Source organism: Pan troglodytes, chromosome 5 (assembly GCF_028858775.2).
Source record: "Pan troglodytes isolate AG18354 chromosome 5, NHGRI_mPanTro3-v2.0_pri, whole genome shotgun sequence".
In the NCBI taxonomy this organism is placed as follows: Eukaryota; Metazoa; Chordata; class Mammalia; order Primates; family Hominidae; genus Pan; species Pan troglodytes.
This window is the reverse complement of record NC_072403.2, coordinates 131756382-131900560: the sequence shown is the minus strand read 5'-3', so window position 1 is coordinate 131900560 and position 144179 is coordinate 131756382.

The following is a 144179-nucleotide window of genomic DNA, read 5'->3' as shown; positions in this document are numbered from 1 at the left end:
TCCAGAAAAAGGAAGAACACCTTCAAGGGCAGAATCTTGGGCTTAGGCATGGAGTCTCAAACGACAGAGAGTTAATCCTAGGCTTTGAAACATAATGGAATTTGTCTAGTTAGATTTCAAAATTTCTCGAAACTGATTATTCCTTTCTTCCGTTTTCTCCCTTTAGGAACAGTAATTCCTACAATTGTTATCCCATGTCTCTCTAACCATTGTATCTTGGAGGCAGATAACTTGTCTTCCACTTTCGGAAGTCCATAGAAGAGGAATTTTCCCCCAAGATGGATGATACCCAGAGTATTGTTACATATTTGTGTTGTTTTAAGATATCGAGTTTGTCATAATTTGTTACAGTAGTCACAGTAAGGTTATTCAATATGTAATTACATTTAGAAATCAATAACAGTAATACATCCACAAACCACAAAATATTGAAAAATTAAATATGCCTCTAAATAATTTACATGTGAAAGAAAAAACCCAATGGAAATTAGAAAATGTTTCAAACTGAATAATAGACATATAAAAACTTGTGTTATACAGCTAAAGAAATGTTTCAAGGGAAATTTTCAGCTTTAATGCTTGTATTTCAAAACAAGAAAACTCTGAACTCAATGATCTAAGGTTTCACCTTAAGAAGCTAAAAAAGAAAAAGACTAAAGTAAGTGCAAGTTACTTAAAGGAAAGAATAAATAAGTGAGCAGAAAATCAAATATAAAATAAACAATCAAGAAAATTATCAAAGCCAAAATCTGGCTAATAGAAAAGCTGAAGATAATGAAGAAATATTTTGAGATATTGATTAATAAAGGAGAAAAGTACAAGATACCAACATCAGAAATACAACAGGGTTTATCAATGTAGATGTTATCATTGTGATATAACACAATGTATGCCAATGTATTTAACAACATAGATAAGATGAACAAATTCCTTGAAAAGTACAACTTACCAAGAAAAAGTAGCACAATATAAAACAGTCTATCAGAATGGCCCTTTATAATTACATGTGTATATGCGTAGATAGATATATACAAAGAATGACAGAGAGACAGACAGACAGGAAGAGATAGAATATGAAGAACCTTTCCACAAAGAAAACCCAAGGCACAGATCACTTCACTTGTAAATGTTATCAGATACTTAAGAAAAAAAAACAGCAATCTGATACATATTATTTTAGAAATTGAGAGGATATAATTCCCATTTATTATAAAGCTTGCATAATCCTACTACAAAACTTGACAAAAATATAAAAATTGTAATATGTACTCATGTCCCTCATGAATAGAAACAAGAAAACTATTACTAAAATACAAGCAAATGAAAGTCAGCAATATATAAACAGATAGATAATGAGGAAAAGTTAGTGGATGTGCCAGGAATGCAAGATTGGTATAGCATTCAAAAATCTATTAATGCAAATCATTATTACAAAGGAATAAAGGAGAAAAACCATATGATTAATTCAAAAGATGCAAAGATTATATATAAAACAATCAATACCGATTTATAATTTTAAAATTATCAGCAAATTGGTAAAGAACATTTAGAGAAAACAGCTGGCATCACATATGAAGGTAAACTATTGAATACTTTCCCACAATAATTGGTAAAAAAACAAGGATGCTCATTCTTACCCCTCCTACTCAATATCACGCTGTAGGTAAAAGCCATTGAAATAAGAAACAGAGAGAAAATAAAAGTTAGAAATCTAAAATAAATGAAACCGTCTATTGGCACATAATTTTGTATGTAAAATTCCTGTGTAGTATAAAAACTACTAAGCATACATAAATTAAGTAATGCCACAGGGTACAATATTAATATACAGAAGTCATTGTATTTTTATATATACTGCCAGCAGAAATTGCAGAATAAAATTTTAAAATAAATTGATTTACAATAGGTTCCAAAAAACATGCTTAACAACAAGGGTAACAAATGATGCGCAATACCTATATTCCAAACACTACAAATTTTGATAAATGAAATTTAAAAGCTAAATATGTGGATTGATTGGAAGTTTCAATATGGTTAAGATATCAATTCTGCAAAAAGTAATCTGCAGATTCAATGCAATCCCCCAAAAAAATTTGAAATAATTGACAAACTTTAACATAAAATGTCATCTGTTATTTTAAATTCAGGGGGTACATATGCAGGTTTGTTACATGGATATATTGCGTAATGCTAGGATTTGTGATACAAATGATCCCATTACCTATGTAGTGAGTATACTACGCGATCGGTAGTTTTTCATCCCTTGCCTGCCTCCTTCTCTCCTATCTCTACTTGTCCCCAGTGTCTATTATTCCCATCTTTATGTCCATGTGCATCTAATGCTTACTTCCTACTTATGAGTGAAAATATGTGATATTTGGTTTTTTGTTCCTGAATCAAGTCATTTAGAATAATGGCCTCTGGTTGCATCCATGTTGCTGCAAAGGGACATGATTTTTTTTATAGCTGTGTAGTATTCCATGGTAATATATACACACACACATAAATACATATATATGTGTGTGATATATATAGATCACACTTATCACAATGATATATATATCACATATATACACGGTGTATATATTATATGTGAGATATATACATATATATCACATTTTCCTTATTCAATCAACTAATATTAACGACCAATTAATGGTCAACTGGGTTGATACCTCGTCTTTGCTATTGTGAATAGTGCTGGGTTGAACATACACGTGCAGGTATATCTTTGGTAGAACAATGTTCCTTTTGGTATATACCCACTAATGGGATTTCTGGGTCGAATTGTAGTTCTATTTCAAGCCCTTTGAGAAATCTCCAAACTGCTTCCAACAGTGGCTGAACTAATTTACATTCCCTAAATAACCAGAGAACAACTACAAAAGCATACAGTCCCATCAGAAATAAACGTTCCCTTTACTCTTCATCTTCATCAACATCTGTTATTTTTGGCTTTTTTTTTTTTTTTTTTGAGACGAGTCTGCCTCTGTCGCCCAGGCTGTAGCGCACTGTCGCGATCTCGGCTCACTGCAAGCTCCGCCTCCCAGGTTCATGCCATTCTCCTGCCTCAGCCTCCCAAGTAGCTGGGACTACAGGCGCCCACCACCACGACTGGCTAATTTTTTTTTTTTTTTTTTTTTTTTTTAGTAGAGACGGGTTTCACTGTGTTAGCCAGGATGGTCTCGATCTCCTGACCTCGTGATCCGCCCGTCTCAGCCTCCCAAAGTGCTGGGATTACAGGCGTGAGCCACTGTGCCTGGCCTATTTTTGGCTTTTTATCGTTGTGGTTTCGTTTTGCATTCCTCTGATTAATAATGTTAAGTATTTTTTCATATGTTTGTTGGCCATTTATATGTCTTCTTTTAAGTGTCTGTTCATGTGTGTTGCCCACTTTTCAATAGTTATGTTTTGCTTGTTGAATTGTTTAGGTTCCCTGTGGATTCTGGATATTAGACCTTCATAATAAGAGTCATCTATGACAAACCCACAACCAACATCATACTTAACATAAGCCTGAAGCATTCTCCTTAAGAACTCTAACAAGACAATAATGCCTACTCTTACCACTGCTATTCAACATAGTATTGGAAGTCCTAGCCAGAGCAATCAGGCAAGATAAAGAAATAAAAGGCATCCAAACAGGAAAAGAAGTCAATTTATCTCTCTTCATTGATACTATGATTCTGTACATATTCAAATATTTTTACGAAATATATCAAAATTTAGATACAGAATATCAAAAGCAATGTTAAATAACGATATTGGAAAATTTGTATTACCTGATTCCAAGACTTAGAAACTCTAGAAATAGAATATTTCTATTGTCATTTGATTTTTTTAAAGTCACCAAAGTTATCCAACGAGAAAAGAGAATTTCCACAAATGATGCAGAGAAAACAGTATACCCATGTGAAGAAAATGAACCTTGACTCCTACCTCACATCACACAGAAAATTATTGCAAGATAGACTATAGTTCTAAACCTAATACATAAGGCTTTTAGAATAAAACCTTAAAGAATATTTTCACGAATCAGAAATATATAAACATTTCTTAGAAATGCACAGAAAACAATAACTATGAAAGTAAAAAATTGATAAACTCATTAAAAATGTCTGGTCATAAAATGATATTAAATGAATAATTAAGTAACAGGGAGAAAATATTCCATAACATACATCCAAAAAAGCAATTGTGTAATATGTAAAATATTTCTACAACTGAATAAAAAAGATTAATAATCCAGTAAAAAAATTAACAAAACGGATAAAGATATACAAACAACCAATGATCACACGGAAAAAAAAGTACTCAAATTATTACTAGGGAAATGAAAATTATAATCACGACGAAATGCCACTACATTCCCAACAGAATACACAAAGTTAAAAAGACTGATAAAACTACATATTCTGGGGATTCTTGGGCAACTGAAACTCACACACATTGTTAGTGGAAAGATTTTAAAAGACAAATTTTTTGAAAATAAGTCTGCCAGTTTCTTATAAAATTAAACATGTGCCAGTGATGTGACCAACACTCCTACTTATAGATATTTTTCCAATAAAAATTAAAACATACATTCACAAAAAAAGACTTGTACAAAAATGATCAAAGAAGCTGTATTTATAGCAGCACAAACGTGAAACATTTCAAGTGTCCATGAATAGGAGTATATATAAATGCTGATATATTCATGCAATGGTCTATTTCTCAACATTAAAAAGAAATAGATTGCAAATGCACATATCAACATGAATTAATCTCAAGAAGATAAAAGCAGCTTGACACAAACAATTTTATATTGTATTATTACATAAGTATGAAATTATAGAACAAGCAAAATAATCTATTGTGCAAACAAGCCAGAACGATGATTGCCTCTGGGGGTATTGACAGTGCCAATACCAAGAAAGAGCATAAAGAAATTTTCTGTGATAATAGGAATGTTGTATATATTCATGGGAGTTTGGATTACACAGGTGTATTCATTTGTCGAAACTCTGTAAATATAAACAACATTCAGGCATTTCGTTGCATGTAAATATTACTCAAAAGGATAAAAACTAAAGTATTGAACTCTAGTTAATGATATGCATGCTGATTGCTGATGGTACTAAATGGTAATAAATGGTAAACAAATGGTAACTATATTAATATAGTTAATATAGTTACTTTGAGATACACAAAAATAATTGATGCATCAAAGGATGGATAAATTTATGGATAAATGGATACTTTTGTAACAAAAGGATCATAGTAGAATGTTAATGGTAGAATCTTGGGCATGGATATTTACTGTAAAATTCCCTCAGCTTTGCTGTGTATTTGAAAGTTTTCATAATAAAATGTTAGAAAATACTTGGAATATTATCTTCTCTGAAAATTCCCCTTTGCTTTTAAACAGTTAATACTCCCTTCTCTTGCCCCCAAACAGCTAATCTTCTCATTCCTCCCATAATAGGTTAATTTGACCTACTCTAGACCTTTGTATAAAGGGAGTCATACAGTATGTATTTTATTGTGTCTAGCTTCTCTTACTCAATATGCTGATTTTCATTGGTGGGTAATAGTCCACTTTATTATATCACAGAATTATTAACTTATTGATAGTAATTTGCATTGTTCCAGTTTCTGATTATTATAAATATAATTCTGGCAGGGTAACGACTCCCCAGTATTTCTAATATACAGGAAGAATTGAAAACCACTGGACTATGTGATTATTAAGATTATTTCTCATTAGAAAACTTGGTATTATGGCTGTCATGGGAAGGATGAAAAAAAGATAATCAGCACTATAGTTATACTTCTACTTCTGAGATACAGATGTCTCACAATCAATTAATACCTCTCTAATTGGTGCTCACTTCCTAATTAGAACCAATTAAATTAAGCAAATAAACGGACTCAAAGTCCCATATGTGTCAGATTTTAATAGATTTTTAAAACATAGTTTGCTTAAAGTAAATGTGAGAAAAAATATGCCTAGTGTAAGGCTAATTACGTAAGTTTAACACTATAAAGGTGTTTCTAATAATTATAACCTTGCTTGTGTGAAGTAGGAATGCAGTCTACATAAACAGAGAGGGGTTTCTGGGCAGCATGATTAAAAGAGTTGGTTGGGAAAATTATTCTTTATTTTAGTCTCTCAATTTTAGCCAGCTCTTTTATTTGAATAAAACTAATAATAAGCAAAATAAAGGCTACTCTCATGAGTTTGAGGAAACAAGTAAAATCACTACGACCAAATAAAAAAGCAGTTCTTATTGTGATGACATCCTGTCAGTGATTCTCTGAACTTATAATGACTGCTGTTTTTTTTTTAAATCTCAGTATCAAAGTGAGTAACATTTGGAAGAACAGAATACTCTTGTCACTATAAAAGACTGATTTTTTAAATTACCTAGACACAAAAAAATTAAATGAATCTTTAAAACAAAAGGTAAGTAAAAAACACATTCCCCTAAGTATTACATATAGTATAACGATAATATTTCATAAAGTTACAAGCAACTGTTAAATCAAATTTGGCCTGAGTCGGCCTACACCCCTTGAGCCCCTATGTAGAAAACTGCAACCTAATTGTATCCGTCCATTCTCACACTGCTGTAAAGATACTACCTGAGACTGGGTAATTTATAAAGGAAAGAGGTTTAATTTACTCACAGTTCCACATGGCTGGGGAGGCCGGAGGAAACTTGCAATCATGGCAGAAAGCGAAGAAGCAGCAAGAATCTCCTTCACAACGCGGTAGGAAACAGAAAAGCCCGTCGGGGACTGCTGTTTATAAAACCATCAGATGTCGTGAGAACTCACTATCACGAGAACAGCTTCGGGGAAACCACTCCCCAGGATCCAATCACCTCCCACAAGGTCCCTCCCTCCACAGGTGGGAATTATGGAGATAACAATTTGAGATGAGATTTGAGTGGGAACACAGCCAAACCATAAAGAAACTGAAACCTAATTTAGAAGTATAACAAACAGCCAAGTTTCATCCAATCACAAGCAGCTATGTTTCATCCAATCACAAGCAACCAGCTCGTTATACCACACTCAAAAGGCCAGATGCCTACTTGCAGCTAATCAGGTGGTTTCTGTAATTTGCGTCTGTATTTGGCCTGTTAAAGCGCACTCCTCATATTGCTGAGCAGAGCTCTCTAAACCTCTTCTGGTTCTCAGTACTGTTCAATTCATGGGTTGTTCTTTGCTCTAATAGATTCTGTTATATTTAATTTGTCTAAAGTTTTTTTTAAACATAACTACAACCAAAGAATATACATTTAAGGATGTATATTGGTAAATGACTATATAAAAACGAGAAGTAGTGTATTTAGAGTGCTGATTGCCTTGAGTAGCCAGAGGCAGGTGAATGGAATGGAGGGAGAAAATTAGAGATAATTGTCAAGTTCTAGTTTTCATTTATAGGAGTGACTTCATCATTGCTCAGTGCATTTTTAACAATAAATAAGTAAATAAATCTCTACTTAAACAAAAACAGAGTATGTGTGAACCAATGATGAGACTCTTTCATTAACCAAAAATTATAAATTATCCACTTGTGTATACCTGCACTTAAAAAAACCAAAAACTAAAAAACAAATCAAAGAATCAAAAACCTGTCACAGTACTTAAAATTCCTGATCAATGAGAGACCATGTAACCATATGTTGCTATGTTGCATATGGGAAAAAAATATTTCAAATGTCCCAAGCCAGAATTTTGAGAATGTTCTTTTGTAAAGAACTCACAACTCTGAAAGAACCTAACCATCACATACCTAGCCAGATCTTTTGCTTTAAAAGTGAAATCCTGCTGAACATGTAATAAGTTATGAAACACAATTACCTATTAAAGTGTAGAAATGGCCTAATAAAAAAGATAGGTAAGAGACTAACACCCCAAAAGAAAAATAGGCAAAAGTTATAAGTAAGGAAATCACAGTGTAAGAAAACTTATTAATGAATAAACATGGTGGTAAATACATAGTCTCATTCATAATATTTGCTTTAAAAACAAATAAATGCAACATTGAGATTTATCGTTTATAACTCAGATTTGAAAAGGTTTTAAAGACTGAGCACACCCACTGCTCAAAAAAATCTGTGGAAACCAGCACAATAAAATCTGCTGGTGAGAGTGTGAATTAAAGCTGCTTTTTGGGAAAGCAAGTTGGGGATATGTATCCAAAAATAAAATATGTATATCATTGGGGGAAAAGGTCAAAGGCTGCTGTTTCAATATAATTCTTTGTATTTTGAGGGTGCTAACATGTCAACCATGCACATTTCTTCCTTCACATTTATTGGTCATGACTTTATATGCATAGATCAGATGAGAATGCTCAATTTTTCCAGATAAGAATTCAGACAATAATGAAAAGTAAAGGCTACATTTTATAACATGATGTTTAGCTTACAAATAATACTCCATAGAATGTTAAAAAAGTGTGAGTGCCGCTGAATAAATAGGTAAATGTGGTTCATGGAAAGACAATGGTTTATTTTTATCCTCAGGTCAGTAGAATTTAATCAAGAGTCTGAACCAGTTTTGTACATTAATAAAGCCATCCACCAAAGGATGTTAGTTGTGAAGTATTTACACAGAGGAAAACAACTAAATAAAAATTTACCATCAATGCTTTTAGCTTAAGTGAGCTTTCAACTTGGAGGTCATGAAATGATTATCCTGTAAGAATAAAGTCTTCCATGATTAGTATATTGCTTATTATTCAAAGATAAATTTTCTAATTACAGCAGGATCCAAAGTAAATTTAAACCTTTTGCTGAGCTTAAAAGAATGGAAGGTCTTCTGAGTTGAAATAAATGAAAATTAATTACCTTAGTAAATATAAATAGGTGAATATGAATAGGTGACTTCATTCAGTTAAGGCAAAACAAACTCTTACCACAGTGATTCTGACATTGCAATTCCAATTGAAAAATAAGTAGTCAGTCCCCAGCTTTTAATTTTTTTCCCCAACACAAGCACACTGCCCTAACAGTGCTTCTAACTCACACTGAAGCTTATAAATACTTCTCAAATAGCTACATAATCTACATTAGAGAGGACAGTTCCCAAGTAAGAGAAGATGTTTGGAGGGTTAAAAACATTCTGCTGGAGTAAATAAAATGTATGTAAAGTAAGGTTAAAAGCAAGAGGGTTCCCAGATATATTAAGAAAAAAACACTTTAGAACATAGAAAATCTTCACAAGATTCTCCTCTGAAGAGACATGTAGAATAAGAATGAACCCTCAAGAGATACAAAGGAATAAAAATAACACAATAACCACAACAAAATTTGTGTTACTATGCTTCAAAATTTGCATCATTTTTAATACATTATCTTTTCTCATACTTACAGCAACCTTGTAAAATACATATTACTAAGCTTGTGTTATATTTGAGATAACAGAGAATTAGAAGGTATATTTCTTACCCAAGGCAACTGGTATACCTGGAGTGAGCAAGCCAATCCAAGATATTCATTTTTCATTTATCCTGTTAGGTTCTGAGTTTCATGGACCTCATGGTACAATGTATACCCTTGTGTTCATTAGGCTGAAAACTTCTATATGCTTTAGTGACTTCACAGTCAATAGTATAGCATGATGCTTTTGTATCTGATTTGGCTCTGGTTCCCACTGAGACTTGATGTAGTTAATATCCTAGAAGAGGCTTCCCTATATTCTTATTATTCCTGTTAGGGTCCCGTTAAATTTATGCCCATCCCTGCCAACCACCACTACTACCCTTGGTTATTACACAAACATTGTTCTGACATGTTCTGCTATAGCCTGAACAACTCTACCATCCTGCCATATCCAATGTTGGAATGCTAACTATTAACATCCAGATAGAATGTGAGTTGCCCATACTCTCTTGAACATTTTTCTTTGGATTTACATTAATCTCCAAATAAGCCATATCCAAATTCAAGCTAATGCATCTGTGTTTCCAAGACTTTTCATGTCCCAGTTTAGATAAAGATTCTATTTGCTTGAATATTTGAGTTGAGTCCCATGTAGTTTTGCAACTGAATAGCAAATAAGCTAATATTTATTGAGTGCTGACAATGTACTAGACATTGTACTTTTCATGTTTCTCTCATTCCATAAATACAAAATTCTATGTCTAGGCATTAAGTAGTATGCCCATTTTATAAATGAGAACACAGAGGCAAAAAGAGGTAAAGATTCTTGCTAAAAGACAATAGTTAAAGTCAGGATTTCAATCCAAGCATTCTGGTTTTTTAAGTCTGACCTGTAAACCCTGCATTATATTCCTTCGCAGAGTGAAATTATGTGATTTTGACTAAAGCTATCAACAGTGAGGCTATTTCCTCAAGGGAAGAGTGTTCACCTCTACAATAATCATTGGATATTTCATCATTGGATATCATTGGATATTTTAAGAGTCAAAGGGTTGGATCAGGCAAAAAAAAAAAAAAGAAGAAGAAAAAAAAGAAAAGTATGTTCCCCATTTAATTAACCTTGCCTTCTCCAGTCAATCCAAAGCAAAACCAAACATGGCAGTTTCTATCTGTTCTCTTGTGATTGCCTTGACCTTGCACTCATTATAAGATTAGAAGTGACAACAGCATTGTAGCGTCACTGGATGTCACCTTTCACTTCTTTGATCCAATCCATGTTCTTCTCATCACTACCTACCCATCCCTCAAAACCTAGCTCTGGTGTCACTGTCCCCAGGAAGCCTCACTTGAGCCCATAAACTTTCCTAAGTGCCTTTCTCATAAATGACTATGACTTCTATATTTTGGCATAGTCTGTTCTGCCTTGCCGTAAAATCAATGTGTGCCTCTCTGCTCTGAAACTGAGAGTTCTTTGGAATATTGCTCTGCTTGAGACTGTCACAGCACATAGTGTCTAATACTTTGCAACAACATGAAAACCTCTAACCTCTGAATTTTTGTAGTTGGGCATTAAGTAGCTATGTTTATTGAGTATAATCCCCTTTATGAAACCAGAAATGTAAAAGCCTGCAACTAGTAAATTCATAGTTACAATTATAGCTTTGATCTTGGAAAAATTACAATGTGCTCTAGTCCTCAATTTTCTCATCTGTAAAATGTGATCATTCATGGGACTCTTGTAAGGATTAAATAAGTTCCTTATAAGATATAAGCATTTATATAATAATTTCTATAATGTTATGATTTGTTTTTGAAAATTGAGCAAGAAGGAATATCATTTCTGGCTCTGGTTTGCAATAGCAACACTGGAAAAGATGAAGTAAACCATACTTTCTTTATTATTCTCCTCTATTCATTCTGAAACCAAGCCAGAATAAGTCAGTAGGAATTATGGAATAAAGAAGAAAAAGATGAAGGAGAAAAAATGACACAAAGACCTCTTCTCAGTTAAAGTGAGTAGGTTTTCCTATTTTTCAATAAATATTTTATTTCCTTATTCAAGTTTGATGTAGTGCTATGGTTTCATAATCTTAGGATTCATTTTGAACACTGTGAGAATCTGATTTGCAATACTTCAAAGATATCTTTCCCCTTCTGTGACCATTAGCCACAAATTTTGCAATGATTTACAAGACAAGATGTTTTACTACCTTGTTGTGCCATTGAAACACAATTTGAACTACCAGAGGGGATCTCAAACATTCCCTAAGTCATAGAATGGAATTTGGGACACAGAACTTTCCCATAAACAAAGGAAGCCAAGTTATATGATGAGAGACATTTTCCTGAATTGTGAAAGAACCAGAAGTTAGTTGTCATGTCAAATAATTAATTTATTCATTAGCTTCCCCTAATTTAAAATTCAATAATCTTGTTATCCCAAATAGGATCAGTTCTCATCAATTCATTTATTACAGAACAATTTAGATTTTCATTAGTTTAGAGCTACTTTTCTTCCCTTCTATCAACTTAAAATATTTTTTAAAATGGTGTGAATTGTTTAACGCTGATTCCGTTGGCCAACAACAATATAACTTTCCTGAATAGACTATCAGAGAAGAGGTACAATGTATGGTTCAATGTCATTTTTCAATGAAATAAAGAGCTGAACTGAAAATAAGTAAAATAGACGTCAGACATGGTGGAGGCCAAGCAGATACTCTGGATGAAATGGAGAAGAACACCCCTGTAGCTGCAGATTTGAGAACAAACCAGAAATGTTCATTTTCTTACATGCAAATCAAAAGTTTTGGTTTGCAAACAGTTGGAAGGAGGTAAACAGGGTAAGGACAAAAACTTTCCTGGACTCATTTGGTCTTCCTCCTGAAATGCTAAGATTCTTGAAGGCAAGGAAAGTGTGGCAGTTCACTGTCATATTCCAAGTGCCTGGAACTATACCTGACATTTAATATATTCTCAAAACAATTTTAATAAATGCCAGATGCAAGAAAATGTGATAAACAAAATTACTTCAAATCAATACATAAAAAATAAAGAATTATATGTAAGGACAATATTAAGAGAGATTTATTTGAAAGGCAGTTTTGTGGAGAAGTTAATGTAGCAACCACCTGACTGGGCCTACTGTGAAGTGGGAAGAAATGATAGGGAAATAAGCCAAGTTAGTATTCAGTATTTGATGCCAGTGAATTAATGTATATGAAGTTTCACAGATAATCCCCTAAATCCTATACCGTAAGATAGCAATAATATGAATGATTAAGTACTATTGTATCATTCTGCAGCTACAAAAAATATATAAATCTTGCGATTATGGAAAAATTATAATAAGAAAATGGCTTACGTTAAATTTCTTTGACTAAAATAAACTTATGAATTCCATGCATGAGAATATCCCATGCTTTCTGATTTGCAGCAGCAGTTGAGTGAAAAGGGCTATTTATATGTGTATATAAACTTCAATTGCAAATATTTAAACCACAGATCTAAATAGTGCGTAAATATTTGCTATGTTAATGGATAATCAAGTAATTAATTAAATTACAATTATCTACCCGAGCTCTTCCTAAGTGTCCAGGACTCAAAAAAAAAAAAAAAAAAAAAAAAAGGTATGGTCCTTCCCTTAAATCATAGGAAAATGTAACTCAGTGCTGTGGAAGAAGCCTGCTATTACCTCCCACAGAAGATCCATTTAAAGTAGTTGGGGAATTTATTAATATAATGCTAAAAGCAGAGTATTAAAAGATGAGTGAGAGTTAACCATATGAAAAGGGTAATTCAGACACAGGAAATATAATATGCAAAGTGTGAAGAGCCGGAGAAAGCACAGGAGCCCTGAGAAACTGCAAGAGATTTGATAGGGTCACCATCAAGAAGGGTTTTAACACTGTAAGTTTATCTCGAAACTACTGTTGAAGTCAATTGTGCTATAAGGATCAAAGTCATGGAGAGAAAAGTTAAAATTCAGATTAACTTTGCCTTCATAGAAACTCTCTTTAGGATGATGTTGCATACTTCAAATAGATTAGGAGAAAGGAAATAACACGTGTTCAAGCCACATATGTTCTACATACACTCACAAATACAATCCACCAGATAAACACGTTTAAGTTTACTTGTTAAAAAAAAAAAGAAGGAAAACTTTCTTAGTCACTAATGCACCCAATATGTTTGATATATTTATATTACATATAATAATATTTATATTTCAAGGTGAGGTGAAAACATTCATTCGAGATTGGAAAATGATGACCACATTGGTGGCTAAGTAATAAAAACAGTTTTGAGTTAACATTAACTGTGCAGATACTGGAGCTGGGATTTAACTGGGAAGTCATGATAACAGGAATAAATTTACCCTCTATACATGTGTTTTGTTCCATGGTTAGAGAAATAAGGTTCCTAGCTTATTAGCATGGACTCAATTGTTTCAAGGCCCCAGTCACTGGCAAAATAAATGATTGCCCCCTTTGTCATTATTAGTAAAGGGCACTAGAAAAGGTGCAGGAATCATTTAATGAGCTTGGACTAAAATTTTGAAATTGTTTAATGTTTCTAAAGTTTAGTTTACCTGACTGCAATTGGTAATTCTTCTTAAACTTTATAATATAAATCTATCCATATGGAGCAATCTAGCTTATACAAATTCCTAACATATCTGAAAATTTATTCTTAATATTGACCATATTTTCATCAAAAACTATCTGGTAGAATCCATCTGCCCAGCCAGGAGTCCTACATCATCTGAAATCATTTTTAATATCTTCTTTTAGTGGAACATCTTTTTTTTAAAAAAGTAGCAATTTTTGTAATTCCCTTAAAGAGTACACTATATAATATGTAAAATGTTTCATTAGGCCTCTGAAAAGTGATATAAATACAGAGTATTTTGCAAAGCTGTGATTTTTTTCTCTTTAATGTTTTGGAAGTCCCAATGAGACTGTTTCCTACTTGCATAAAATGCCACATATGTAATATTCCTTACTTTGACTCTATTAACTTTTACTTAAAAACATGCCACAATATAGTTTCTTCTATTGTTGTTTGTTTGTTTTACACAGGTTTTTCTAAGTCATAAGTAATAGCTAATCATCAAACTAGAGCTTGAAAGAGAACCATATCAACACGTTCCCTATTAATATGTCAACACTGAGGCTACAAGTTTACCGAAAGATATCGAATTGAAGTCGGAATATGCACATTACCAATGCCTTGTATCTTATTTACAAAATGACCTTATAACCACTTTGCAATTACTCTTCAATTCAGAAAAGCAGGCCATAACCATATAGGTTGAGTGGCATAACATGGAAGGAGTGAAAATCATACAATTCATACAATGTGTTTTTTCATGTAAATTACCTTATGCCAAATGCTGGTTATTAATATTTCAGAAATTCAAGAAGACAGCTGGAATAGCACAGGGAGAAACTCACAACAGCACAGTGCAATCTATCTAAGATAGGCTATATTTGCAATAGATAAACTAAATATAATCTGCTATAAAATAACATCTATTGTAGATAGGAGCATTATCAGAAAAGCTGTTGCATTCATATTATTCTAGAAAGATTCACAAAAACTAAAGGGATGTCAAATGCCTATAATTCTGCCCAAACCAGATTATCATACATTATAACTTTTAGGTGCATAAATGAACATTTCCTTTAACGTCAGGGAAATTCTTTAGTAACAGTAACTAATTTAGAATTGTCTAAATTTTTTGAAAAAGAGTTCTAAAGATTAGGAAAAACAAAAAGAGTGAAAAGTGGGAAGAATAAGGAGGATATCTCTATAACTTCTATGTTTTAACAAACTATTCCATCTACAAAACACATGACAATATGCCCAAGTAACTGATTAAAGAATAGTATCATGCCTACTTGACTTTTGTACCAGTAAAAAAAAAAGACAACATCATCTTTGGACGGTTCTCTGTAATAAATCAGTCTCTTCTCTCTTATTTATTCTGATTCACCAAGATAAACATATGAAGAAAACAGTATGAATAAAATGAATAAATGCATGAATAAAATGTTTTATTTAAGTGGCCCCTTCAGTAGAGAATTTATAACATATTCAGATACGTTTCTATTCTGCTGAGACACACTAGTATTGTCTATAAGTTTTAAAGATTGTTATATTTTTATTGTGAAATTCAGTAGTTAAGATTTTAAAAAAATAGCAATCAACTAATTATAAGGAAAATAAAAGGCAAGGATTAAGCATACTTTTTTAAACACTCATTTCAAAACAATGATTGTAAACTATTTAAAAATATATTTAAAGTCCCTGTTCATATAACATTAGGAAAGCACATTTTATAACTTGAGTATAATTAAATTATTTCACTAAAAATTATTTTGAATATATGCTATTTCATATTAAAGGCTAGAAAAGGCAGCCAAAATGACAAATCCCTTATTATGGTCTACTTGTTAGCAAAAACACATAAATGAAAACCATGTACAGATACCAAAGATTTGCTTTAACATTAGAGTGAGTAGTTTTCATAGCATTCAAAAAAAAAAAAAAAGAATGTGTTGTGAGTTACAAGTTCAGGCAAGGTGAAATGCAATAAAGTTATTTTCAAGATCCAAGGAAATCTGTAACACGTGAAGATTACTTTTTCACAAGGTGAGTAATTTCTGTTTGGTTTTTATAATTTCTCCAACATTTCAGAAGATGTGTAGGTCCATATTCCCTCATGGCCATTCTGATTTAGACACCTTGCAATTTTGAGCTTTCTCGTAGAAACACATATGCAAAGGACATGCCTTAAAGCCTTGTTAGAATAAACTCATCTTATTTCAATCTGTAATGTCATCGAAAGGTTAATTTGAAAAGTGATTTCATTTTAATTGCTATAGCTATTAAGGCCAACTAAATGTTTAGGAGAGTTTGTCCTAGAACACCTAATTTATGAAAAATCTAAAATCTCAATTTAAAAATCAAACACAAGTAAAACTCAAACATATCTCTTGTATTTCTCCTCTCCACTTGTCATATTTAAAATTATTACAATTCCATTAACATCCAACAATCTCAGAGTGTATGAGGTAAAATTTAAATGTCAGCTTCACTATTCCTCAATACATTCTTTTCTGTTCATCAGATAAAATATTTGAATAACCATCCAGGCCTTTTCTCTATGCAGTTTAGTACATATTCTATATACACCATCATATGGATTTTTTAAACAAAAAAAATCATACTATAAATATCTTTTACAAATTAAAATCTATATATATTTCTTCACGGAACAAAAATTCATGAATATACTGCCACATTATCACAAATCTACTTCATTTTTTGTAAAGGGCACAGGATATTCCCTAATGCAGATGTACCATGGTTCAATCAAACATTCTTCTACAGATGAACATGTTCATGGCTTTTAAAAATTTCTCTTGCCCAGGTGCAGTGGCTCATATCTCTAATCCCAGCATTTGGGAGGGTGAGGCGGGAGGATCACTTGAGATCAGAAGTTGGAGACCAGCCTGGCCAACTTGGTGAAACCCCATCTCTATTAAAAATACAGAAATTAGCCAGGCGTAGTGACAGGCACTTGTAATCCCAACTACTCAGGAGGCTGAGGCAGGAGTTTCACTTGAAACCAGGAGGCAGAGGTTGCAGTGAGCTGAGATTGTGCCATTGCACTCCAGCCTGGGTGACAATAGTGAGACACCATCTTTATTGAAAAAAAAAAAAAATTCTCTTAAAATGTGTTACCCTGATACTCTTTTACAGATCATAGTTGGGCACATGGTGTACAACCTTTTCTTTTGTTTGAATACTTTGAAAGGAATTTCTAATAAAAGGTTAAGTCTATTTGAAATTTAGTTATGCATAAGTAGACCTCAAAAAATGATTTGTTTATTTTCCTGTCTTAATTTCCATTCATGTTCAATACTAAATATCATCCATCCTTTAATTTTTCCAATATAATATGTAACAAATAGTATTGATTGATGTAAAACAATTTCTTTTTCACTCATTTTCAATGAGTCTGAGCATTTTTCAGGTACTTATTGGCCATTTGTGTGGCCTACCATAAATTTTTCATTAAGATGCTCTGTATGCTTTGCTCTTACATTGTTTGGGGATTTTGTATAGAAAGGAATTCATATATAATGAATGATAATTTATTTATTTAATAAATATTCTACAGATATTTATTCCAAACCTGCATCTTATATTCCATCTTTTATATTTTACTATACTGATTTAAAATTTTATATTGCCAAATCCAAAGTTTACAGTTCTAAAAATTAAGTAATAAGCCTATATGTCTATCATTATAAAACTATTTTCTCATATTCCAATCAAGCACTGTCATATCTTTTCTATATTTAAGACACTTGAGCATCTTCAATTTTTGGTATAGGGTTAAGTTGGGGTTTAACATTATTTTTGATACAAATCAATAACTAACTTTTCAAAAAGCATTTATTTAATAGATTGTATTTTCTCATCTTAGCCACTTTAAAATCTCAATTTTCTTTAGCGTGATTTGACCCCATCTTTATAATGTATTTACATTTCCTCCTCAATTGCATCCTTATTTGCACCTTAATTTATTTTCCAATCTTCCAGAATCAAAAGTTTCTCCCCAATTAAGTAGGACCAGTAGTGGGGGAGAAAAGCAGACACATACAAAATCCACTGTTTTAAATTCAATCTCTGGGATAAAATGTCAATGAATTTACATGTCCATAAAACCACAATGTACATTTACATTCAATTATATAAATGGAAGATATGTGAAATGGAAGATACGTGTAAAGTATGCCCAGTCACTATTGCTCTACAGATGAACTCTGAAAATAGCTATTGATATTTTCCAAAAAGTCAAAATTAATATTTGTCATTACAGATTTTTAAACAACAAATTTTAAAAGGAAATGGGGAAAGCAAGCCAACAATCAATTCAATATGCTTGTGCATCCCACTGCTGTGAAGAAACATTCATCATTCTGCAGCATGAGTAAACTCCTCATCCTGCTTCTACCAGAGGGCATTATTGGGCCCCGACAGTGAACATTAAAAGAAAGGCGGATTGCAGGCTAGAAAATTAACAAGAGGAAATGAGAGAGAAGGAAAACATTGTTCTAATCATTCTTTGAGTCCTTATAATTATGAAGTTAAATCATTCCTTGAGGGTTATTATGGTGATAGCTGTATAATGAAGAGGGGGCTGGCAGATTAGGATAAGATATGTTATTTCTAAGATTGTATATGAAGTAAATTTAGAAAAAAGCAGCAAGAAAGTTATTTCTTTTATAGAAAAACATCATTTTTATTTTAGTCAAGCAATTCAACAGTATTTCTTAAAAGGAAAGTGAAAACTTGAAGCCCTTTCCAAAGCAATGTAAAGCAGATACAGAGGATTGAACATGTTATTGTTTTGGTCATTGTTAGTGGAATTGAACCTTTGAAGATGCATTTTCCAGTTGTTTGTTATTATTGTTATTGTTATTATAATTAAAACAAACTGTCTTTGGCATTGCTGTTCATATTTAGAGCAGTTTAACCTTACTTTCAAATCCTACATTTATCATTCCTATGATTAAGAAACTTAGTTATAAAAGAAATCTATTTACTCTTAAAATTAAGTTTGAGATCTTATCCAAATTCTGTGTGCTACCACCCCACTTCTTAAACTCATTTGCATAAATATATAAATAAATATCTATCAATATTTTTAAAAAATAAATGTTGAGGTAAAATTCACATAAGCACAAAACAAACCATTTTAGAGAGAATAATTCAGTGCATTTAGTACACTCTCAAGGCTCTGCAACCAACTTCAGTTCCAAAGCATTTCTATCACTGTAAAGTAACCCCTTACCCACTAAGCAGTTTCTTCTCATTCCCCACTTCCCTTATTCCCTAGAAAACACCAGTCTACAATGTCTATATGGAACGATCTATTGTGAGTATTTTATGAATGGAATCATATACATGGGACATTTTGTGTCTAACTTCCTTCTTTGGCATAATATTTGGGGGGTTCATCCACAGTGTGGGTATATCAGTATTTCATTCACTTTTATATCAAAATAATATTCCATTGTATGTATATGCAGTGCCATAATTTGTTTATGTATTCATCTGTTGATGGAAATTTTGGCCGTTTTCACCTTTTGGCTATTATGGCTTATTCTGCTATGCACAGGTGTGTACATATACTTGTTTGAATACTCGTTTTCAAAATTCTTTTTGGTTTGTGCCTAGGGATGGAATTGCAGAGTTATATGGGAATTCTATTTTTAACTTCTTGAGGAACCACAAAACTGTTTTCCACAGAGATTGAACCATTTCCACCAGCAATATATGAGGGTTCTAATTTTTCCACATTTTCATCAACACTTGTTATCCCCCCACCTTTTTTTTTATTATATTCTTCCTAGTGGGTATGAAATGGTACCTCATTGTGGCTTTTCTCTCATTTTCTCTTGTTAGTTCTCTAGCCTACAGTTCGCTTGAGCAAATTAGTCCTTTGCTCAATCATATAATAGGGGATCATTTATGTATAACTTCCTTTATTAGCATAATATTTAGGAGGTTCATCCACAATGTGGTGTATATCAGTATTTCATTCACTTTTATGTCAAAATAATATTCTGCCATAAAAAGAATAAAATTCTGTCATCCTTGGCAAAACAGATGAGATTGGAAAACATTGTGTTAAGGGGAATAAGCCAGGCATGGGAAGATGAATACCACATGTTCTTACTCATATGTGGAAGCTAAAATTTGATCACATAGTGGTAGAGAGTAGAATGGTGGTTGCTAGAGGCTGCAAAGGGTAGGGAGGTAGGGAGAGCTTAGTTAACAGATGTAAAATTAAAGCTAGAAGTAGTAAGTTCTAGTGGTCTACAGCACTACATTCCAACATTTGAATTTTGGAAAGGCACACGCATGAAAACCATAGCAGCTATTAATAAAATGAGTATTCTAAGCGTACTTTAAGTGGCATCATGAATCCAAAGTGCTTATTAATATATCAAGGGTGAGCCATTCCCTATATTCTATCTTTCCCCAAAGTTGCATTTCTATTATAATATTATCTGGAAACATTCTGGCTTCCAAGTTGATTCAGTGACTCTTCTGAAGAGTTTTGAAAATAACCTCTAATTTACCTGTTTTATTTTTCTTTATTAAAAATTTAGTTACACATGCAAGCCCAAATAGCACAGAAATTGAAAGTTTTCACTTTTAGTTCGTCTATTTATTTATTCATCTAAAAATAGTTTAAATGTCTTATAGGGGCTAGGTACCATTTGAGACATTCAGATTCAAAAAGAATCCAACACAATCCTATTCCTTAGGGAGCTCACAGTCTAAGGAGATAATCACACAAGTAAAATCACAGTTATGGTATTCTACATTAAGTGCTAAGATCACCATAAACTCAACACATTATAAAAGAAGAGAAAGAATAATAAATTAGATAGGAGGAGTCATGAAAGTTTTCCAGATAGAAGGGGATCTTTAAATCTTGTAGAACAAATAAAGCAGGGTAGTAAAACTGAAATTCTTTCCGTGCATATGATGCCTTTGTTGCCCAAGAATGTTTAATCGACTCTTTCTCATCAGCTACCACAACACATAACCTTTTATCCCAGCTCCTGTCCACTGTCCTGAGACTTCCATTGATGGCAGCCATAGTGCCACATTCTCATCCAGAACAGAAGATGATAAAATTTGAACATCATCTAAAGGGTCACAGTTGCTCTTATTAATTAATTAACTGGAAGCTTCAAGAATACACAGACCTCCACCAAAGTCGATGCTATCTTTTTAAAAAATTATGTAGTGTTTTGGCACTGATAACAAATGACAAATGGATATAAAGTTAAGGCTAACTGTAGATCCCTGGCAGTGATATATTAAGATAAAGAACACGCATGACCTAGACCAATTTCTCAAGGACAAATTTCAATTTAATAAAGCTAGTCAGTATTACCAAGAAAAATTAATTATTGGGTTATAATCTTAAAATTATGTATTTAATAGAAATTCAAATAGAAAATTTTCAGATTTATAGGCCATATTTTTATCAATAAATTAAACATTATTACTTTTTCCCTGTATTTGATTCCTACTGTGTTTTCATTTTTCTGTGTTATTTTCTAGAATTTGTTGACCTTCGTTTAATCAATGTGAACGGTATATCTATACATTTTCTCTCTGTGAAGAAGCATTTAGTTAAGAGAATAATAGGCATTTGCCTGCTTAAAAATTCACAATGCTAATATGAGCGTGCACACACACACACACACACACAAATGATTTCATCTCTTTGCTCCACCCGTCTATTGCAAAATCTAATTGTAACCATTAGCAGCCTTCAGAGTAAAAAAAATTTGTTTCTATGCCATTAACTTTTTTGAAAACATTAAGTAACTAATACCTATAACTAGGCTTTGGGAATTCATGTACACTTGTGTTTTGTCTTACCTCAAATTAACGTTAGAAATGTATTCCTATTACTTGGCCTGCAGCACTTCTAGGGATTATATTTGTTATTTTATATTATATTTGAGGTAGGAAAACTTCAGAGGCTTTCCTAATCACTACTGAAGTACTCTACAGAGTAAATTCAGTTGGAATAAGTATCTTTCTTGAAAGAAAAATTTACTCCACCCAGAAAACTGAAGCAAATTTGTATTAGTTTACATATTCACATTGTTTATTTTACATATTTCAAGCTGCCTCAGGCAATTACAATTGTTAAATAAAATTTAAAAGACTTGAGGTAGAAGATGAAATAAAAGAGAAATAGGACATAATGATTAATGTATATTTGTTTTTCTCATCTTCTTTAGAACCAAAAGGTAATAAATATATTAATTATGGCCTAAAAATTATATAATAGAAGCATTATGGAGAAAAATTATTCTATTTTAGAAAAGCTGATATTTTACCCACCAATAAAATGGGAAAAAATGATATCTACCTAATAAATTATTTTTTGACCATTAAATGATATGACGTGGGTAAACCACTTATACAAGGGTGTGTACATAGTATAAGTTCAAAATTAATAAATAATTTTAATTGAATAATTAAACTATAATTTTTTATAAAAATTGTGCCTGTTAATGTAAAAGGATTATTAGAATGATGCATAGACTACCAAGGTTTAAAGATAAAGAATAAAATATGAATGATTAAAATTCTCATTGAATAAACTCACACTAAAAATCTTACAAAATAGATTGTGAAAAAGACATTAGACAGGCCGGGTGCGGTGGCTCACGCCTGTAATCCCAGCACTTTGGGAGGCCGAGGTGGGTGGATCACAAGGTCAGAAGTTCGAGACCAGCTTGGCCAATATGGTGAAACCTTGTCTCCACTAAAAATACAAAAATTTGCTGGACATGGTGGTGGGCGCCTGTGGTTCCAGCTACTCAGGAGGCTGAGGCAGGAGAAGCACTTGGACCTGGGAGGCAGAGGTTGCAGTTAGCCAAGATTGTGCCACTGTACTCTAGCTTGGGTGACAGAGCAAGACTCCGTCTCAAAAAAAAGAAAAAAAAAAGAAAAAAAGACATTAGACATCTGAAAAAGTGAGCAGAAATGAGGCAAGTGAGTTTTAATAACAGAAAGGAAATAGTAATTTATTTATATTTTATTGGAAATAAAAGCTTGATCTTTGCAGTAAAAAATTAAGAAGGCATCTGTGCCTTTACCTGTGAGGGGATAAATATAATCTTAATGGTGGACGGCTACTGTTGGCTTAGAATCCACAATGTAAGTGGATTGTATTTCAAATACATTGCTAAATAAGTCTGAATTAAAAATTATCAAGACTTTAGGCATTTCCTCTAGTAGTTAGGAGAAGAACTAGAAAAAGAATGAGGCATGGATAGAAAAGTCTCTCAAAATAAAGTAAAGCCTGGAAAGTATCAAGTAGAAGGTCTTAGAGCAAGGATGTCAATATTTTGGGGGGACAGCAATCAACTTGAGGAAAGAGATGTCTAATGACATTCAAATGTACATTGCTGCCTGAACTATGAGATGCTCCAAAGACCCATAACTCAGACCAGCAGGAAAATCTACCGCGCTACATTTTCTTTTTGCTGTTCTAACAAATTACCACAAATTTAGTGGATTAAAAAACACAAATTATTGTCTTATAGTTATGGAAGTCAAATGTCTGATACAAGTGTTGTGGGGCTCAAATCATGGTTGTCAGCAAGGCTACCTTTTTCTGGAAGTTCTAGGGAAAGATTTGTTCTTGCTTCTACTTTTTCTAGAGGCTACTGGCATTCTTTCTTCTCTTTTCTTTTCTTTTCTTTTTTTTTTTTTTTAGACAGAGTTTCACTCTTCTTGGTCAGTCTGGAGTGCAATGGCGCTATCTCACCTCACTGCAATGTCCACCTCCCAGGTTCAAGCAATTCTCCTGCCTCAGCCTATTGAATAGCTGGGATTACAGGTGTGCGCCACCACACCCGGCTAATTTTTTGTATTTTTAGTACAGACAGGGTTTCACCTTGTTGGCCAGCATGGTCTCGAACTCCTGACTGCATGTGATTCCTCCTCCTTGGCCTCCTAAGTGCTGGTATTACAGGTGTGAGCCACCACGTCCGGCTGCATTCTTTCACTTGTAGTTGCATTATCCCAATCTCTGCTTCCATCGTCATATTGCCTTTCCTACTACAAATTCTAATCATTCCGTCTCTCTTACCAGGACTCTTGTGATTACACTGGACCCACCCTGATAACCTAACATATTTTCCTCATCCCCAGCTTCTTAATTTAATGACTTATGAAAAGTGGCTTTTACCATGTAAGGTAACACATCCATAGGTGCCAGTAGTTAGAATGTGGATATCTTGGTGGCAGGAAGGAGACATTTTCTAATGTAACACACACATTAATAGCTTTGGGTTAAAAATAATGTGATGAAAAATAAGAACAATCTCCAAAATAGGAAAAGCAGTATAAACAATAGACAGAAGAAAAAATTAAAATAAGAAGAAAGAAAATCAGTTGAAGCAAAAAAAAAAACTGAAATAAAAAATGGAATCTATTAGAAAAGTTTAGATAGACTTCCAGGCATTTCAAGGACATCAGGATGATGGAAGGAAAAGACTATGATTTTTCCAATATGAGGGATTAAGGACAAAGCAATTTAAATTAAATGTTATGGAAAAGAGCAACACAAAAAGACAAGTAAATCCCAAATGATAGAATTTTGAGTTATATAAGGAATGCAAATACTAGCAATAGCTGAAAAAATAAATGTTTCTCCAATATCATTTACAACACCTGAAAGATATTTGGGAATAGTCATAATTCAGTTCTCCCTAAGCTTTTTCTTAGGACATCCACAGAAACTGATAATATTTGCTTAGACACTGGGATAAAAATAACATGAGCTAGAAATGACAGGTCAAATCTCACCACCCAGCACATACCTGCCAGGTTGCCCTGAAGCCTAAAGTACCAATATCCTTACATTCTGAAATAGCTGTGTGAGGAGCTCCACAGACCCACTCCTCAGCAAAACAATCGTAACTGTTGAAAAATCATTCAAAATAAAAATAACAACAACAAAAGAACAATTATAGCAATCATTTAAAGACTAGAAATTATTCTAAGGGAAAATAGCAAATACAAAATCATTTATTCAAGAAAATTGACTAAATGTGAACAAGAACATCAAGAGTCTGCAGCAGTGAAGCCATGACCTACTCCTTCCTGCCAATACAACCTCAGCATGATGCAAGTTCCGCTCTGGGTTGGTATGGCCAAGAAGATGGAGTTCACTCTCTCACCAGCCCTCAGCCAAAACTACTACAGTGCCACCAGAAAGGGGCACACTACCAGCATTGCTTATCTCTCTCACTGAAACGGGAGGAATTCCTTTATCCCCCCATAGGGCTTGTGACAGGGGTGTGACTCACTTCTTCAGTGCCCCTCTGCTCAAACCCCTAGAGGGAGCATGCAGACTGGCAGGTCATGGGGAGCGTTTTCAGGCTCTGAACGCACAGGAGCATCTAGGGGTGAATGTTCACAGCTCCAGAAGCCCCAGTGGGCGTGTGTTAGACAGTGCTCTTTCAGTTTTGCCGTCTGCAGGTGGCTTATGTTAATCAGCTCAATTAGACCCTCTGTCTTATCAGAAGGACAGAGGGCTTTCTGTATACCAGGTTTTTGCCTTGGTGTACCAGAAAAATCAGATCACATGTGGGCTTGGAGGATGGGTGCAAAGTTTTAATGAATGGCGGTAGCTCTCAGCGAGGTGGATGCGGAGGTCAGAAGGGGGATGGAGTGGGAAGGTGATCTTCCCCTGGAGTCAGGCCGCCCAGCACCGGACTCTCCTCCTACCACCCCCAGCCAAATTTGATGTCCTCTCACTGTGAATGGCCTGTTGGCATCTGCTGGTGCCTGTCGGTGTGCTCTTCCACTCTTCTGTTCTTCTTGACATCCAGCCACCCATGTGTGTCCACTAGGGTCTTGGGGTTTGCATAGAAACAGGATGGAGGGTGTGGTGGGCCAGAGTGGTCTGGGAAAATGCCACATTTGGGTGTGAAAAAAGGAGTGCCTGTCCTCACTTAGGTCTGTGGGCACAGGCCCGAGGGTGGAACCCTGGCCATGGACTGCGCCTTTCTTTACCCAGCACTTCCTTGCCCTCCCCACCACCCGCCTGCCCCATATTATCCCAACCTCTACTGTTGTGGAGAATAAATTCAGCTAAGTTTATCTGAGAAATTGAGGGTTCCGTTCTTCAACACAGTCCCCACTTGTGGAGTGAGGGGTCTTCTCCAGGCACAGCACACTGAGAATACTGGAGCTCTGACTGTTCTTGCTCAACTTACTTGCAGAATAGAAGATCCACACAGAGAGATGCAGCCAAGAAGACTAGGAACTAATGCCTCTGTCATAAAGCAGAAGTGTCACTCCCAAAGCAGTGAGCCTTTTTCCCCACCCCCAGCTCTGAAATAGTGACTCAGAGATTTTGCCCAGGGGTAGAGGCAGGCCATAAAAACAAAGAACTCTAAGTTCTCTCCAAAGTAACTAAGTTTACTTGGAACAAAGTGTGGAGAAGTTTAAGTCTAAGGTGCCCTATGGAGATTTTGGTGGTAAGCAATTAGGAGAAAGACGGCAGCCACATGAAAGCAATAAACTTAACTGTAGGCCAATAGTTTACTAAAGAAAACCAGGAAAAGAGATAACTAAGAAGAGCCCTCCTTGGATTAGAACAAAACACAAAGACTGACCTCAAAAACTACCCCTGCAAAGGAGCCCAAATTTAATTTGATCAGACTACAAAGCAATCTATGCCCCAAGGCATTATCAGAAAGAATAGAGCAATCAGCCAGCAATTAGAGTAGCCTAATAGCTGGACTTGATACAACCTGGGAATTAACCAAACTACAAGATTAAGGGCACAGTCTGCCAGGCTGTCAAATCTTCCCCAAACCTCTGACCCCTTCTGCAAAGAGTTAGGGTCTAAGCCTAAAGTTAAAAAGAAGAGTTTACACAAGACTATCCTCACTTATGACACTAAGTTTGGGGTGTTATGGACTGAACCGTGCTCCTCCAAAATTTATATGTTGTAGTCCTAACCACCAATGTGACTGTCTTTGGAGATAGGTCCTTTATGGAGGCAATTAAGGTTAAATGAGGTCATAGGGGTTCCTAATCCAATATGACTGGTGCCCTTATATGAAAAGGAAGAGACACCAGGGAAGTACAATCAGAGAGAAAAGGCTGTGTGAGACACAGCAAGAAGATGGCCATCTGCAAGCCAAGGAGAGAAGCCTCAGGAGAGAAAACACCTTTGTCACCTTGATCTTGAACTTCCAGCTTCCAGAACTGTGAGAAAATAGATTTCATTTGTTTAAACAACTCAGTCTGTGATATTTTATTATGGCATCCCTAGCAAACTAATATAGGGGGATTCTCAAAAGTACACTCAGTTTCAATTTTTCACTGTAAAGACTCACAGAACATAAACATATAAATTATATAAAGTAATAGTTATAACAATATCATGCTTTGTTTGTGAAAAAATATGTATGTAATATATGTAACTATAATAGCGCAAAACAAGGTAAGAAGAAATACAGCTATATAAGAGTAATGTTTCTATATATTACTGGAATTAAATTAGCATATATCTTAAGTAGATTCAATTAAATTAAAAGATATAAGGTAAATCTTAAAGCAACCAATAATAATAATTACTCAAAAATGGCCAGGCGCAGTGGCTCACGCCTGTAATCCAGCACTTTGAGAAGTCGAGGCGGGCAGATCACGAGGTCAGGAGATCAAGACCATCCTGGCTAACACGGTGAAACCCTGTCTCTACTAAAAATACAAAAAATTAGCCGGGCGAGGTGGCAGGCGCCTGTAGTCCCAGCTACTTGGGAGGGTGAGGCAAGAGAATGGCGTAAACCCAGGAGGCGGAGCTTGCAGTGAGCCAAGACTGCACCACTGCACTCCAGCCTGGGCGACAGAGTGAGACTCCGTCTCAAAAAAAAAAAAAAAAAAAAATAATAATAATAATAATTACTCAAAAAGTTGGGAAAATTCTTAATTAAAACATTACACTAGAAAATATTCACAATGCAAAAAAAAATAAAGAATGAGTAGTAGAAGAAAAATAAAATGAGATATATAGAAAACAAAGAGTAATGGGTGGAGATAAATTCAACTCTATTGATAATAAAATTACATTTTAGTGGATTAAACAACCCAATCCAAAGCAGAGACTGTCAGACTGGATATTAAAAAAAATGGGATTTGGCCGGGCACAGTGGCTCTCGCCTGTTATCCTAGCACTTTGGGAGGTGGAGGTGGGTGGATTGCCTGAGCTCAGGAGTTCGAGACCAGCCTGGGGTACATGGTGAAACCTCGTCTCTACTAAAACAAAAAATTAGCCAGGTGTGGCGGCATGTGCCTGTAATCCCAGCTACTCGGGAGGCTGAGATAGGAGAATCGCTTGAACCTGGTAGGCGGATGTTGCAGTGAGCCGAGATCGCACCACTGCACTCTAGCCTGGGCGTCAAAGCGAGACTGTCTCAAAAAAAAAAAAAAAAGATGGAATTTGACTATGCTATCTTACAGGAGACACACTGTAGAATCAAAGATACAAACAGATTGAACATAAAAGGAAAGAGAAAAATATATCCTGCAACCGAAAACTTTATGAAAGCTAAAATGGCTATTCTAATGTCAGACAAAATAAACTTCAAACAAAAAAGATACTAGAGGAAAAATAGGAATTTATTATTGAAAAATGTTTAATCCATCATGAATATTTAATAATTATAATATATGCACATAATAAAAGATTATATATTTATTGATATGTCATATCAATAGAATAAAGGACAAAAGCCAAATAATTATCTCAATAGATACAAACAAAAGTATTTTATAAAATCCAACATCATTTAATGATAAAAATCCACATCAAATTAGTCAATAGAAAATAACTTCTTCTATCTGATAAAGGCATCTACAAAAACCCACATGAATGCCATACACAATAGTGAAAAACTGAATGCTGGTCCCCTAAGATCAGAAACAAGGATGCCTGCTCTCGTTAGTTCTACTCAGCACTGTGCTAGAGGTTCTAGCCAGGGCAATTATTCAAGAAAACAAAATAAAAATCATCTAACCAGGAAGGGAAGAAGTAAATCTATTTTTATTCTCAGGTAACACGATCTTATATAAAGAATATCCTAATGAAGCCATTTAAAAGCTATTTTTAGAGATAAACAAATTCAGCAATTTTGCAGGGTATAGAGCAATGTACATTAATTAATTGTACCCACCAAAAATGAAATTCAAGAAACAATACAATTTAAAGTAACATAAAAATATACTTAAAAATCAATTTAGCAAAAGAAGTGCAAGACATATACTTTGAAAACTACAGAATATTGCGGAAATAAATTAAAGGAGACCTAAATAAAAAGAAAGAAATCCCATGTTTATGGATCAGGACATATTATTAAGACGACATTACCAATATTATTAAGATGACATTACCTTCCAAATTGATATATAAATTCAATACAATTCCTATCAAAATCCAAATGGTGATCTTGCAGAAATGAAAAACTGATCATAAAAATTCGTATGAAATTTCAAAGGATCATGAAACGCCAAAGTAATACCGAAAAAAAGGAACAAAGTTTGACAATTTACATTTTCCCCATTTTAAAACTTACTACAAAGCTACACTAAGTAACATGTAAAGACAAACATATAGGTCAATTCAACAGAATTAGAGTTCAGAAGCAAACACTCAAATTTATGGTAAATTCATGTTCAACAAGTCCCCAGAAAATTCAGTGAGGGGTAGCGGAGGAGTGGTAATAGGCTTTTCAACAAATGGTGCTGGGACAACTGCATATTAAGATACCAAAAAAGGCCAGGTGCACTGGCTGATGCCTGTAATCCCAGCACTTTGGAGGCCAAGGCAGGCAGATCACCGGAGGTCAGGAGTTCCAGACCAGCCTGGCCAATATGGTGAAACCCCATCTCTACTTAAAATACAAAATTAGCCGGGTGCAGTGGCACGCACCTGTAATCCCAGCTACTCCAGAGGATGAGGTAGGAGAATCACTTGAACCTTGGAGGTGGAGGTTGCAGTGAGCTGAGATCACGCCACTGCACTCCAGCCTAGGTGACAGAGCAAAACGCCATCTTAATTAAGAAAAAAAAAAAAAAGATACAAATAAAATAAAATTGGACCTCTTCCTCATATCACCTACAAAAATTAACTCAAAATAAATTTTAGACCTAAACACAAGAGCTAAAAGTAAAGAAATCTTAAAATATGTATGTATATGTGAGCAAATCTTTATGGCCTTTAGTTAGTCATAAACCTTAATAAAACACCCAAAAGTGACAAATGAAAAAGTAAATAAATTGGACTTCTCAAAATTAAAAACTGTGTTTCAAAGGATAGCATCAGGAAAATAAAAAGACAACACACAAAATGGAAAAAATGTTCTCAAGTCATGTATCAGATAAGAAACTTGTATTTAGAAAATTTAAATAAATATTATTATATCTAGAATGTATGAAGAAATCTCAAACTCAATAATAAAAAGAAAAATAAACACATTTTAAAATAGGAAAAGTATTTAAATAGACATTTCCCAAAGGAAGATATACTAATGACCGATAAGCACATGAAAAGATGTTCAACATCATCGGCCACTTTCAATGGCAAAAACCGCAATGTCTTTGCACCAATCCAATAAGTCAAAACCATAATAAGATGTCACTGCATACCCACTAGGATGGCTTTTATCAAAACAAAGAGATAATAAAAAATTATGTGTGGACATAAAAAAGTGTGGAAAAGAATGTGGAGAAATTTGAATCCTCATATACTCATTATTGATGGGAATGTAACATAGTGCAGCCACTTTGGAAAATAGTCTGACAATTTTTCAAAAGGTTATACGCAGAGTTACCATATGACCTCAAGATTTCACTTCTAGGTATATTCCAAAGAGGAATAAAAATTTATGTTCCCACAAAAATTGTACATGAATATTCATAAAAGTGGTATTCATAATATCGAAAATGTGGAAACAAACCTAAGGTTTATCAACAGAGAATGGACAAACAAAGTGTGGCATATTCATACAATGAAATTTTATTCAGCAATAACAATGTATGAAGTATGGTACATACTAAGACATAAATGAAACTTACAAACATTATGTTAATGAAATAAGGTAGTCACAAAAGACTATATATTGTATGATTTCACTTTTAGGAAATGTCTGGAATAGGGAAATAATTAGAGATGCAAGAAGATTTGTGGTTGCCTAGGACTTGGAGTTGGGGGTTAAGAAAAAATGGGGAATGACTTCTAAAGAGTTCTCCATTTTTCTTAAATTTGACTTTGGTGATGGTTGCACAACTCTGTGAATATACTAGAAACCATAGAATTGTACATTTTAGGTGGATTAATTATGGTATAGGAAGTATATCTCAAAGAAGCTGATATACATAGCATACATATATACACACATATATTTATGAATGTATACTTACAAAGCCATGCATTCTTTAATGATGGGGATATGTTCTGATAAATACATTGTTAAATGATGTCATCATTGTGTGAACATCATAGTGTACTTACACAAACCTAGATGAGTTCACTTACTACATACCTGGGCTATATGGTATAGCCTATTGCTCCTAGGCTACAAACCCATACAGCATGTTACTGTATTGAATACTGCAGGCAATTGCCACATAGTAGTATTTATGTATCTAAACATATCTAAACATAAAAGAGGTTCAGTAAAAATATGGTACTATAATCTTATGAGACCACAGTCATATATGTGGTCCATGGTTGGCCAAAACATCATATGAGGAACATGACTGTATATGTGCCACACATGTTTTCATCAACATATGTATATATATATATATATATATGTACACATATATATGTACACATATATATATATGTACACATATATATATAATAGAAGAAATTATTGAGGAAGCTTTGTTATATATCTTTCTCCTGGAATCAGCTGGATCCAGTAAAAGTACAAATTGTTAGATATTATTAAAACAATCATACAAACCGAAGGGAAACATATTTTATCTTTTTTTATCATTAAAACAAAAGCCTATGCCTGGCAAAGAAACTCTACTACATTCCAAGATGGAAAAAAAAACTTATATAAAGATTAATAAAGACATGTAGATGATGAACGAGACTGGAAAATAGTCAGTATATCTTATAAGAAGAAAATGGAAAGATCTGAATCCTTACATTTAGAAAACAAACATTGGGGTAGATGTCACAGAATCCATGAATGCGTGAATGTTATATCTAAGGTCAACATAATACAAAGGAATGGTTTGTAAATCAATAAGATGATTTAAAAATAAATATAATGACATCTATTGAAATAATTAAGTGGAAAGAATTCATTAACCCCAAATATGATACCAGCAGAAAAAATTATTTTCTTCAAAAAGAGACAGTAAGTCCTTGATGTACTTGCAAAAATAGCGACCTCTAGAGTTTACTTTGGAGCGCCAACAAAGCTCTCCTCCACTGATAAAATCCAGCTGGGTAAGTCAAATTTCAGAATCAGAGAGGTAATTCTCATTTTGAAATGGATTAATCAAGCATAATATTAGATGGAATTTAAAGTCATGAAACTGGATGAGATCACCAAGGGAGTGTATATAGACAGATCAGTGTAATTAATAAAGTGTAAGTAGATGTAGGTAGTATATATGGAAAATAATATGATAGATATAATCTATGATTTACCAAAATAATATATTTGAAGGGATAATTCCTAATATTGAGTTGATCACAAGTCAAGTACAGTTCATGGTATTTGAGTTCAGGCTTAAGATATAGTTACTGGCAGCTCACTAGATGGAAAATGGAATGAGAGGCATTATATTAAAAATTTTTATTTCACAGCAAAGACTGAGAGATAAGATTCAAGATTGATACTTTGCAGGTTGGCCTCCCAAGAAGTTGGAAAACCCAAGCTTCTCTGACAATTGGCTACAGTATATCCCTGTAAAAAGGCAATCTGTTCTGGTTAACTGCAAGTCTTACACAACTCTGTCATGTCAGGGGAGGGTCTCTACTTCCCAATGTTGGTTGTTGAGATAGAAAATCTTGATTCCAGTTTCAAATATCGCACAGCTGAAACCACAAGTCTTGGACCCATGGCCTGGTATCATGCCAGAGGAAGAGCTAAAATGTATTCAACGAGATAGAGCAAAATTAAGACCAGTTTTCCTTTGGGAGGAAATGAGTAGATGGACTTATGAAGAGATATGAATTGCACTGTATACTTTTTAGCACATTTTAAATTTCATACACTGTGCATGTATTACCTAGACAATTTTTTTCTAAAAGTGGATAAGTATCTACATTTTTGACAATGTAAAGCACTGACACCATCTTATGTTTAGATAAAGCAATGTTCTCATGAGATAAGAGTAACTTGAAACTTCAGTTTTCTCACTAATTAAGTACAAAGCAGTTAGCATACATTATTAATCTGCTTCTCTCCAATATCCCAGCTAGACGCTTTCTCAAGTAACTTTATCCACTTCTTCTGATAGTTATAAAATCACAGTTTAAACTCTTCTTAGATTTATTTGGAAGCTTTCAGCCTGATGTGAAAAATGAAACCTTATTATGAAGTTAATTTTGTCCTTGCTGAGGCTGACTTTTCTGCTTGCTTTGGAGGCTCTGCACTTTTTAAAATATACAAATGAAATAAGCAATTATTTTAATTTTTCATATTACTTGTTCTTTTCATTTTATGGTATTTTTAATAGCTTATTTCAGTAATCTGCACAATGCTTTGATTCAACATTATAGTTTGAAAGATTCCATTTTCAAATTAGATGTAGGAAATCCAGTTATATTCACTATTTACAATAACACCTCCTCTATGCCTAGATACATAATGCGTACTAAGTGGGATTGCCCTTTTCTAAGATTCAGAAAGTAATCTTTTTTCTCTTTTCTTTTCAGTCAGTGAATCATTAATGCCTAATTCTAACAATTCTGAAAGGTAAATGGGCCTCAAGGTTTATAAATACAGGGCCACCAGTCTCTTGGCCAACCAACAGAGAGAGCCCACACTAGATATATGCACAGCAAATACTCCCAAATGTAAAAAGAAAGTGATAATATTCTGCCAATGGTATTTAAAACAGGTCTGGATGTATACAATAGTGTAAGGGAAGCCGGAATGTATTGCTCTACTATAGATGTAACATCACTGGCAACAGCAACCATAATCTAGGCACCATCATTCCTCCTTCAATATGTGCCAAATGCATAATACATTTTATCTCTTGAATCACTACAACACTTGTGAGGCAGGTACCATTATCATCCCTGTTCTGTTCTGAAAATAATCCTAAGCTCATATAGCCAGAAAATTTGGCAAAGCCAGTATTTAAATCCTAATAAGCTGTATGACCTCGGAGGATATGTTCTTAAGGACTGTACTAGGCAGCTTCCCAGCAAAGTGTAGGAATGAGGATATTCTTGTTTGGAATAGTTATCTGCACATGCCAATTTTGTAGATATACTTAAGACAGGGAGAGGTAATGAACACTCTTCCCGGTACCAGCAAAATGACAAATAGGTTTACACCACAGTTCTGCTGAGGTCAAAATTATCTCTGCAATGCCATTATACTTCTTGCTCATCATAAACACAATTGTGGATTAAGAAAAAAACTATTATGTGCTGTTTTGGTGTATTAGGTATGTGAACAGTCTGCTGAAGAACCCAAATGCATAGGATTTGTTTCCTCTTCAATGATCTTTGGCCTATCTATATCTTCAGCCATGAGCAAACAGCTACATATGAATTTTTATCAGATAATGTATTCGTATCCATAAGACATTTCTGCAGCACTTTTATTGACATATTGACATATCTTGGCCTAATCCACATATTTACTCAGGAAAAAATATGTACAAATCTCTAAAATAAAATTGTCTAGGAAATAGCATTATTTATAAGCATAACTTGACAGCTCCATATTCACATCCCATTATGGTATCCATGGTGCAATATATTTTAAGATAGCCTTCATGTTTATCTTTACATTTACAAAACAAATGAAAATTCTGGGAGTTTACTGTGCAGAGAAGCTATGAATGTGTAATATTTCTGTTTCCGTGAAAGTTTCTCACCAGCCATATTTGACTATGGGATCTTATCTCCTTTGTGCCCTGTACTGAGTAAACTCCTCACCAAGACAGTTGATTGCTGAATTAAAATCTGAGGAGAGAAAGAAATAAATTCCTGCACTGTTTGTACAACAATATATTCAGCAGTGTACTGTAAGACATTATGACTTAAAGTAATGCTGTAGAATGCTAGCAACAAAGAATTTAGAGCAGACTCAGAGGGAACTCATAATCATAAAGCCATCCTTAGACAAGGATAATAAAAATACAGTTACAGTAAACAGACTGAGTCTTCAATCACACTGGATAAATCATAAGGTAAAAAATGGAAAAAGCAAACTATAGACATCATTTGACCAGGGTAGAAAGAAATTATCAAACAATGAGGTAATAGAAATGTCACAACACTGGAGCCAGTGTTCATTACGACTTCTTTCAGTGCCATTCATTTCCCTCAAAGGTCAAAGAAACTTTGGAAATGATGAAACACCACTTTCATTTTCCTTTTTTTTCCTCCTTCCCCGGTTTTAAATTCTCTCTTAGGAGTCTTACCTGAGATACGGCTTCAATGTTACATTGTGTTGATGACAATAGCAGCCCTTGGTTTGGAGAGAAAAGCAAATATATTTTCTCTTGAAACCAAATATGACCCAAATATTCTTAAAAATAATCCTACTGTTGTTAGAAAAGGGAAAGAGGTTTCAATATACTGATAAATGGGTTTATAGAAATACTGAAGAATTAGCATAACAAACAAATAATTCAAATAATTCTAATAATTCAAAGGCAGAAATTCCTATTGTTTAATCTTCATGGAAGGTAGAAAATGAATTGCTGGGACACTGGCTTTGTTCAAAAATCATGGATGACATTTCCCAGGAAATCACAAAATCAGATTCCCTGAGCCTTGTGAAATCAAACAAGTGAATGTTTCTTATTTTAAGGAACCCCTATGCATTCAACCACTTCTCTAGGGTCCCATAGTAATAATAACTAATATAACACATGCACAATAATGAGAAAGTCTAGGAAAATTAGGTTTTGGGTCAAGAGTCAAATGTGATCAAACTGAACTGCCCATGTCTTGACTAAAAGGTGAAGGAATTAACTCAAGTTTCTCTTTTATAATTAAAGAATCTAAACTTTGACTTTAAAAAATTATTCATTTTGAGAGTATTTGATTAAATCTGTTTGGGATAATTACTTTATGACCTGGGTTAGACGTCTCAGAGGCCACTAAGAGGCATATAGAGCCAATAAATCTAGTAGGAGAGGTTAGATAAACAGCCAATTGCCAAGACCTACTGATACTAGTCTTGACCATTTGGTAGATTTTATTCACTTAACCAGTTTTAAGTCTCACATAACTCTGGAGTCTACATCTGTCTACGTATTTCTTAGGCATAGGCTAAGCTGCTGTAAAAGAAACTCAAAAATACAGAAGCTCAAGTTAGATAGTATTTTTTTTTCTTCACTCTCTCACAAAATAATCCAGAGGGAGAGAGCAGTCCAGGTTAGGAAGGCAAGTCTGCTCCATAAGAACATCCAGAAACTCAGGTCATGGATAAAGACCCTGACATCCTTATTAAGAGCCTTTCTCACCTTTTCTTTCTAGGTCTAATGTCTTTGGCTAGTATAATCTTCATTTTCTAGATAATAAGGAGGCAGAAACAGAGAAGCAAATCAGCATTCATTTTAAGGCTGTATGTTGACAATAGTACATATTTATTCTACTTGCATTCCATAGTCACAGGGCCATACTTAGGGGGAAAAGATACTGGAAACTTAAATTTGAAGTTATGCAACACCATACCTTACTAAAACTGTGTGGTGTGTGTGTGTGTCTGAGTGTTTGAAGAACTCCATTGCTCTAAAGAAAAAAAAGGGAAAAGTAATGAAAGAAAACAAAAAGCTTGTCTCTTCACATATTAAAATGCAAAGCTAACTCAATCAACATGCCTTAGAAGTGGATCTCATGTAACATTTTCCAATGGAGGACATTTCTAGGTGTCAATTGTGGTAAAAGAACTAAGTAGTACAATGTTTCATTCACTTAGTATTAATGAATCATATAAAAATTACAACAAAGAATATTTCAAGAACCATATTTTGCATCTGTTGATTCTATTGTATGTTCAAAATGATGTTGCCATGATTTTTTGTCAATAAATGATTTTTGACAATTTTATTGTACTTTTTATTATTTCAGGTCTTTGCCAAATTAATAAAGTGGATAAAGATTGCTGGCTGTTAAGGTGATTTTATTTTAAATCTGAAAATTATAGGACAGTTTAATCTTAGTCCTTGAAGATAATGTAATGGAATGAATTATAGTTCCCAATTATGCTGCCTCCCTTAGGAAGATTATGTGCACTTATTTTCATGTGACTAGTAGTATATTTCTGTGGTTTAATTTTATTTTCCCACCTATTTACATCAGCGTAGTCATGTGATTTGTTTTAGCAAATAAAATGTGGGAAGAGTAGCCAGTATTCAATTTCTGAGCAAAGACTTTATCAGCGATGGTATGGTTTTTCTGATTCTCTTGCCTTTTCTCTCTGCCTTAGCAGTAGTAAATCTTGGAAAGGGCCTGCGCCTTTAGCCTGGAACCCAGAATAGAAGGACACACAGAAGTAGAGCTGCTGTGGCTGTGCATAATGTCTAGTTTTATATGTCAATTTAACTGGGCAAAAGGCCATGGGGTGCCCAGACATTCGGTCAAACATTGCTCTGGGTGTGTCTGCGAGGGTGTGTCTGAATGAGATTAACACCTGAATTCATAGACTGAGTAATGCACATTGCCATCCCTAATGAGGGTGGGCCTCATCCTATCAGTTGAACATCTGAATGGAACAAAAAGACTGACTTTCTCAGGAGTAAGAGGGAATTCCTCCTGCTTGACTGCCTTTATGTGGATCACAGGCATTTCCCTGCTGTTAGACATGAACCGAAGCATCAGCTCTTCCTGGGTTTCAAGCCTGTAGGGCTTCAGACTGCAACTGCATTATTCACTCTCCTGGGTCTCATACCTTCAGACTCAAACTGGAATTATGCTATTCCTGGGTCTACAGCTTGCCAACTACACATCTTGGGACTTCTCAGCCTTCATATTTGCATGAGCCAATTCCTTATTTAAAAAATTCATATATATGTATACAAGTTCCTATTGGTTATGTTTCTCTGGAGAATTGACTGTATCTGATACAGTAGATGAGCAAGAAACTAACTTAAAATGTGTTAAACCATTGAAATATGGGCATCATTTGTTACAATGGCAAACCTCATTAAAACGGGTTGATTTATAAGAGTTATCTATATGTACCACATACAAAATCTTTGTCAAAAAAATGTTGCAAGTATTTTCTCATACTGTAGCCTAATTTGTTTTTTAACTTTTTTTTTAAGTTATCTTAAAATAAAATATACAGGGGTATCTGTGCAGGTTCGTTACATAGGTAAATGTGTGTCATGGGGTTTTGTTGGACAGATTATTTCATCACCCAGGTATTAAGCCTAGTACCTATTAGTTATTTTTCCTGATCTTCTTCCTCCTTTCACCCTCCACCCTCCTATAGGCCCCAGTTTCTGTCGTTCCTACGTGTCCATGTGTTCTCATCATTTAGCTCCCACTTACAAGTGAGAAGATGCGGTATTTGATTTTCTGTTCCTGTGTTAGTTTGCTAAGTGTAATAGCCTCTAGGTCCAACCACGTCCCAGCAGACATGATCTCATTTTTTATGGCTGCATAGTATTCCATGGTGTATATGTACAACACTTTGTTTATCCAATCTATCATTGATGGGCATTTAGGTTGATTCCATGTCTTTGCTATTGTGAATAGTGCTTCAGTGAACATACACATGCACGTGTCTTTATAATAGAATGATTTATATTCCTTTGGGTATATACCCAGTAATGGGATTGCTGGATCAAATGGTATTTCTATCTTTAGGTGTTTGAGGAATGGCCACATTGTCTTCCACAATAGTTGAACTAATCTCCACTCTTGCCAACGGTGTATAAGTGTTTCTTTTTCTCTGCAATCTCACCAGCATCAATTATTTTTGACTTTTTAATAACAGCCATTCTGACTAGTGTGAGATATATCTCATTGTGGTTTTGATTTGCATTTCTCTAATGATCAGTGATGTTGAGGATTTTTTCATATGATTGTTGGCCTCGTGTATGTCTTCTTTTGAAAAATGTCTGTTCATGTCCTTTCCTTTTAAAAAATAGAGATTTTAATTTTAATGAACTCTATATTACCTTTTTTATGGTTAGTGTTTTGGGTTCTAAAATATTTTACCTAGCCCTTTATACTTCTGTATATATGCATATATATACACACACACATACATATGTTAATATGTGTGTTTATGTGTGTGCATGTGTTTGCATTAAATCTACAATCTTGCCATTTGATCTCAATTTCTGCTGTAGTTTTTTTTCTTTTCCTCTTTTACTAAGTTTTCATAGATTAACTGCCTATGCTATATATTTCATTTTTTTCTCTACTACTTGGTATTTAAAATACATCTTTATTTTTTTAAATGGTTGCTTTAGCATTACAACTTGCCCCTTTAACTATCACAGTCTGCCCTAAAGTAACATTATATTACTTCATACATACTGAAAGACCCTTATGAGGGTACATCTCTCATTTTCATCTCTCACTTTGTATCATTCTTGATATCATTGACATATATTTTATTTCCAAAAATATTATAAAGCCTAAGTTACTTTGCTAGTTTTTTTAATCTATTATATATTTTCTTATCTTAATAGACTTTATTTTTAGAGCAGTTTTTATTACATAGAAAAATTAAGTAGGCAGTATAGAAAATTCCCATACACTCCCTGTTCCCACACATATTTAACCTCCCTGGCTATCAACATCCACCACCAGAGTGGTACATATGTTACAACTGATGAGCCTACATGAATATGTTGTTACCCAAAATCCATAGTTTACATTAGGGCTTATTTTTGGTGTTATACAATTTATGAGTTTTGAAAAATGCATAATGACATGTATCCATAATTATAATACACACAATAGTTTCACGGCCATAAAAAAATTATGTGCTCCACCTATTCATCCGTCCATCACCCCTAATCCCTAGTAACCACTGATCTTTTTATTGTATCTGTCGTTTTGCATTTTCCAGAATGTTATATAGTTGGAATCATACAATATGTAGGTATTTCATATTACCTTCTTTTGCTTAGTTATATGCATTTAAGGCTCCTCCATGTCTTTTCATTGCTTCATAGCTTATTGCTTTTTAGTAATATTATTACTGAATAATATTTCCTTTTCAGGATGTAACACAGTGTATTTATTCATTCACCTACTGAAGGACATCTTGGTTGCTTTCAAGCTTTGGCAATTATGAATAAAGCTCCTGTAAATATCCATGTGCAGGTTTTTGTGTGAACACAAATTTTCAACTCCTTTGGGTAAATACCAGGGATCATGATTGCTAGATCATATGTTAAGACTATGTTTAGTCTTGTACGAAACTGCCGATCTCCCTTCCGAAGCGGCTGTATCATTTTGGATTTCCAACAGCAGTAAATGAGACTTCTTGTTGCCCTACATCCTTGTCAGCATTTGTTCTCCTCAGTGTTTTCAATTTTGATCATTCTAATAGGTAGGCAGTAGCATCTTATTGTTGCTTTAATTTGGAATTTCCTAATAAAATGTGATGTTGAACATCTATTCATATGCTTATTTGTCATCTCTAAGTCATCTTTGATGAGGTGTCTGTTCAAATTTTTTGCTCATTTTTAAATCAGGTATTAATAGTTTGTTTTGATACTGTTGAGCTTTAAGAGTTCTTTGCCTATTTTGGATAACAGTGTTTTATCAGATATATTTTTTGCAATTTTTTTCCTCAGTCTCTGGCTTGTCTTCTCATTCCTTTGACTGTCTTTTGAAGAGCAGAATTTTTTAATTTTAATGAAGCCCAAATTATCCATTATTTATTTCATAAATCATATCTTTGATATTGCATTCAAAAAGCCATTGCTATACTCAAATCATCTAGATTTTCTAGTTTTTAATTTTTCATTATATATTTAGGTCTATGATTCATTTTAAATTATTTTTTGCAAAAAATGGGAGTTCTATGTGTACATTCAGTTTCTTGCATGTGGGTGTCTCAATTACACTTTAGTCAGTTTAAGGAGGTATAGTTTCCATATAATTTACTTACTTGAAGAATCAATTGTAAAAATTTTGACAAATAAAAATATTAAAATGCTCTGACCTCCAGAATATTCCTTACATCTATTTGCATCAATCCCTTACCCATTAACCCTGGACCCTGGCAACAACTGATTTCCTTTCTGTTTTAATGGTTTACCCTTTCTAAAATTTCATATAATTGGACTCATACAGTATATAGTCTATTATTATTGGATTATTTTACTTAGCATAAAGTTTTTGAGATTCATCCATGCTGTCATGTGTATCAGTAATTTGTTCCTTCTAAATGCCGAACAGTTTTTTATCATATATATTTTGGTATATTTTTATATAGGGAACAGAAGCACAAACCATAAACAGAAATAGATAAATTGGAACTCATTCAACTTAAAAAAAAACTTTTCTTCTAAAGTCATGGTTAGAATAATGAAATTGTAATACACAGCCTGGCATCTCTATTTACTGTATGCCCACTATACAGTAAATATTTCTGCATTTATCAGTTGATGGGCATTTCAGTTGTGTCCAGGTTTTTGATATTATGGATAAAACTGCTATAAAAAATTTGTGCAGTTTCAGTCTTTGTGTGGATATGTTTTCTATTTCCTTGAATATATAACCAAGAGTAGATTGACTAGATTATATGAAAAGTGTCTGGTTAGCTCTATAGGAACCTGCCAACCTATTTCCAAAGCAGCTGAACCATTTTGCATTTATATGAGGAATATTTCAGAGTTCCACTTGTCCCACTATCTCACTAACACCTATTCTTGTCAGTCTTTTAAACTGGGTTAGTATAGTAGGGATCTATGTTACCTCAGTGTGACTTATTTACATTTCCTCAGTGAATAATGATGCTAAGCACATTTTTATCTACTGATTTTCCACTTGATAATCTCTTATGAAGAGTCTGTTTAAAAATATTGACTTTTTAATTGCATTGTCTTTTTCTTAATAAGTTATCATACACTTTATATTTCAGATACAAGTACTTCATAAAATAAATGTGATGCAAGTATATTTTTCCAGTCTGCGATTACAGGTTCATTATTCTAGCCATGACTTTAGAAGAAAAGTTTTTTTTAAGTTCAATGACTTTCAATTTAACTATTTTTGTTTATGGTTTATGTTTCTGTGCCGTATATTAAAAAATCATTCCCTCCAAAAAAATCACAACGATTTGCTCGTTTTTTCCCCAAGAGATTTTGTAATATTAGCTCTTATGTTTACATCTCTGATTCATTTCAAGATGACTTTTATATATGGAGTGAGGTAAAAGTGAAAAAATTGTTTTTATCATAAACAGAGTTTCAAGTATTATAGCATCATTTCTTGAAAAGACTACTTTTTTTTTTTTTTTTTTTTTTTTTTGAGACAGAGTCTCGCTCTGTCGCCCAGGTTGGAGTGTAGTGGCATGATCTCAGCTCACCACAAGCTCTGCCTCCTGGGTTCAGGCGATTCTCCTGCCTCAGCCTCCCAAGCAGCTGGGACCACAGGTGCCCACCACCATGCCCAGATAATCCCTTGCACCCCTAGTAAAGACGGGATTTCACCGTGTTAGTCAGGATGGTCTCCATCTTGTGACCTTGTGATCCACCCGCCTCGGCCTCCCAAAATGCTGGGATTACAGGCGTGAGCCACTGCGCCCAGCGGAAAAGACTACCTTTTTCCTAGTATATCACCATGGCATTTTGGCCAAAATCAATTACCATTTGTTTGTTGGCCTTTTTCCTGAACTTTATTCTATTTCATTGATGTGTACGTCTATCTTTACAGAAAAATCATGCATGTTACAGTTAGTCTTGTAGTCAGGTTGTGAAAGTTTTCCAAACACGTTCTTCTTTTCCAAGTTGGTTTGGCTATGTTAGGTTATTTGCATTTTCATGTAAATTCAGCTTGTCTATTTCTAACAAAATAGTCTGCTGGCATTTTTACTAGGAATGGCTTAAATCTATGGATCAATTTGGAAGACAATTTGCATCTTATTAGTTTTGAGTGTTCCAATCCATAAATATGGAATATCTCTCTATTTTGTTTTCTTTAATTTTCTGTTAGCAATATTTTGTAGTTTCAGTGTACAGTATTAAACATGTTTATGTTCATCTCTAAGTATTTCTTTCTTATCAATCTTATTGTAAATGACACAATTTTAATTTCTATTTATATACAGTAAATAATATCGATTTTTAAACATTAATCACAAAAATATGACGTAACCAAACTCATATTAGTTCTAGTACCTTTTATTATAGATTGCTTCAGATAGTCTTCATTATCACGTTATCTCCAATCTATATTTAATTTATTTATTTTCTTGCCTTACCTTATTGCACTGGCTGGAACTTACAGTAAAATGTTCACTACACCTGATAAGATTGAACATTATTGCCTGGGTTTTGAACTTTGGGAAAAAGTATCCAACTTTCAGCATTTAGTATGATGTTGGTTAGGTTAGTTTGATCAAGTTTAAAAAATACATTGTTATTCATATATTGTTAAGAGGTTTTATTATAGATAAATGTTGAAATCTGTCCAATATATGTTCTGCCTCCATTGAAATGATTATGTCACTTTGTTTAGTCTTTGATGTGGTGAATTAAATTGACTAGAATTTTGAATTAGAAATTTGAATGTTGAACCAACTTTGCATTCCTGGAATAAACATTACTTGGTCATAATACATTATCCTTTTTTGTATTTTTTGATACGCTAGTATTTTAATACAAATTATTGCATCTATATTTATGAAGGAAATTGGTTTCAGTAGTTTTTGTATGAAGTATCTTTGCCAGGTTTTGTCAATACAGTGATCCTAGCTATATATAATTTTTGCTTGTTGCTGTGTTGTTACCTACATACTTAGGCATCTACTTAGGTAGATAGAGTGCTTTATTTTAATGGAGCCTAATATCCCTCTTGCAGTCAAACCTCAAATGTACCACATAGATCAATATCATGTCTTTTTTTCTGCTCCAGGATTGCATCTGAGATACCTTATTACATTTAGTCATCATGCCTCTTTACACTTCTCTTGGTTGTGGCAGTTTCTCAGACTTTACTGTCGGTGACCTTGACAGCTTTGAGGATTACTGGTCAAGCATTTTATAAAATGTCTCTCAATTGATATTTGTCTGATATTTTACTCATGATTAGACTGGGGTTACAGGTTTTGTAGGAAAGACCACATTAGCAAATTACCATTTTTATCCCATAATAACAAGGGTACATGCTGTCAATATGACTTTTCAGCGTGGTTGTTGATCTTAATCACTTGGCTGAAATTGGGTTTGTCAAGTTCCTGCACTGTAAAATTACTCTTATTTTTCTTCATTTTCAAACACTGTACTTTTTGGAAGGAAGTCACAATGTACAGCCCACACTTAAAAATCAAGGAATTATACACTCCCTTCCTGAGGGCAAAGTATCTACATAAACTATTTGAAATTTTTCTGTAAGAGGGATTTGTCTCTTCTCTCTCATTTACTTGTTTATTTAATCACTTATCTATATTCATATGACCTCATGGATATTTATCTTGTATTTGGGCCTTTAACCCAATACTAATCATTTTTCGCTGAAATTGTTCCCGCTTTGGCCATTTGGAGCTCTTTCTGTTAGTTCTTGCATTCTTTTAGCATATCCACCTAATTATTGGTTTGCTGTTTTTTACTTTCTTACTTTCTGACAGTATAAGATGCTCAAGTCTCATCTTGTATATTAACTGCCCAGTCATTCCTCCAAAAAGCCTTGTACTTGTTTTTTGTTTGTTTAGTTTAGTTTTTGAAATAGGGTCTCATTCTGTTACCCAGGCTGGAGAGCAGTGGTGCAATCTCAGCTTACTGCACCCTTTACCTCCTAGGTTCATGTGATCCCTTTACCTCCTAGGTTCATGCAATCCTCTTGCTGAGTAGCTGGGACCACAGCCACGCACCACCAAGCCTGGCTAATTTTTGTATCTTTTGGTAGACATGGGGTTTCATCATGATGCCCAGGCTGGTCTGGAACTCCTGGCCTCAAGCCATCAGCCCACTTCTGCCTCCCAAAGTTCTGGAATTTCAGGAGTGAGCCACCACAACTCAGTTGTATTTGTTTTTAAATGTAGCATTTGGCTGGGCACAGTGGCTCACGTCTGTAGTCCCAGCATGTTGGGAGGCCTAGGTGGGAGAGTTCAAGACTAGCCTGGGCAACATGACAAAACCCTATGTATACAAAAAATTAGCCCAGTGTGGTGGCACATGCCTGTGATCCCAGCTACATGGGAGGTTGAGGTGGGAGGATCACCTGAGCACAGGAGTTTGAGGCTGCAGTGAGCCAAGATTGGGCACCACGCGCCACCCTGCTGGCAGAGTGAGGCCCTGGCTCAAAAAAATAATAATAATAAAATAAATAAATATATAACTGTGGACCTACTATGAAAAGCAACGTTTTATTTAATCAATTTGTTTACTTAAATGTTACTGAAATGGAGAAAAGTTCCCTTGTCCTTCTTGCAGGGCATGCGACGGGGGTGTGGCTTCCTCAATGCCACACTGCTCAAACCCCTAGGGGGCGCATGCAGACAAGCAGGGTGTGGGGCTCAGACCCCATGGTAGCATCTAGGGGTGAATGTTTACAGCTCCTGAGCCCCAGAGGGCGTGTGTTACAGGGCGCTCTTTTAGTTTTGCACTCTTTAGGCTGTTTGGGTTAGTCAGCTCAATTAGACCCCCTGCCTTACCACAAGGACAGAGGGCTTTCTGTATCCCAGGGTTTCTTGCGTTGGTATACTGGAAGAATCGAATCACACATGGGCTTGCGGAATGAGTGCAAGGTTTTACTGAGCGGAAGTGCCTCTCAGCAGATGAGGGAGCCAGAAAGGAGATGGAATAGGAAGGTGGTTTTCCCCTGGAGTCCGGCTGCTCAACGGCTGGGCTCTCTTCCCACGGCCCCAGCCAAACTCCACGTTCTTCCGCTAGTCAATTGCCTGCCTGCCTGCCAACCAGCATCTGTCGGTGTGCTCTTACGAGGTGCATTTCTCTCAATATCCACCCACTTGTGTCTCCTTCCGCTGGTGTGTTCCTCTTGACGTCCAGCCACTTGTGTGCGTGCCCACTAGGGTCTTGGGGTTCTTATAGGCACACAATGGGGGTGCGTGGTGGGCCAGGGCGGTCTTGGGAAATGCAACATTTGGGCAAGAAAACAGAAATGCCTGTCCTTATGTAGGTCCTTGAGCATAGGCCCGGGGATGGAGCCCTCACCAGGGATCTGCCATTCTCTACCCAGCACTTCCCTTCCCTGCTCCCGTATCATTACCATGTACAAGCTATTTTCCTGTTAGTTGTAAGGATATACAAAAATCAGAAGACACAAGTCCTTATAATAAAGATCCACAGTACAGTAATATAAACTACAGAGTATCATTTCATAATATAATGTTAAGTAAAATAAATTTTTAAAAATTTATTATATAACTTTTAAAATGTTATGTTGTTTCAAAGTTCACATTCATGCAGATTCTCTGCTTGGGTGAACTAAAGGCAGCTAAGGAATTTCAAAAATGACCCCCTTGTGAAAAATTGTTCACTTAGGATGCCAAACACCTTCCGATCTAAACTCTTTTTTGCTCCCCCAATTATTATTTAATATTTATCATCTCCTTATCTATTGCAAGTTTATGGCTTTGCCTCTTATTTTAACAAGTAAACAATTCTTTTACACGTATTATTTTTGAAGCTTTTCAGCATTCTGTACATATAAGAAGAATATTGGTACATCATAAGTGAACTTATAACATTTTCATAACATGATATGATACAGTAGTCATTGATAATTGCATTTAGAAATTAAAAATTCCATATTATGTACTACTCACACCAACAGGAAATTACAGTGTACATATTGAACAATTAATGAAAACACAATGCATTTCAAAATTGGTATCTCTATGGAAATGTTCTCCATGTAATATTTCATAAGCACAGTTCTCCAGCGTCACTACATTTCCAAATTTATTTCACTTTTGGTTTTATTTTCTACTCTCTTCAGCATCTTGGTGTTTACTGAATGAGACATATTCTGTGAGCTCTTTTGTCAACAAACCCAGTAAGTGTTATATTCACAGTAAGTATGTTCTAAGTATGCCTAACTATATTCTAAGTAAGTATGTCAAATTAAAGCTAAGTACCTGAAATTTATCTTAAATAAATGATCTGCTATAGTTTCTTTTACATGCAAGCAATCAATAGATATTAAAGGGCTAAATAAGTCCACGATGATTTCAGAAGTCTAATGTTTATATACATAAAACTTAAAAACTACTCTATATTCCTCAAGTTAGTGTTATGAAAAAGTGAGATGCAACTTCTGTGTCTATTTGCAGAACAATCATAAATATTTTTCTCCCATTTGGGAGAAGTAAAATCCTTGGTTTCTACACCTGGAAGTCTTTTCTCTTACCATCGCTTTTTACCTTGCACGCAAACACTATTTATCCTTAAAAGGTGACTATCACCTCAAAATCATTTAAGAGGAATGTATTGTAGGATTTTTTACCTTGCCAACAAAGATGCTTTACTGGGCCATTTTCAATGTAATTTGGCTCTTGCATGAAAAAGACAGCCTCCTAAATTAAGACATGGCCAGATAAAAACCCTTTTATTCAACTCTACATTATGTATTTGTCATTAAAACTCAAATTCTGCAGCAGGGCTTTTCCACTAGTCCCTGACTAAGCCTTTCATCAAGGGTTTTTATTTATCACATTTTAGAATCTAGGTGAAGCTAGTCTGTCAATCTCTGCTCACACAAAGTACAATTAGACTCATTTTGGATTTCTTTTCTTACTTAGCTTGGGATACTTCATACCTGCCAAAAAAACTGTTATTTTCAGATCTGCATTCCTCATACCATTATAAACATTCAGCCAATGGTTATTCTCTTATTTGCGATATAATTTATACATAAATTTATTTCTGAGTGTCTTATTCTTGATTTGAAACACAAGTTGGCTTCATGCTACTTTTTAAAAAAATTTTAATGTAGACAGAGCATTGTTTCTTAATGGAACCTAATATCCATCATGCAAACATACTAATAACCATGTAGAGTAATGTCAAAAACCATGCAATGTAGGCTTTTTTTAAAAAGAAAATGAATTAGTGAATGTTTCAATTCAGTGGTACCATAAACTATCTGTACATTAGCTACTCTCTGTGAATATATCTCTCAATTTTGGAATCTGCATTAACATTTTCCATAAATCTTTGAGTGCACAAAAGTAATGATGTTTATTAAGTAATCTAGCAGGATCTCATGAAATAAAGAATAATACAGTGACTTGAAGAGATCCCAGAAGACCACTTTAACATCAAGAGTCTCTCACTAATGCAGTGAATAATTCCAAGGTAATTTCTCAGCTACTTCTTCCACAGTATGTGAAATGACCTTCCTACTAGACATGTATTCAATTATATGCCTCGAGATATTTCCAGTGGAAATTCAAAAATGAAAAAGTGAGATTAAGTGGTCATATTCTTATCCAAGGCCTACCTTTTCATTTTTAGATTAACAATAAGAATACATATGTAATCTACAATTCATAATTATCAAGGCATTACAAAACTTCCATATGTCTAATAGACTATACCGTAATGCTGACATTCTAATGTTTTAAAGTCATCTAGAAAAACATAAATTTAGAGGAGAAGAAATGAAAGCTATTAAATAGTTGGACAACAGGCTTTACAGGGGGAATTTAATTGAATTGGAATTATTTAAACTACAGAATAATGGACTGCAAGGTGACTTACTGTTGAAAGAAGAAAGTATAATTATTAAGTGAATGCCAACTTGCTCTACATACAAGAAGAGAAAAAAATCAATTAAATTTGGCAATTCCTCCTTTCATATAGCTCCCACCCCACCTCTGTTCCCATCTTTTCTGTATAGACAAGTTACTTGAAATACAAATTGGGCAATGTCATTTTTGGGTATGTATGTCTAATCTTTTCAACACTATCATTAAAATGTTTGTCTTCCCTGTGAATACAAGATATCATGTGATAAGTTTATCATGATATGTTTAAAAAGAGAACAAGCTGGTCATTATAGTTATTAATCAAATAATGTCTGATGGTTTAAAATGAAAAAAGTAAAAAGATAACCATTTTAAAATATAGCAGGTTTTTTATGCCAGGGTGGATTGAATATATTGTTTTAAGCAACTCTAGAATATATTTTGTTTGTTTGATTGATTGCTTTTGCTTCCTATCTAATCCTGAAATTTCTGTCTGTTTTCATGAATTGTACATTTCTCACTGACAACCCGTCAAAAAATTACTTGGACCACAAAGCTTTCTTTTTGGTGTTCATTTATTTTAATAAAATCCACTAAATCTGGACATACAGACTCACAGCTCCTTCTCTAGTCTTCCCATCCTAGATTTTTGTGGAGTTTTCAAAACCATGCTATAATAGGCAGAATTCTAAGGTGGCTCCTAAGATTCACATCCCCCTGGTATACACATTCTGTGTAATTTCCTCCTGTTGAGAATGGGCATGATTGCGACATATAATATGGCAAAGAGATTTTGCAGAGTAAGGCAGCAAACCATTTGATTCTGATTTTATCAAAATACTATTATCTAGGTTGGCCTGACTTAATCAGACAGGAACCTTTAAAAATGGAGCCATTGAAAGCATGAATGAGATTTTCCTGTTGGCCTTGAAGACAAGAAGTCCTGTGATGTGGAGAGGCCAAAGATTAGGGAATTGTGTGGCTTCTAGGAGCTGAAAGCAGCCCCTGGCCAACAGCCAACAAGAACAGTGGGAACCTACAACCCTACAACTGCAAGGAACTAAATTCTGCCAAACCCACATGAATGTGGAAGAGAACCCTGAGCTCCAAAAAAGAATACGGCTTTACCAGCTGTTTAATTTCAGCCTTGTGAGACTCTGGGCAGAGGACCCAGTCTTGTCATTCCAGGACTACAGACCTACAGAATCGGGACATAATAAACGTGTTTTGTTTGAAGACACTAAGTTTGTTAGACTTTTGTGGGCATTTGTTGTATAAAAATACGCATGCCCAGATGAAATCTAGAAGAATAAAAGTATTTTTGCCCTTCACACTCTTACCTTTGAATTACAAAGCAATCATATATCTATACACACATGTGCACATACGCACACATTTAATTAAGAAACAAATAAAATGACAGGAAAGAAGACTCTATTAACATCCCATTTCTGTACTCCAAAATGACAGCTTTCCATGTCTCTTGTCAGTTGTTTCTTGTACATAAATAGCAGGGCAACTAAATCAAAAAGAGGTGTTTGGATGGAGAATAAAAAGAGGTATTTTAAAAATATGAATTCTAGAAAATCATAATAAAATACTACCTGTAAATTTGCCATGGAATCAACCACACCATATGTGTAGGCATAACTAGAGAAAACCTTAAATTGTAGCCAGTGTCACCTTTCCTGCCTATTTCATTCCACCATGCTTAGAAGTAGCCTCACAATTTGCAAGCAGGCCTACCAAGTCCTGTGATTTCCATTGGACATAAACTGTGAGTTCTACAGTTAGTCATCTTTCAAGGTCCCAATTCCATTTCTATTATCTTTGCTTCTGAATAGTTGTTAGCGGGAAATAGGAAGAAAGAGTGATGACAAATGTACTGCCTATGCTACCCCTGCAACACATTTTCCCTTTTTCCCGTAAGCCCAGTAAACCACCATGCCAATGATTTCACCCTCTGCTCTGCTCAATAAAGCACAACTAAAACTAAGATTATTTGCTTTCCTCTTGCAAATGCACCCTAAAGTAATATCAAAATGTTTCACTAATAATTTTTCCTCTACACAATGTGAGACAGACATTTTTCTGCCATTTGATGCCAGTAATGGATTTACAAAGGCCACAACATCTAACGCAAAGTAGAACACCACACCGCACAAATGCCCATTCCACTTGAAGGTTTTCCATAAAAACTCTTTGACTCTTTGACTATGACGAATCTGAGCAAAATGTGCTGCCTTCAAATTCCTTTTCAAAATGTATTTTTTAAGATTTCTGCCAGATTCCCCTTAAACTACCCCTTACTTCTCTCTTTCGAATCACTTTTTTTTCTCATTCCAAGCATAAGGATGATGATGGTGGGTAACTGGCGCTATTAAGTACCCTGCTGACCCAGTTGACTCTAATTAAATACCATCGTGTCAATCAGCAAGTATTTGGCCTTAGCTGTAGTAATTATTGATGCTTGTATAAAAGCTTAACCAGGATACTAATGTAGGAAGTTATTATGACAACTTTTGAGCAATAGATTGTTGCACTACTGACTGAAATATGTAAGGTAGGAAAATAGAGGTTCCTGATGACATTGTTACAGAAAAGCATTAGAAAGCACATAATGGTCACATAGAAAGACTATTAACATTCCTAGAGTGAATTCTGTGAAAGTGTGTCATATTCGTTCAATCCAAAAAGTGGAGGAAAGTCTCATAGCAGCTGAATTTCAAAGTAACAGCTTCCACATAAAGCATTTTGGTGTGGAAAAGTCCTGCATATATTCATCACTTACTTGTGTGCTGTAAAATGAATGCTTTCCTATTTCAAAATGGGTGGCAGTCTTACTAGAATTTTGGCAGAAATTCTGCTCTTTATAATAGCAGAAATTGTTTTCCGCTATTATAAACGACCTCTGCCTTATATCAGTTCTCTTAATGAGTAATGCGAAATGTCAAATGCTGAAAGAAAAAAACCCCACATTTATATATTGTTAGCTCAGCAATGAATTCAGACATATATGGCCAAAATATTATATCTTAAAGCTGTCTTACAAAAGCCAAACCAGACCTGCAGAATAGGAATTGAAATATCTGATTGCACATTCACACAGGCAATCAGCTAGCCAAAGAAAGAGAGTAAAAAAGACACTTCCTCATGTTCAGCAGTATTCTGTCTGTTTCCAGGGATGTGTTCCAGGCCTTAGGTCATGACAATCAAGCTGCCTGCCCTGTTCATATCACCTCATCTCTTTTAGTATTTAAGTCAAAAACACACCTGCCTAAGTGCCTAAAGCTTACTACTAAATGCCTGCACAATACGGCTAAATGGGCTGAATGCAACCCAACATAGAACCTTCCAAACACGTGCTTGAAATGCACTGAGAGAAGCATTTTTATGCAAAAATGACAGAAAATGTAATCGAAAAGAAAACCTCTAACAAAGCCATAGCCAGATGGTGTTCTTTATTGGGGGCCAGCTCAGATTTCTGAGCTTCTGAAAATGTCACAGCTATTGCTGCTCAATTCTAGAGTTACATCCTAAATTTGGGAAAAACCTTTCCCATGTGAATGTTATGATCCATTCACATTTGTCTTATAATTTAACATTTTGAAAATCCTTTCAATTTTTTGGTTGTACAAATAATACGTGTTCAAAAAAATGCATATTTCAGTAGAAAAATATGGAAGCAATATGAAAAAATATAAAAGTAAAAATTAAAAGTAAAATTTTACTGAAAATGCTACTGTTTTTACTTTGTAAGTTTTTCTATGCATTTAGACACATATAATACTGTTCAAAAATGAAGTTAAATTTTATAGAGATTTGCACATTTTTTGTTACATTAAAAGTTGTCTTGTAATCATCTTCCCATATCAAAAAACTTACATTCAAATTTACATTTTAAATAGTTGGATAATATTTCACTTGAAGGTAATCTCATGGTATATTTAACTAGAACTACAGAACTATATAGATTGCTATCTCTAGCAATGCTACAATAAATACTCTTAAATATGTAACATTATACTCTTATTAAAATGTTTCCTTAAAGCAAATTCCTGGAATTAGATTCACTGGGCCAAAGTGTACTTGTAAATCTAATAACACTTACTACCAATCATCCAAAAATTTTGTGCTCATTCAAAGATCCAAAGAAAGTATAAAAGTTCATACTGGCAAAAAGCCTCAGAAACATTGGGTACTTCCATATAGGCAGAAAGTGGAAACCATTGTGTTTTTTGTTTGTTTTTTAAAATTATGTATTACATTATAGTTTTAGACATTTAAGGAGTACAAAGTGATGTTATGATTTTTAATACCATGTGGAATGATTTAATCAAACCAATTAATATATGAATCACCTCAAATATTTTACATTTTTTGTGATGAGAACATTTCTAATTTACTCTTAGAGATATTAAAATGTATAGTACTAATTTTAGCTATATTCATCACTCTCTGCAACAGATCTCAAAAAAATAATCAAACTTATCCCTCCTAATTTAGGCTTTGTACTCATACTATCTCTCCATTCCCTCTCTTTCCCCAGCCTCTGATAATATTCCTACCATACCACTCTCTGCTTCTGTGAATTTAAATGTTTTAGATTCCACATATAAGTGAGAACATGTGGTATCTGTCTTTCTGTGTTCGGCTTATTTCATTTAGGATAATGCTCCCCCATTCCATCCATGTTGTCCCAAGTAATAGAATTTCTTTTTTTTTAAAGGCTGAATAACCTTTCATTGTTAATATACCTCACATTTTCTTTATCCATTCATCTGTTGACAGACAATTAGGTTGAATCTATAACTTAGCTATTGTGAATACTGCTTCAATGAACATGAGAGTGCAGATATCTCTGACATACTGATTTCAAATCTTTTGGTTAAATATCTAGAAGTGGGATTGTAGGATCATATAGAATTTTTTTTTTTTTTTTAGTTTTTTGAGGAAGCTCCATGCTGTTTTCCATAATTACTGTATTAATTTACATTTCCACTAACAGTGTAAAGTGTTTCCTTTTCTCTACATCCTCACCAACATTTGTTTTCTTACTGTCTTTTTGATAATAGCCATTCTAACAGGTATGAGGCAATATCTTATTGTGGCTTTAATTTGCATCTCTCTAATGATTAGTGATATTGACCATTTTTTCATGTATCTGTTAGCCATTCATATTTCTTCTTTGAGAAATGTCTGTTCAGGTCTCTTCTTATGTCAGGTCATTTCTTAACTGGATTATTGGTTTTCTTTTTCTAGAGATATTTGAGCTCCTTATTTATTTTGGATTTAATCTCTTATCAGACATATACGGCTTACAATTATATTTTCCTAAATCCATAGGTTATCTCTTCATTCTGTTAATTGTTTCTTTTGTTGTGTAGTGAAGCTTTCAATTTTGATGTAATCTCATTTGTCTATTTTTTAATTTTGTTGCTTGCACTTTTGGGATCACATCTAAAATTCATTGCCCAGGCCATTGTTGTGTAGATTTTCTCCTATGTTTCCTTCTAACAGTTTTACAGTTTTAGATATCATATTCCAGTCTTAAATACATTTTGAGTTGATTTTTGCATATGGTGTGAGATAAGGGTCCAATTTTATTATTTTGCATATGAATATCCAGTTTTCCCAACACTATTTATTGAAAAAAAAAATCCTTTCTCTCTGTATATTCATAGCTCCTCTGTTGAAAATCAATTGACCATAGATGCGTGGGTTCATTTTTAGGTTTTCTGTCCCGTTCCATTGGCCTAGGTGTTCTGCCTTCTTTTTGTGAAAGTTCACTCTGGGGTCTTCTCCTTCCCTGAGCAGGGCTCTCTAGGTTAGTGTCTGAGGCTGGGCCTGGAAGCTGGTCATCTAGGGATGCAAGGCAATTAACTCTTCCCACCTCTGCTGGAAACAGCTAGCTCAGCTTTGTTGGGGAGGTATGCTGTTAGCTGGTACCTGTGATCATGCATCACCACTGGCAGGGATAAGGAGCTATCACCAAAATCTGTGCAAGGGTCACTATAGGCTCTGCCTTCTTGCTTTGTTTCTGTCTAACCGCCCCATCCCCACCCCCACTAGTCAGTCTAGCCCTGCATTCCTACATTCCTTGTGAGACGACAACAGAGTAAGCTGTGAAGCATCATGGAATTCTAGGGAAGCTGGAAGTCCACCTTCCTGTTCCTCTTTTCCCACTGTAGAAACTGTGGGCCCTAAGGAATCTTCTTTGTGGTGCTGTGCCAACTTGAGGTAGGGGAAGGGGCAATATGGTCAAAGCAAGAGCATATGTCCATCCTTTCTGTGTTAATTTTTATTCAGTTCTGTGGAACATGCAGGCCACTCAGGCTTCTTCCCACATTTGAGGGTTTTCACCAACGTATTTTTGTCCGTGGATAGTAGCTAGCTGATCTTTCTGTGTGGGGGAGTGAAGCCCAGGGCCTCCTATACCACCATGTTGCTGATGTCAACAAAATCCTAAGCTATAATTTTTAGTTTTATATATTTAGCAATGAGATTGAAATTTTTACATGTTTTGACTTAATATAGATGTATACTGACTGTTCATATCCTTTCGTCTTTCTCTATTAGAGCATTTGTCTTTTACATATTGATTTATATGTAATTTTCATTATTGCCTTTTTGCTTGGCATATGTACTATATTTTTAGTTGTTTCTTTATATTTTCTTTTACCTTCTAGGAAGTTTTACTATATTTAACATAGTAGATTATATAGCTTTTTATAGTTTCTTGTGGAATTATTTGTAACTTCAAATCCTTCCATAATCCAAGTTTATGAAATTATAAATTATGTTTTCTTCTAGTACTCATTTTGGTTAATCAGTTATTCCAACATCTTTTCTAGTGATTTAAGAGATCATATTTATTGTTTACTAAATGCATGTATTTATGTGAATGGGTTAATAGACTTTGGTGCTGATTTTCTTCCATGATTTTTAAATTACTATAGATTTATAGGAAGTTTTCTTAGCTGGCCAATTTTAATCCCTCTCCTTAATCTCATGTTTCAAAACATCTTCTAATAATGAAGAAGTCTAGAGATGGGGTTTTTCTTCTGCCTTTGTTGGTATCATGTAATATTTGCTTGGTCCACTGTAATGTAGAATCTCCATTTTGGGACTTGACATTGATTTTTCCTAGTATATAGTTGTAAACTTTTCAATTTGCATACATAGCATTTTATTCTTTAGTTCAGAATATTTCCACTCAATATGTATTAAATTATCCCATCTGTTTCATCTGTGCTGGTCTCTGCTTTCAGAAAAAGTTATTGTCAATATAGTATCTCTCTTCTGTTTATCATATAGCTAATCTTCTTTCCACATTCTTTTTCAGGAACATTTCACAAATGCATCTTCTATATTCACATTCCAACTTTTTGAGAGTCTTAGGTTTCATATTGACTGCCTTTACTACTATGGTTTTTTTGTTTGTTTCCAACTATTTTTTCAAATTGAGCTTCACTTTATATGAGCACTTGACCCTTTCTCCAAGTTATTTTTGTTCTTAGGATTTATGTTCTTAATATCTAAATGGTATATCTTCTTAAATACCATTAAGGAAGTTAGCTAACTTAATAATGAGCAAAAGCTCATTTTAACAGTTACATAGCTATATTTTTCTAGATGTTCTTCTTTTAGTTTCCTGTAGAGATATTTTTCTTTAAAGACTATTCTTCTTGCTACTGAATTAGATATGGGTGCTCAACTACAAAATCACCGGGAAAAAACATCTCTGCAGTCGAAAATTCTGACTTCAAAGTAATCATTCCCCCAAAAAGGAAATAAAATTGGAAATGCTAAAGGTTGTGTTATGGGGTGGTTTATGAAAAAAAAAAAGAAGTTAAGTTCTACTTTGAAGACCAATATTAAGAAAGGCTTCTTTCCTCCATGAAAAGACTTGAAACACAAAAAAATTACAGCAAATGATAGATGGTTTGAATTTAGGGAGAAAAATCCTTACAATATTTATATACTGAGCATGACAGTGGCCAAATTATCCACTAATAAACCTGTTGCTCAAAATTTATAATATTATTTTAAAATTTTACCAAGAAAATATTGACTTCAGAGCATCTCTGCTATATTAATAAAATAGCTCCAAGTTATATATATAATTTGGTCCCCGCAAAAAGTAGAACATACATAAGAAGATAGGAAAAACATTAATGAAAAAACCACACTAGTTGCCTAGGACAATACAACTGGACTTCAAAAGCTGTTGCCTCTTATTATTGGCTATTCAAAAAATTATAAAATGTAATAAGATACAAATTATTCTATACAAGTATATTAAGAGTCATAAAAACTTACATGAATTGACTCTGATTTAAAGTTTCATTTTTCTGAAAATGCATGATAAATAAAAACACAATGGAATTGTTAACTGAAAAAACTTTAAACCTAGATAATATGGCTTCCAGACCAATTTTGAGGATTATAAAGAAAGCAAAATAAAGGACTTATTTATAACCCCTCATGCAGCCTAACTGAAGAAATGTTAGAATACTTAAAGAAATAACTTAGACAGAAGTTTGACTTATGTTTTGGGAAAGATAAATTTAAGACCAATATCTAGATCTGAACGTAATCAAAATTCTTCTCCAGCAAAGACATTGTTTATACTGTGGCATTAGCATAAAATCACTTTTCCAAGAAAAGCTTGGTATATTGATTATTATAATGAAAGCACAATCAAGTCCAGAATTTTAAAAATTGAATTTTTAGAAGTCGAAGATGTCCTCCACATATTTTATTGTTACATTTAGAAATGATTAAATCTGCAGTCACTAATATTATGATAAATAAGTGAAGGACCTATGATGTGAAAATCATTTGTCTTTTAAACAAGAGAAAATTTAATCTTATTAAATGTATATTTATGTATGTGTTTTATTTTATAATTAATTACAATGAAATATTTAAATTACAATTTATGTCTATGTACCTTTACTGTTTTATGCAAACAAAAAAATTGCAAACTAATTAGTGGGTCCAGTTATATTAGATAAGATCGTTTATGCTGTTATTCAAAATAAGTATTGCTGTGAAATTTTTTGCTGTTCATTTGTAACACTTCACTTGTGAAATTATAGTTTCCTCAATTTATTGAACCCCTGTAAATCTGTTATTTCTTCCAGTCTACGGTTTCCTGGGCGCTTCAGTTCCTGCTTAAGTATTAAAATATGATGCAAACCACTACACACCTATTAGAATAACAAAAATTCAGAACAGTGACACAAAATTCTGGCAAGGATGTGGAGTAACAGGAACCTTTATGCATTGCTGGTGGGAATGCAAAATTGTACGGTGGTGCCGGAAAGCAGTTTGGCAGTTTCTTACAAGACTAAACATACTCTTACCATACAATTCAACACTCGCACTACTTGATATCCACCTTATGTCCACACAGAAACCTGCACATCGATGTTTATATCAGCTTTATTCATAATTGCTAACCAAGATGTCCTTTAGTGGGTGAATGGATAAATAAACTGTGTTACTCCATGACAATGGAATATTATTCAGCACTAAAAAGAAATGAGCTATCAAACCCTGAAAAGACTTTTAGAGGAAACTTCAATGCATGTTACTAAGCAAAAGAAGCTAATATGAAAAGCCACATATTGTAGGATTCCAACTATAAAACATTCTGGAAAAGGCAAAACTATGGAGACAATAAAAAGATCAATGGTTGCCAGAGATTATGAGCAATGAAGGAATGAGTAGATGAAGCATAAAAAATGTTTTATGGCAGTGAAATTATTCTGTACATTATAATAATGGATACATGTTATTGTACATTTGTCAGAGCCCATAAATTTATACATTATAATACAATTAATTATACATTTGTCCAAAACCATAGAGTGTACAACACCAAGAGTGAACCTGATGTAAATTATGGACTTCGGGTGATCATGATGTGTCAGTGTAGGTCCCTAAAATGTAAAAAATGTGCCATTCTGGTGGGGGATGTTGATAATAAGGGAGACTGTGCATGTGTGAAGGTAAGGAGGATATGGGAAATCTCTATTTCTTCTTTGCAATTTTGCTATGAAACTAAAACTCATCTAAACTCACTAAAGTCTGTAAAATAAAAATATGATGGAGAATAACAGATAGAAATAGTATGACACCACACAGATCAATATACAAAGGGTCAATAATGACACTTTTTTTTTTCAATTTTGTAGAATTTATGCATCTTTGAATCGGGGGACTGATTTTGTAGGAGACTGAAAGTTTTAGTCTACTTTTTCTGAAATAGGAAGTAAGATTGAACTAAAGTTTGGGAATGATTTTCTCAATCCAAAAATGTATTTCCTAATTATGTTATCTTTTCCTTAGCAATTATATTACCTTTAAGTTTTATGCTATTTAGAAATTTTATCTTTTAATACATCTTCAAAAACCATTTTTTGAGAAGTTGGGAATGGTAGTGTATTAAAAACTATATTCCAAAAATTATTTCGAATTGGAAGTCCTGTTGTTTCACTATGAAACCATCAAACATTATTTGGCATATAGAGCAATGAGAGCATCCTCAACACACATTTGCATAACCTGAGGGTGAAAGTGGCTCAGTGGGTTACTCTAGGTCACACAGGTGGAAAAATGTTGCGCTATCACTAGAGATCAGACAATATTCTTCATTATAACTGTTTCCACTTTTACAAATATGAAAATTATGATATGATTGAGATCCTCACTTGCAATAGTAATAATACATAGAAAGAAGACTGTAATGGTAAACTAATGTTAAAATTGAGTGATACTCTTAAGATCCTCTAATCCTTCATTGTCAAGAAATTGACCAAAACATCCATTAAGTAATTAAGACTGAAATTTGAGATACATAGTCAAAACTTTCCATATGTGCCATGAAAGAAGAAAGAGAGTAAGCAAATGAATAGCTCTGGGAAGTAACATATAATAAATAGATAAAAATTATCCTTTCAGGTAAAAGTGGCAACAAGGTGACACGTGCCAGATTCTGATACATTTTCTCTGAAGATTTAACCAACAAAAGTCAAATGCTGCAATAGCACCTTTGAGTAAGAATACCAGTCAACCTTTTGCCAAAGAAGTAAACTCAACTAACTAGTACTTATAACGTTAGATTAAGTAGCCAAGCCAGGTTGCAGAGTTTTCCCCTAATAAAAAGGAATGAAATAATCAGGAGGCAAGGAAAAACTAGGACAATCTCCGTCTATCTTAAATGTTTAGGGTATACACCGAAAATAAAGTTTATTCCATAATCATCACCAGGCTAGACTCTAAGAATCACATTTTAAAGCCACCAGTCACATACTAATGTGAATTGTGTCCTCCCAAAATGTACATATTTAAGCCCTGACCCCAATATAATGGCATTTGGAGATGGGACCTGTGGGAAGTAATTAGTTTTAGATGAGGTCATGAGGGTGGGGCCCCCATGGTGGGATTAGTGACCTTATAAGAAAAGGAAGAGAAACCAGAGCTTTCTCTCAGCCATGTGAGAACACAGCAAGAAGGCAGCTATCTGTGAGCCAGGAAGAGGGCCCTCAGCTGGAACTGAATCAGCTGGCAAGTTTATGTAGGACTTCTTAGCCTCTATAACTGTGAGAAATAAATGTCTATTGCTTAACAGTCATTTAAGCCATCTCAGGCCACCCAGTCTGTTATGTTCTTATAGAAGTCCAAACAGACTAATATACATAGCTACTCTATCAGTTTCCCTTTTATATGATTTAGATATTTGCTCATGCATCAGGCAGAAACAGAGAAATTAATATAGCATATGGCAGTGCTCACTAAAAGAATGTGCACCTTATGAGAAGAAACCAAGAAAACACTTCATGGAGTTCCTGTAGAAGAACTAAACACTTTGTAGCTTCTCAAGAATGAAAATTATTTTATTCAGCCATTCTCAGTGGAGATGGGGTTGGGGTGGGGGTGGGACTGGAGAGAGGAATGGGAAGAAGTGATAGGATCTGCTGGATAGCTTTATTTAAATATGCAGCTGAAGGCAGAACCCAGATATATGTATTAGGAATAAAATTCTTAAGAGTGGAGCTGGAACAAGGGTTAGGTGAATTAGGCACTCACCCTGAGCACAAAATTTAAGGGGGGGCACATAAAGCTCAGTAATAAAGAGAGAATATTTTAGTAATATTTTTTAAATGCAAAAAATTCATGATGAGAAGAATATCAAAATTGTAAATAAAGCCAGGATGTGACCCTCATTTTATGACCCTGACTCACCTGCCACACCCTAATCCCAGTTCTTGTTCTAATAAAATGTTATTTGTAAAAGCAGGAGTCAGACATGGCCATTACTTGACAATTTAATTTTTAAAATATTTTAAAATATATTGTACCACATAAACATAATTCAATGTATTTACATATATATGTTATTTACATATTTACATTTACCTATAAATATTTGTCTCGATTCCTGTTTTTTGGCATCCCTTCAATTTTGCACCGCAAAATTTGCTTTAATCTGGTTCCACATCTAGAGAGAAATAAAAAACTCTGCTTGCCTTTCTTGAGAATTAATTCTCAGAAACTTTTTTAAATGTAAGCAAGAAAGAGAAAAAAATTATTACTTCAGGAGAACAATGTAATATGAAAGCCTACAGTTACCAGAAACTGAACTATACAGTATACACATCTTTACACTGAACTATACGCTATACACATCTAAATTCACTTTGCCATAGTAAGAGTCTATCATCACCCAAGTACATGAAGAGGCTCTAAAAACAATTATAGCAACCTATTTTTAACAAATGCTCGATATAACACTTATCTTCTTCCACATATGAATAATTAAACTAGTCTGGAAACTATTAAAGAGTGTAGTGCAAAAAAAAGTAGCATTATTATTCCAGATGAGAACTAATCTCTTGAAAATAATCTAGCATAAGAAATGAATATTTTTCAAATATCTGCCTCCAGTCTTCAAACAAGTCAGAAATAAATGCAATTATAAGCCAATATTAAAACATTATAAGTAGTCCAGATGAAGGCAGTTAGCTAATGTGAAAGGTAAAATAAAATAGCAAGATAAAAAATAATTTTAAGATCATGAAAATCTAGTAGGTTAATTAAAACCTACTGTAAAAAGAATTTAAAGATCAGGCATTACCCAGAAAATTAACTTTTAATTTTTTAATGTCACAAAATGACCAGCATCAATGTTCTTTCAAATTTCAGAAGAAAAAAAATAAAAGAACAAAGATGTGGCAATGCTAAGAAGATTTAACAGATATAGAGAAAGGAGAAGAATTTTTTCTTTTTCAAATATAGAGATTCTAGCAGAAAAAAAAAAATCCCAATAAATTAAGCTAAATCTATAAGCAAATTTATGGGAAATAAAATCTATCACAATTTAAAAACATGAAAAGAACTAAACATGCAGCTCGAAAATGGTTCATAAGATCTAAAATACATGAACACTTGGACACAGGAAGGGGAACATCACCCACCAGGGCCTATCGTGGGGTGGGGGGAAGGGGGAGGAATAGCATTAGGAGATATACCTAATGTAAATGACAAGTTAATGGGTGCAGCACACCAACATGGCACATGTATACATATGTAACAAACCTGCACATTGTGCGCATGTACCCTAGAACTTAAAGTATAATTAAAAAAGAAAAAGAAAATGGAAGTATCTTGGCAAATTTTTACATTTTACATTTTAAGGAAAATGTGTGTGTGTGTGTGTGTGTGTATATATATACACATATATAATTTATATGTATGGAATTAAATCAGGCTAACAATTAGAAATGTGTAAGAGTTGCTTAAAGAATGCCGTGAACTCTTTACTGTGGAATGAAAGAAAATGTAAATAAAAGAAAAGTATATAGTTCTAAAGTGAAATATAAATATTATAATAGCAGAATTTTTTCCTAATATATGGACAATGAAATTTCCAGCAAAATCTCGAAGGAGATATTCTCAAATTGATCAAGTGATTTAAAATACCATAAGGAAGAATGAATACATTAAAATGGCTATGAAACTAATTTAAGAATAAAATAATAAACACCATTGTCAAATATTCCATATATTTAGAAGATTTAATGATATTTTATGTGATAAAAATTCAGATGAATGATGAAATCAATTATAATAGGAAACAAATGTAAGGTATATGTTAAAGTTTAATATATAAAGGAATGAGAATTTTTATCTTAAGTATCAAATGATTTGTTAAAAGTCACTTAGAAAAATAGTTACTTTAAACAAATATGTCAAGTATAATTGTATCTTTCCAGATATCTCCAAATCAATTTATTTAAAAAATTAAGAGTAAAGAGGATGAGAAAAATAGATAAAAATCAAATGACTAGACTTAAAATAGGATAATATAACTTTAAACCTATCAGAAAGGCAGGGAAAAAAATGAAGTCAAAGAACAGTGTCAAGAAGCTAAAAAACAAAGTACAAAAAGAAAAAACTTGCACAAAATAAAAAGGATCCCCTGTGCACAGAATTTCATCTCTTTCAACCATACAGGGAAAATTTTGAAAGCAAAACAAAAGAAAACAAAAAAACAACCAAAAAGAAAACCTGTAGAGTTTTTCTCCAGTGAAATCACAGAATCTTTTTGCGAACAACTAGAAAGTCTCAAAGAGTCATTTGTCCCCACAGCAAAAGCTCTCCACGTTATGTAATTTAGGAAGATTCAGTCCAATGCACACTCCCCACACCTCAGCTTAGGGAAGCTAGCCTTAATGCCTTTAGCAATTAGGAAGTAATAAAATAAAATAAAATAAAATGGGCTATCTTATTTGTAAGTATGTTTCATAACAGAAGCATATAGGACTTAAGTTACTAATTAAACCTGTCATTGAAAACACAGACATTAAATATACATTAATATATATTTTTGTACTGTGTTACTCCCTCTGTACAGAACAGGAGAGCCGGAATATTTTCCTCTGCCCCAAAATTTCGATAATGAATTTTGGTTTTTGGAAAATACATATGTAATAGAGAATTTGGGCTTATACTCTTACCTAGGAGCAATATTTCATATCATTCATTATCAAAAACTTGAACAGAATCTTTGCAATATCTGAAAGTAATTCTAAGATATTGGTAAAATGCTGGTATTCTGTTGTTGTCATATTTGTTTTACATTACCATATGCACTGTAATTCAATAACATCTTTTCCTAAATCTTTGTTGCCACTATCAGGTTTGATGGAGAAAGGCAAACTCAATAATAGTTCCACTACGTAATGGTTTATATCAGAAACACATTTTTGAATTCAGTATTTACAGTACACTACGGGAAAAATATTTTAGGAAATCATGTTCATTTAAGAAAAAAATGTCAGCATAGAAAAATGAGCCAAATGAGTTTCCCATATAAGGGCACATACCACATAACATTATTTCAAGTCAACAACAGATCACACATACAGTGGTATTCCCATAAGATTATAACGGAGCTGAAAAATTCCTATCATCTAGTAATGTAGTAGTTATAATAATGTAGGGCAACACATTATTTGCATGTTCATAGTGATGCTGGTCTAAACAAACCTATGTGCTGCCAGTTGTATAAAAGTATAACATGTATGGTTATGTACAGTACATAATACTTGATAATGATAACAAATGATTGTTATTGGTTTCCGTATTTACTAAACTTTTTATCATTATTTTGGAGCATACTGCTTCATCTTGTTATAAAAATTTAAGTATAAAACAGCCTCACGCAGGTCCTTCAGGAGACATTTCAGAAGAAGGCACCGTTATCATAGGAGATGACAGCCCCATGCATGTTCTTGCTCCTGGAGACCTTCCAGGGGGACAAGAGGTGGATGTGGAAGACAGTGATATTGATGATCCTGACCCTGTGTAGAATCTAATGTGTGTGTTTTTACCTCAGTTTTTAACAAAAGAAGTGTAAAAAAAAAAGTTAAAAATGAGAAAAGCTTATAGAATAAAATATAAGGAATACCTTTTTGTACAACTGTATAAATGTATTTATATTTTAAGCCAAATGGTATTACAAAAGAGTTTAAAAAATAAAAGTTTATAAAGTGAAAGAGTACAATAAGCTAAGATTAATTTATTTTAAAGAAAAAAATATTTTGAATTAATTTAATATAGCCTAAATGTACAGTGTTTATAAAGTCTACACTCATGTATAGTAATGTCCTTGGCCTTCATGTTCACACATCACTCAGTCACCCAAACCAACTTCCTGTCCTGCAAGTACCCTTCATGGTAAGTGCCCTATACAGATGTATCATTTTTTATCTTTTATACCACATTTTTACTGTTCCTTTTTATGGTTAGATGTTTTTAGATATACAAATACTTACCATTGTGTTACAATTGCCTACAGTATTCAGTACAGTAACATGCTGTACAGGTTTATAGCCTAGAAGCCATGGGCTATACCATATAGTCTAGACGTGTAGTAGGCTACACCTTCTAGGTGTATGTAAGTAACACTCTATAATGTTTGTACAAGGACAAAATCACCTAATGATAGATTTCTCCAAATGTATCTGCACCATAAGTGACACATGACTGTATGTTTATTTGCCAGGGCAATCAAATTGATTTATACACTTATATGAATGCATGTGCACACACTTGCAGAGAAATTATATTTGGAAGAATATTTTAACTATGTGGGATAATGTCAACCAAAAGGTCAGTTACGTAATTCAACATTTGCTGGGTGATCTGGGGTAAGAATTTTGCTGTGGATGATATGAATATGTTGATTTCTTTCAATAGCATAAAATTTTCTTTAACTCTATATCCTTGCCAAGCTAAATAATTTCTTATTGTGTGTCTCGTCAGCTCAGCAAAACCTTGAGCAGACTAAGGTTTTAGATCTAAAAACATACCAAATTCACTTGGTTCATTTAGTCATCCAACAAATAGTTATTGAGAACCTTTGATGTTAGAGACACTTTTCTAAACTCTGGGATTGAAAATAAAACAAACAAACAAATGAAACAGAATACAAAAACAATATGCCCTGTCCTCATGGAATTTACTTTCCAAGCATATATGTGGGTTTGAGTGTGTTGGGAGGATGGGAGCAGAAAATAAATTATATGGACAATAAGATGTATAGCTGTGAAGAGAAAGAAAAGCAGAAAATCAATATAAGGTGTAGTTTAGCAGGTGGCAGGGATGGGGGATTCTGTGTTAAATACACTGGCTAGAGAAGACACCACTGAGAAATAAACTGGGAAATATCCAAATGGAGTGAAGGATCCAGTCCTTCAACTCTTTGTGAGAGAATTTTGAAAGCAGAGGGAAGAGCAAGTACAATGGCTCTAAGGCACAGAGCTGTTGTACATCTGGCCCGTAAAATGTCCAAAATGGATAAAGCAAAGGAGAGAGCATTACAAGATGAGGTCAAAGTAGTCTGTTGGGGGTGGGGGCTGAATGGCATTGACTTTGTTGTGTGTAAGTCATGGGAAGGACTTGGATTTACTCTGAAATATAAAGACTTTTAAAATTTTAAGAAGAATTTCAGTTTATTATATGTTCTGTTCTCAAACTTTTTTTGACAAAACTATTTTTGGAAAATAATGTAATGTAAAAACATAAATTCCATATCTGCAAAATGTTATCTTTTTAAAAAAGTCTAACATTGATCACCAGTTAAGTATTATCTATAAATACACTAGTTAATTTTGATCAATTTGCTTTAAAGTTTTCTCAACGCTAAAAATTAAGTAATTTGGGGCCTGTCATGGCTAGCATCTCCAAATATTATTTAAACATACAAAAAATGTCAGTGATGATAAGTAGATACATTTAAATGGTTGGCATTGGCCAGGCATGGTGGCTCATGCCTGTAATCCCAGCACTTTGGGAGGCCAAGGCGGGCAGATCATGAGGTCAGGAGTTTGAGACCAGCCTGGCCAACATGGCAAAACCCCGGCTCTACTAAAAATACAAAAATTAGCCAGGTGTGGTGGCATGAGCCTGTAGTCCCAGCTACTTGGGAGACTGAGGCAGGAGAATCACTTGAACCAGGAGGCAGAGGCTGCAGTACGCCAGGACCACGTCATTGCACTCCAGCCTGAGTGACAGAGTGAGACTCCGTCTCGAATAAATAAATAAATAAATAAATAAATAAATAAATAAATATAAAAATAAATAAATAAACAGTTGGCATTATTTATAGCTGTGTTATCATCAGCTACAAAACACAATGCCACAAATGGCTTATTTTTTTCTCCCAGCACAGCCTGTAAATTCTTAGCCATATCTCCAGTGTTACTTACATTTTCAATGTTTGTTTCTGTTGAGGACATATAATTTCTATTGCCTCCAATGGATACTCTTTTATAAAACTACCATCTGTAATAAAAATGCCATCTGGGCAATTTTGTAACGAATTCATAGTAACATAACAACATAACTTATTTTATATGCATTCAAAAATTAAGCCTGTGGAAATTTTAGTTCATATTTTAGTTCATTAAGATTTTTATCACGAATCTTTCCATAGATTCATGATAAGCTTTGTTTTTTTTTTTGTGTGTGTGTGTGTGTGTGTATAGGCACCTTCCAACATTTTGTTAACAGTATAAATATGTAAAAAAAATAGTTTTAAGAAATAATTGTTCTTTTTGGAAACAAATTGTGCTTTTTCTCTTTCTTGGGAACACTTTGAAAGATACACAATTGAAGGATGTCTGTCTCCAACTGGAAAAAAAAATAGCACAAGCACGATGATGCATAGCAACCGACACTTGGGTTTAGGGTCAGGAAGACCAAAGGGCACACAAAGGACAGTGGCAATCTGGAGCACGTATATCCCATCTAAAAGCAAAAGCAACTACTTACTTTTTGACAATTGTTTTCATTCATAAATGCAAGTTCAGTTTACCAGCTCTTACACTTTGCAAAAAAAGTAAGCAATCTATATTTTTAGATAAAATCTACCAATTTTAATATATCTGAATAATTATTTTCAAAACATTGTACAGGCTAGGAAAGCTATGTCTGCAAGAGGTGTTTAGGCTGTTAGTAACCACTTTGTGATGCTCTAAAAGTTACAGCATCCACCTGATAAGATTTACAAAAGGAGAGAATACAGATAATATGGGAAAAGGAATGTTCAAGGAAACAAAAAGGAAAATTTCACGGATATCAAAAACATATGATTTATATCCAAAAGGGCCTGCATTTTAGAAGCAAAGTAAGAAAAATAATAGCAAAAACAAATTCTACATTAAAAAACAGAACAAACATGTAGACAAAATACTAAACAGCTTCCAGAGAAAATTGGAGGATAAAAGATTACATGCAAAAAATTATAATCAGATGGACCACAGTGTTGTCATTGGCAACACTGGAAACAAGAAGACAAAGAATAAAAGCGTAAAATTTTAACAGAAACAATTTTAAGCAAGAATTCAGAAGAAGCATTATTTTCAGATAAGTGGGTTAACAAACATTACCACAAATTGGCCAGGTGAGGTGGCTCACGCCTGTAATCCCAGCACTTTGGGAGGCTGAGGCAGGCGGATCGTGGTCAGGAGATCAAGACCATCCTGGCCAACATGGTGAAACCCCGTCTCTACTAAAAATACGAAAAATTAGCCGGGCGTAGTGGTGGGCACCTGTAGTCCCAGCTACTTGGGAGGCTGAGGCAGGAGAATTGCTTGCACCCGCGAGGCAGAGGTTGCGGTGAGCTGAGATTGTGCCACTGCACTCCAGCCTAGATGACAGAGCAAGGCTCTGTCTCAAAAAACAAAAAAAAAAAGAAAAGAAAAAAGAAACGTTACCACAAATTGATTAATTTTAAAAGCAAAAAACAGTGGACATTTTCAAACAAGAAAATAATTTGGGTTATACAAAACTGATGCAAAAATTAGTAAAGTCTCTTTGTTTTTCTTCTCTTTTGATTTGTTTTGTTTTTCCCAAGATGGCAAATCAGAGTTTTTTAGCATGCCTCAGCCACTTGGAAATAGCAAGACAGTGCACAGAGGTCAACTCTCTGAGCTTTAATTCAAGAAGGAAGATGGAAACCTATCAGAATCGTGAAGGACACCCTAGATCCTCCTTTGTATGGTGTGTGGCTCATAAAAGTTAGTAAAGTTCGAGTATGTGAGAGGCAGAGAGCCTCCCTCTGTGACTCACCTTCCCACTGTGGATCCAACAACCCAGGCCAAGAGAGAGCACTTTATTTCTCCCAAACTCCAGACCTAACTTGGGGAAAGGCTTGGAGGCTCTGAGAGAGAAAGAAGTTACAGGCAATTTCCCAGACCTGGGACTGAGAGCAGGATCGCATTTTAAATCCAGGTGCATACAAAGTTATGGCAACTCGGAAGCATAGCTGTGCAGGCATTTTTGCCTTGGAGCAGAGATTGGAGCACTTGTTCTGGAGAAGCATAGAGGCTTCCACAGCCAGAATTATGTAAAGTACGTCAGCAGTAGGTACTGGAACTGTGCTCTCCTCAGTGTGGGAGAAGAGTTGCTATGCTTGAAATTTCTTTTGGGAGATGAGACTTGCAGCCAGGACCAGTTTGATGCCTGGAACCGGTCTGCATGTGTCATTGCTAATTGCTGCAGCCTGCTTCCTGAGATTGTGTGGCTTCCTAGCCACACACCTAGGCATACCTCTGGGTGCTGGGTGACCACTCACTGGATTCTCCCCTGGCGTTAGTGCTTGTGCCTGCCATCAGGGGAACTATAGGTGGGCCTGCCCAGTCTGTCTCTAACCATTCTGCCCCCTGCTGCCCGGGATTTAGCAGGGAGCTCAGACCACTGTGAACTCCATGGTCAGCCCATTGCTTGGGACAACAGAGAGCATCTTCCAGTAAACAAGGATGAATTATATACCCAGCCAGGTTATCCACAGCTGGCTGTTACCCATATGCACCATCTACTGGTTTGTAAGTCAAAGAACACAGCCCAGTATAAAACCTGCTGACAGAAGTGCATAGGGCTGTAGAAGCAAAGCCAAAATACCCAACCTAACATTTGCTACTTTCACACTCACTAGGAAGAAGGGGAAAGGGAAAGGGAAAGAAAAAAATGACATTATAAAGTGGCTCACACCTGTAATCTGAGCACTTTGTGAGGCTGAGGTTGGAGAATCTCTTGAGCCCAGGAGTTCAAGACCAGCCTGGGAAAAAGTAAAATTTTGCCTCTCCCCTGCTCCCCCACCAAAAAATAGGCAGGCATGGTGGTGTATACCTGTAGTCTCAGCTACTAGGGAAGCTGGGGTGGGAGGACCAGTTGAGCCCAAGATGTGGAGGCTATAGTAAGGCATAATCACATCACTGCATTCCAGCCTGGGTGACACAGCAGAAACTTGTCTAAAGGACAGAGAGAGAAAGATTGAATTCTGCCCACATGAAAATAATTACAAAAATTAGAAGTGCCAGGATCTCCAGATAAGAAGGAACCAGGGCAAGAATTCTGGCACCATGAAAAATGAGAATGTAGTGACAACACTGAAGCATCACATTGACTCTCCACAATGGTCCCTAATGAAAATGGAAACTGAGAAATGACAGATAAAGAATTCAAAGCATGGATTGCAAGGAAGCTAAACAAGATCCAAGATAATGTTGAGAATCAACACAAAGAAACCTCTAAATCAATCCAGAAAATGAAGAAAGAGATATACATCTTAAAAAGAAATCAATCAGAGTTTCTGGAATTGAAAAAAAGTTACTTCAGGGATTTCAAAATATAATTGGAAGCTTTATCAATACACTGGACCAAGAAAAAGAATTTTAGAACTTGAAGACCAGTCTTTTGAACTATTCCAGTCATACAAAAATTAACAAAGTCTTAAAGAAATATGGGATTGCATAAGCAACAAAGCCTATGAATTCTTGGCATTTCTGAGAGAGAGAAAAAAGTAACAACCTGAATAACATATTGGAAGGAATAGCTCAAGAAAATCTCCCTAATCTTGCAAAAGAGTAGCTCAAGAAAATCTCCCTAATCTTGCAAAAGAGTAGACATCCACATACAAGAAATCCAGAGCACACCTGTTAGATGTTATGCAAAATAAACATGACCAAGGTATATAGTAGCCAGATATTCAAGGTCAATATTAATGAAAAAAATCTTAAAGGCAGCTGGAGAAAAAGATCAGATCACATAAAAAGGGAACTTCACAAAGCTAACAGCAGGCTCCTCAGCAGAAAACTTACAAGCTAGAAGAGGATAGGAGCCTATTTTAAGCATTCTCAAAGAAAAGAAATTCCAAAAAATAATTACATATCCCACAAAACTGAGCTGCATAAGGCAAAGGAGAAATAATTTTCCAGACAAGCCAACATTCAGGGAATTCATTCCATGTTCATGGAAGAATCAGTATCACTAAAATGGCAATACTGCCCAAAGTTCTCTACAGATTCAATGTTATTCCTATAAAACTACTAACATCCTTTAACACAGAATTAGGAAAGCTATTCTAAAATTCATATGGAACCAAAAAATAACTTGAATAGTCAAAGTAATCCTAAGCAAAAAGAGGAAAGCTGGAGCCATCACATTACCCAACTTGAAACTATACTGTAAGGCTACAGTAATCAAAACTGCATGATACTGGTACAAAAACAGACACATAGACTAAAGGAACAGAATAGAGAACCCAAAAATAAAGCCACACAACTACAGCCATCTTATCTTTGAAAAAGTCAAGAAAAATAAGCAATGGGGGAAATGGGTCCTATATAATAAATGCCATTGTGATAGCTTGCTATCTACATGCAGAAAAATGGAACTGGACCCCTACCTTTCACTGTACACAAAAATTAACTCAAGATAGATTAAAGATTTAAGCACAAAACTTCAAACTATAAGAATCCTAGAGGAAAACCTAAGAAACACCATTCTGGATATCAACATCGGGAAATAAATTATGACTTCATTCTCAAAAGCAATTGGAACAAAAATAAAAACTGACAAGTGATAGCTAATTAAACCAAAAAGCTTCTGCACAGCAAAATAAACTAGCAACAGATTAAACAAACAACCTACAGGATGGGAGAAAATATTCACAAACTATGCATCTGACAAAGGTCTAATATCCAGCATCTATAAGGAACTTAAGTAATTTAAGAAGCAAACAACAACAACAACAACAACAAATAGCTCCATTAAAAAGTGGGCAAAAGATATAAACAGACACTCCTCAAAAGAAGACATACCAACAGTTAACAAGCTTATGAAAAAATATTCAACATTACTAATCATCAGAAAAATACAAGTCAAAACCACAATGAGATGCCATCTCACATCAGTCAGAATGGCTATTACCAGAAAGTCAAAAAACAACAAGTGCTGAAGAGTCTGCAGAGAAAAGGGAATGCTGGTGGGAGTGTAAATTAGTTCAGCCACTGTGGAAAGCAGTCTGGAAATTCCTCAAAGAACTTAAAACAGAACTAACATCTGACCCAGCAATCCCATTACTGGGTATATATCCCCAAAAATAAATCATTCTACCAAAAAGACACACGTATGCCTGTGTTCATCGCAGGACTATTCACAATAGCAAACACATGGAATCAACCTAGGTGCCCATCTCAAATAAAAGTTGAAATGATTTTTTAAAAAGAATTTGGTAAGGATTCTTTACTAAGAAATTATTGTGTAAGGGTTGAATGTAAAATGGAAAATTGGCCGGGTGCGGTGGCTCACGCCTGTAATCCCAGCACTTTGGGAGGCCGAGGCGGGTGGATCACGAGTTCAGGAGATCGAGACCATCCTGACCAACATGGTGAAACCCCATCTCTACTAAAAATACAAAAATTAGCCTGGCATGGTTTCCTGCACCGGTAGTCCCAGCTACTCAAGGTGGCTGAGGCAGGAGAATTGCTTGAACCTGGGAGGCAGAGGTCGCAGTGAGCCAAGATCACGCCACTGCAATCCCCAGCCAGCCTGGGCAACAAAGCAAGACTCTGTCTCAAGGAAAAAAAAAAAAAAAGGAAAATTATTTTAATCACAATCTGGTGCTTAAATTACAAAGATCAATCTGAAATTGACAGAAACCAAGAGACTGTATAGTTCTTTGAACATTTGGGGAACCATGTAGACTAATTTTTCACAACACTGTCGCCAAAATAAAGTTCAGCATGTCCATTAAATATCTGTGATTATCCCAATAGGTGAAGAAAATAGGATAACAGTTTTGAATAAGAAGGGAAAAAGTTGGTAGAGTAGAATAGAACCCTAAACCACAGTATAAGATGGAAATAGAAACAGATTTTGTTTCAGTAGAAAAGGACACTGTTCAATAACAAGGTTGAGGTACTTGCCTATTAATTTCTTTAAAAATAAAAATATAATCCCTTTATCATCACACAGGGAAAATAAATTTCAGATTAAAGATGTACATAGAGCAAAACTCTACATACTGTAAGTATACTGGAATATCTTATCTGCCATTATGTTTATGAACCTAGAGTAGGGGAGGACTTCAGTTACAATACAGTGAGTGGAAAACAAGTACTCAAACAGACATTTGTATATGAATGTTCATGGCAGCAATATTCAAAATAGCCAGAAGGTGGAAATGAACCGAATTTCTATCAATGGGTGAACAGATAAACAAAATGTGGTACACATAAACAATAGAAAATGAATTCAACCATAAGAGGATATGAAGTACCAATAAATGCTGCAATGTGGATGAACCTTGAAAACATTATGCTAAATGAAAGAAGCCATACACAAAAGGCAGGTAGTGTATGATTCTATTTATATGAAATTCCTCTTCTTCTCCACACTTATTTACATGTAATGCAACTCAAATCAAACTTCCAGATTAATGATGTGATTATGTGTCTTTAGATTTTAAAAAATCATTGGTAATTCAGTGAAGGAAATATATTTTTAATGAAAGTAATGAGTAGTAGGAAAATTAGACACTTACCAAAATTTTGGTATTCAGTATAAATAACTATAAATATTATAAATAGATACACAAGTCAATGAAAGAGCACAGAAAATCCAGTTATAACAATATAAGCAGTTTAAGCTAACAATTATTTAAAATGTGATAAAATGTGGTATTCAAAATTATTGAGGATTAGTTAACATAACATAAATAATGTTTTAAAGTATACTTTTGATGAATAGGGGGAAATGGGTCAAATTGTTAACTTTTTCTCTCAAAAGTTTTCTAGTAACTTTTAAGAGTTAAAGTACCAAAATAAAATCTATGAGAACCAAAAACAGTTTAGAAAAAAAATTATTTTATCTAAAAGAGGAAAGTTCTTTCTAGTTTGACACCAAAAGTAAGAACCATAAAGATACAGAACAATGAGAATAAAAAATATTGAGTTAGAACTTCTGTACTTCAAAATACCATTACGTATTGAAACATACATTCAAAGAGTTACTAAATTTTATATGTGAAGAATTCTTTCAAATGAATAATAAAAACACCAATAAAAAAGTAAACAAAAGATATAACCTGACATTTATAAAAGAAACTCAAATAGCAAATGAACAGAAAAAATATTCAGCTCTATTTCAAAGCAAAAGTAAAAGAAAATCAAAATTAATATATGATGAATTATCTATCAAACTGGAAATATATGTTATGTTGGTATCAGAAAGAGTGACATCCTCAAAGTGTTTTGAACTGTTAGACTTCCTTAACATAAAAAAAATGGCAGTTCACATAAGAAACAGAGTTGAATAGCACCTCAGGAACATATTTCTAAAAACTACATAAATATATATGATTATATATTCAATTTTATATATATTGCATATATATATGATATTACACATGCAAGGACTTTTCTTCAAGTATATTTAGCACACTCTAATTGATATTAACAAAATCTTGGAAACAAACTTAATGTCCAACATTTGGTAATTATTTAAGCATACTGTGGGATAGCCATATATTGCCATAATAAGCAGTTTAAGCTATTGAGTAAGAGCTTAAAATTAGGAAATGTTTTTAATAGACTCTGAAATGGGTAGGGGAAGAGATTTCACAAGAGCGTGCACAATCTTTATAACAGAAACTGGTGTCATGATCTTCCAGATTTTTTTCCAGGATTCACTGAATATAAACTTCTCTTCTTTTTGAAGTAGTTTTATCACTTCTTTCTGCTATCTACCCCATTCCTCTAAGTCGTTAATCTGGTGGGTTTTTAGAAAAGGGATCTTCCTTTTTGTCTTTTCAGGCCTGTCTCTGGTCCTACCCTCCATGAGACATTTCATCTGTGCTCTGCCTGCAATTAGGTTAAAAAATTTATGTATAAGATTAAATCATAAATAGTTCGATGCTGGTCAGAAGTCCAGCTACAGTCTACAAAGTTTTCAACAACAGACCTGATAACATAACTTTCATTTTTCAAATTCTTAGATTATTTCGCAATTTGTTCCAAACTCAAAGGGAGATAAGAATGTGATTAATTATTCACAAACGTTGATAATATAAAGAATATATATATAAACCAAGAAGGTTAAAATAATTATAAATATTAATAGTTCTAGAGTGAGATTCTGAATGATTATATTTTCTCTTTTGTGATTTTTCTACATTCCACAAATTTTCTAATTATTATGTATTATGTGTATTAACTTATAAACAAATATTTTTAAAATAGAAGTAAATATTTATTAAATTTCTGAATAGAAGACTTTCTAACATTAAAAAAATGGGAAAGCAAGAAAGGAGAATATATATGCTTTTTAATTTTTATATATCCTTAAATATTCTGCGTGCTCAAAAATATAAGAATTAAAAGTCAAAATGAATTGGCAAAATGTTGTAATGCAGGTCAGATTAGAGATTACATGTGTATTAAATGAAAATTAATTAACTCCTCAATATGTTAATTTAGTGTAATGGAACAAACTATCCTACAACAGAGGGTGCATGTGCAAGAAGTGGGCACACTTAGTATTAATCTCTGATATCTGAAGCATCTTAAAAGCACTATTAGGCAGGGGCCAGCCATGATATACTCATTGCCTTATATGTACAAACTTATCACAACTGTTTATATTGTTACCACTTTGAGTATAGGTACTATTGCTAGCTAGTTCATGTGTGGAATTTAATTAGTTTCACAGAGATTACATTCTGATTCTGCTTCAAAATGAAATGTCATTTTACACAGAAATGCTCAGAAACAAAACAGTCAGAGCATCAACTTGAAGTAAATACTTCAAGTTTCATACTTCATTGGAGGAATGAAATGCTCTGGTCCACACAGTCTCTCCTCTTCCAGCAGGCTAGGCTGGGCTTGTTCACACGACAGGAGATGTTTAAAATGACTAAAGAAACATGTCCAACTTCTCTTGAGGACTAGGCTCCAAATTGGTACACTGCTACTTCTACCACATTTTTTTTTAGTTCAAGCAAGTGACAAGGCCAATGCAGACACAAGGGGTGGTGAAGCAGGCCCCTTCCCTTGATAGAAGGGGCTGAAATGTCACACTGTAAGTAGTATGCATTTAGAAAGCAATGGAGAATTGGCCGGGCACGGTGGCTCATGCTTGTAATCCCAGCACTTTGGGAGGCTGAGGTGGGCAGATCACGAGGTCAGGAGTTCGAGACCAGCCTGGCCAACATAGTGAAACCCTGTCTCTACTAAAAATACAAAAATTAGCTGGGCGTGATGTCAGGCACCTGTAATCCCAGCTACTCAGGAGGCTGAGGCAGGAGAATCGCTTGAAGCCAGGAGGCAGAGTTTGTAGTGAGCCGAGATTGCACCACTGCACTCCAGCCTGGGCTACAGAGCTAGACTCCATCTTGAAAAAAAAAAAAAAAGAAAGAAAGAAAGAAAAAAGAAAACAATGGAGAATTAAGGCTACTTTTGCAAGAAATCTACTTAGTATCACGTACCACTATTGCAAGAAAAATACTGGCAAATCACCCAAATAATTGAAAGCCATCTCAAAGCCCTGAGAATTTGGAGTGACTAAGTCATGTGATTCATGTGTTGAACAGTCATGTGATTATTAAGTCATCAAACATTGATTTGTGAGAAACTTCTAACTTTGAACAGGAGCTGCATAACTTCTTCCAGTGGCATGTGATTCAACTGATGCAAATATGAGGCTGAAGTCTTATCAAATAAAAAAATTCTGCTAGAATCAACATGACTCAAAATTATGCTATAAATAATAAAGCTTCTAAAGGATTCAGATCATGAGAACAGGTTGCATGTTTTCTATTTCAAGTCAATAAGAGCTATTTCAATCAATATACAAATTTAAGTGATAAGAAAGCAATTTTTTCTGACTTAATTGGTAGGGTTTTTTTTAGTAGTGCATAAAATTATCTTTCAATAAAAGATAAACTTCCTTGGGCATAAAACAGACTAACATCGTTTACATGTTTTAGCTGCTACTAATTATCATTATGGATATACTTATCACATATTCAAACCATAATAAGGGCTTTTAGTTGTAGGTATGAAATTAGATAGCCTACAGTCACATGACTATTTCATCTTAGATCATGAGTTCCTTAAGTTTACTGAATGTGAGAATCACCTGAAGAGCTTCTCTGGCATTAGGTTTTAGGATATGGGCACAGGGAGTACAGTCTGGAATTCTACATTTAGAACAAGTTATCCAAATAGTGCTCGTGCATTAGTAACCACGCTTGGGAAAATTTGTCCTAGATATTTTTCTGTTAAATTTGCTCTTAAAGTAGGTAGGATATAATGCTTTAATTACAACCATTTGCTAATAAGAGTGACAAACACTATTAATAGAAGGATTTCAATTCCTTCTACTCATTATCTTTTTTTCTTTTAAAAACAAGCATTTTAAAAATGTAAAAATACTATGAGGAAAAATATGCATGAACCTTAGACTTATTTTTCTATTTTTAGGAGGAATAGGGTTAAGGAAAGGTAAAAATAAGTGCTTCAATTGTATGTTCTATTTCTTTTAAAAATTCTGTAGCAGACATTACAAATGTGTCAGCCTGGTGTGCAACTTCAGGGGAGCCACCTCATGGTAGTCTGTACAAATACCACCCTCACAAGTAAATATACCATGACCTATACAGTCATATGCAGAAACCCTAGAAAATGCTCTCTTTTCTGAAGATACCTGTGGTGTATGCAATGGTTTATATTATTCTCTAGATTTTTTAAATCTTACCTAATTTTTAAAAATTAGCAGGAACTACAGATTAGATCTTAAGTATTCTCACTACACACAAACACACAAGTGTTAATGATGTGAGGTGATAGATATGTTCATTAACTTGATTAATCACTTCACGACACACACATATATCACATCATTATGTTTTACACTTTAAATATATATAATTTGTATTTGTCTCATATCACAATAAAGCAGAAAAAATTAGCAGTTACCAAAAACTCGTATTTAAGAAATAGCTAAGAATTAATCATTTAGGACTTACGACAACATTTTTTATGCTGTTGTATATTCAACACAGTATATAATACAATGACAGAAAATTCACTCTAGCCAGTTAAGTTTCCTGATATTCCATATAATCAATATCTTCCTAATCTGAAACTTGAAACAAAACAAAAAAAATTTTGCTCAAGAATCATCTAGTTGTATCTTATCTTCAACCTTGCACTTAACCTAATATCTAAACAAACAGTATAATTGAAAACAAATACATTATTCAATTTGCATTCAGCACTGAAGACACATTTTTTTTACACAGAAAGCTGACAAGTATTGTTTGCCAGGAACTTGTGGGCCAGTATCTCAATGTTTTAGGCTTTATTGTTGTCCTTTAATTTCTTGCATATATGCTATAGAGAACAGACGGTCAGCGTTTCTTAATGTCTGTGTATTATATTGTTAATGCTTTTGAGTTCTGATTATTTACACATTACAACTCTGTTTTTATATTATTTCCTCACTGTATGTCCTTTTAATATTTTCTTCTATATTTTCCCCCATTTGCTCCTTTTCCTAGCGCCTAGGAACTATGGCCTCTAGTCTCAGAGCACCCACTATAGCAATGTTTTGGAGGAGAACCTGATACTAGATCAAGTTTAGATTCTGGCTGGCCTGAGGCAGAACTGCTAGCTTCAGAGCCATTTCCAAAATGAAAAGTTATGCTGAAACAACAAATAATGAAGAAGGTTTAGACTGAGTCCCAAGATAATAGGAAAAAGCAAAAAGGAGAATCAAGGAATTCAATCCACCAGAGTGGAAATAATTAAACAGTTATTTTAAAATGGGGTAAATAAATCAAGCATGCATGAGGGCAAAACATAGAGGAAAGAGATAGGGGAGAGTTAAGGAACTCATCCCAGTAGGATGAAAATCTTTAAGCAGTTATTTTTAAATGAGTTGAATAAAGTAGACATTGATGGGGTGAAAACAAAGATCTTAATGCAGCACACTCAGGGGTTGGATTGACCAGTAAGAGCCCCTGTTGGCCCCCACGCTCAGACCAACCACGCTCAGAGGATGGATTGACAAGTGGGAGCCCCTGTTGGTCCACCAAAAAAAAGCCTTTTATTCACCTAGTTTGGATGAATTTAAGAAACAAGGACTTTGAATTATCTAGGTGATGATCCCAGAAGAAATCTCATCACTGCAAAGATTGAGTCCCCTACTGGAGACTCAACGCTTTGTGTAGATGAGTGGGTAAAATGCTGAGGGTATAGAGAAAACATGTTTCTGGGACTACTTGACATGGGACCCCCATGCACTGAGATACTAAACCCATTGTTGAAGCACTACCAGGGGCTACAATTGAATTTAGAGAATATAGAAATGCAAGGGTTGAGATATTATGGAGAAAAATTGAATGAATATTGGAATATTTGAGCAGACTTTATGTGAAGTGGTAGCATCTCCTCTACCTGAATATATCATAAGCTTGGGGTGATTACAGAAATAAATATATTATATCTGACAGGGGAACATGTTCCATACCCAGTATCACAAAACAGAATGCACATAAATTCACCCTTCAGGCCATATTAATTGAATATACAGTTATGGGTCACATAACAATGTTTCAGGTAACAATGGACTACCTATATGGCAATAGTCCCGTAAGATTTTAGTGAAGCTGAAAAATTCTTATTTCCTAGGATTTACTATAATATACATTTTATCATTATTTTAGAGTATACTTCTTCTACTTATTAAAAAAAAAGTAAACTTTCTAACAGCCTCAGGCAGGCTCTTCAGGAGGTATTTTAGAAGAAGGCATTGTTATCATAGGAGACGAGAGCTCCATGTGTGTCCCACGAGAGCTTCCAGTGGGACAAGAAGTGGAGATGGAAGATGGTGATATCAATGATCCTGACCCTCTGTAGGCCGAGGCTACATGTCTAACTTGTAACAACAACAAAAAAGTGTAAAAAGTAAAAATAAATAAAAATGTAAAAATAGAGAAAAGTTTATAGAATAAAACATAAAGAATATAACTTTTACAGTAGTACAATATGTTTTAAGCTATTACAAGAGTCATAAAATTCGAAAAATTTAAATTTATTAAGCTAAAAAGTTATAGTAATCTAAGGTTAATGTATTATTGAACAAATAAAATATTTTAAAATAAATTTAGTGTTGCCTATGTATACAGTGTTTATAAAGTCTATAGCAGTATATGGTAATGTCCTAGGCCTTCCCATCCACTCATCACTCACTCACTGACTCATCCAGAGCACCTCCTTGTCCTGCAAACTCCATTCATGCCACCAAGTGCCCTATACAGTTGTACCATTTTTTATCTTTTATACCACATTTTTATTGTAACTTTTTATGTTTAGATGTAATTAGATACACAAATTATTAGCATTGTATTACAATTGCCTGCAGTATTCAATAGAGTAACATGCTGTACATGGTCACAACCTTGGAACAATACACTAGACCATATAGCCTAGGTGTGTGGTAGGCTATATCATCTAGTTTTGTGTGAGTACACTCTAAGATGTTTAAATAAGGATAAAATCTCCCAACAAAACGTTTTCAAAATATATTTCTGTCTTTGAGTGATGCATGGCTGTACTAAATAAGAGCCAATAAGATTTTCAGAGCCCATACAAGTCATTAATTTTAAACAGCATAGAATAGAAGTTGGAATGCTGATACCAGCAAATTATCTGTACAGTAGTCTAAGGAAAACATAGATGGTGACTACTGCAAAATCCTATTAGCAGCACCTAGCCACAACTACTGGGATTTCAGGCCAGAAAATGTCAATGTAAGAGGCAATTAGTAGCTAAATATTGGCCTTTGATTGACACTGCCCTGTAGATGAAAGGCAAAAAATAATTTTGAAGACTGAATGCCTAAAATATATTGAGTGGTGTCAGATAAATGTTCTAATAAGAAGGGCAAATTCCAGAAGAGTTCTAAAAGACAAATGAAATGAATTATATAAGAAAATGCTACTAGAACAACACAAGAAGGTACTAACAAGCAGAGAGCGTCTTTTTTCCTAAGACTGTGGAACCACCTGAATGGTAACCAGATCCTATTGCTACTTGACTGGTGACCACAAATAGCTCTTGGCTGACCAAAAAAGGAACTTCTTGGTTTAGAGATGGCAGTCTCAAGGTAAATGGACAACATCCTGTTTGGAAGGTTATAATTCTGATAGAAGAAGGTAGAAAAAATAAGCTTGATGGGATGAATTGAGCGGTTTGCCCCTACATTTTTGTTTTGTCCAAAGTCTGGCCATAGGGTCAGGTAACAGGCCAATGAAAAAATAGCCTATTAAAGTGATACCAATATGGTGCATGGCCCTGTAGACATCACTATGTAATTTGAGGTGTTCATTACATTAAGCCATGTTGATGCCCATCAAAGGAGCCCCCTTCCAGAATGGAAAGGTGGTCAGAAATGATTAACAGATTTCCTGTTGTGCTTGACTGAGGTGGCCACCTGGGTCCATGAAATGAGAGGGAATAATGGAGGTACCACAACAACGCAGAGATGGACTGAATCTAGACATATTCTTTTTGTAGAATTTGCATTAGAATTGCACTCTAATGTGTAAAATGCCAAGAATAACTGTTCTGTTTAGCAACAAGTGATACAGAGACTGTAGATGGCTATGGGGAAGACTCCCTGGGAGGAATAAGGCCTTGCAATTAACTGGAAAGTTAGACTGATATCATTAGCTCCATGAGGCTACAAATGTGTCCTAATAAGAAGAGACACTTACTCTGGACTAAGATTTGCTTACCTGCTAGTAGATGCAAATATTGAGAGTACTACAAAAGAGCCAGAACAGAAGATATTGCACCAGTTTGGACCACCAAGTCACATTTTTACAGACTACAAAATACAATTTACATTGGCAACAATAATGGGCAGAGAAATGACATCCTTGGAAGAATGGTTTGACAATGAATTAGAAAGAACAATTGAAACATGGGTTGTTTCAGGAATGAAGGACTGGTTTACACATCTTCACTAATGTGTGCTTACATTCAACATGGGGAGGGAAGCAAGGGAGAGACCCCATTGGACAGATTCTTCCACTTTTATGTTGGACCCAAGGAACAGGGGGCAAGGGAGAATGCTGACATAACTATACAATTTTCCCCATATCACCTCAACTTTTTAAATCTCCATATTACCTTGTTTTTTTAACCTAATGCAGTGGTCCCAAAGCTTAAACTTCAATGGTAAGTGCCGGAGCTGGAATGATCCTTGCTGGAAGCAAGAAAGTGCAAATATAGCTTTAAACCTTAGTGTCACAGTTCCCAAGGTCCTGATGGGGTGAACCGTACTCACCCCATCTGGAAAAACTAGAGTTGATGGTGAACACAGCTGTATGTCTTAGTGGGTAAGATAGCCCACATATTCTGTACCCAGTCTGCCCTATATGGATGGGAGTGGGCTGACAGAGAGGCACTTACTACACTAGTATTGCTGCCTGCAGTCCAGCACAGTAGCTGATCCTAATGTACCTTCCAATAGGGTAAAATCTGACTTTAAGAGAAGGAGGAATAGTAGTTGAAGGTACATAAATGAATAAATGGATTATGCAATGAAGGAAACTGAATATAACATTAATGCCTTGAAAGAGACTCAGAGTAAGACATGATATGGTCTCTTAGCTCAATTATACCAGAAGCCTGAAAAGGTGAAGCCATATATTGCTGAGACCATTCCTGTTTTGAGAATTTGACAGTATCAAATGGAGGCCTGCAAACTGTAGTGGCCTTATTCTGGGAAATATTTTGGTCATATGATATGATGATGAACTGGACTAATTGCTAAAGACAGAACAGGACCCTACTTAAATGTCAACATCTTCTCAGATTACATCCACCATCCTATGACTTTGGATAACACTGCCATTGTTAATAAAATTATAGTGCTGATATTGATGGTCCAGTTTAGACTATGGGTACAACATAAATAAAATAAATAAAAATAAAGCAGAGAAGGTAGGCAGTGCTGGTGCTGAGGAAGTACATAAGCATAATGATAAATAAAGTTGTCAGGAAAGGCCACATCAAGAATGTAACTTTGATATAAGAAACTAAAGAAAAAAGAGAAGGAGTTGTGCAGATGTCTTTGAGAAGACCATTTCAAGCCCAGAGTAAAGCAAGTGCACAGGTCCTGAGGTAGGAGCTTGACCTAGGCAGTTCAAGGACAGGGAGCCTGGGGAAGAGTTGTAGGAGATAAAAACAGAGAAAAGAAGAATGAAAAAATTCAGACTGTGTGTGATAATAGGCTGCTGTAATACTCTTGGCTTTTTCTCAGTATGAGAAGGGATTTGAACATGAAAGTGACAGGCTCTCACATCTCTTTAAAACATAATTTTGTTTGCCATCACCAAGAGTAAGAATGGAGGCTAGTTAGGGAGGTATTGCAATAATTCAAATGAGAAATATTGGTATTAGACTAGGGTTTGATAGCAAAGAAGTCTGTCATGAGTGGTTATACGGCAACGGTGAACTGCCAAGATTTGCTGACAGAGATGATGTAGATGCAGGGAACAGAAAGAGGTCAAGCATGACTCTAAGGTATCTGGCCTAAGGAACTAGAAGGATGAAATTGCCAATCCCTAGGTGGTAGAGAACAGCCCTGTAGGAGAAGAAAAATTAGGGGATGGCAGTCTGGGCCCAGTTTTGGATGTATTAGATTTAAGAAACTTTTAAAGATATCCAAGTAGAGATGTTATTTAAGGAGTTGAATACATGAGACTGGGGTCAGGAAATAAATTCAGGCTTGAAAAAGAAATGTGGGTGTATTCAGCATTGTTGCAGGAAGTCGGGGACCCTGATCGGAGAGACCGGCTGGAGCCGCAGCAGAGGAACATAAATTGTGAAGATTGCATGGATATTTATCAGTTTCCAAATAATACTTTTATAATTTCTTACACCTGCCTTTACTTCAATCTCTGAATATAAATTGTGAAGATTTCATTTTAATATGGACATTTATCAGTTCCCAAAATTAATACTTTTATAATTTTTATGCCTGTCTTTAATCTCTTAATCCTGTTATCTTCCTAAACTGAGGAGGTATATCACCTCAGGACCACTATTGTGTTAACTGTACAAACTGATTATAAAACATGTGCATTTGAACAATATGAAATCAGTGCACCTTGAAAAAGAACAAAATAACAGCATTTTCAGGGAACAAGGGAAGACAACCATAAGGTCTGACTGCCTGTCGGGTTGAGCAAACTAGAGCCATGTTTTTCTTCTTTCAGAGATCCTATAAATGGATGTGCAAGTAGGAAAGATATTGCTAAATTCTTTTCCCAGCAAGGAATATTAATAATTAATAACCTGGGGAAGGAATCCATTCCTGGGGGGAGGTCTATAAATGGCCGCTCTGGGAGTGTCTGTCTTATGTGGTTGAGATAAGGACTGAAATACACCCTGGTCTCCTGCAGTACCCTCAGGCTTACTAGGATTGGGAAATTCCACCCTCGCAAATTTGAGGTCAGACCAGTTCTCTGCTCTTGAATCCTGTTTTCTGTTGTTTAAGATGTTTATCAAGACAATACCTGCACTGCTGAACATAGACCCTTATCAGTAACTCTTCTTTTGCCCTTTGTCTTGTGATCTTTGCTTTTGCCCTTTGCCTTGTGATCTTTGTTCTCCTTTTTGCCCTTTGAAGCATGTGATCTTGTGACCTCCACCCTCTTCTTGCACCCCCTCCCCTTTTGAAACCCTTAATAAAAACCTGTTGGTTTTGTGGCTCAGGGGGGCATCACGGTCCTACCGATACGTGATGTCACCCCCAGAGGCCCAGGTGTAAAATTCCTCTCTTTGTACTCTTTCTCTTTATTTCTCAGCTGGCTGACACTTGTGGAAAATAGAAAGAACCTACATTGAAATATTGGGGGCTGGTTCCCCTGATACAGCATAGAGTTAATTTATAAGCAATGGAACTGGAAGAGATCACCAACAGACTTAGCGTAAATAGAAAAGAGATCCAGGGAGTGATGTCACCAAAATAGCAGAATAAAAGGTGACCCATTCATATCCCCCATGACAAGAATTCTGCATCCATCTGCAGTCAAAATTCTCTCTTTAGGAGCCTTCAGTGTATTGCTGGGAGAAGTACACTCCTCTTAGCCAATGATCAAGTTCTTCGGCCTCCATTCTACAGCAGATCTCAAGGGAGACCAGTCCCAGTTCTGGTACGTCCTGCTGCAATCAGGGAACTATTCTGGCTCTGCAGGATCTTGTGGGGAGATGTAAAACCCTCTGAGCCAACAAGACCAGGCTTTCCAGCCTCAGCCCCACGGTGGATCTTGGGGGTGCAAGTCTCAGCTCCAACCCTTCCCACTACAGTTGGGAAGCTTTCCCATTTGTGCTGAGACCTGCTGGGAGACACATGCCAGCCTGAGCTAACAAGAACAATCTATCCAGCTTTTTTCCCTCAACAAATCCTGAGTGGGCCTGTCTCAGCTCTGGACTCTCCTGCCACAGTTAAGGAACTATCTTATCTGTCCAAGAACATACACCTCTGGACTAAGATCAAGCTCTCCAGCCTCTGTCTCACAGCAGATTCTAGGGGAGTCCAGTCTCAACTTTAGCCACTACTGCTGCAGTTGGGGAACTAACATGTCTGTGTGGAAGTCTGTTGGAAGACACAAGCCCATCTGAAACAATGTGACAGGTCCACCAACCTCCATCCCACAGAATATCCCAATGTAGCTCAGTAACAGCTCTCATCCCTTTTCTACAGTTTGTAACTATCCGATCTGTGCAGGAACTTGCAGGACAACATGAAATTCACTGAGCTAAGACCAGGCTCTCCAGCCTCTTTCCCACCACATATCCCAAGGGGGCCCAGTCTTAGCTCTAGCCCCTCTCACTGCTGTTGGGAACCCATCCTATCTGTGCAGAGACATTCTGTGAGGCATGTCTATGTGGACCATCAGGATAGATTTCTGAGCTGAAGTTTCTGGCCAGCATTCCCACATAGTACCCTCCTTGGGTTTTCCCCATGTTCATGAAGACAAGGAAGCCATTACAACCTTGGTATCTTCATGAGACTCACAGCAAGCCTGATTAGAATATCCTCTAGTGCTAATATGGCTGCAGTGGTCACAGGCTCAGGGAACACAATGGTCAGTTGCTTTAGAATCTCTGGAAAACCCTTTGAAGAAGAAAAAGTAAAAACAAAGCCAGACTCTGAAGACCAAAATAAATACCTAATCCTTCAATGAGTGGACATTGTTGCACTTTCACAAGCATCAGGAAGATCAGAAATACAACCTCTTCAGGCAAACAAAATAAGATACCAGAGATCAACCCTAAAGTAATGGAGATGTATAATCTCTTAGAAAAATAATTAAAAATATGTGTCTTAAGGAAGCCGAGCAAACTTCAAGAGAGCACAGAGAACCAATTCAAACATTTAACAGAGAAATTTAGCAGAGAGAAATGATTTTTAAAAAATAAAACAGAAATTCTGGAGCAGAAAAATACCGTAAATGAAATGAAAAATACAATAGAGATCATCAATGGCAGAATAAATCAAATAGAAGAAAGAATCAGTGAGTTTAAAGGAGACTATTTGAAAATACAGACAGAAGAGAAAAAGTTTTTTTTAAAAAAGAATGCAAAGGAATAAGCAAAGTTTATGGGATCTATGAAACCCTATATGGCTAATATTTGGGTTATTGGAGTTAAAGAAAAAACTGAGTGAGGCAAAAGAGTACAAAGCTTATCCAAAGAAATAATAACAAAAAACTTTCTAAACCTGGAGAGAGATATAGATAATCTCTCCAGGTACAGGAAGTTAAAAGATCACCAATTATATTCAACCCAAATAAAAACATTTAATATTCTTATTAAATATTATAATCAAACTCTCAATGGTCAAAGATAAAGACAGGCTATAGAAAGAAGCAGAGGAAAGAATTAAATAATATATAAGAAAGAGCAAATACAGCTGGAAGCAGACTTCTCAGCAGAAATCTTACAGGCCAAGAGGGAGTGAGATGATTTACAAAGATTAATGAAGGGAAGAAAATGCCAACCAAGAATAATGTGCTACTCAGAAAAGCTATTCTTCAGAAATGAAGGAGAGAAAAAAACACTCTCCAAGTCAAACAAAAGCTGAGGAAATTTATCACAGCCAGACCTGTCATACAGTAAATGCTAAAGGGAGTTCTTCCAACTGAAAGAAAAAATTACTAACATGATTATCATATGAATATTGTAATCATGGTGTTTCAATCACCTATAAGTTTAGTAAGAAGACTAAAAGACAAAACTATTAGCAATACTAAAAACTAAAACAATTTGATAAGAGATAGGCAATTTAAAAAATGAAAATCATGACATCAAAAATTCAAAATGTGAAGGAAGAAGGCAATTAATTTGTACAAAATTTTGGGGGAGAGGTTATTTGTTTCATTTTTATGCAATAAAAGTTAAGTTTGCTTCAGTTTTAAATGTGTTTTATAACTATATGATGTTTTTTAAGCTCATAGTAACCACAAAGCACAAACCAAGAATAGATACACTAGAAATACAAATGAAGGAATTAAAATATACCACCAAGAAAATATCTTAATCCCAAATGAAGACAGTAAGATAGGAAGAAAAGAAGTGAGAAGTTACAAAACAACTAGAAAACAAGTAATAAAATGGCAGTATAAGTCTTTACCTATCAATAATAACACTACATGTAAATGGGCTAAATCTCCACTTGAAAGACAGTGTGGCTAAATAAATAAAAAAGGGACTCACATGTATGCTGCCTACAAGGAACTTACTTTACTTATAAAGTCACACATAAACTGAAAGGGATGGAAAAAGATATTCCATGCAGAGAAACCAAGAAAACAAAATAAACAATAGTAGTTATACTTCTATTAGATAAAATGAATTTTTGGTTAGAAACTGTAAAAGGAGACAAATAAGGTTATTATCTATAATGATGAATGGGTCAATGAGGAAAGAGATATAGCAATAGTAAATCTATATGTACCTAACACTGAGGCATTCAAATATATAAAACAAATATGAATAGATCTAAAGAGAGAGCAGGGCTGCAATATAAGAATAGTAGAGGACTTCAATAACTCACTTTCAGCAATCGACAGAACATCCAGGTAGAAAATCAACAAAGAAATAGTGGAGTTAAACTACACTCTAGACAAAATGGACCTAACAGATATTTACAGATTTCATCTAACTGCTGAAGAATAAACATTTATTGTTAGTACATGGAATATTCTTCAGAATAGGCCATAAATGAGGCCACAAAACATGTCTCAACAAATTTTTAAAAGTCAAAACTATATTAAGTATTATTTCTGACCATAATGAAATAATACCAAAAATAAGTAAGGAAATAAACTTTGGAAATTGTACAAATACATGGAAATTAAACAACATGCTGCTGAATGACCAATGGATCAATGAAATAATTAAGAAGAAAATGGAAAATGTCTTGAAACCAATAAAAATGGAAACACACCATAGCAGAATTTATGGCATACAGCAAAAGCAGTACTAAAAGAGAAGTTTATAACAATAAATGCCTACAGTAAAAAAATAGAAACACTCCAAATAAAAACTGAATGATGAACCTAAAGGAACTACAAAAACAAGAACAGACTAAACCCAAACCTAATAGAGGGAAAGAAATAATAAAAGGCAGAGAAGAAATTGAAACAAAAAAATACAAAACATCAACAAAAAATATTTGCTTTTTAAAAAACACAAAATTGACAAACCTTTAGCTACGCTAAGAAAAAAAGAGAGAATACGCATATAAATAAAATCAGATCTAAAAAGAAAACATTACAGCTGATATCACGGAAGTACAAAATATTGTAGAGAATATTATGAACCACTGTGCACCAATAAATTTAAAAATCGAGAAGAAATGGTTACATTCCTGGACATTTACAACCTACCAAGATTGAACCATGAAGAAATAGAAAACTTGAACAAATCAGTAATAAGTAGTGAGATTGAAGCAATAATAAAATGTCTCCCACTAAAGAGAAGCCCAGGACTTGATGGATTCACTGCTGAATTCTATTAAACATTTAAAGAATGAATGTCAATTATAATCGAACTCTTCAAAAGGAAATTGAAGAGGAAGGAATACTTCCAAACTCATTCTATAAGGCCAGCATTACCCTGATAGCAATACCAAAGACACAGAAAAAGAAAACTACTAGCTTACATGCCTGATGAACATAAATGCAAAAATACCCAACAAAATACTAGAAAATACAACTCAAAAACACTTTAAAAAGATAATTCACCAAGATCATGTGGGATTCATCACAGAAATGCAAGGATGGTTCAAAATACCCAATAAACATGATACATCACATCAACATAATCAAGGACAAACACCATACAATCATTCAAATAGATGCTGAAAAAGCATTTAATAAAATTCAACACTGTTTTATAATAAAAACCCTCAACAAATTGAGCATTAAAAAAACCAGATACAAGCCAAATATATCAAGATTGCAACTAATATCATACTGAATGGGGAGAAATGGAAAGTCTTCTTACCAAGATCTGGAATAAGACAAGGATGTCAACATTTACCACTTTATTCAATACAGCATCGTAGTTCCTAGCAAGAGCAATTAGACAAGAGAATCTAACTTGGAAAGAGGGGAGAGGGAAGGAAGCAGACCAGGGCTGAAAAACTGCCTATCAGGTATTATCCTCACTACCTGGGTAATGGGATCATTCATATCCCAAATCTCAGCATCACTCAATATCCCCATGTAACAAACCTGCACGTGTACTCACTGTATCTAAAGTAAAAGTTGATTTTAAAAAATGTTTAAATTAAAGACTAAAACTTGAAAATGCCAAGCATTACTATAAAACTGATAGCTTCAAAGCAATTTTCAAAAGCATAACTTTATGTGCTAATTATTCATTTAAATATTTGACAAAAATTCTCAAATACTGTTCAGATGTTCAGCATCATGCAAACTGAGCCATGATTAATACATCTCTATTTGAAATTTATTTTTTCTCTTTCTTGAGTTACTATTTTTTATTCAATTTCCTTTGAATATATTTAATTTTTTTATATTCTGGTTACATTTCTCCAGTGTTCTGATATCATTATTCTCTTTGAAAATTTTACTTTAAAAATTATTTTTAAGATGGCTTTTTAGAGTCTTAAATGGAGACTTTGAGACGAGTATAGGAGAATTTTTTTGATTTTACCATTTTATTACCTCCTGAAATTTTGCTGTTATAAAACAAAGTACATTATTTATTTAAACTATATAAGGGTGATTTATGCCTCTTTATCATTAAAATGAAAAATTTTATTTCAAAATATCACAATGCAAAACACATTTCTGTAAAGTAGTCATTAAAATTTTTCTAAGCCTCAGAGGATGGATATTCTTAAATGTGTTCAGTTATTTCCATTCTAAACATTAAAAGTAATGACAAAAACCAAAATCAGTTTTGCACCAATCTAATAACTAAGGACTCTTTCTCCCCAGCTTGCTTGGGCTTTCCCAGTATGCAAGTCCTCCCATACTAATACCAGCACAGTCCTTGGCACACCAGAATAGTTGGTCACTCATTCCCAAAATATCACCTCCTCTGAGTCTCTTTCCCCACTTGAATATACAATAATGGTTAAAAATGCTGGCTCTAGAAATACAGGACCTGGGCTCAAATACTGGTTTCATCCCTTGTTTGTTAAAGGATTTCAGCTAATTATTTTACCATTAGGATTAAGTGGAAGATTGGTTATAAATGCCAAGCTGCAGGCCTGGCACAGGGTAGGTGATCGAGACATGTTACCTCTCTTTATTGTGGCTTACAGTGACAAAAATTCCTTTTCAAAAGGAAGTTATTGCTACTCCTACTCCTAAGCCTTAAGCAAATAATGTTGACCAGCCAGTGAAAAAATAGAACATAAAAAATGTGGAATTTAAGTTAAATATGTGAAAGTATCCCTGTAGTAAAACCTGAATACATTAGTATCAAACATTTTAAACTCTCCTTGGAAGTGTAAGGGCTGGGAATGAGAGGATATTGTGGGAACAGAAATTCCTTTTTATTTTATTCAAATTTTAGATTTGAGTTGGTCATATCAGGGTGTAATAGCTAATTAAGCTCTGGAATCCTAGAATCAGGTCATCTAATAAGCCATCTCATTTACATATGAGGAAACTGAAGTCGAGAGAGATTAACTTACTTTTTTAAAAGCATCCAGACAGTTAGCAATAAAGGCACAACTTTAAGCTTTCCAGGGACGGTGGCCAGTCTTGCCTTCTTTATCTGCCCCCTCAGTGTCTTCAAGAGTTCCTGACACATAGTAGGCACCAAATAAATATCTGTTGACTGACTGACTCACTGACTGACCAGGATGAATGAATTAATGAATGAAAGTAAGAAACAAACTAGGAAAAACCTTGGATTTCTTCATTCTCATTTTATCCTTATTTTTCACTCAAAATTGATCTGGAGACTTTTTCTCAATATGCCTCTGCCTTGCTTCTCTCCAACCTTCTCTTGAAAACACAGAGGATACAGTGAAAATAAACACACTTAACAGAAGACAGGCTTTCTACTACAAACAGAGAGCAACGTTGAAGAATATATTTGAAAAAATGTTGATGGATAAAAGAAAAAATTCTCAAATAAGTTTGAGATCAATTGAGAAGAGGGAATCCCCGCTGTGTTGATTTACTTTACCAAATGTCTCATGTAGCTACTGGTTTCAGTTCGTTTATCTAGTCCTTCATAGCTATGCTAGACTCAGACTCTTTCATTAAAAAAAAAAAAAAAACTCTCTCTACAAACCCCCTGCATGGTTTCCATGATGTGAAAGGACTTATTAATGGAAAAGTAAATTCTGAAAGCAGTTCGGGGCACTGGATAGAAGCCTACGCTATGAGCCAAAAGCAGCTTTATTCCTCAGCATGCCTAAATATACCTATGTGGATTGAAAAAGTTGTCACTGAATTACTGCTCATGCAGAAGAGAGAAAATTAAACGGGAGACTATTTAAAGAAAATCACAACTAATAGAAACATCAGATTTACAAAATGGCTTCCCTGCTTCAGAAATCCTTTAGTGTCTCTTGAGACTTAAAGCACAGGCCTCCTAAAGGACTCGAGTATGTTTCAATTTCAATTTCTATACCCTTGCTGCTTTGTTGGAGGGATAGAGGAATAGTTATCTATAAGAGTTGTCACTTTTTCTGCCTATAAATCTTGACTCTAATTCCAGTTGTGTAAAGCTATGTAAACAGTAAAGTAGGATACAGATAGTTCTTGCCAATTGTCATAAAGAAGGAAGGAAAGCTTTATACTAAATCTGATATCTTACAGTAAGAAGATCAATGAGGGCTATTTTTTTTCTTTCAATTTCATAAAGCATCTGGAGACCTAACATGCTGAGCTTTCTCTCAGGATAAGTCATTGCCAAGATGAGTGTAACTAACTTACTTTTTTTTCTCTGTCATCTTAATAGAATTTTAATAAAGAAATGATATTCTACCAAAAGGCATGCAAGTGCTTATGTCCAAAAATGCCCAAGAGCTTTGTGAATTACTTTAATGGCATACATATTTTCAGTAAGAACTACTGCTGAAGGTCAAGCCAGTCAATTGGAAACACAACTGATTTGCTTTAAAATTATAAAAAATTAGAGAAAGTGCTACCATAGCATACCCAGAAGAGTAGGCAAGGTGGATGAGTGGGGTCTGGTGACATAACATAGTAGTGGTGCATGCAGAATCTTTAGTCAGGTAACATATGTTCCAATTCCACCTCTAACACTTTCTGTCCATGTTAACTGGAACATGTGTTATAATCTCTTGGAGCTTCACTTTTCTTATAGAAATATTGTGAAGAATATACAAGGTAATGAATGTCACACAGTTGATATAGTTTTACCAAACAGAATACATTCAGTAAATGTTAAATATTGAGTTGATGGTAATAATGCTGCAGAGGTTGTCTTTTAGAGTTTAAATACTTAAATATATATCTTCTATTAGCCCTGAAAAATATATTGCCTGAAAATTTTAAATTAATGGGCTAAGTACTACAGTTAACTATCAAAATATAAGTATTTGCCAGAATATCTCTGAAGGTCTCTGAATAAAAGATTCAAATAGACACAACCTGAGAAGTCACATCTGAAAAAAAAAAAAAAAAAGATGAAGGTCAGTGGGATAGGTAGGAATTGGGAAGTCCCAGATGACTAGATTCTATCACACTATACCTGTTACATAAAAAGTCAGAGTGTGTGATGACAGAAAGAAAAATAGAGGAGCCAACCGAATACTATCCTGCTAAGAGTTTGGCCTAGAGGCTTCTCTGAATGCAGCTATTCATTACTAATGCTGTCAAGATCCAGTGATTCAGTAAACAAACTTCTACTGAGAGCTTACTCTGTGCCAGGTACTATACTAAGTACTGAGAATAAGACATGCCTCAGTTCCCCGAGAATTCATCAGATATCAACATGAGTCTCCTCAGCTCCCATAAACTTTGGAAGGCTCAGTATGAAGAAGGCAATAAATAAAAGGAAAAGTTGTCCTAAAAATAAGGCCCAGGGGTGGGTGATGATTGGTCCCAGCATGAGTGCAGCTACGAGGAGGAAACAGGGATGCCCTAACCCTTCTTACCAGCATACATTTTAATTGCCAATTTACTGGTCTATCTATTCCACTGGATTCTGAGCCCCCAGAGAGCCCAGTCTGTGCTTGATCATCAGGACTCTCAACCTATATGTATGTGGCTGTGAGAAAAGATTTGTAAAACTGAATCATTCTGTAACTTTCTTGGAATAGCTCGAGCTGATAAAACATGTTTAATTTTCTTAATTAGAATTGGAAGGGTCACAGGCTTTAAGATAACAATAGTCAGTAGTAGGATTGTGAAGAATGATATCAATAAAAAGGTGAGAATTAATAAATCTTTTGTCAAAATAAACTGAAAGAAATTTACGGTGAAGAAAGAATCAAGAGACCAATGAAATTTGAAAAGGGAACTATTATCCTCTTGTAATTGAAAAATGAGAGTGTCTGTATAGGATGTGTGTTCTTATACAGGATGCAAAGAATTATAAAAGAACATGTTAGAACTTCTTTTGCACTGGTTGTGTAATTAAAACAAAGGAGTTTCCATTCACACAAATTCTGCCCAAGTTATTTCAGAAGGTTCTATTTAGAAGAGAAATGGATATGTTAATGTTTTTCAAGCACTAAAAGATGTGAAATGAGCATGCATGCTTTCCCTAGTGATGATTGTTTTCTTAATAAAGAACCAAGGTTAAATTAAATAAAAGACAACAGAAGACACACATAGAAACGAGGAAAAAGAATTGAACAAACGGAAATTCTCATTTTGAAAATCATTTCGGTAGTATACTACCGTTTCAACACCAGCTTGCATACTAGTTAGTTCTTGACCAATACAAAGGAAAGAAAAAACAATCCTTCTCCTCCCCACCAGCTGAGATTACATTATGACTGTGTTCTTTTCTATTAATCTTCTTTCTAGAGACTTAGATTTCTGCAGAGATCTTATCCAAATGCAAAAGGGGACCTGGAAAGATCTGATACTTCTCAAGAAAGAATACCAAAAGAATATGCCAAAAGAAAAAAGCCACAGGATGTAAATTCCAAAAGCACAAACTAGACCTCTAAGGAATTAAAAGACATGGGAAATTTATTTGGATTAATCATACTAAAAGGCAAGTGTGTAGCTCATCTTACTTTTCTTTAACTCACCCAACAAATTAAAAGAAAAAAAATCTAGGCCAGACGCGGTGGCTCACGCCTGTAATCCCAGCACTTTGGGAAGCCAAGGTGGGCGGATCACGAGGTCAGGAGATCGTGACCATCCTGGCTAACACGATGAAACTCTGTCTCTACTAAAAATACAAAAAAAAAAATTAGCTGGGCGTGGTGGCGGGCGCCTGTAGTCCCAGCTACTCGGGAGGCTGAGGCAGGAGAATGGCGTGAACCCGGGAGGCGGAGCTTGCAGTGAGCCGAGATCGCACCACTGCACTCCAGCCTGGGTGAAAGAGTGAGACTCCTACTAAAAAAAAAAAAAAAAGAAAAAAAATCTAAACAACAAGCAACTGCGAGTTTCAATGATGTAGCACCCTAGGATATAGGGATTTTGGAGATACCAAAAATCATGAAATATGAAACATTTTACCATGCCACAAGAAATTTTACAGTATAGAAGGCAAGTTGCTGAAGGAAACTTAGATTAAGGCCTTGACCTGATCCATCATGGGAGCTTACATTATTTTTCATTTACTTCACTTTAGAGGCAAAGACTATATTTATCTATAATGGAGTGCTAACGAATGCAAATGTTGCAAGACCATAAAATAATGTTTTGCTCAGTCATCACAAAATAACTCCTGAAGGAGAAAGCAAATACAGAAGATAAATTAATTCTAGTTCAGGGAAACCTGCACTTCAGTACTTGCTTCATTCTTAAGAAATATGAAGCAAAAGAAATATGGTTGATATTGAAACATAAGGAATACAGGTTAGACAGCAGGAAAAACTCTCAAATCAGTTACCAAATTCTGAATTTGAAGCTGCTCTCCTGAGGAAGTATATTGTTTATTTATATATGATAAGCATATTTTAACACGAGAATGATAAGATGCAAGCTGTTCCTTAGAATACTTGTTAAAAAACGATATAAATATTTGTATGAGTTGTGTTTTGGGTTTGTTTGTTTGTTTGCTATGAGTGGATATATATATATTTCAGAACATAATATGGAAAAGGGGTGATTTTTTTAAGAATGGTAGACCTCCTTTCTCCTGGAGACCTATTGTATGGATATCTTATCAATTATTTTTACTTAAATGACATGACTACTATTTATAAGTTTTATTATACCTTAAAAACAGGAAAACCAAGACTGACAAAATGTAAATAAATGGCTAAAAATTACATAGGAAGTAGCAGAACAGGAAGGTGAATCTGGCTTATGCTTCTCTCAAAAGCATACACTTATTCCCCCTGTGTTTTGCTGGGTTTTCCTTCTATATGATCCTTAAAGATATCTCAAGTCCTAGAATTACATGTCATTTACTGTAATGGGGAACATGTATTTCTTTATTCCTATGAATCTTATTATTTCCATGCCATCCTTCTATAATCAAAGGAATAAGAACCACCTACTGTGGCAGTGGTCTAGATGAGAGATACCTCAGTCCTGAACTAAGGAAACAAGATGATAGGAGAGAGAATGGTCTAGATTTAGCAATTAATTGGAATATATGGGTCAGGAAAAGGGAATAGGAATAGTTGATGAAGAAACAGAAGCAAAAGCAGGAGGAGGTTCAAAGAAAAGGTAATCTTTGCAGTGCTGGACATGAATACTCGATAATGAGATATTTTGCTATATCAATAACTAAGTCAACAGGGATGGGGGCCAAAACAGTCTTTCCTTTCAGTTGTTCTTAATGACATACTGAGATACTAGTGAATTATTTCTGTGTACCAATATAAATGTTCAAGCCTGGGAAAAATATTTGACACTTAAAATTTGTTCTTTAAAAACAGTAATATATCCCAAAATTGTGATTACATATATTAATCATAAAAATATTTCATAGCAGATTCTAAATTAATAAATGTACTGCAGCATTTAAAATGTGCCTCCCCCTTCCAGAAAAAACTGACATTGAATATTGAATACAAGCATACCTTTGAGATATTGGAGGTCCAGTTGCAGACCACCACAATAAAGTGAATATCACAATAAACAAAGTCATACAAATGTTTTTGTTTCCCAGTGCCTATAAAAGTTATATTAACGCCATACTGTAGTATACTGAGTGTGCAATAGCCTTATGTCTAAAAAAACAGTATACATACCTTAATTTCAAATACATTATTGCTAAAAAAAAAAAAATACTATAATCTGTGCCCTCAGCAAGTCATAATCTTTTTGCTGGTGGAGGGTTTTGCCTCAGTGTTGATGGCTGCTGACTGATCGAGGTGGTGGTTGCTGAAGGTTGGACTAGCTGTGGCAATTTCTTAAAATAAGACCATGAAGTTTACTGCATCAATTGACCCTTTTTTACAAAAGATTCTTCTGCAGTATGTAATATTGTTTGATAACATTTTAGACAGTACAACTTTTTGTCAAAATTGGAGTCAATTCTCTTAAACTCTGCCACTGCTTTATCAAGTAAGTTTAATGAATATTTTAAATTCTTTGTTATCATTTCAACAATCCACAGAATATTTGTCAGGAGTAGATTCCATCTCAATAAACCACTTTATTTGCTCATTTATAAGAAGCAACCCCCCATCCATTCAAGTTAGATCATGAGATTGCAGCAATTCAGGCTTATCTCGAGCCTCCACTTCTAATTCTAGTTCTCTTGCTATTTCCATTACATCTGCAGTTACTTCCTTCACAGAAGGAAGTACCTTTCAAGGTACCACCAAAGGAAGTACCCTTCAAAGGTACTTCCTTCATTGAAGGAATGACCCCTCAAAGTCATTCATGTGGGTTGGAATCAACTTCTAAACTTCTGTCAATATTGGTATTTTGGTATCCTCTCATGTATCACAAATGTTCTTAATGGCATCTAGAATGGTGAATGCGTTTCAGAAGATTTTCAATTTATTTTGCCTAGATCTATTAGAGGAATCACTATCTGTGACAGGTATATAAAGCCTTATGAAATGCACTTCTTTTTTTTTTTTTTTTTCCAGACAGAGTCTCGCTCTGTCACCCAGGTTGGAGTGCAGTGACGCGGTCTCGGCTCACTGCAAGCTCCGCCTCCTGGGTTCATGCCATTCTCCGGCCTCAGCCTCCCAAGTAGCTGGACTACAGGTGCCTGCCACCAGAAATGCATTTCTTAAATAATACTTGTAAGTTGAAATTACTTGTTGATCCATGGGCTGCAGAATAATATTATGTCAGCAGGCATGATAAAAGCATTAATCTACTTGTACATCTCCATTAGAGCTCTTGGGTGACCAAGAACATTATCAATGAGCAGTAATATTTTGAAAGGAGTATTTTTTCTGAGGAGTAATTCTCAACAGTGGGATTAAAGTATTCATTAAACCATGGTATCAACAGAGGAACAACCATCCGGACTTTGTTCCATTTATAGAGCACAGGCAGAGTGGATTTAGCATAATTCTTGAGGGGCCTAGGATTTTTGGAATGGAAAATGAGCATGGTCTTCAACTTCAAGTTACCAGCTGCATTAACCCCTAACAAAAGAATCAGGCTGTACTTTGAAACTTTGAAGCCAGACATTGACTTCTCTTTAGCTATGAAAATTCTAGATGTCATCTTCTTCCAAAAGAAGGTTCTTTTGTGTACATTGCAAATCTGTTGTTTAGCATAGCCATCTTCATCAATGATCTTAGCCAGATATTCTGGATAACTTGCTGCAGCAACTCCATCAGCATTTGCTGCTTCACTTGAACTTTTAGGTTATGAAGATGGCTTCTGTCCTTAAACCTCATGAACCAACCTCTGTTAATTCCCAACTTTTCTTCTGCAGCTTCCTCACCTCCCTCAGTCTTCATAAAATTGAAGAGAGCTACAGCATTGCTATGGATTAGGCTTTAGGTTAAGGGAATATTGTGGCTGTTTTGATTTTCTACTCAGACCACTAAAACTTTCTCCATCTCAGCAGTAAGGCTTAAGTTTTGTTTTCTTATCATTGGAGAAGCACTTTTAATTTTCTTTAAGAACTTTTTCTTTGCATACATAGTGTTGGCTAACTGTTTGCACAAGAGGCCTATCTTTCAGCCTATCTCAACTTTTGACATGACTTCTTCACTAATCTTAATCATTTCTAGCTTTTGATTTAACATGAAAGATATGTGACTCTTCCTTTCACTTGAACACTTCGAGGCCATTGTAGGATTATTAATTGGCCCAATTTCAATATTGTTGTGTTTTAGGGAGTATTGAGGCCTGAGGAGAGGGAGAGAGACAGGAAAATGGCTGGCAGGTGGAACAGTCAGAACATGCATATTTATCAATTAAGTTCATTGTCTCATATGGGTATAGTTCAAGGTGCCCCAGAACAATTACAATAGTAACATCAAAGATCACTGATCACAGATCACCATAACAGATAAATAATAAGAAAAGTTTGAAATATTGCAACACTTACCAAAACATGACACAGAAACAGAAAGTAAACATATGCTGTTGGAAAAATGGCCCCGATAGACTTGCTTTATGCAGGGTTGCCACAAACCTTCAATTTGTAAAAAAACACAGTATCAGCAAAGTGCAATAAAGTGAAGCGCAATTAAATGAGGTATATCTTTACTCCCTCTAAAAGAAAGAAAAAAACCTTGCTATTCACAACAGGGATGAATTACCTTTATTTCTACTAAGAAAGCTCCTGAATTTTAACTTCCCTGCTGCAGTCTGAAACTTCAAGTAACACCTAGTCTAAAAATGTAGTATACACAGTGACTACACTGCAATGCTTGTGAGAACTGAATATCCAACATCTAGCCTTGGACGTAATACTTCATTTGTTAAATATAAAATTCTGTGCAATATGAATGTAGCGATATTATACAATGGAAAGCAATTTTAGGAAAATCTAGGACAGGTCACTGGCTTTAAAATTTAGCATAACCTAACTTCCGCTCATTGGGAGTATAATTGATATTATAGACTTTACTCTGTAGCCTCGAAAATATAATTCCCTCACTGCTATGATATTTCGGCTCTTGGCAATACATGTCATTAAAATGTCCAATGTCTGACTCTCTCTTTCCACAATCTTTTCTCTCAAATAAATGGTGTGAAACTTATGAATTAAGTGCTATTGTTTTAATTGTGTCTGCCATGGGGTGATTTTCATCTGAAATGATTCAAGTAATGATTTCATACTTGACATGCAAAGGAGATATAAGCCTCTTTTTGTCTTACATTTCTTACTTCAATGAAGTGTCATGTAAAGCTAGATTTGACTAAAAATATGTACGCTGGTATTTTAAAATTGACATGTAATTTCCTATCTGGTGGAAAAGAAAATATTTCTAGAAATATGGTGGTAATAGCAGTTTCTAAATTAGCAGAGGTAGAAGGGTCTATTTTATTCTCAAATGATGAGAGTTGTCATGAGAATTTACTTCATGGGCACCAATTAAAAAGCTTGATCAGACAATGTAAGGAAATATTTTCTTCTTCTCCAAAAAAGCATCTTTATGAAAGAGGATTGAGTAAACAGAGTGAAGTTTGCCCTAGAATTCCACAAGTTAAAACAGCTCTGTTCAAAAAATTCTGATGTTCACTTTCCAATCAAACACATTTGGATATATGGGAAAGATGGAGTGAGAATTGATAAACATTTTGTTCAAGGCTTCATTTCGAAGAAGGGAAATACCCATAAGATATTTGGGGGACTGCTTTTTCTTTAGAGTATAGCTTTTTTCTTTAGAGTATAGCCTTTTTCCCTCAGGGGCACAAATTACTTAATGATTACTAATTCTTTAAACAGACAGGAATGAATACTAATTTTGGATCAGATAATTCAATCATAGAATAGTCAATTCTTCTAACTGCAAGGTCTGGTATTCAGACAAATTTCTGTGTATCTTTAGGCTCTAAGTCCAGAAACTGTCAGTGCATTAGAAGTGCCCTAGGAGGTACTGTACTCTTTTAAAATATATTTTAGTTAGAAAATTAAAGCGAGCGGCTGGGTGCAGTGCCTCACACTTGTGGTCCCAGCACTTTCAGAGGCCGAGGCGGGTGGATCACGAGGTCAAGAGATTGAGACCATCCTGGCCAACATGGTGAAACTCTGTCTCTCTAAAAATACAAAAATTAGCTGGGCATGGTGGCACATGCCTGTAGTCCCACCTACTCGGGAGGCTAAGACAGGGGAATCACTTGAACCCAGAAGGCGGAGTTTGCAAAAAAAAGAGAGAAGTAAAGAGAAATTCTATTGTAAGCATGCATTCTATAGCATAGTGATTTAGAGCATAGCCTCTATGATCAAAGGAACTGAATCTTTCCTTTAACTTGGAATGGTGAGCCTTGGGTGATTTACTTAACCACCAAAATACTATACTCGATGGCTTAGTTTCCTCCACTCTAAAATAAAGCTAGTAACCATTCTTAGATTCTTGAGTTGCCATGAGGACTGACTGAAAACATCTAAAGCATTTCAAATAGTGTCTGTCACATAATACGTTCATCTTTACTTTAGCCTTTAAATAACAATATGGAATAGAACATGTAACATTTGTTATTGAAAAGGATTTTTTTCTCTCTTTTTCTAGGATTGTCAATTCAAATCCCTGCAAAAGTCAGGCAGACAATTTGAATGAATTGTATTGTCCAGGTGGTATTTTTTAAAAGACACTTTTGCATATTAAACACATAAGGATATCATTCATTTCCACCAAAATATATTTCCCTATATTTCATGTGGCCCTCTCCAACTGCCTGGTTTCCCACACTTCACCTCCCCATCTTTTACAGAGTACAAGGGAAAAACAATCAACAGTCACACACACTATGATGAAAGGGCAACAGATACTTGGTCTGAGTTTGAGAGAAGCTGGAGTGAGAAGAGAGAACTGGACTGAAGGGATGCTGAACTGACAACATGTCACTATGTCAAGGTAACAACCACTACACATCCCTAGGCACTTCATCCTCACATGAATATGAGTTTCCAGATCACTGGGCTTTTCAGAAGGCCAAATATGTAAGTTTTAGATAACTTACATGTTTCAAATAGATTTAAAAGAGCTTTGCAGACATTTGGTTAGACTGTGGCCAATACACAACCTTCATTCTGCATTGTGATGAGCATCTACAACAAATGTTATCGGGGGAAATTCAGCCAGATATCGGGTGAAATTCACCCCCGATATTTCACGTGGGTTCTTTTCTATTTTCCCTAAGTGTCGGCCAGTCTGAGAAATAAAGGGACAGAGTTCAAAAGAGAGAAATTTTAAAGCTGGGTGTCCTGGGAAGACATCACATGTCGGCAGGTTCCATGATGCCCCCTGAGCCGCAAAACCAGCAAGTTTTTATTAGTGATTTTCAAAAGGGGAGGGAGTGTATGAATAGGGTGTGGGTCACAGAGATCACGTGCTTCACAAGGTAATAGAATATCACAAGGCAAATGGAGGCAGGGCGAGATCACAGGACCACAGGACTGGGGCGAAATTAAAATTGCTAATGGAGTTTCGAGCATGCATTGTCATTGATAACGTCTTATCAGGACACAGGGTTTGAGAGCAACAATGGTCTCACCAAAATTTATTAGGCGGGAATTTCCTCGTCCTAATAAGCCTGGGAGCACTATGGGAGACTGGGGCTTATTTCATCCCTACAGCTGCAACCATAAAAGATGGCCGCCCCTGAAGTGGCCATTTCAGAGGCCTACTCTCAGGGACGCATTCTCTTTCTCAGGGATGTTCCTTGCTGAGAAAAAGAATTCAGCAATATTTCTCCCATTTGCTTGTGAAAGAAGAGAAATATGGCTCTGTTCCGCCCAGCTCACCGGCAGTCAGAGTTTAAGGTTATCTCTCTTGTTCCCTGAACATTGCTGTTATCCTGTTCTTTTTTCAAGGTGCCCAGATTTCATATTGTTCAAACACACATGCTCTACAAACAATTTGTGCAGTTAATGCAATCATCACAGGGTCCTGAGGCGACATACATCCTCCTCAGTTTACAAAGGTGACAGGATTAAGAGATTAAAGACAGGCATAGGAAATCACAAGGGTATTGATTGGGGAAGTGATGAGTGTCCATGAAATCTTCACAATTTATGTTCAGAGGTTGCAGTAAAGACAGGCATTAGAAATTATAAAAGTATTAATTTGGGGAACTAATAAATGTCCATGAAGTCTTCACAATCCACATTCTTCTGCCATGGCTTCAGCTGGTCCCTCCATTCGGGGTCCCTGACTTCCCGCAGCAAAATGTAACATAGAATAATGATTTTTTGATTGCATTTACATATGTTTATTTTAAAAATTCCCTTTGTAACAAAACTCCTTTATGTCCTTCACCTGAGTTTTTCTGAGTTTTATTTAACATTCCTTTCCACCACATATACACACATGCGCACACACACGTGCACACACACACCCCAAAACACAAATCTTATGAATATTGCATGTAGGTTTTATCAAATTTGTTGGAGAAAGTTTGTGTACATATGTATGTCTGTGTGTGTGATATATAAACACACATATATTCATATTTTTCCTTTGTTATATTTTCATATTGTCTCAATTTATTACAGAAATTTCCAAATATGAAGAAAAGTGGAATAACACCATAAACACCCATGAGACCTTTACCTAGATATAATTTTTGTTATTCTACCATATTTGTTATATATTTTCATCTGAATCATTTGAAGTTGCGAACATTATGATTCTTCTTTCTTAAATATTGCAACATACATTTCCTCAAGATTTCTAAAACATTTGAGCATCAACTGTGCAAAGGAGTTCAAAATCATGAATATTATTGTGTCTTTTTTATATTCCACTCAGCTGTGCATTAATTATGCATAAATTCATGTAATGAACATTATAAACTGTTTTCAATTTGTCTGATACTGTGCTAGGTCTAAAGATAAAAGATTTAGCACTGACACTCAAAAAGCTCAGTGTGGGGGCAAAGACAAGCCTTTGTGTAGCAAGACAGGGGTCCTATGATCAAGGCAAGAAGTGGGCAGTGTGGGACACTAGGAGATCCCAGAAATTAGAGGTAAGGGTTAGAGGTCAAAGTCAAAGTTGAGTCTATATTGAGGAATACTTTAGCTGAGACTTAAAAGATAACATGGAGATGGTCGAGCTAAGAACTTGGAATATCATATTTTAGACCCAGGGGGAACATGTGCCAAGGTTCTGAGGTAAAGATGATGTACCATGATGTAGTCAGGACACAGTTGTGGAAATCTTAGTGTAGCTGAATCATTTATAACATGCCAGGAAGCACCACAACTACTGCCTAGTCATTTTTATTTTGTATTCAGTTATGAATAATCATCATGGTCCAATGCAGAAAACATTCCAGATATGTTCAGCAGGAAAAGATTATAAACAGAATTAAGAACTCTCAAAATATTAGAACGGTTGAAGCAGCAAATCAAAGCCTAAGCCTCCAGGAATAACTCACAAAAATTATACAGAGTTACTAACCCTGGGGATGCTTCTGGAGCTAGATGGAATCATTAGCTGCACTGGCATGCCCCTGCCACAGGACTCCTAGGAGTCCATAGAATGGGCCCTAAATATTGCTGCAGGAAACCCACTGATTCCATAACCATATCTGCCAGGGAAAACAGTTAAATGCAGATCAAAAGATGCCCTTTGGTTCCTTTCCACTCTCTGATAATCACACAGATGAATCTAAGTGGTGAGAATATTTTGCCTCCAGAATCCCTGACACAGTGGAATCTGGGAAATGCAGCCTTCAGCTTTTCAATCTTTCCCACTCTAATGAGGACAGAATTGAATTTAAAGAGTCAATCTAGGGTATCTACTAAAGTTGTTCTGAGACTTTCAGCCTCACCTCATCTATCCAGTCTCTTTCTTAACTGATGCACCATTAAGACCACTGATGAAGTATTCAAAGGTACATATTATTGCCAAAAGTGTTTCCTTTTGCTTTTCTATTTAGTATAAATTACATTATATAATCTTGGCCTTTAAGGTACAGTCATGCAACAAACTTAACAGCTCAAACAGTTAACTTTTTTCCCAATAGCTTTAAATGTGTAATCTTTTATTTTGGAAAATGGTAAAACATAAACAGTGGGAATCAACTTACCATGTCAGCCAAAATTTTAAGCTAAAACAAATATGTATATACTGAAGTAGGTTTATTGACTGCTAGAACCATTACCACATCTACAAATGTGATTAATTGTAAACACCTACAAAACCAAATATTGCTCTTTAGGGTTCGGAGATCAGTGTTATAAAACCATCGAGGCATATAACTGATAAGGATCCAATAATTGATAAGGACCTTAGAAGCTATATATTTCAAACCCTATCAAATACAATATTCTTACGACATCTGTTTCAAGTGGACATCCAACTTCTACTTGCATATTTTAAGAAATTATAAACTACTTGCTTACCTAGTTTATTTCAACTTTTACTAACCTATGGTAAAATGTCTCATAAATTCTAGCCTCCAGTCATAGTTCTATACTTTAGAGCCATTAAAATTAAGTCTACTTCCCCTTCTGAATTATGACCTTTTAACATTTAAACTCCACAGTCACATGCTCCCTAAATCTCCTCTTCCATAAGCTAAATAATCAGTTATCGTCAGTCATAGTTTCAGGCCATCATGACATCTTCCACTGCCCTTTAGCTTGGTCTAGAAATGGTCAGATAATTGTGGAATGTAAAACGATTACATTTAGTGTAGCGAGAGCATGAACTATAATTTTGTAGGTAAATTCACACCATATGTTGCTTTGAATTAAGTTTACTATCAACTAAAAATTAGGTATTTTCCAGTGTACTTCTCTTAAGCCATATCTCTCCATTGTATACATTTTCAGTTATAGTATCTGAAACTACATCCCAGAGTTTTATTACTATCAGTATAGATTTGTTAAATTACATTCATCCTTAGCTTGATGATTTATAACTGCATGATCAAAGATAGATAGTATACCTCCAATTCTTACATCTTATCTCAGCAATAAGAAATAAGAAAGATAAAGGGCAGAAGAGCAGTGGCAACAAATTTTACCTGTATCTCATAGGTCAGAAATGTGTGAAATGTCCACCCTGAGTTGTAAAGGAGGCTAAAAATAATATATTTAACTTCCGAGCCTCTGTGATATAGAACAACAAGAAGTGAGATGGTAAAAAAAGGTTATTATAAGCCAAACTACAATATCTGCCACAATATGCCATATATAAACTCATTTTGGCTCCTCCCATTGATCACAGCAACTTGTACTAAGTACTCATAATTCATCCTTTTAATTATTCATTCTAGAAACTTTTCTATGATTATAGCCATTCTCTAATGTTTATATGTTCTCTAATGTTTATATCTGTTTATATTATAACGTTATATTCTATGATTATAGCCATATATCTAATGTTTATAGATATATATTTTTTACTTCATTTGAAAGTATGAATAAGTTTCTGATGTCCAATCTTCCATTCCTTGTATCTTGCTCTATAATTTTTTCATCTTTTATGTTTGTTTTTCATCTATAAGTTCCTTCAGGACACTAGAATGCAATTAATCTAGTTAAGACAAGTCAAAGTCATTTACAGCAGTCATTTGCACATTTGCCTTCTCCTCAATAACTTGACTTCATTTCTCTATTATCAAAAAATTTTCTAGCCTTTTGAGTGTAAGGCTTATTCTCTCCAACAGAGAAATGCTGCAGGCAAATAAATGAGACTTATTTACTGTATTTCATTTTTAAAAAACATTTTTCACATCTAGCCCCAAACATCATGCCTAGGCCTGCCTTTCTCTTCTAAATCTAAACAGAAAAATCAATGTTCAAGACACTTCTAGAAAGAAGACATACAAGTGGCCAAAAAATGTAAAAAAAATGCTCAGCATCACTGATCATCAGAGAGATGCAATTCAAAACCACAATGAGATATCAGTCGAATGGATATTACTAAGAAGTCAAAAAATAGCAAATGTTGGAGAAGTTGCAGAGAAAAAGGAACACTTATACACTGGTGGAAATGCAAATGAATTCTGCTTTTGTAGAAAGCAGTTTGGAGATTTCTCAAAAAAACTAAAGACAGAATTACCATTCGACCCAGCAATCCCATTACTGAGTATATACCCAATGGGAAATACATCTTTCTACCAAAAACACACCTGCACTTACATGTTTATCACAGCCCTATTCACGATAGCAAACTCGTGGTATCAACCCAGGTGCCTATCGATGATAGATTAGATAAAGAAAGTGTGGTACATACACACCATGGAATACATGCAGCCATAAAAAAGAACAAAATAATGTCCTTTGCAACAACATGGATGTAGCTGGAGGCCATTATTCTAAGCATATTAACACAGAAACAGAAAACCAAATACTGCTTGTTCTCACTTATAAGTGGAAGCTAAACATTGGGTACACAGACATAAAGATGGAAACAATTAGTACTGGGGATTCCAAAAGAGGGAAGGGAGAGAGAGAGGCAAGGCTTATAAAACTACTTATCGAGTACTATATTCACTACTGGAGTGACAGGATCATTAGAGGCACAAACTTCAGCATTACACAATACACCCATGTAACAAACCTGCACAAGTACCCAGGGAATCTACAATTTTTAAAAAATGTTTTAAAAGAATAAACTCTGGAAATAAAAGAAAAAATCCTGTTCAAGCTTTTGAAACATAAAATCATAATTTTCTCTGAATTTGTAGAAATGCCTTCCTAAAGTCTAAAAATCAAATCAGACTAACACATTTCCACTGCATCACAACTAGCATAGACTGTAATAGTATTTAATTGCTTTCTCCACCTCCACAACAACATACATACAGAATTATATGCAAAGGAGTATCAATTCACATCATTTTCTAAACTCCCAAGTTAACAAATCATGAACACAGGAGATCATCATTGTAGATGAAGAGGTAATTGGTAGATTTCAGCCAACTGCACTTTTGTCATATTCATTTATTATAAAAGGTCAGTACAGTATATAGAGGTATGGAGATAAAATGGTTACAAAATAACAAAATTCTCTTAAGTCCCAGTGTGTTGACCTCAGGTTGAATGTAGTGAGTGGAATGTTCTAAATCTCATTTGAAACTGTGTGAAAGTCAATGGATGAAATGTCATGAATATATAAAGGTAAGTGCATTTCCTTTGTGCTCTCGCTGTCCAGGAAACAGTCTGGAAAATGACAAAAGTGACTACCCATCCCTCCTGTGGTTAAAATCTTTGCTAAATATCATAATACGCATATTAGAAATAAACAAACAAAAAATCCTACATGAATAAGGGTCTTTATAATAATTACCCTATTTAGTGTCATTCACCTTGGGAAAAAAAACACAAAACACCACTACATGATTAATGAGCCTGAAAGTTTCAGCTTCATGAAAACAAGTTTGCTAACTCAATTTCTTTACATCAGTCTCAACAATTGGAATAAAAGAGCGCTCTACAATATGATGGTCTAGCAAAACTCAATTCTATAATTATGCAAAAATTTTTCAAAGTGCTGAAATATAAAAGTTTACAATCTATTATAGACACTGTATGAAATTATTCAGGCTCACACATGGGATACTGAAAACAATTTCATGTCTATTGCCTGACAGTTGAGGTCAATATCTCTGCATATATTTAGGGAGATGTTATGTTTATCACTCTTTCTATAACTTGTAAATAGACTGAAACCACATGGTGTAGGTGTACACTGGTACCCATTAAGATGGGGTGATTTATTTTTAAGTAATGAACTTCAGAATATTATGAAAAATTTTATTTATTCATAAGATATTGTGTAAACTATTTCTGAAAAAAAGCCTTGATTCTTGTTTATATATGCTCACCTTGAGAAAAAACACCAAAATCGTGATAGCATAAGATTTATGTATATGGAACACAAAATTAGTCCTAGTGAGTGAAGAATTTTTTTTATACTTACAAGGCTACTTTGTACACATAAGTTTGAGGACATTGAACTACCTCAATAATATCGAATAACAATTTGGTGTGGTCTTACAAATCTGATTTGGTTTTCTAACTCTGCTCAAATATAATTATAATTGCCTCAATATATTTTGTTCCTATACTTCAAGGCACAACATGTCAAATTCACAAGTCTTTTAGGATGGCACTGTTAGCCCCTTCTTAATGACAAAATTCCTGAACCTTAAAAATATAAGGCTCCTGAAAGAGGTCACCCATTTTATAAATGGCAAAACAATGATTCAAATCTCTAATCTGAATTAGAGGTCACACTATATATATATCATAGTACCTCAGCCACAGTGATAACTTAAATGAATGTTAGTACCTCATACGGTTCCATTATATACTTCTTGTATAATTATCTTACTATTTATTTATTTTTGTGTGTATCTATATTGTCGGCTAAGAAGTTAGACCTTTAGTGCTACAGACAGTAACAGAATTATTCTTTATTCTCTTCTGCACCAAGAACAATGCTGTGTACCCACTAGACACCTGATTAATGGATATATCTAAGAAAGTGATTGCTTCATTAAAATATAGCACATTGTGAAAACACTTATTGTTTTTAATTTACTCTCAATTGGCTTGACTTAAGGAAAATAAGACACTAGACTATAAAACAAGCTCTATTCTCACTGATAGCAAATATGTAAGAAAAGTTAAAATCATAATCTCTATACATAGAAAGGTAAAGACAGAAAAATTTTAAATACCAAAGCTGTTATGAATAAAGTACATGGAAATAGAGACAAGATATGGTAAGAATTAAATTTAAGCTTTAGTCCACTGGATATATGGCACTAAGAATTTCTGTGAAGTTATAGTATGTTTATTACAGTGTATAATATAATAGAAAAAAAAAAAACAAGAGAAAAAATGACCCAAGTGCAGAACAGGATACTGTATGATAAATTGTGAACTAATTAAAAATGATGTAGTATAATTTTTTTTTATATGGGGTCTCACTCTGTCACCCAAACTGGAGTGCAGTGGCGCAATCTCGGCTCACTGCAACCTCCACTTCCCAGGTTCAAGCGATTTTTCTGCCTCAGCCTCCCAAGGAGGAGGGACTACAGGTGCCATGCCCAGCTAATTTTTGTATTTTGAGTAAAGACAGAGTTTCACCATGTTGGCCAGGCTGGTCTTGAACTCTCAGGTGACCCATCCGCCTTGGCCTCCCAAAGTGCTGGGATTACAGGTGTGAGCCACCGCACCTGGCTGTGTGCAGTATAAATTTTTAATGGCAGAAAATACCCATAACATATTAAATGAAAAGTCAGCTGCAAAACAATCTGTAAACCATGATCTCATTATGTATGTGCATGCACATGTGATTTTTTTGTATGTGTAACAGGATAGAAAATGGGAATCGTTCTGTATCAGTTCTGACTAAAGTTTCAAAACCATAAATAGCAAATAGTCCCACATTCTCAAGGCAGTCACAGAGGTGCAAAAGGAGTGACCAATATCAGTTTTTTGAACCTCAGATGTGTACTCATTTCATCTGAGTCCCAAGAACAACTAGCAGCAGTGTAGGAGTTTTATTGAACTGTCCTCCAGCATAGGGACTGGTAGAAGGTTCTTCCCCTTCTCCTCAAGCCTTTTATGAGGATGTTCTCAGGAAGACCACTCAGAAAGCTTGATGTGTGACTGAGAAATTCAAGGCACAGATTTGCACCTGAATAATTATAATGAGTCTAAAACTGGCCAAAGCAGTTTATCAGCATAGAGTAGAGGGCTGTATTTGAGACATAACAACAATCCCAGAGTGGGGCAAAGGTATATATTTCCTGTAAACCAGATCTGGGTCATAGGAGAATGAGTTGGCCTGGGTTGCTGTGGGTCTTGCCATTATCAGGCATCTATTGTTGCATAACAAGTAACTACAAAATCAGTAGCACACAAAATAAGCAATTGTTCTCACACATCTGCAGGCCAGCTAGAGGTCAGTTTGGGGTCAGCTGGACAGTTCTGTCTTAAGCTGTGGACCAGGTGAAGTTGGCTCCTCGGTCAGTTCTGCTCCACCTAATTTCATTGTGAAGCTCAGGCTGAAGGGGAGGAGCTACCCAGTGATAGTATACGGAATTACTTTTCAGAACTATTTACTGTCCCCCCAGCTACCCTTACTTCCATTGAAAGATCTTCTGCCTCATTGGCTTTGTTTTCTTTTCCTTTGGCCAGTGGGATGTTAATAGATCTGAAGCATCAGAGATTGAAAAACATTTGTGCCCTTGAGCTTACACCAGGACCTCTGTGACAGCCATGAAAAGGACATCATATGGATGAGGTTGCTAATCTCAGAGGAGGGTGAGAGGACTGGAGAGCAAAATGAAGAAAGAGATGCAAAATTGCCTTCCTCATCTTTCCCAATGAAGATTTCCCATGGGAACCAAGTCCGAATTACAGAAGGAAAGAGGTTACAGTCAAAAAAGAAAATACGACATGACATTTCAGTTATGAAACTAATTGCCTTGAGATAAATTTTCTTGTGAATACTTCTTATTATCTAAGAATTGACAGAAAGTCTGCTAAAGATTTTACTCAGGACCACAGGATTTTGAATAACCTGGTGTGGAAGTACGGGGGAGGGGGGAAGGGTGGGAAGTTTTCTGATTATATTGTAAGAGTCCTGTTTATTCTGTGAAATGTTTTTTTTTTCTCATGTGTGTATATATGTGTGTGTGTATAGGAGAGGAAGGAACTGAAAGTGAAAATTTAACAGTAAAATTTAACAGTTAACAGATTTCATTACATGCTTTATATAAACTAAATCCGTCATTATTTTTATTAACATAAAAAACTATAATTTTAAATTACACAGTTCAATAAAATTCCTATACCTATCTCTTTCTTCCCCCAACCAAAATAATAATAAAACATGTTCTAAGCTGTTTCAATATTTTTTAAGTGTGTAAAAGTTTTTGGAGAAAGAAAATGGTGCAGCAACATTGGCAATCATACAATCTTTAGTGTTATCCCCTCATCCAGCAGCAGAAAACGTCTCAGTCCTCACTGTGGGGGCTGGCTTGCCTCCTTCTGATCTCTCTCTATTGAGTAGTATTTGTAGAAACTAATTAGGCCTATGGGAAAGAAAAATACCTTTCCTACCAGCTCTAATTTCTACATTCCACAGGGGCCTTCTGAGACAAGTGCTTTTTACTGAGTCAAGGCATTAAACGCAGCAGATCACCCAGGAGAGGGAAAAAAATCAGCTTGGTTCTCCATTAACTGAAGTTGCTCTCTTTGATTAAGCCTATTGCTGCCATGCAGCTGTGGACAGGGCCTGGAATCAAGGAAACAGGGGTCATTTACCGAGAAAGGAGAAGAATCCAGAAGTTCTAGGGAAGAGCATTCCCTGAGAAACTAGCATGTGGTAGGGGTGTAGGGGTGTAGCAATAACCCTGTGGTAGCAGGGGTTATTGGGAGGGTGGAATGACCAGTGATAGATAGAATGGTAAAAAGGATAATAGGCCTTACTCAACAATTTCCCTCAGAATGTCCTACCAAAGAGGATGAAATGAGAAATGCTGTAATGTAGTGTGTAAATTAGACTGTACCTGAGAGGTTGGGAGTAGAGAGTTGAATCAATTTAGAATCTTCTGCGGTTAACCCTTAGGAAAGAGGAGATAAGTATATTTTGCAAAAAAGTAAGGTTCACCAACGGCGAAATATGACAACTAAAATTTGAAATGTCACCACGTCTCTCTCTCTCTAATACTTTCAGTGGCTACTGCCACTTGAGAAAAGTTAAAACAGAAAACATTGCTGTGACTGTGGCTAAAAAGACACCATCAGATCTCAACTCAACACAGTTCCTTTCAGTACTGTCTCTGCAAATCACATGTCCTATCTGCAAGTGAATGAGGACTGCTCAAGACAAACCCATTCAGAGTCTATTATACAGTGCATTAACTTTTACCAGGTTATTAAAACAAATGCCTCATATCAGTACTGTATCCTGGCTAAGGCCATAAAGAGAAAAGAAATAAAACCTCTGACACTTTGACAAGAAACACATTCAAGTGAAGAACAGTATCAGAACAGGATTTCTTTCCTTAATTTGAGATTGAGATGATTATCTGGAAAAGTGGGTCATCATTTTTGAATGCTATAACCATTAGTTAAGTTTCCATACAGATTATAAATGTCTGTTCCTTGCTTTAGACTGACCTCCACGTATGTATCTTATGCCCTTTGTCACAAGGGAGAAATATTTTTTAAATCATATGTGCATAAACAGAAAGAATGGATTTTAAACCTCAATCGTGTGTATGTCATTACATTCATATGGAAAATATATTGCATACTTCATGTGTTGGACAAACAATAAACAATTAACATGGGCCCAGTGACACCTGTAATCCCAACACTTTGGGAGGCCAACTCAGAAGGAGTGCATGAGCACTTGAGGACAGGAGTTCGAGACCAGCCTGGGCAATAAAGCAAGAACCTCGTGTCTACAAAAAAAAGAGTTACAAATTATAATAATAAGCTGGGTGCTGTTGTGTGCCCTTGTGAGTCCCAGATATTTGGGAAATTGAGATGAGAGGATCACTTGAGCCCAGGAGTTCAAGGCTGCAGTGAGCTATGATCACGGCACTACACTCCAGCCTGGGCAACAGAGCAAGACCTTGTCTCAGAACACACACACACACACACACACACACACTCAAACTCAACATGTACTAATTGTTTTCTTGACCTTCCAAGTGCTTTCAAACCTAAACTTTCTAGACAGATATAGGAAACCTTTGCAAAGATTACCACAAAGAATGATTTCTTTTTAATGGCAACTTAATTGACTATTCTGCATTTCTTCATGGGTTCTTATATCAAGGGAGAAAAGCCTGTTAGTTGTCGCCCTCACAGTGCCAACAGAGAAACAGCAAATGTTCTTGGTGTTAATGAGTGATTACTCATATGTCATCACTAGGATTAAAGGAATGCAGGCATTTTGCTGAGGGCTGAAAAGCACCAGGCTGGATTCTTGGTATACCTGCTGATGAGAAATCTCAGCCCTGGGCCTGAGTGTTTTCACAACTCAGCCTTCCATTCAGACTTCCTGCAGCTCCTACACGGAGTCTCAGAAATCACAACTATAGACCTAGGTTTTTCCACTAGGAGCTATGTGAATGGCTAAAGCAAAAGGCAACAAATATGCCAGAATTTGGGCCTTCATCTGAATGCCCGCTGACGTTTTGGGCATCCAGTAGGAACCTTATTCACTGACTGAAACCCATCTAAATAATATATAGATAATACCAACTAAAGAATATATAGATAATAATAATACACAATACCAACACAGGAGATGTCCTGGCTTTTTTGTGTGTGTTTATATATGCTATTGCCTGTATCTTCAGAAGTCTCCAACTTCTGAGGATAGAGGCAATAGGACATATAAACAAACACATACTCTGTTTTATTAATAGTGTGTGTTTGCTTCTGGAAAGGAATATCAGAAACTTAATTGCCATTTAGGGGATCTGAGAACTATAAACCAAGTTAGGAAATGTGCCAACTGTTTACAAAAATAAATAAATACCTGAAACTTCTGAAATTTCAAAATTTGATAAATAACTTTTAAAAAGTAGATATGTTGCTTATATTAGGAAAGTACCTAAATCTGGAAAAAAGTGCCTCAAAGATTTGTTGATGCCAGATAGGATCCCTAGGAAGGAAGGGAGAAGTAGCAAATCTTAATATTTTAGGAAAAGAAGAGTCAGAGGCCAGGCCAGCAATGAACATAAACATCAGAGTGGCTTGCTTGTAATGAGAAGCACTCAAGCACATACTCAGTCACAGGAAAGCTACTGGAGTGGACAAGGATGAGTGGCCAGCAACCAAGTGGGCTCCAGTAACGGAAGAAGCTGTCTAAACATCAGCTACATAAAAGGACCTAGATTTCAAGGCACTTTTATTTGACATTTTGAGTTATTTTCATGTATTAATAAATCTCCATATCTTGGAAGACACACTGTGACTGTGTCTTGCTTGAAGGTTTGAAGATGCATATTTTAAACAATGAACTGTGCTTGTAGGAAATGGAAAAGTTAAAAGACAGCAGAGTATTTTTGTGACCTATTTCTGATTTCTGTGATGGTAGAATGTGGGTCTCCCCTTTTTCTGTGGCAACACAGAAAGAGGCTTTGCTGTGGACTTAATTGTACACGCTGTCCCCAAATTCAGATGTTGAAGCTCTAAACTTTAATGTGACTATATTTGGAGGTAGGACTTTTAGGAGATAATTGAGGTTAAATATGGTCATAAAGTGAGGTCTCAATCTAATAAAACTGGAGGAGGAGGAGGAGAAGGAGGAGGAGGAGAAGGAGGAGGAAGAGAAGGAGGAGAAGGAGGAGGAGGAGGAAGAGGAGGGAGGAGAGACAGAGAGATACCCCTCCACCACAATGAACAGAAAAGAAAGGCTGTGTGAGGATAGAGCAAAAAGGTAGCTATCTGTAATCCAGGAAAAGAGACCTCCCAAGGAACTGAATCATCTGGCATCTTGATCTGGGACTTCTAGCCTCCAAAACTCTGCAAAACTAAATTTCTGCTGCTTAAACCACCCAGTCAATAGTATTTTGTAATGACAGCCTAAGCAGAGTAATACAGGCTTCATTCTCCTTAGGTGGGATGACAGGAAGTGACGGCAGGACGGAGGAATCCCTAAGCCACAGTGGAATGAGGAAGACATGAATAAGGCTATGCCTAAGGTAGAACTTCTGAGGACATGGACAAGGATTCATGAAAAGGAGAATATCGGCCGGGAGCGGTGGCTCACGCCTGTAATCCCAGCACTTTGGGAGGCAGAGGTGGGCGGATCATGAGGTCAGGAGATCGAGACCATCCTGGCTAACACAGCGAAACCCCGTCTCTACTAAAAATACCAAAAATTAGCTGGGCGTGGTGGCGGGCGCCTGTAGTCCCAGCTACTCGGGAGGCTGAGGCAGGAAAATGGCATGAATCCGGGAGGCGGAGCTTGCAGTGAGCTGAGATTGCACCACTGCACTCCAGCCTGGGTGGCACAGCAGGACTCCATCTCAAAAAAAAAAAAAAGAAAGAAAGAAAGAAAAGGAGAATATCACGATGCCATTTGGAACAGTTTAGGGTCACTGGCCGTACCAAACTAGAAAGAAGGGGGAAAGGCTCTGAGTCCTCCCCTTCATCTCTCACTTCTCTAATTACAATCTATCTTCCTGCTCAATGCCCTTTTCATTCTCTCTGTATTCTCTTTCAATCTTTACTTTCTCATTTTTTGTTTTTTCTTCTTTTTTACCTGTTTCCATCATCCTTATCATTCTCTCCTCCATTTATTCATATATGCCCAAATTAAGTAGACATTTTATATTATTTTGTTTGACCAATCAGGTGGTAACACTGATTTATGGAATGAACTTTCCAGGACAAATGTAACACTTTTAATGTAAATTGTAGATGATTTACAGAGTAAAAGATGGAGATAGCAAAAGCTAATTTGGTCGTTCACTAGCACTGGTAGTCAATCCTATTTTACCCATTTCAACCAAGCTGAGTGAATTTCTGAGCATACAAATCTAATGACCTTTCTATAGTTAAAGTGCATAGAATATACTATGTGAAAGAGTATATGTATGTGTGAGATGGAGAGAAAGAAAAACAGAGAGAGAACAAAATCAGGTTTATATGAAATGGAATTAATAAAACCTTGTGCATAAATGGCATAACCAAAGCACCTAAGTGCATACTCCCCTTACCTCAGTCCTGCTGACACAGAAAGCATTGCACCTGTGCAATCAGATAAATGCTGAAGCAAATGAGCACGCAGTTCCAAACACAAAGTATTAATACTAGGAAACTTTATGTTCATTTTACCTCACTATTAAGATTTTACTTCACTTACCAAACACGAAGTTACTTTTGCAACTCTTGGACCTGGCCTAGAAGTGACCTTTAAAGGCCACTGCAACCTTTAAATCCTTCTGCCCACACATATATTTATTTAACTATTCAAAGCTGAGATGGTTAACCAAGTTGACAAAAGGGCTTGGAAGTGTTGCTGTACCATAAAGGTTATCAGAAATATCAGTGTAGCTTGAACCAAATTAGCAGATCAGCATGTAAGTGGTTTTATAGGTATAGTTCAATGTATTCATCACAGCCATTCATACAATGTTATAAGAAGGCTAATGTAATGAGCTTCCAAGCAAATAATGTAGGGCATCAAAGATGCTACCCCAGATAGAAACTTGAAAGTCATGCCCAACTGCTTACTATGTCACATAACAACAATGTGTATGACAATGAGGCCACACTTCAGAATTCACAAAAAACTTTCAGACTTATACTCTCTCAACAACTTTTCACTAGGCAGAGTTGATATTGCTGTCTCTTATTTTATTATTTTATTTTATTTTATTTTGTTTTTTGTTTGTTTGTTTTGAGATGGAGTCTCATTTTGTTGCCCAGGCTGGAGTGCAGTGGTGCAATCTCAGCTCACTGCAACCACCGCCTCCCAGGTTCAAGTGATTCTTCTGCCTCAGCCTCCCAAGTAGCTGGGATTACAGGTGCCTGCCACCACACCTGGCTAATTTTTGTATTTTTAGTAGAGAGAGGGTTTCAGCATGTTGGCCAGGCTGGTCTTGAACTCCTAGCCTCAAATGATCCATCTACCTTGACCTCACAAAGTGCTAGGATTACAGAGGTGAGCCACCACACCCAGCCACTGTCCCTCATTTTAAAGATTAAGAATGGAAATTCAGGAGCATGTATCCAGCAAATACCAGAGAAAGATGCAGAGCCTAGTTGTGTCTTAGTCCATTTGTGCCACAGTAACAAAATAAAAAAAACCTAAAGTTAGGTAGTTAATAAATAATAGGTATTTATTTCTTACAGCTCTGGAGGCTGAGAAAACCAAGATTAAGGCACTGACAGGTTTGGTGTCTGGTGAGGGTTACTCTGCTTCCAAAATGACACCTTATTGCTACATCCTCTGGGCTGACAAATGCTGTCCTCACATGGTGAACGGAACAGAAAGGAACACTTCCTCAAGCCCTTTTATAAGAGCTCTAAATCAGTACATAATGACTCCACTCTTTGAATTTAATCACCTCCCAAAGGCGCCACTGCTTAATAATCTATTAGGTTGGTGCAAAGGCGATTGTGATTTTTTAATGGCAAAAACCACAATCGCCTTTGCACCAACCTAATATATTGGTGATTAAGTTTGAACACATGAATTTTGAAGGAGATTCAGATCATAGAATTCTGCCCCCTCATTCCCAAAATTTATGTCTTTTTCACAGGCAAAATACATGTATCCCATCTCAGTAGCCCCAAAAATCTAAACTCTTTCCAACATTAACTTTAAAGTCTAAGTCCAAGTCTTATCTATATATAATCTAAATTAGATATGGGTAATACTCAAGGTATGATTCATCCTGAGGCAAATTGCCCTCCAGCTGTGAGCCTGAAGAAAACAAAAATATGTGCTTTCAAAATACAGTGGTGGGACAAGCATGGGATAAATATTCCCATTCTGAAAAGGAGAAATAGAAAAGAAAAAAGGAGTAACATGTCCCAAGTCCAAAACCCGACAAGGTAAACAACATTAAATCTTGAGGCATGAGAATAATTTTTTCTCCATGTCCTATTTCTGGATACAAAGGGGTCAGTGTTGGGTCCCCAAAGCTCCAGAGAGCTCTGCCCCCATGTCTTCACTGGGCATAAACCACACAGCAGTTCTCAGGCATTGGAGTCAGGTGTTTTCAGGCTCTCCCAGACTGGTATTGCATGCTGCTGCCTCTATAGATCTGAGGTCTGGGAGGTGGCCCTGGGTCTACAGTTCCACTAACCATTGCCCTAGCAGGGCCTCTCTGTGGTGGCTCCAACTTCACTGCTCTGCTTGGCAATGACCTAGTAGGGGCTCTCTGTGGCAACCATACATGTGTAGCCATTCTCTGCCTGTGCCCCAAGTCTCTCTATGGAATCATTTGAAGTCTAGGTGGAGATAGCCATACCCTCACAGCTCTTGTACTCTGCACACTTGCAGAATTACTACCACACAGACACTGCCAATGCTTACTACTTGTGCCCTTTAGAGGGCCAGTCCAAGCCACACGTGGGCCTGCATGAGCCATAGCTGAGGCAGCCAAGGATCACCCAGCCAGTTTATATGAAACAGAAACTTGAAACAGCCCTGAGCAGTGAGAACCAAGTTTCTACAGGCACGCTGGGCCCACCTCTTGAAACCATTCTGCCCTCAAGGACATAAGCACTCTGGGCCTGCAATAGGAATAACAGCCTTGAAAATCTCCCTAATGCCTTCAGGGTCATTCTTCCATTGTTCTGATGAATAGCATCTGGCTTCCTTCTATCCATACTAATCTTATCAGTCACTTGGCTATACTTTTGGTGTTTTATTCTAAACATAGCATTTCATTCTTTACAACCTGGCCAGGCTGAGAATTTTCCAGCTACTTCAGTTCTGCTTCCTTTTTGGTTATTAATTTCATCCTGAATACATTTCTCCCTTTTCACAGTCTACTATAAGCAGTCAAGAGAATCTGTGCAGCACCCTGAACACTTTGCACAAATTTCTTCTGCAAAATCTTAGTTCATTGCTCTTAAATTCCATCTTTTACAAAACACAAGTACATAAACACAATTTATCCAAGTTCTTTGTCACTTTATAACAAGGATGGCCTTTCCTCTAGTTCCAATACCTTGTCCCTCACTTCCATTTAAGACCTCATCAGAATTGCCCTTTATCATCCATATTTCTATCAACATTCTGATCACAATCACCTAAGTAATCCCTAAGAAGATTCATGCTTTTCCTACCTCTATGATTCTGAGCCCTCAGCAGAATAACCCTTTGTAGTCTAGCCTCTATCCATTATCCAGTTCCAATGCCACTTCTACCTTTTCAGGTATTTGTTATAGCAACATCCCACTCTTGGTATCAATTTCTTTCATAGTCTAATGGTGCTGCTATAACAAATTACCTCAAACTGAGTAATCTATAAGTAATAGAAATGTATTTTTCACAGTTCTGGAGGCTGGGAAGTCTAAGATCTAGGAACTGAATGAATGGTTCAGTGTCTGGTGTTGTTCTCTGCTTCCAAGATGGTACCCTGTTGTTGCATGCTCTGGAGGGGATGAGTGCTATGTCCTCACATGCTGGAAGTAAGGAAAGGGAATGAACCTGCTCCTTCAAGTCCTTCTATAAGGGCCCTAATCCCCTCTTAATCGAATACCTTCCTGACTTAATCTTATTGTCTCACATCTTAATACTGTTACAGTGGTGATTAAATTTAAGTACCTGAATTTTGGGGAAAAATTCAAATCACAGCACCCAGTATCTTTCCACCTTCTCCAAACTCTGATCTAGATATGAACAAAACTTCACATTAAGTTGTACTCATTTAGACTTCTATGATCTTGAGTACTAATCATCTGAGGTGCTCTGGGATAAACAGAAAGTGGTACCTTCTTATCCAGCAGCAGGAAACCCCTCATTAAGTATTTTTGTTGAACCGAGTGAGCCTCAAACTCTTGGCCAGCTTCTTTGCAATACAGAGGAGAAAATTGATAGTAATGGCTATGGTTCAGTGTTATGTACAGCTGCAATATTTGACTCACTGTATGTATAGTCCATAAGTACTAATATTCATATTTAACTAGCACTTAATTTTATATTTTATAGAGGAAACCAATTTTTTGAAAAACTGGGACCTGTCATTCAATTTTTTCTTTTCCCTATATAAGAGAAGCCAGAGTATCTATTTGCTTAAGACTAATTGAAACACAGCATCAACAACATTGGTAGCATGTTACATTTAGAAAACAAAAATTTATTTAAACTATACATTTATATGAATATATCCAGATAAATATAAGAAATAAATTTTACTTTGTAATGATTATGTTTCTAATTTTTACAATTGAAATTGAAATAAACCTCTCTGCATTATGTTTCTCCTGTGGGAATATTATAATTATTAACAAACACTTTATTTTTTGCCCCTATGAAAAAGAATTTTATTCTTACTCAACTAATGTGTAAAAATGTTACTATCAGCAGGGCGCAGTGGTTCGTGCCTATAATCCTAGCACTTTGGGAGGCTGAGGCAGTTGGATCACCTGAGGTTGGGAATTCGAGACTGGCCTGGCCAACATGGTGAAACCCCATCTCTACTAAAAAGACAAAAAAAAAAATTAGCTGGGTGTGGTGGTGGGTGCCTGTAATCCCAGCTACTCAGGAGGCTGAGGCAGGAGAATTGCTTAAAGCTGGGAGGTGAAGGTTGCAGTGAGCCAAGACCACGCCATTGCACTCCAGCCTGGGCAACAAGAACAAAACTCTGTCTCAAAAAAAAAAAAAAAAATTACTATCAAAGAAAGCCTAGTGGTGTGTTCTACCTCCACAGATATTCAATGGTGTAGTAATACACAAAAGTATGTCATCATAGATCATAACTTTCAAAAGGAGAGACTGGGTTCTAGTCTGTGCTATTTGATAAGCATATAGAGTCACTGAGAGCTACAGAAAGAAATTACTATTTGAAACATTCTAGGGAAAAAAAATCTTCAGGTATAGTAAGCGTCTTTTAATATTGAGTACACTTCATAATGTACCAGAAAAAAAAGCTGATATTTAACAAACATTGTATTTAATATCTGCTTCTGTAGGCCTAAAGCTTGGTCACATGTGTTTTTTATGGCTTACAGCTTCTGTACTAACTAACTCATAGTTGCAAACACATGCTGACCAATTTGATGATGTCCTAATGAAAATTTTGTTAGGAATTTTCTCCAACATTTCCCACTGAGATCAAATCACCATTGGACTTCCTTCCATACAGTATCTTCCATTTCATCCCATAATGTTCAACAGCGCTTTCCATTTTATTTAATTAATCCTACTGGGGACCATATTTATTGCTGCCACCTGAGAGAGAAGGTATGATGAGACAGGCTTTTGCAGTCATTCTTGGCTCAGAATCCTCCTTTCAACATTAGGAACATATGGGCAATGTTGGCTGCTTAAGATCACACCCATCTGCTCAGATGCTGAGAAATCTGCAGGGAAGCTACTTTCTTCCTTGCCTTAGGGTTTAAGTGTCATAAAGTGATAGGTGCATATGAACAAGTTGTAGGGCCTTTGACAACAATGCCTCCATTTCATCTAGATCAAAAAAGGGGCCCAAACTCTTCTTTCCGTGCTGCTCTTCAACACTTGCCAAAATATACTGGGAAAGGGAGCAAAAGTATGAGTGTTTTAGGCTGCCAGGAATAACAATGCTACAGGTACCTTGGAAACTTAGTTAAATCCTAAGGCTGACTGCAGGTGAAAATAAACACCTGATATGGAAAATCTGAAAACAGGCCAAAGATCCACTATGATCATTGTCATACCAAAAGGGCATATCTCTCAGGTGGGAATAACAGTGCATGGTTCATAGTTTTCTGTCCATACTAGGAAATTATCATATCAAAGAGATAGTAAAGATATATTAATACATTGCCTTCTAAAAAAATCAACAGCATACCTAACATCCAGTCAATGAAAAAATAATGCCAAATAATTAGTAAATTTCCCATACATCCAATAAACAATTTAAATATGCAAACATATTTAACCAGAATATAATATGAATTAAACACTGCTAGACACAAAGAATGCATGACTGCACAATGACAGTCCCTTAAGCCAGCCCAAGGTATCACGTCTTGTCAACCCTGCCAGACTCACAAACCATCCAACATTCAAGGCAATCCTTGACACCTCTAACATCTACTCACCAATTCTCTTAACACTGACTTTCTACTATGAGTCAAGCACTGAACACAGATCTCTCTCCATATATGTATAACCTCATTTAATCTTCAGAGAGCTCTTTTTGCTTGATCGTCTCTTCTTACTCAGAACTCATGACTACTTTTATTCACCTTTAATGCATGCCTCAGTCCTCTCCAGATTTCACATCTGTGCTAATATTCATCCAGCAGAAAGGAAGGCAGAGACCTAAGCATAGACGTGCCTGACCAAAAGGTAAAGACACTCAAATCCATGCCAGAAGACACCAAAATGCAGATAACCCTGCTCTATGAAAATCCCTTCAAAGCATATACTATTATTCTATGCAGTCTATATAAAGTTCAGATGAGCCACTGTGGGGGGTAGGGGGTTAGGGAGTAGAGGTGGCATATTGTGGGCGAATAAATACCTGAACTTGGTAGCAGTAGCAGTACTGTTTATAATACGGTATTTTGTATTTTTAGATTCTATCTTGATGAAAAAAAAAGTTCTTAGGTTATCACAAAACAAAGCAATTTAGGTAACAGGTTTTCAACATTCGTATTTTTGTATGCTTGGGTGTCTAAATGTTATGTTGTGATGTTGCAGGGATGGTGGAAGATATTGATTGGATTATGGAGTTGACAAGGGTTATCTTCCACCTCCAACAAAATATATATATACAACAAATCAAATATCTGGATAATAACTCTTTCCTACTAGACTATGAGATCTCCTCTAAGAAAACAGCTAGTAAGGCATTTTAGTAGTCCAACAGTGAAAGCATGGAGCTCTGAACTAAAGCTGCTAACAGTGGGTGCAGAGAGCAGTTGACTGAGAGGAGATACATTACAGAGCAAAGTCAGTGAGACATAGTTATGGACTGGATGTGGAAGAAGAGAGAGAAAAGGATTCCAAAATTTGTACAGCTGGATAAATTGCTGACATTAATTGAGCTAGAGATTTTAAGAAAGAAAGTAGGTATAATAAAAAAATATATATTGAGGTTTATTTGACTCAATAAATGTACATGTACATGAAACATGTACATGAAAACATCCACGGACAATACCAGTAAGATGAACTGGGCTGACATTCTGTGGAATATTGCTTTGTTCTGAAAGAGATAAAAGCATTTTCCTACCAGGCATTGGCCTGAGACCCATGTGTCTTCAAAACTGCAGCCTAGGAATAACACATGGGGCCTCCTAATTTGCCAGCAGACAGACCAGTACACCTAATTAGGCAGTTTTAAAGAGAGCTGCTGCTAAGTCTTACTTATTTAAGTTCCATAAGTAATTAAGAGCCTATTTCTGTTTGCAGCAGTAACTTCCTGGCTTCCCTGCCAGTGGCCACTACAAAGCCAACCACAGACATGAGAGCATTTCCCATTGTTTGCACATGTACACTATCAGAGAGAATGTGGAAGAATTTTGAAAGTCACAAATACGGTCTCATTTCATAAGAAGATGCCTTGCATGCAAGAAAAATTATGCGGATTTGTGGGGACTGATTACAAGGCAAGATGAAAATAAGTAGTATGAGCCACAAATCTTTCTTATGGGATCCTAGATACCTCTTTTTTAATGCCGCTAATGCCCATATTTAACGCCTAATAACCAGAACTAATTTAACCAGTTAAAAATAATCTCCCTAATCTGGGAAGCCAAAAGTGCAAGTGGTGGTTTCATATTAGACAGAAGTGGTGGAGCTAGTATGTGCTTCTTGAAGAACTAGTATATTTGATACCAAAATGACAAGCTCTATTTGATCAATATGGTCATGGATTTAAGAAGGAAGGAGTAATCAACAGTGCTCAATGCTATAGTTCTTCCTAACTGGAGATTTAAAATATTTCACTTAGATTTGAAAATTCTCCATGACCTTAACAAAAGTAGATCCAATACCATCACGAGGACTGAATTAGCTTGCAATATAAAGTAAAAAATAGAAGCAGCTCTTTCTTTTATCTTCGTATATTAATCCACTAGGGCTGCCATAACAAAATGCCACAGACTGAGTGACTTGAACAACATAAATTTATTTCTCACAGTCTGGATGCTGGGAGTCCAAGGTCAAGATGTCTACAGACTTGGTTTCTCCTGAGGCCTCTCTCCTTGGCTTACAGAAGGCCACCTTCTCACTGTGCCTTCACATGGCCTTTTTTTCTCTAAATGAACTTCCCTAATGTCTCTTCCTGTTCTATAAGGACACCAGTCCTATTGGATTAGGGCCCACCCTTATGGCCTTATTTAACCTTCATTACCTTTTCAAAGGCCCTATCTCCATACAGTCACATTGGGGGTTACGGCTTCAACATATAAACTGGGGGTGTGTGTGTGGAAGAGGGGAGAACAACTTTGTCAATAACAGTTCCCTTCCTTTCCTTTCCCTTTCTGAACAACTTAATCCAAAATCTTCTCATTAGGGTCAAGCAAGAAAGGCATCAGCCTCAGGATTGGGTGGGGTTAGACTGCAATGGGCTAGTGCAGTGTGTCAGAGCCTCTGTGGGGTGAGGATAGTGATGGGAAGACAGCTACAGTACACTAAGGGCGTGAGGAACACCGAGGTTCAGAGTGTCAAGGTCAAGAAAGGGAAAGAGAACATCCATGTCAGGAATTAGGGAAGATGGCTGATCATGGGTTTAGTGGGCCCAGGCAAAGAGAAGAAGTGTTCTACCCCAGCACGGAGGCCCAGCACAAAGTGTCAGGGTACAGGCAAAAGAAGGAAAGTATCCACTCAGGAAGGGTGACAGCAGCCAGCACAGGATAAAGGAGGTCAAGCTGAGGTAAGAAGGGGACCCTGCTGGTGGAGGAAGTGCCTTGCATGGGATCTCAGAGCCCTATTGTGGTGAAAAGCACATGGTAGTGGTAGCCTGGCACAGATTTATCAGAGTGTGAGTGGTGTTAAGGAGGTATCTTCATTCATTTTCTGTTGATATAACAGAATGCCACACACTGAATAATTTATAAACAGTATAAGTTTATTTGGCTTAAAATTCTGAAGACTGGAAAGTCCAAGAGCATGGCACTGGCATATGGGGAGGGCCTTCATGCTGTGTCATCCCACAGCAGACGATAGAAAGACAACAGAGGGAAAGAACGAGAGGAAGGAGACGAGACTCATCCTTCTTCTCAAGAACCCATTCTCATTGTATCAGCATTAATTCATTCTTGAGGGAAGAGCCCTCAGGACTTAATCACCTCATAAACATCCCACCTCTCAACACTATTGCATTGGGCATTAAGTTTCCAGCACATAATCTTTGCTATACCATAGCAAAAGGATATTCTTGGGGGAAGAGGGCAGTGGCAGGAATGAGATCAGTTACATACAGGAAAATTCATCAAATAAGTAAAAATATTTAGAATAATGGGAGCCTGTTTTTCACTGTCAGAGAAAGGAGTTACAAATCTAGAAACAGAGAAAACTAGAATGAACTCTGTGGTGTTAGATTGGAATTGGAAATTTCAGTGTGAACTTATGGTTTCCAGTATATATGGAGAGAGTTATAAATACAGATGCAAGTGAGTGTGTGTGTGTGTGTGTGTGTGTGTTTGTGAACTTGCATATATTCCCTAGTCCTATCCATTGAGAGAGCCTGGAAGCAGTGTTGCATACATAGTCATGAGTGTAACCAGATTTTGCATACTAAAAAACATTTTCCTTTTAAAAGAACCAAGGTTCCTAGTAGAAATGTTTGATTCCAGGCATGGGGCAAAAAAACTAAGAGTTGAGTCTGAATCTTCCGTTATGCCATAAAATAAGTATCAAAGAGTAAAGATATGTCAAGAGGACAAAGAAGCCAGCACAAAGGAGCTGGCCCTGGTCAAATCTTTGCCAATTTGAGTATCAGAATAGACAATAATAGTAATGGATTTTAACTTATTTAATAGAATAGAAAACCAGAGTTTATACAAATAGAAATAAAGAAATATGTAATGATATGGCTTGGATCTGTGACCCCACCCAAATCTCCTGTCAAACTGTAATCCCCAGTGTTGGAGGTAGGGCCTGGTGGGTCTAGGGGTGGTTTCTCATGGTTTAACATCATTCTCCTTGATGGTGTTGTGGCAAAACAACGAGATTTGGTTGTTTAAAAGTGTGCAGCACCTCCCCACTCTCTCACGATCTTGCTCCAGCCATGTAAGATGCACTTGCTTCCTCTTTGCCTTCTGCCATGATTGTAAGTTTCCTGAGTTCTCCCCAGAAGCTGAGCAGACACCAGCATCATGCTTCCTGTATAGCCTGTGGAACCGTGAGCCAATTAAACTTTTTTTCCTTATAAATTACACAGACTCAGGTATTTCTTCATAGTAGTGCAAGAACAGACAAACACACGTAATCTAAAAATTTGGTAAGAAATGAGATATTTACATAGATTTAAATTACCACCCCCATGAAATATTTACTAATTGCAAAGGGACCAAGAGTAATTTACAGTGGAAAAGCCTGAAAGGTGGCATCTTAATTAAGTGATCATTGTGAGCGTTATTAATAAAGGGACAAATTAATGTCATAAGCCACCTGACAGGATGCAATGAGCAGAACACAATATCACTCCTGGGATTGTCTTACCTATAATGTGTAATTTGAATCTACTCATGAGAAAATGCCAAATAAATTTGCAAAACAATTTATAAAATATTTGACCTGTACTTTTCAAAGATGCCACTGTAAGGAAAGTCTGGAAACACTGAGGACTGGTTCCAGATTAAAGGAGGCTAACAAGACCTATAACTGAATGCAGTGTGTGATTCTGAACTGGTTCCTCTTGCAATGAGGGACATTTATGGGTGAAAATTAATCGGATCCTGAGAATTAGTTGTTAGTGTTGCTTCAGTGCTAATGTCCGGATTCTGATAACTGCTTTGTGGTCCAGTAGGAAAACGTCTTTGCTGGAGGAAAAACACACTAAAATATTCAGATTTGAGGGGGTAACAGGTTGGCAATTTTAAATGGTTCGTGAAAACGTTTTTTTGCACTGTGTTTATGAAAAGTTTCTAAGTTCGAGGTTGTTGGAAAAACTTGAAGACAAAAAAAAAGACAGGGAATATATAATGTACCTGTATAGAAATCAGACAAGTGCGGAGAAAAGCAGGCCAAAGATTTACTGAAAAGGGGCACGAGGAAACTTCCAGGGATGATGGAAATGCTTTATATCTTGAATGGAGTAGTGGTTATTTAAGTGTATAAATTAGTCAAATCCCATCAAACTGCATACTTAAGATCTATGCACCATGCTGCATTATAGCTTAATGAAGTTAACAACCATATAAAAATGAGGCAGCATGTTCAGGCAATTCATCCAAACTGCTTGGTTTAGAAAAAGAAAAGAGAAATAAAGTATAGCTAGAGGCAGATCCAGAGTCAAAGAAAAAAGCTTTCCTTTTGTTTTTCTTTTGTTTTGTCTCTGGATGTGGCTCTGGAACATGTGACTGTATCATATGAATCATCTGCGCACGCTGAAGGAGAAAGCCAGTGCAGAAAGAGAGGCTGGAACTAGAGGAGAGAAAGAAGATCCAAAACAGAAAGAGGGCAGATGGCAGAGCAGAGTCCTGGAGGAGGCAGGAGAATAGGATTTGGTTGGAAGTGCACCTCACTCTTGAGGCCAAATGAAAGGAGCTTTAGGATATGGTGGCTATAGGTAGCTGAGAATCTTCTCATTGAATATCCCTAATTATTTGTGAAGTAACTTTTGGGGTTATCTTTTGAATATGAAAAGTTAAAATGGCTAAGGGAGTTTTAAAAGGCGAAGCAAGCTTGAAATTGGAATACAGAAACCAGGATAAGGATCTGCCTAGGTATTCTAATAATGTAATGGGAATAGTGTGTCTTTCCTCATTAATCTAGACTTCAGCAAGAAGAAAAGGTAATTTCCTTAAATCTGTCCTTAGTCTGATTATGCAGCTTCAATCATCTTAATTCCTTAAATCCACCTTACAGAGCAGCAATTTGTTCAAATAAAAAGGCTCTGAAGGAAATAAAGCAACAGGCCTAAAAGAAATGCATCATGTCCTGACCCACTCAGCAACCTGCTCAATTTTACATGATTCATCTCTGAGTGAACACGATGATGATATACATTGTGTTCTCTTAGCCTAACAGTGTGAAGAGGTTGAGCAGGCGTAGAAATTACTCCTGAAAGGGCTAAGGGAGGTAACTTTCATAATGGTTTATAGACTGTTTATATGCTTTTCTAGCTGGTAACAATTTTTTCTTTCAAAGCATTTTTTTTTGTAACAAATGTACCAGGATGCTGTATATCCCGTAGCCTTTCATTAACAGATTTACTAGTTTAATCAGGATTCGAAGTTCAAAAACTACATATTAAATAGAGAATCAGAATATTAACAGAGAACGCAGGTTTTTCCAAGACTATATCCTGTATCAGAAAAGGAGCTGGGCAGCCTAAGTTTTTAGCCTTCCTCTGAATGGCTCTCACCTCCTGAGAGGGTATGATATTCTCATTGCTCTTCTGGAACTTGGCTCAAATCCACTGGGCCTTTTGCTCAAGTAGTTCCCCTCCTGTAACAGCCGACAGTGTCAGTTAAATGGCTTGAGGACTCCATTTTGACCAAAATTGAGAATATCCTATGCAACTAGCATAGATTTATGATAATTCTAAACAAAATGATTGCTTCCTTTCTGAAACTGAACTGTAACAGTATTATTCAAAAAATGTATTTTCCCAATAGAAACAAACAAACAAAACTGGTGAGTTTATTTAATTTCATTACTATTTTGAAGGAAATAATAAGAAAGCAGTGCTTTGTTTCTGATCTGTATTCAAGCAGCCTCCTCAGTGATATCAGTGGGAAAGATGTTTATTAAGGTTGCATTAACAGCTAATTTAAGTAAGGAGAATTGAGTCCTTTCCTTTAGGTACAAATTTCCCCATAGGTGCAATTTATGAAATTGTTTTACTTCTGGGCTTTTTCATTTTTGTTGCATGATTTGGTTAAGTTGGAGAACATCAGGCAATCACTTTTTTATAGCCAGCTTGGAAACCAAACATTCTTGTTCTAATCTTTGAAAACACATGGAATTGAGAAAAACAGGTTTTTTTCAATATCATTGGATCCAAAATCTCACAGTGATATTCATCCTACAACCTTCAAACCATATGTGTCTCACAGAATATTTCATGATGCTCTCTGCTAAGTCACATTATGGAGTCAGACAACTTCCTTTGGATTGTGATATAACAGTTGACCTGGAAAATGGGAGATTTAAAACAGTCATCTCAACAGACACAGATGGACTCACACTAAGGCGAGTAGGAGGAATTCATGAAGCCAGCTGTCTGGAAATGAATGACTGACTCTCCTTGACTGATCTCTCCTTCAACCTAAAATAATACTCCTCAGATCATAACCTTTATATGGCTGTTTTGATAAATTTACTTTTAAATTTTACCATAAAAACTGTAATTATACATGACAGTAATTAGGCTGAATTCATCAATGATGTCTCAGGACCCCTGATGATGAAGGAGGGAAAACTGATCTTCAGCTATTTAGGAGAGGCAATGTGTTATAATAAACAGAACACAAGATTTACAGCCAGACGGGGTTCCATTCTCACCTTCACCTCTTACAAGCTCTAATATCTCAGGTCACTCATTTGTTCTATAAGGCCAGTGTGACTGGTACAGAGATGCTGTTGAGAATCTGTAACCTAATACCTACAAAACAATTAGAATGTTGGCAGTGCCCAGTAATTGGCAGTTATTATGCATTTATAACAGGCTTGATTCATCTTTTTATCACTTAGTACATGTTGTTGTGCCTTAGATACACAACAAATGATTAAATTGTTGATTTTTAGTGAGTTCCTGTTAATCAACTAAATTAAGTGATTTCATATTGAAAGCATTTATAGGTAAATCCGTATGTTAAAAATAAATGTTTTAACCTGATTCATTCACAAAAAAAGCTGACAGAACTGAAACATTCCAAATACATTACTACTAGTTGTTCTGATATCCTCAATGCAATTTCCAAACTTATTAAAAGGGTGAGAAGTTATGGAAGATAATCCTCTTTTGATTTTTCACTGGCTTCTATTGTGTTTAAGAGAAGGAATCATGGAGTCATAACATTTTAAAGCTAGGGGTAGGCCTTAGAAATCTCTAATTAACCCCTTCCTTTTATAGATGACTAAACTAAGGGCTAGGGAGACGTAGTGACTTGCACATGATCATATCAGCAGAGCCAAGATTAGAAATCAGGTCACAGAAATCTCAATGCAATTTTCTTTATTCTACATCATCCTGCATAAATCAAACCTTTGCTGTAGTGATATGCTTTTGTGCTTTAGAAGAGAACTCTGTGGTGAGTTCTTATGGCACAAAAGGCATCTTAGATCAATGTAACTCAAAGTGAGACAGGAATCATACCTCATTCAGTCACCAGTTTTTAGGGGATTGATAAATTTAACATCTCCTTTGTTCAGCTCCTTGGCATACAGTCTATAAATTATTCTAACATAAAATCTAGAGTCTTACAAATTATTGGTATTAAACACATGTTGTTTTTTTCCAAAGTAATAGTAAATGGTTCTCTAGAAAGAATAAACTATTCTTCAAAGCAAGTTTTGCTTTTTGAAGTGGTATGGAAACATTCAAATGCATTCTTCTCCTTCAAAGGCAGAATGATTTAGTCTCAGAACACTTAATAAATGGACGATCTTTGGAGGATACTCAATTGACTTGTGCCTAAGTTTGCTTCTCTGTTCATATTATGACACTAATAGTAGTTATATAGTTATTATATGAATTAGCTGAGATAATACATGTAAAGGACTTAGAATGATAACATAAGAACTTAAAAAATATTAACTGCTACTATTATTGTCCTTATTATCACTATTATTATTACCATCCTTTGTTAAAAACAGATGTTATTCACATTTAACAATATTAGATTTTATTCTTTTTCCTCCATATACCTCATGAGTGTAGCTCTCCCACCTTAGGTCCTTTTCTTATCCGGTTAAATGGTGCCATGAAATTTTAATCATAGTCAACACCTATGCTTTTTGCTACTGGGCTTCAAGGCTTCAAAAGAATGTGACAATTAATAAACATTCACATTTGCTTCAATAGAATCTTAATGCTTTGAGAGTCCTCTTACTCTTCTCCTCTTGCAGTTTTCCAAGTCTGCTAACTCCCCTTCATTTGGAAATCAAGGTGAACATAAGAAAGAAAAATTTGTTAGATATTTGAATAAAATCAGAAATAAATTTAATATAGGATATTCCTAGGTATCTGTAGAATATTATTTCAAGCTGCTTTAAATGACAGCATATAACTCCTTGATTGGCTGTAAGAAAAATAATAGAATCAGAAAGATCTTTTTTGCATTCTTCATCACCTCAGACAGGGCCTCAAATAAATAGATCTCTATAAATATTTTTGAATTAATAGATAAGAAATACCAAAATAAAATGGCAAATTCAAGTGTCAGTCAAATATTTGCAGCTGTAGCATTTCTTCAGTACAGGGTTTTGTTTTCTTCTTTACACATCTTCATTGGTAAAATTTGAATGGATGAGACTTATTTTCTTGCCAAGACTTATAATGTGTATACTATTTGTCACTTGTAAGTGGACAATTAGTGGGTATTCATCATTCACATGCCTCAGTTGATTACACTGGAGGCAATGCTAAAGAAAGATCACCTTTCAATGTATTAACAACAGATTCAGGACACTGAAAAAACAATTCATTTCTCAAACACAGCACCTTCTTTCTCTTGATAAAGTATATTCTCCAAAGTTAGATCATTTTACAAAAAGCCTAAGGTCCTGACTATGATTACATTAAAGAACATGTGGTCACAGGACAATATATTACCTGCCATTTTTAACTGTGTATGCTCATTTTATACTTAATTCTGCATTTTTATACCAAAACTGGAGTTAGTTGACTCTGTTCAACAGGCATTGCCTAAATTAGATTGCTAGACTAATATGCTTTTTAAAAAAAGACTAGTGAGTACTGTAAGATTTCAGGGCAAATATTCTCATTCTGAGTATAAAATATATTTGATTTAGGATGGATATAAATTAGGTTTGATTCCAGAAATACCAACAAAAAAAAAAATCCCCTGATTTATAAATATGTTTTAGGTGTAAAAATGGAATGAAAGCCATTTTTCAAAATTATAGATCCATAAAGTACATTGAATAAAGCCCATTTTAAAATAATATGTATAAACTAATACTGACTTCTCTTCTTCCCCTGGGACACAGGAAAAGAAATTTTAGACTTTCCTTGAAAGAAAATCATAGAATTTTCACTAACTCAAACTGAAAAAATAAGTCTCTTGGATCATTATTAAAAATGCTTAAAATCTATTGCCACAAAATACTTTCTCTGATAAACTCAGACCAATGTCTTCATTTTCCATTTACCTTAAGGCATCTGCCTTAAGACAATTTCCTAATGTAGTTGGACTGCAAAGTCTCAGAGTCTAAAAGCCTGAGAATCAGAAGCTCCAATGTCCAAGGGCAAGAGAAGATGAATGTCCCAGACCAAGAATAGAGAAAATAAATCTTCCTTTCCTCTCCCTTTTGTTCTATTAGTGTCCTCAACGAATTGTATGATGCGCACACACATTAGAGAAGGAAGATCTTCTTTTCTCAGTCCACTGGTTCAAATGCTAATCTCTTCTGAAAACACCCTCACAGACACACCCAGAAATAATCTTTTACCAGCTATCTGGCCATATCTTAGACAAGTCTAGCTGACACATAAAATTAACCATCACACCTTGGAAGGGAAGGCCAAACGCTAAATGGAATCCAAGAACAGCCAAATGAGGAAGGAGTCAAGTATGATACATTATTCACCCTAAATAACAAGCTCTCACTAACTTCATGGCCTTCTCAAAGTTTCAAAATAATAATTAGTGATTGATAGTACCAACCCAGAAACTTTTGTCATACTTCATTACTACGTCTCTACAATCCCCTGAGAATTACAGATCAAATTTAAGAGAGTCAGTTCAGTATCACAGCATGAGGAATCCCAAGAGCAAATATTGTTTGCCAATTAAATAACAGAAGGAAGACGTCATCTTACTGTTTCTATCAGACATTTTCAGAAAACGCATGCGATTTTCAGGAAATCAAAAATAAAAGCAAGCATAAACAGAGTTAAATATGTCACTTCTAAATAAAACTGATCCTTGAAACTGATCCATAGCTGTTTCTTGATTCTTAAAATGATAGCATGACTGCTATTTGTCATGAAGTAGGGACAGATGTTTTTAGTCTAAATAAGGTAGGGAACAAACACATGCTACCTTTTTCAAAAGGTCAACAAAAGGCACAGATGAAATAATCACATTACAAATACCCATAATAAATAATAAAAATGTACATTTCTTGGAGTTAATAATTAAAGTAAAGGGAAATTTCTCTATTGACAACATGTAACTTATGTGAGACATAAGGCTCTTTTGATAGCAAGCTGGTCATGATGCACAAACCTCTGCACTGACTATGGGTACTGCTCTCTGTTATCAAACACTCAGCTCAGAAAAACTGCTGGCTGATGTGCACCTGTGAAATTGAGTCGCACCCAATTCAACCTCTCTGGACAGAATCAAACACTGAGAACGATGAGAAAGTTATGTGAATTTGTAAGAGATACACGTATGCTGTTGCAGTCTAATAGAAATATTTTAACCACTGGCCTGAATCCAATCTGCACAGTAATTTAATAGACTATCAACCACAAATGCAATCCATAAGGCAAGTGAATGGGTATGAAATGCAATAGGCAATTTGCTCGGAAAGGGATTGGTAGAATCAAACTAATCTATGTGAAAAAGGAAGCTGCCTGGCAATATCACATAGTCAGAATTTTGAATAAGAAAGTGTAACCAATCATATCCTTATAATGTATTGCTTTGGAAAAAAATTTGATCAACACCATAGAACCTAACAAATCTGGAAAAAAATATTATTCTTAGTCATCAAGAATTGCTCTTTGATTCCAGAATATTTTATTTCATTAAATGTATAGAAATTCCATTGAAACAGAACTTGGAACCAGTGCTTTCTAAGAAACATGTAAGCGTACATGCGTAAATGATTTTTTTCTTTCAAAGCAATTTATTGCAACTTGTATCATTTAGACACTATTTTAAAATCCCACCCTCAGAAAATATTTTCCAAGTTACTTAAGGAGCCATGCAAGGAAATTAATCTTATGACTTTATCATCATAACTGAGAGAACATAAATTCAGAAACTTGTGATTAGCTCCATTCTAACACTACTAAATAGAAACATGTAGACTAGGTATAAAAGTATTTTATAAGAGAAAAATATAAAAAATCTTTTGTAGAAGAAAGCCATGGGTTTTTCTTCATAGAAAGATTTCACAACTACACTGAATTGCATTATTTCAACAACCTGGAATTGTCTAAAGAGACAAGTAAACTTCATGGTCTGAATGTCCTTTTCAGCTGAGGATTAGATTCTTTTGTATCACATATTTATTGTGTCATATATGTAGAACATAACACAAATATTACTCATCAGTTCACGGGTTAAATGCAGTATTCTCTGCCAACCATATGTCATGCATATAAATACTCGCTAGTGTACGTTCCCTCCAAGGATGCTCAGAATTTTTTTTCATGTGAAATAGAATAACGAAGAGATTTTGGTTATAAAAGAAAGCTAATTTTTGCATTAAAGACTAGACCACTAAGAAGACTAAATAAATTTGAAAATAACTCAAAAAATCCAATACCATATTTTATTCACTTATTGAAGCAACAAACAGGTATTGATAAATTATGTGACAGTATTCTAAGTATTCACATGCAGAAGTTAATAAGAGAGACAATGACCTCTGTCCTCATAGAGCCTGCATTATTATGTGAAAGACAAATATTAAACTAAGTTACACAAAGAAACATATAATTAAATGTTATATATTTACACACACATTAGAGAAGGAAGATCTTCTTTGACTTCTAAATTATACTTCAAATTAGATTTTGGTTATACTTATTTAGTTATACTTCTAAATTAGATTTTGCCTTGTTTAAATACTAAGTTAGGTTGCAGTTTGCCACATAGTAACTCAAGGTACAGAGGCAACCTCAAGCCAAAGTGAAGTTGATTTAAAAATATATTAACAATGATGGCTCTTTTTCCTAAATGTAATTAGAAAATATTGAGGAATTTTAAATAAGGGAAGGACACAGCCAAACTTAATTCATAAAAAATTTGCTGTAGCCCTGAGAATAATGGGGGTGGGGATGATGTTGTGTGGCATGAGGGGATGGACTATAGGGAGCCAAGAGTGGTTATGACACTATTGCAGTTGGACTCTGGTGGTTTCAGTGGAGTTGATGAGAAGGTTTGAAATCATCTTATGTGGTATTATAGTGTAAATTTAATGTCAACAATAAATTAATGTCAGTTGCTTTTTCCTGATTCCTGATAAAACTTGGCCATAACTTCATATAAAATAATTTAAATAAAACATTTTATTGTAATCATTTACAGAAAACAGAATAAGGCAGCTGCATTTATAAAACTAATCACATATTTACCCGCCATGAGAGCACACTAATCCCTAGAATATCTTCTGATAAATACAGATTAATGTCAGTTTTCTATTTTTATTAGTTCCCACTAGGTGGGATTAACTTCACAATTTACCAATTCATGATGAATTTACCTTTATGTAGTTAATCTATGTAATTATGTAGTTTATTTATGTAATCTAAAGGCTTAAGGGAATAGCAACAAAGAGAATATGCTTAGTCAGATAAAAGGTAAGTCGAAACAAATTATTTGCTCATAAGCAAATATACATAAATATGACAAAAAAAATCATTAAACAGGATTTCCAACTTGTTCTAAAGTACTTGTCCCTGAATGTGACTAGAGATCTGGACACATTAAACTGAAAACAGTTATGTGCAAATGCCCATATCAATAAAAGTTAAAAAGGTTTGAGCGATGTTAAAAACAGCCCTTGGGGTAAGCTAATTAGTAAACTAGAGGGTCTTAAAACTCTCAAGTGCTGCCTTTGAACTGAAGAAGACACCTACTAATGAAGTCCCCAGTGGAATCAAAGTTTAAATCTGGTAGTATGAGTATTTCTGTATCTGAATTTCAACTATGTTGATGCAGTAAAAGCAGTACGAAACGTTACTCAATAAGGAAAAGTAGGGTAAAAATGTTCACAGTACCATGAGCTGAAAGCATTTCATTTTTAATTCCTTGTTTATATAGAATGCATATAAAACAGTCATGAGCAACTAAAATATCTTACAAACAGGTTAAACACATTTAACAGGGAAGTTAAACAAATTTAACAGGGAAAGGTTAAATTTGGAGTTATAATGTATTTGGTTGGACTTATAATAACTGGTAGAGGCAGGGTAGATCTTTGAGGGAGAACATAATGAATTAAATCCAAGTCTTTGACTCACTTACAAATTTAAAAAATAGAGAAGTAAAATTTGCTCTTTTAAGAAGCCTGGTACACTACAAATATCAGCCTTTATAACCAAACAATCTATTACTTCAAATAAAATATTTTAAAGCAGCATAATCAGAGCAGATATTTAATTTGAAAATCCATATGGACTATCTAATTGCCCTAATCTTGACAAGAGGAAAAGGATCGTTCCAACGGCTAACACTTTCTACTTATTACCAAGTGTATGATTTATTATACTTTATAGAAAAGTCATTTGCTAGGAGAGTTGTGTTTTCTAATAAGCAGCCCACTATGATGTGTTACGGTGTTTTCCTCTTTCAGCAGGAGACTCTAGAGACACTGAGTAGGTTTCAGAGACAAGAAAACTTTGCAAACACCACTAACCTGAACTGACTCTCCAAAACGGTCATGACACACAGGAGCACAGGCTTAACTTGCAAACAGCACGCCCTTTTCCTTCCCCGAGGACAGAAGGAAGATAGCATACCTCCATGTGTATAGTTTGGAGAAATCAGAAATAGATTAACAAGGCAGAAACAAATTAAAAGAAAAAATAATGTTTCCACCAATACTGAACAAGCTCAATTAAACTAGCTCAGTATGCTCAGCACAGCCTTATTGTACCCACACCTATCCCAGTCAGAGGATTTCCATGACCCTCTTCCAAACAGATTCAGAATTCTTCATCAAAACCTCACATCCTCCCCTCCACCACCCCTCCTTTTTAAACATTTTTCTTTGTAAAGGCAGAGAAGAGAAGGAAGAAAAAAAGAAAGGGATGGAGGAAATAAAATAACAAAACTTTCTTAGCCTGCTTGAGACCATCACCTCACTTTGGTACAGAACTCACAGGGACAACACTGCAGAGCTGCTAAGAAAGGAAAAAGCCCAGGAGAGCAATGAGTGATCAGTTTTCAGTCAGGCAGGCTTCTGAGAGTTGGGAAACAGCAATCATTACGTTATGTGTGCCTGCTGCTTGGTATACGTGCATCTTACATATTCATCTTGCCTCTATTCTTATCTTTCTGTGCTACCCAAAATAGAACTGTCTTTGTGGGTTTATTTTTGCTTTATTTATAAACTCCCTGTAGTGTTGCACTGGCACTCAACATTTTATTGTTGTTGTTGTCATTTGGGATTTTAATATCCCTGATCTCGCTTATCAGTAGACAGGTAGTAGTGTAATTCAGGAGCAGGAAGTTCCCTCTATCTCCTACTAACTAACATGTCTCCTGGCTAGTTATAACTTAAGTCCATAATTCTACCTGAAAATCAGAAAGTTATCTAGGTTCTAATGTTTTCATCTTTTAAAATGAAAATATCCCTAGCACCTTATGCTGAGCTATCCATCATTGACATTTCAATGTAAACTTGTTAAAGTGGATTGCAATCAATTTCTAACACTTTGCCTGTGCCATTTATACTGCAGAGATGAGTTTCATGGAGGTAACCAGAGGGGTCATATATAAACCAGAGACACAGACCAGGAAGTGCTGGCATATATGGTGACTCCGGTAAACAAGAATCTTGTGGTGTGGGAACACACACAGACTCTGAGGGCAGGAAATGGTGGAGGGGACAGAAGAAAGGTAAACTTTATATGCTTTGCAATTTTGTCTCCAACTGGCCGTGGGTCCCATTGTATTTATTATTAAAACCTTCCTTTAACTCATCTTGTTCTTTTCCATTATGGCAGGTATTTCTTAAGGTCATAAGTTGGTTCTAACTGCAGATCTCTGATATTTTATCAGTGCTTAGAGAGTTGTTTAATCTTGGGCTGAAATGCAAACATTAATAAAAATAGTAGAATCATAGGGGAGAAAGAAGTTTTCAAACAACACTTTTTTCAGAATTGGTAGAATGAAGAAAAATGTTGACTAATGGTTCAAACACTGAAGGAGGATGAGGGGAAGAGAAGACAAACAAATGGGAGACGAGGGAAATAGCCGATGGGGTTGTATCAATCAAAAAGTAAGATAGTAAAAACAGTGTTTTGTTCTTGGATGAGAAATGATCCTCTAGCCAGGGTGGGGTTTAATGCAGTAGGGGGATACTAATACAGAGACAGACAGCAGAAAATGTAGAAACCAGAGGGACAAAGCTATTGGATTTGAGAAAGAAAATAAATTTCTTGTATCTGTTTTCTCGAGTATGAGAAAGCTTTAGGCTATTCTTAAGGAAAGATGATAGGTAGAAAAAGAGAAGACAGGAAAAGAGCAGCCTTTAAATGTTGATTTAATCCTTTCCCTTCAAGAAAATGTTAAAATTTTTCATTGATCTTGTTCTGAACAATTGCAGGTATTATGTTTGTTTGCTTGCTTTTGTTTTCTGCACATTCTCTAGGTCAGTTGCAAGAGTTAGTTTCAGACAGAGGCAAGGCTGCTGTTAATCCTAAAGCAGTCTATTTTACTTTTAGGAAAAGTAAAAATCTCATTTTCTTTCAGACAGGGTTGACTGTAACGGGAAAAGAAAAAATAGGATTGAAATATGTTTTGTTCTAGACGGTACTATATTGCAGTAGACAAATAAGATGTGAAACTAAAAGTTTGTCAGAAGAGGCATGAGGTAGATAGTCAGCAATTGTTAGTACACACTACCCCAAAGTGAGGAAACTTTACTGCACAAACCACACATTCAGTCCAACATTACTCTATTAGTCTATAGCATATTAAAAAAAAATTTAAAGTATCTTCTGAATGTATATTTGTTTTCACTTATTATTTATCTAGCCCAAACCTATTATACAGGTTTGTTTTTCCTTAATAATTCATTATCTATCCATCTTTAGCCTTCAAAATGTAGGATACTTTCATTTCTCCTCTTTTCTCTTCATTTATTTCGCTCTGTCTCATTCTCTTGAACTCTGTCTCTCTGCTTTTCATTTATTTAGCTCTGTCTCATTCTCTTGAGCTCTGTCTCTCTCCTTTTCATTTATCTAGCTCTGCCTCATTCTCTTGAATGCCAGAGAGCTGGAAAGTACAAGTGTGTTTTTTTCCTGCAAAGACTTTAAATCTAAACCCTTTTCAGCCTCAAGATAAACCATTCTCCTCAAAGTCATCCAACTCACTCTTTCCATCAGTAAATATCTCCAGGTCACCCATGAATGAAAAACTGATTACTCTTTGCCAGTGTTCCATGGAATCCACAATCTTCAGTGTTCGAATAGCACATTCTTCTCCTCCCTTGAGTCCTCGTCTATAATCATTTGTGAGTGAATTTATTACTTCAGGCTTCTTGTTTTGAACTCTAACCATTTTCTTTCCAATGTTGCCCAGCTTTTTTCCAAGATCCCCAAAGACCACTTTTTATTTTATTAATTTTTTTTCACAATGGACCTGTCTCCTAAGAGGATGCCTCAACCAAGTCTTTATTGCCAGGTGATTTTCCCTTCCAACATTTACGTGGATGTTATTTTCACTTCTTCTCAGGTAAACGTTACCTTGACCTTTAGAGTGAAGTGTAAGGTGTATGTGAATATGAGGTTTTCACAGTTTACACATCACCTTAGGACAATTCTGGAAGAGTGTTTTGAAAAAATCAGAGAATGAACTGTAAGAGGGGGAATATATTAGAAAATTACCACAAATCCAACAAAGGAAAAGGCTTACCTACACACTCAGGCGAATGAAGAAAAACATGCAGCTAAGAGAAACAAAGAAATTGATATAGGGAGGAAATGAATATATGCCAGGAAAAAGAGAGAAAATAGAAGAGAGAGAAAGTGAGAGAGAGGGAGAGAGAGAGAGAAAGAGAGAGGGAGAGAGATGCAAAGTTAAATAGACCTTTTTAGGAAAGTAGATTGTTAGAAAAGGGATAGAAACTATTGCTGAGGACCCTAAATAAAAAGATTCATATGAATCAAATACATTCTTCCAATGCCAGTGTATTTTTATTTAATCTGTTTCTGATTGTTCTCCCTTATTCATAAGTATTTTTCTAGGGGCATAATATTATTTTATTATTTACCAGTAGCCATTGTGGTAATTCATTGCTTCAACTAAACTATTTTATACATTGATTAAAATATTCTGGTACAACAAATAATGAAATAGGTAATATTTATTGCATAAAAACTCTGTGCTAGGCACTGCACTAAGCAATTTACATACCTTTTTTCATCTTGTCCTTATAACATCCCTATGAAACAGATAGTAGCATTTTTATTCAACAACTGAGTCAACTGAAACTCAGAGAAGTTGAATAATTTATCCAAGATAAAACAGCAATTAAGGAGAGAAGTGGGATTCAAACCCATGTGTATCTAGCACCAAAGTCCATCCTCCTCACTAAATGCTACTATAGGCTATCAACGAAGTTCTATTAGCTGGTATTAACATAATTTTGTGTAGCAAACCATTATGCTCAGGTTTAAATGGATATTGCAAGATAAATATTTCAAATCATATTACTTTATTTAAAAAATGGCTAATGATATATGTATGTTGTATAAATAATGCAAAATTCAACTTACTAAAATATTTACATATACGTATACATTAAATATATATATATTTACATATTATAATAGAACCTTGCTCATCAGGTTTTAGCCAGTGACCTAGTAAGGCTCTTTCTGATTTAGGTCCTATGTTTTCTGTCATTTATGTAAAATTAAACTTATCTAATTTTAACTGCACAATTGAATGAGTTTTGACAAATGTATACACTTATGTAACTATCACCAAATTCAACATTTTTATCACTGACATTTTCCTCATGTTCCTTTATCATCAATTCTCACTCTACTCTGGCTCATTGATGTGCTTTCCATCACTATGTCTTTGCCCTTTCTATGGCTCACTACATGCCACTACAAGCTATTGACTAACTTTCATTAGTTAAGTTTTATAGCTATGGCTTTTCAGCCATACTGTATGATTGATAGAAATATAAATTTACATAAGTGAATCATATAGTATGTAGTCTTCTGTGACTGTGTCATTCCTATAGATCCACATTGCTATCTAGTATTATTTCTCTTCAAATATGAATTAACTTTCTTTAGTCATTGTTCTTCATAATAGAGATCTAATGGCAATATATTCTCTAACCTTTTTAATCTGAATTTATTATTCCATTTTTATTTTGAAGGATAGCTTCACTGGATATAGGTTGATTTTATTTTCCTTCTGCATTTTAAATACACTTTTCTAATGTCTTTGGGCTTTCATAATCTGATGAGAAGTCAAGCATGAATCTTACCTTTTTCCCTAATAGCTAATGTGTTATTTTTCTCTAGGTGCTTTCAAGATTTTCTACTTATTTTAGCTTTTAGCAATTTTTTTTCTTTTTCAGACAGAGTCACACTCTGTCACCAAGGCTGGAGAGCAGTGGTGCAATATTGGCTCACTGCAACCTCCGCCTTCCATGTTCAAGTGATTCTCTTGCCTGAGCCTCCTGAGTAGCTGGGATTATAGGTGTGTGCCACCACACCCAGCTAACTTTCGTATTTTTAGTAGAGGTGGAGTTTTGCCATGTTGGCCAGGCTGGTAGCGAACTCCTGGCCTCAAGTGATCTTCCCACCTCAGCTTCCAAAGTGCTGGGATTACAGGCATGGGCCACCATGCTTGGCTGCTTGTAGTAATTTGATGATGATGTGTCTGCGGGTTTATTTTTTTGTGTTTAACTTGCATGAAGTTCTTTGAACTTCTTGGATTAGTAGGTTAATGTTTTCCATCAAATTTGAACTGTCTTGCATCTTTTTTTTCCTTTTTTTTTGGCTTTTTTTTTCCTTTCTTGTCTCTCTTTTTAGGATTTAAATTATATATATGTTGTACCATTTCATATGACCACTTCATATTTTCCCACAGATCTTAAGATTCACTTTATTTTTCTTTATTCATTTTTCTATTTCTTCTTTAAATTTTATAGTTTCTATTGATCTATCTTCAAGCTCACCAATTCTTTCTTATGTCATCTGCAATCTGATGTTGAAACCATCAACTCATTTTTAAAATTTCATTAATTCTACTTTTCCACTCTAATTTATATGTTTTAGTTAATTGTCATTTCTCTGTCCCATCTGTTTGTTCATTAAGGTCATATTTTTATTTAGTACTTTGAAAATATTTTCTTTTAATTCTTTTAAAATAATTATATGCTTTGAAGGCTCGATCTGCCTAATCCAATATCTAGGTTTTTTGGATTCAGTTTATATTGACTGCTTTTATTTTCCCGGTTATTTTTCACATATAGCTATTTTTTTGACACTTGATTTCTGGTTGAAAACCCAGATTCTGCAGATAATATATTGTAGTGACTCAAAATTTTATCATGTTCTCCTAAGAATTATCCTCTTCTGTTTCAGTAGACAGTTAATTTGTGTGGAATCAAATTGCAAACTCTGTTGCCACCCCCTAGTCTTCCACTCCACTTGCTCCACTCAACCACCCTCCGGATCTGGCAGTATGCAGCTGCTAATATGGATACTTTATTCTAATGCCTTCCCACTGGTGCGTTTTTTTCCTAGCTTTCTGTGGACCACCTCATGCCTGAAAAATTTGTCAGTAAGCTGAAGATTTAAGCAGATATGGGGCTTATGCTTCCTGTTTTCCCTTGCTTCCAGGGTATCTCTTAATTTTCAAGTGCTCTGTTGACTTTGGGCTGTGTATGCTGACACTTCAAACTTTCTGCTGACTGAACTGGGCATGGTTCAGGAATACAGCCAGTTATGAAAATTATCAAATTCAAAGATCTGATTCTGTGACACCCCATGTTTCAAGGATATATT